Here is a 144179-nt window from a genome sequence, read left to right as displayed (position 1 = left end):
TCACTTCACGTATGAGCACATCTTGCCTCTCGTCGTTGACCATTCTCATTCGGGTGTAGAAGACCTAGTGGTATGACATTGTCTCTACGTCGAACTCAGGGGCACACCGCCGTCACAGCGTTCTAACGAACCTTCTGTGAAAAGCACGATGCCCGTGTGCACGTGCGATGTCGGTGCATGTTAAAGAACCCCAGGTGGCCGAAATTACGGCGCCTCTCATCGCCCGAGTTATCTGGGGACGTTAAACCCCATAAACCAAACCAAACATCCTACTTAGTTCTAACCACTCAATCAGCCTTGTATACGAAAGTGGCGCAGGCAGATGTTTTTGTATTGCCACTCTTTTAATCCTCACTATTCTTACTTACTCAATTAGAGACTGCTGAATATTGCAGCTTTTCCCGTTTGTATGCGATTGAAACCAATTTCGAGAGGAATGCCCAATCGGTCCAAATTGGGTATTTTAAACGGGTTTGAATAGATGGGAGGCTTTCCAATGAAAGACAACTAACTATTGGCTGCCAGCTGTAGTGGCTGCTTCAACTATGTCAGAGGCAATTATGCACGCCACATAAACGATAGGAATGTACTACAAGCCTGAAGAGGTGATACAGCTCTAAAGTGTTCAATACGTGTCCACTGTTATAGCCTCGCTCATTGTACCCTCATGCCGAAGGCAGTGGCGCTAGCCAGTTGAGAGAGATTATTGCTTATAATCACGACTGCAGTCACGGTGGAAATGATGAAATGAGTTCGACTAATTGAGCTGTCAATATCTCGTTACAAGCACCTAATTGATTCACTCTTTTATATTTGTATGGAGCGATATATGCAGTTTTTGACTAGAGAAGATGATTGCGGTGCAATAGGACTTTTCATTTGAAGTACCAATTGAAATGTTCGATTGGATCTCCCACTTGGAATGGCATGACCAGTTGGGACCGTATAAATAACTGGACAGCCTAGCTGCAAGTCCAACGAAGCACTAAGGATACCCAGTTGGATTCAGGAGTTCAGTAGACTGTTGAGTCTAGCTTACCCTAACTGCAGTGCCTAATTGGGCCCAATAGTTTTGCCTATATGGTTGGCAAGGAAAGGAGATGCGTAACACAAACAACACAGAATGCAGGAGGACGGTGCCAATTGCGCTCATCCTTCTTCCTTCTATTGTGTCTGTGTTGCGTGTCTCCTTTTTTTTTTTTTTTTTTTAGACCATTACACGGTTGGCAACAGGAGAGCACGCACATCCGTGCCTCGGAAGGGCAAATATCTTTCTAAAAAAACATTTCCGAGCCAGACATGTTACCCACGTCGAACATGTCCTCCTGGACGTTGAAGCGCGCGTGCTTGCGGCCCAGCTCGTAGAGGATGTCGGCCAGTACGCGGCTGTCGTCCAGGTTCTCGACGGCGGCCTCAAGGCCCTGCATGACGAGCAGGGCGTGCCGCTGCAGCCCCTCCATGTCCCATTCGTAACTGCCGTCCTCGCGTAGGGTCATGAACTTGCGGAACAGGCGGCACAGCTCCGGGTAGCGGGTCAGCAGCCTGCACACGCATTTCAGGCACCCCAGCATTGGTGGACAGAATGTTAATTAGATAGCCAGTTGACGAAATTGTAGTGGTTAACTATTCAACTATTGCAGATACGCGTCTGGTCGCAATCAGATATTTGCAGCAGGTCATTTTAATAGCCATATCGGCCTCAGATTTCAGAGTTTTAAAAACGCAACTGCCCTTCGCGCTCCGACTCCATTAAATTTTGGCCATTTCTGGCGCAGTTCGAAAATCGCGCTTCTCTAGCGATTTCCATCAAAACGCGTCACACTGGCGCACATGCGACATGACCTTTTTTTGCTATGCCTTGTCTGGAGCGCCGAACGCATCGCTCGGGCGATAGAGTTACGTATAGCGCCGAGAAATGACGTGTTATGAAAGCTCTCGCTAGGAGGGCGATTTTCAAATTACACCAGAAATGGCCGAAATTGTGTAGTCGAAGCGCGAAGGGTAGGTGCGTTTTTAAAAGTCTAAAAGACCCGCCGCTGTAGTGCAGTGGTTATAAGCGCCGACTGAGGTGCCGAAGGATGAGGAACCGAATCCCGGCCTCGGCGGGCGCTCTTCGGTAGCGGCGAAAAGTTGAGCGCCCGTGTGCTGTGCGATGTCAGTGCGCGCTAATTAAAGCCCGGAGGAATAGAACGATGAAGTGGGGGACAACACACAGTCTCAAATGGACGCAGAAATTGGCAGACAAAAAGGGAAACGAGGTTACCGCTTGTTTGTACTCGCGGATAACTTTTTGTGTCACAGCGACAGAAGCTAAGCATAAAAGGGTATGAAAATAAATGGTGTTGAAATTTTCGGGAAGGATTTAGCAGAAACATTTAATCAAGCATTTTGTTAGCGTCTCCAGCGCTGTTCCTGTTGATAACGACTTAAGACGTGAACAGGATTCAAAAATCAATATTTCTTAAACCTGTTGATGAAGCTGAGGTATTTACGCTCTTTCATGCGAAAACTGCACTACTGCTTGTGATGTTAACAGGATGCAAATGAAGCCAATCCGGTTTATTTTTTGACCTTGTTTTGCCTTGTGTTATGCACATTATGAACCTATGTATCTCAAATGCTGTCTTTCCTAATGGTATGCAATGTGCACGTGTTTCAGTCCTTTACAAAAAAAGGGGATAGAAATTAAGTGAATAATTATAGGCCAATATCAATACCGACAATACTTTCTAAATTACCTAAAAAAATTATGTGAGCATTTCTTTCATTTGAATCCGATAACAATATATATTTACGAGATGTCAGTACGGTTTCAGAAAAAACCTATCCACTGAATCTGTTTTACTAGACCAAAAAGAACATATATTGACGGAGCTTGAGCAAAACGGAATAGTAATTGGAATCTATATTGATTTCACGAAAGCGTTCGATCTTGTATACTCTGTAAGCTTGAACAATGCAGCTTTCGTGGGCACACACTCTCCCTGATCAAATCATATCTACATTTTCGCAGTCAGCAAGTTACATTACAGGGGTTCACATCTGAAATTCAGCCTGTCTTTTCTGGTGTTCCCCAAGGAAGTATTCTAGGTCCGTTTCTTTTCAACATTTACATTAATTACATTATTTATGCTGCATCACTTACAAAGTTTGTTATTTATGCGGATGACACAAGTGTATTTATATCTGGGGACGACTGAGAGAAGTTGCGTGTTAGAGCAACTAGATCAATGGGCCCCAAGAAATGCATTACAAACTACTACTACAAAGACGAAAGTTGTTATATATCGTTCTAAAAACAAGCCAGTTCACTTAAGCAAAGCTATATCTTTAAGGTCCTGTCCATTAGAAGTAGTAGTTGAGTTCAAAACATCAGGCGTTATGTTTAATGAAAATATGTTTGGGACGGGCCACATATTGCACATAACTAGAAACGTATATCAAATTCTACCACTTCTCTACCGTCGGCGTCTGGCACTCCCAAATTCTGCGATGCTCCTAATTTATCATTCTTATTTAATTCTCGACTTAGTTACTGTGGTTTGGTCTAGGGTTCCACAACTCAGAAAAACGTAAGTTTCACGTAATACAAATGTGCTTTGTGCGCCTTCTCGAAAACGTGCCGCGGTCTTTTTACACCACTGAACTTTTTCTGGAATATAAAATAATTCCCATACCAAACGTGTTTTCTATCGTCTCTGTCGAGCTCTTAAGCAAGAGTTATCTAATCACACATGTTTTCTTCAAACACTAGCCGGGTTAGAAAACCGAACTCCAAAGTACCCAACAAGAAGCGAGAGCCAATGGAAAGTAGCAACTTATCGAACTTCCCATGGTCTACATACGATAGAAAATAGGCTGCCACGATTACTCAACGAACTTCTAGAACAGAATATAAATTTGAGTGCTATCGCACAAACGTTTAGCGGAACTGTTCATGTTGCACACATAGCTTTTTCTTTTTGCTCTTATTTCTTTTCTTAGCCTTGTTTCTCATGCGCCAGTATACCCTTGCTCCATTTAAATGCATATTTTGTGATAGTGCTATTTCTTTGTTTTGCTTACCCCCTTGTCCCATATAGTCTAATGATGTCAAAAAGCTGCCCTTTCTACACGCTTTGTATTTTTTGCTCTCTCTCTTTTTGATGGTGTACCTTTCACCTCGGATTGCTACTGCATGGTCACTTGTGATGCATTTGTGCTTTTTTTTTTTCCTGACAAGTGTTCATTTTGATGTTCCTTGCTGCTGCCAAGAAAGCGTAAGGGGCCCAAAGCTTTGTCAAGCTGTCAACGGGCAGCTTTTACTCCGGGTCCGCTGTCACCCTGTACGACATGATGGTCGAATAAAGATTATTATTATTATTATTATTATTATTATTATTATTATTATTATTATTATTATTATTATTATTATTATTATTATTATTATTATTATTATTATTATTATTATTATTATTATTATTATTATTATTATTATTACAAATGCCTTTGTCCCCCGCACCTTGAGAAGTGGGTCATTTCAAAGCACTACAGCGACTAGAGGTGTGCACGGACTTGGGCCGCTCAGAAGCCGCCTCTCTCGGCTCGAGCTGGCCCGAGTCAGAGTATATTTTCCCAGAAGGGCGTCTCCGGTGATCAGTACACTGATCCCGAGTACACGCAGCTTTTGCGAAAGCACGAATATGGCCATGCTGCGATAGCGGTCTCGAACACACAGCATTAACTGTTTTCCTAATAATGGAGTAATTACTCATTGACACACCCAAGCGCAGCCTTGCCGCCACAAAGGAAAGCTACACAGCTTCATCAGAAACCCTATACACACTCAGAAATCCCCTCAGAAAGCTATACAGCTTTCCCCGGACCACGATGAATTTTTCTTTAACTACGAGGTTTCTGAGAAAGCTGTATAACTTTACTCTGTGGCCGTACGGCTGAGCTTGGATGTATGCTAATATATTACTCCCTTATTACTCCCTTATTACAAATTACAAAGTTCTCTTTTAACGTGAATCCGCCTTTCCACCACGCCCCTCGCCGTGAACGGATATTTACTAGGCGTCAACGACCGAGCAGAAGTACCGCTTGCGGCTAACGAGATTGCACTTTCGCGGCTCCTGCTTCGGTAACAATCAGCGCAGATATTTTGGTATCATTTCGAAATTCGCGTCAGCACGCGCGTCTCTGCTTGCATCCGCGGTTCTTGAGTTTCCTCTTTTTGTCAGCGCAGGCAGTGCAGCGGCAGCGTCTTAATTATATAGCGCCGTGAAAGGCACGTTTCGAACGTGACGAACTCACCAAGTGCATGGCCACAGAATCAACCTCTTGCTAACAGTCTGAGTCAGCGCACTTTTGGAGAAGCAAAGAAGTCGCGTACCTAAACCTTGTTCTTGTTGTCAAGAACATTATAGTCATTTCAAATCTCGAAAGCAAAAGAAAGTTTAGCGTTGCCGTATTCATGCGCCGAAAATGCCTTAAGCCTTCATCAATTCATAAGTTGTTGATTTTTCAAAATAACGGAACAATAATTGCGTATGTGCGCCTCGTATATTCTACCAATTTGCCGTGTTAAACTTGAGAACTCACTTCATGATCTTAAATAAGCTAATCATCCTAAGCTTGTTTTCTGCTGTGCCGTCGCTTAGGATGCAAAATACCAAGTCGGCGGGCCTGCCTCAGGCTTTTGAGCACAGGGTCGGGCCAGGTCCGGGTGTGTAGCATAGGGCACGGGCCCTACGCCTTTTCAGCCTGTGCACACTTCTACTGGCGACCGCGTACTACCTCTCTAAATACCTCATCGCTAAATATTCGGATACAACTCAAGTTTCAGTAACAGCCACACACAATTCCACCGCGAGAGAAAGTAGTCCGCACTTCAAGCTTTTCCAGTTACCTAAATAAACAGGTAGGCATCAGACCAGATTGCAAGCTCAGGAATTTCGATGCCCCTGTCTTCTTCTGTAAGTCAAATTGCAAAAACTGGCTTTTCTAGCGGAGTAATACACTCGGCGCGTGCCTTGACACATAGTTAACAACTGCTGTTTTTTTTTTATTATTTATTTCTATCCTACTGTGCTAACACACTCCCTAAGGCACGGGAACTTTTTCCTTTCCTGCCTATTTTCCACTGCAGTTCCACAGGGTTTAACTGACCTCTTTTCTCTCTGTCCGCGCAATGACAGAACGGTGTGCAAAACACCGCTCAGATAACTATGGGTACAGACTAGCAAACTAAGCATCACCTGCACAGCAGTTCTCCTGAATAGCTCTGAAGATATTTACGCCCTCCATATTTCAGTGTCTAAATCAGGCAAATGAAACACGTCGCATGGCCTGGCTCGTGACTGTCTCGGAGGGGTCCGATAACTTTTGAAAATAGCTGTACCAGCACGCTTCATATATGTACACGCGTATATGTATGTATATATATATATATATATATATATATATATATATATATATATATATATATATATATATATATATATATATATATATATATTGCGGCAGTTCATGCCGACTGAGAACTGCCTAAACAAATTTAGAGCGATTTTTTGCCGTCCTACAAAGCCCTGCGGCGCGGAAAATATACCTGCTCGATTCCTCCGAGCTGCATATTAGATTTGCTTGATATATATCCATATATCCGCCTCGAGACGAAGGGGGAGTATCACACGAGTCACCTGTTCCGCCGTGCAGACAGACGAGCGCGGAATATCGATGGGGAGAGTGCATTTGAGTTCGCCTCGCCGATTCGCCGCAGAAATGAGGCACGCATTTGATATATCGACGGCGGCGGGGATCCAGCCCCTACACGTACGCCGAGGATATGTGCGCACCCAGCATATTGTCGGGGGAGTGATAAACGTATGTGTGCGCACGCAGCTCGCGAAAGGGATAACTGTGGATCGCAACTTCACGATTGCCGTTATTCGGTTTACTGTTGGACCGAACCTTTTCGCACAGTTCAAGTAAAAAAAAAAAAAAATAACCTAGCTAGTACCACTGTTCAACCATCGGAGCCGCAGCGGGGTGTACATAGGTCTATCCGGTCTCGCGAGGAGCCCCCATTCGTCTGCTCACGAAACGCAGACGATGTTACATGGGCTAAAGCGGGCGCTTCCTGATTATGAGAAATGTAGCGTCACGGACGGCCAACGCACGGAGCGGACTCATGCATTGTCGGGAACTGCATGCGATCTTGCGTGCACATCGCTGGCAAGGGATCGAATCGACGGCGCATGCACGCGGGCGCGCCGTACCGCTTGAAGACGACCACTCCGGTGCCGGCGAGGTCCTGCGAGAGCACGGCCCAGGTAGACCGCACCAGCTGCGCTTGGCGCGGCGTCAGCGCCGTGCTCAGCTCGGCGTCGGCTTCCCCGCGTAGCACCGACTGCCGGCTGACGCCGTAGCCCATGATGGCGGCGCCAGCGCAACGACCTCTCACCGAGGTCTGCTACTTCGCCCGTCGTCCCCCGAGGCTCCCTAGCCGCCGCCGCCGCGGGCTCCGCCACCGCGGGTTTTGGCCGCAGGAGTGCGCGCCCACCGCCGACGCCGCGACGCCACCTCGGGCGGCGGCGATCGAGCTGGCCTTGCCCGAGTTGCATTTACCGAGCGCTGTTGGCCTTGTCCCACCCCCGCGCAAGGGGGCGATGTTGTTGTGAAAGAGCTGTGTTCACGCATCCGCGACGAATGAGCGCAGACCCAGTAACGATCGTTTGACTGCGGGGACAAAAAGGAACAACGCAAAACGGGAGAACGGGAGCGTCGGGCCACGAGCGATGATGGCGTGTTTGTGCGTGCATGTGCGGTTCGTGATGCATAGCGACTGGCGCAGCTCTTCATTGGCGAGGAGAAAGGGCTGCTTGGCGCAGTTCGCACCCAGCAGGCTCCAGGTCGAGGTGTTGACGTCTAGATTCCCGTGCGACAAAGCAGGATGTTGGCACACTATGTTCGACAAATATCGTGCAAAGTTGGCTTTGCATAACTGAGAACTAGCACGGAGTACAGGCAGTCCTTTCAGTTATCCAGTACCATATTCCCCGGTACAGTACGTGCAACCAAAACTATTGCGAAATTTCTTGTGAATTATGGCTCATTCGGCTTTCTTGCGATATTTAAACGCATCCATGTTTCGCCTTGCGCAGCTGTTAATACGTCCTTTGATCTACCCTTTGCAGGTATCCCGTCCTCATGCCAGGCTCTTAAGTGCAGGACCATAATCGCCTCGAGTAGCACGCGCTGTGTGATCGCAATGCTGAAACCGACTAAAATTTGACATCACAATATGTGGTGTTTTCAATTATTGCATCGTTTGCTACGGCGGCAAGCACTGCAGATCGAGTCGCCTTGCACTCTGCAGCCCGATATTTGCGAGGCGCGTCGTGACGGGCTCACCGCTTTCCCGGTCTCGAGCACGTCCTCAGGCCTATTAATGTGGTAGTAAGGTCTGTTAACTACAGGCTCTTCATCGAGTTTGAGAAAGATAATGCTATGGAGACGATCCAGCCAGTCTACGATAGTGTGGTGACACGCCCCAATGTGAAATAGGACAGGTGTAAACAGAACACGATCCCACTGACCTTTTAAAGACCTTTTAACTCGCTGCTGAAACAGTTGCTAAACGTTTACTAGATGTCTTTACAAAGTGTTGAAGTACTTTCTGGACATATGCGGATATATTTGAGACATCTTTTAATTTGGCTAATGCACCGGCAGCTTTTTAACCTACAAGACATATCTTGTAGAAATACCGCGCGATTTCTGTACGCGCAGACATTTTCCACTGAACACCCAAAAATACTGGATGGTTGTAAGACGCCTCATAAAGAAGCCGTTTTTAAACGTTTTAACGAATCTCTGAGGCAATTACTGACTACTTATACGATGTTTTGACAGTTTAGTTTGCATACTGTCTGCAGGAAATTCTCAACAACTTGTAACTGCCTAACTGTGCTAACGCTCCCGCTTTGCTAAGCTACAGTTCGCAAACCATTCTGCAAACCTCTAAGAATTCCGTATGTCTACAAAGGCTTTCCTTTTTTAAACACCAATTTGTCTTCCGGACAGCTACAAGACGTCTCGCCAAGGTACACATGCCGTACGCCTTAGTTATCTCAACTGGTCGGCATTTCTTCAGGGCGTACTGCTTGACAAAGACCATTAAAAAGTCATCCGTGCAAACACACGAAACATCAACGAACAAATCGTGCGCTCATATTACTCTAATAGAACACTTTTGCTGCTCCTCGTATACCCCCCCCCCCCCCCCCCCCCCCCGCCTCCATCCGCCAACTTCATCCGTGATATCCACGGGTCGACATCTCGAAAAAATCTAGCTTTAAATATTTTAAACCTCTTTAAATTTTTGTGTCTCTGATGATGCTAAGATGTCATGGCAAACACTTTAGGGGACCATCCAAAGTGAGCTTTCTGATTGGCATGCTTGCTTCTTTCTCATAGACTGCCGTTAAAACTCTTTGTCTAGCATTTATATTGTATGTAATTACAAGAAGTCTTGTAGATGAAAAAGCGAGAGCATTATCGGAGCTAAATATGGCTACAATGCGTTTCAATTAAGATACCTAGAAACGCCTTACAAGCAGATGTCTTGTCCATATTCCCAGACGTATTCGATAATTTTTTCAGATGCCAGGTGACACGACTTATATCTATCCTGACAATATGCTTTTTATATAGAAGGTGGTTTGGTGTTCACTAGGAAAAAGCCAATGTAGTGCACGACGCATAGTCTCAAAGTGCATTAGATAAGCTAGAAGATGACTATAATATCTATCAAGATGTATACAAATGCTTCGCACATCTTCTCAGGACACCTTATAGTAGTGGTAGCGGGTAGAGGGCTGTGGACGGTTTCGACCACCTGCGATTTTAGCCGGTTATTTCCCAGCACCCACTTCTCTATACAGCAAATATGAACAGATTAAGAGGGTACTGACCAAATATCGCGATAAACTATCGCGTTCGTGTCGCTGCATACGCGAAAGCAGTATCTTCGTGCTTGTTATTTCACGGTTTCCGCACTTTTGTATGAGCATGAGAAGTAATCTGATCAGATTTGGTGACAATATACGTGAACGTTAAGGCACAAAGGGCTAACGTGCATTGACATCGCCCTCAGAACGGGCGCTTCGCTTTTCGCCTCGATCGAATAGCGGCCGCTGCGACTACGAGGTATTTCGGAGCTAAAAACACACAGAGAAATAGTAACCGAAGTCCCGGAAATCCTTGCAAAGCGCCTTCGTGGGTCGGTATCCTTCCGACGTCTCCCCGCTTTCGCTGGTGCATATGTGGGGTCTTGACGATGAAGCCGCCTTGCCTTGGCGGCGATCGTCGGGCTGTCCCGGAGCTAAGACTTTCTGCGGCAGAAGGCACATCAAGGACGTGTCGCATTCTGCTCTGCAACAATTAGGTGCGGGCTTGCTGCTAATTTTTTTGACATTGAGCCGTCGTAGCTCCATAATTATAAATTTGTGGGATGAATTTCTGATTTAACCGTGCTTCTGATTTAAGATCACCGATTCTAAACGTCACACTCCTCAGGCATTTCTGATGACCTATGAGTAAACTGAGAAATCCCCAGAAATACCTGATGAGGTTGTCATAAAGAAAACCCAGCCAACCCAGCTCCCTGAAAGCGGAGCTGTTGTAATAAGTGAGAAAAGATCAAAGGAGAAAATACAGATGTCGGCACTGCAGGCCGCGGGAAAAATGCATGCGTCAACAACGCCGCTCGTTCGTGGCTTGAGGAAGAGCGTAAATTTCAGGGCAAGTGGAAAACTGGCTCTTGCAAAACCAAACACCAGATGGTGTTGATTAAGTGCTCTGTGAGCATGGTCTATTGTGTCCCATTGTAACGAACGCTTGAGGAAGTATCAAATAACTTTGTGTTCAGGCACGGGAAGCAGCCTAACCTTGAACGTCAAGGACTGTCATTGTCTTCCTCGGGGAAAATCAAAACGCGAGCGTGAGCTTCTGGAAGCGTTAATAAGCAAACATCCAAAAGTGGTCACCAGTCAGGTGAATTATCACCAAAAAAGTGTTTCGTTTTTTGTCATGAACGCTTTCCTTTTGGTCGGAGCACGGGCCTGCGTAGTTCTGTTTCTTCTTTGGAATAGACTGGTTGTAACTCCAGCGGTGTTGCGTGTGCCTACTCTGTCTTGTCCTGCTTCTGTCTTCGCTTGTTCCTCCTTTGACTTGAGCAGCATCACCGTGCCGCAGCCAGTAGCCAGTTGTAGAGTTGTTGTTGTTGTTGTGGCTGTAGGAAGAAGGAAAAGAAAATGCACGGGCCTGCTACTGGCTCTGTAGCTGAGCCACCTCCGCTGCCTGATTTATTTATTTATTTATTTATTTATAGGAAAGGAAAAGGCGCGGTAACTGTCTCACTTGTTTTCTGTGGACACATCAACCACGCCGTAAGGGAAGAGAGGAAGTTAGGAGTGAAAGTGGAAAGAGAGACCTCGTGCAGACAGAAGAGAAAATAGAGAAGAAAGAAAAGGAAGAGGGAGAGAAAGACGCGCGCCGCAGCAACAGCCGTCGTCCACCACCGTAGCGGTGGCGGGTGCAATGACGGCTTACAACAGATAAAAATTCGGTGGCAGGCAAGCCCCCGCCGCAAGCGGCGGTGCCCTGCCTGTCCCAGCCCCATCAGGGAGCTGTAGAGTGACCCGAGGGCACACCCCATCAGAGCTGACACTGGCCTGCATGGAATGTAATCCTCCATGGTCATCCAAAACATAGATGTCTCGGACAGTCTCCTGAATGGTAGTGTTAGAATCCTGAGGGCCCCCTAAATATGCTCTTGCATCTATATTTAAGTAAAAGCAAGGCTTAAGTGCAGCGCTAAAATAAAAGCCAAGAATTTTGGCTAGAATTTTAATATCGTTCGGAAGCGGGACTGCACGAACGTTTTGTAGCTGTAGCGTTTTTGTACCATCTTTTGTAGCTATTTGTACCATCTGGGAGCCGCAGCGTCAAGTGGCGTATGTATAGGATTGTGGCATACTGCCTTATAACTTATTAGAGAGATTTAGCATACCGTGATCCGTGATCCGCCACCGTGGCCCTCTACCGCTCGTAGGCGGGGCGCACAAGCTGATTGGTTCCGATACGGCAGGTCTGTGTGCCAACATCCAGTATGTGGCGCCATCTATTGACATCAAAGTGATCTGGGCATGCGCAGTGGAACGCGCGGTGGCGAATCACGGTAGCGGATCGCGGTGTGCTAAATCTCTATTGACGTATATGTTATACAGCACTACGCCACATGTGAAGGTCATAGGTTAGGATTTTTCCAAGTGGCATATGCTTGGCTTTTCTCTTACTTTCTTAATTACCTCTCGTTTTTTTATAAAGCAACGAAACAATCAACAACACAATGAAGAAACATACCCGGATGCTTCCTCGGTAATGTACAGCGTGCCAAATCTTTAACTAGCGTGCGTGACGGCCGCAATTTCTGTGCTGAGCATTGCAGAGGAGACAACCTGAGCATATTTCAAAGTATAAGGCTCACAAAGTACTTGCGTATTTCTAAGCTTGCTCCAAGTGTTATTCACCCTAAGGCTCATGAGAACAAAAGCGGCCGTCACGCACACCAGTTAAAGATTTGGGCGACTGTACCTACACACATTATTATAAAGCATTTAGTCGCAGCTAGCCCTCTGCAAGCGGCAGTTCTTTCAGAGCTATAAGCTCGTGTTCAAATTCAAAGAAAAATGGAAAGCCCTCCCCTACACGCGTAAGCGTCAGCTGCCATGATCAGACGATTTTCGAGCTCTGACAAGGAGGCCTTCTTAATTCCCACGGCCAGCCTTCTTTGTTGTCTGCGTCGAGCGGAGCGCTCTTGCGGGTCCCGCTCACGTAGGATTGTTCCCCTGCTGCCTAGTTCAAGATATTTATTTATTCATTTATTCATTCTAATACCCACTGCTCCCAGTGGAGGCGCTATTTTAGGAGACTACGAAGTTAAAATTCCATTGCCATGCAGATGGCCCATGTAAAAAAGAACAAAAACAAGTAAATAACAAAAGCAACAAACACGGCAAAGCGAATCCTATTATGAAAATAAACGAGTTTAAGAAATTGCGTCGAAGCACAGGAAGACATGATAAAAATATGATTGTACAATGCAGCCACGCTGTACTGAAGCTCAAAGGCGTCCGTGTGCTGTGCGATGTCAGTGCACGTTACCCGAGGTAGTCGGAAATGTCCGTAGCCCACGACTACAGCGCCTATCTCTTCTTCAGCTTCCCTTTCTCCCTTCCCTCACGGCGCAGGTGAAGTGCCCACCGAGAAGTGTGATAGATACGGTATCTATCACCTCGGGTAACGTGCACTGACATCTCACAGCACACGGACGCCTTTGAGCCTTTTCTTTGCCATCGATGGAGGCGAAACGAAGAGGCGTCCGTGTGCTGTGCGATCCCCAGGTGGTCGAAATTACTCCGTAGCCCTCCACTACGGCTCCTCTTTCTTTCTTTCCACTTTAACTCCCACCTTCCTCTCTTCCCTTACGGCGCGGTTGAGGTATCCGCAGAGAACAAGCGAGACAGTTATCGCGCCTTTCCCTTCCTATATAAATCATTTTTTTTTCCTTTACCATATATAGCCATAAATGGCATACATTATTAGGCTTGAGAGTGTGCTTGGTTTGACCTCGATCTGGTTAAAGGTCAGTGAGTTGCAGCCAGGCGAAATTGTGGGTCGCAGTACAACTTTCGCATTAAAACACACAGCCAACCTAATTGCCGTTGGTTAGTTGACACATCCCCTTCTTGTGTAAGTTATATCAGTGGAGCGTGGCAAAAAAAGCCTTTTAGAGTGCAACTCTACTGTTACCATTCTCAAAGGTCATTCACCTGCGCAAACTATAGGTACTATACTGCGCATGAGCGTTTCATCTGTGCGTCGACACAGCTGTGTCGCCCACTCGCTTTATCGGCTTGCCGCAGGCCGAACCGCGAGTGACAGCCTCGCAATCACGGGAGCACCAGCTGTTCCGAGCGCTCATCCTCCGCCTCGCCGCTGGTTTAAACTGGTGCTCTCGCCACATCATTACAGCTCCTTTAGTTTTGAAGCAGAAACTTTACTACGGAAGGCAGTTCGAGCCTTCAGCGTATTTTCAAGGGACCCTGACAGATACATGCGCGCTCCTTTCTTATAAACTAACAGTTGAAGCTAAACTTTCGCTAGGTAGAGCCGGTCATCGCGTGGCACAAAATTTGACCTTCGGGTGTCCTTGACCTAATGAAGTGGGGGTGTCCACAATTCTTTGGTGTTCACCCGAAGTATACAGCGCCTTCATTTCCATAAAAAGTAGTCCAGAGAAGGAAATGGTCGCCGTGGGTGACTAATAATAAAAATGATTGGTTCACAGGAAAGGAAAGGCACAGTATGTGTCGCACTTGTTCTGTGGATACCTGGACCGCGCCGTAAGGGAAAGGAAGAAAGGTGGGAGTGAAAGCGGAAAGAGAAAAAGGGGTGCTGTAATGGAGGGCTCCGGAGTGATTTCGACCACCTGGGGATCTTTGACGTGCACTGACATCACTGATTGATTGATTTATAGAAAGGGAAAGGCGCGGTAACTGTCTCACTCGTTTTCTGTGGGCACCTAAACCGCGCCGTAAGGGAAGGGAGGAAGGTGGGAGTGAACGTGGAGAGAGAGAAAGAGGAGCCGTAGTAGAAGGCTACGGAGTAATTTCGACCACCTGGGAATCTTTAACGTGCGCTGACATCGCACAGCACATGGACGCCTCTTCGTTACACCTCCATCAAAACGCAGCCGCCGAGGTCGGGTTCGAACCAGGGTACTGCGGCACAGTAGTCGGGCGTCTCACCACTGCGCCACCCCGACCATCGCACAAGGCAGGGGGAGGTGGTGAAAGGTGGCTGTTCCTGGCCCTACGGGGTTCGGTCAGTAGGTCAACGCCGCTTGCGGTGGGAGCTAGCCTGCCACCCGCCACCGCCTAGGTGGTGGACGGCGGCATTTTAGCGCGCGTCTTTCTCTCACTCTTCTTTTTATTTCTTCTCTACTTTCTCTCTTCTGTCCGCACGAGGCAGCGGAGGTGGCTGAGCTACATAGCCAGTAGCAGGCCCGTGCATTTTCGTTTCAACAACTGATACAACTGATTTATTTATAGGAAGGGAAAGGCGCGGTAACTGTCTCACTTGTTTTCTGTGGACACCGCAACCACGCCGCAAGGGAAGGGAGGACGGTGGAAGTGAAAGTAGAGAGAAAGAGGAGCCATAGTGGAAGGCTACGGAGTAATTTCGACCACCTGGGGATCTTTAACGCGCGCTGACATCGCACAGCACACGGACGCCTCTTCGTTTCGCCTCCATCGAAACGCAGCCGCCGGGGTCGGGTTCGAACCCGGGTACTCCGGCACAGTAGTCGGGCGTCTTACCACTGCACCACCCCGGCGGGGCTTTTCGTTTCCTTCTTCCTACAGCCACAACAAAAACAACAACAATTCCTTCTTCCTGCAGCCACAACAAAAACAACAAGAACAGTTCCTTCTTCCTGCAGCCACAACAACAACATCGCACAGCACACGGACGCCACTTCGTTTCGCCTCCATCGAAACGCAGCCGCCGGCGATCGGGATCGAACCCGGGTACTCCGACTACTGTACCGGTGACTCAAAGACCTAAAGCGTGAAACATTTTTCGTGCTAATGGCAGAAGAGAGATTTGATTTGAAGCTGCACCCATGCCAACCAAATACTATAACTCAATGGGGCGCCAGTTTAGACTTGGTTCTCAACGCAAGACCATCAACTCGACAACGCAGATAACAAGATAGAAACCAAGACTCACTACACGGTTGTTGTAGTGGCCGTAGGAAGAAAGAAACGAAAACGCACGGGCCTGCTACTGGCTCTGTAGCTGAGCCACCTCCGCTGCATCGTGCGAAACGAAGTGGCGTCCGTGTGCTGTGCGATGTCAGCGCACGTTAAAGATCCCCAGGTGGTCGAAATTACTCCGTAGCCCTCCACCACGGCTCCCCTTTCTCTTTCCACTTTCACTCCCACCTTCCTCCCTTCCCTTACGGTGCGGTTCAGGTGTCCACATAGCAAGTGTGACAGATACTGCGCCTTTCCCTTCCTGTGAACCAACCAACCAACCAACAGAAGAGGAAAAAAAGACAAGAAGAAAAAAGAAGAGGGAGAGAAAGACGCGCGCCGCAACAACAGCCGTCGTCCACCACCACCGAAGCGGTGGCGGGTGCAATGACGGCCTACAACAGATCACAATCAGTGGCTGGCTAGCCCCCGCCGCAAGCGGAATTGACCAACCGTCCCAACCCCGTAGGGCCACGAACTGCCACCCAACTTCACGGACCATCACAACGTATTCATTGGTATAAATTCAAAACTACCATTAGAACCAGTGTTTAACCGTGTGTTTAAACAAGCTCGTACACAGGCGTAGCCGTTCAGATGAAGCTTCCCCTTCCTTCCTGGCTTAACCAAAGCTAAACCACTGCATTTTTTTTTAGAAGGGGGGGGGGGGGGGTAACTTCCCAAAGCGACTCCGGATATGGCAGTGAGGGCCTCCAGAAATTTCAACCACCTGGGGATATTTTAATGTGCCCTGCTGACATCGCACAGCACACGAGCGCCTTGCTTTTCTCCTCCATCGAAAAGCGGCCGCGCTGCGGCCAGTATTTGATCCTACATATCCTGGGGTGCAGCAGCCGAGCGCCCTACCCATGATACCACCACGGCGGGGTCGCTGCTGCTTACAGAGGGTATATAAGCTGCTTAACTGCAGCTCGCTTCCTCAGTTTAGCCATGGATGATGCGGTGCCTGGGCCGTCGGTGGCTAACCATGCATAACAGAGCTTACGCTCGTTAACTAGGCTCAGCATGGTTGAATCCCGCCAATTTTTCTGTAACTATGTTGGATTGGGAAAGTTTTTATTTAAAGCGAATGATTAAACGTAGTGTAAATAATGTGCTCTGCCAATTTACATATTACACTTGTAGAAAGGATCACTCTAGTCGGTAGTTTGTTTTGTTGCCGCTTATATTTACAAGGAATAAATTGGCGCTTTTCCAGTCATCAGGAAAGGTGACCACATGAACTGATTTGTGGAAGACTTAATAAAGTGGCGAGACATAAGCAACACAGTTCATTAGAAGGATGTAATTGGGCATAGACAAGGCTCAAGTTCACTATATAGATCAGGATTTTGAGCCGTTCTAGCGTGCGGTCAATTTCTGCCTGCCGACGCGTCGCCATGCGGCCATTAATCCTTGAGGATGAGGGGCTGCGGTATACCGTATGGTAGCTGCGATTTGGATTCGGGCGCTGCAAAATATTGCCATGATATATTTTCACCGCGTGGTTTTGTCGCGAAAGTTTTTAATTTATTGTTTTATCACAGTTAAAATCGGCACTTAACTACAAGATTTAATTCGACGTCGTATTGACGTTCAGCATGCATCCGTACTGCCAACACCGCAGCCAGCACAGACCTACTGACAATATTCCGTGTTTAACTGAGTTGAACCGTCTGTACATTTTAGGCGCCAATGGACTCGCCGGCGGAGAAACTTCGGTCCGATGCCGACGTCAGCAAGCGACAGGAAAAAGGCCCAGTGAGACGCGCGTTGACACGCGAGCGTATTCGGACGAAAGGCCGTCGCCGTGAAGTGTTTGGAACGTGGTTGTTGTTGTTCGACTGTATGCAAAGGGGGAAAATATATTACTGCCTCTTACGTAATCGAGATTAGATCTATAGATGAAATGGTTACGGACATAGCCAATGCTTAAAGTCTGGCTTCATCGGAGAGAGGGGGGAAGGTCTCTACTGATTCGAGCGCAGTGGAAAGAAAAATAAGAGAGAAAGAGCGACTCTCTGGCCTGCTTCGCACATTATTTTATACAAAGGGGAGAAAGTTTATTTTCGTCTCTGATTATAATATGTTACTGGTTCTTATTAAAACTCACTGCCAAATTGTCGAAACAGATGTGTTCTGACAACTACTGACAAGAATTAAAAAAAATTGGCTATGGTTTAGTTTCGATTAAACCTACTGTGAAGCGAAAGCTGAAGCATGGCTACACATGGTAAAGCACTTTATTCAGCACAAGGTTTTTCCTTGGTTATGGCTAGGAACAGACTCCGGTGATCCGTAAAGGATTGTTGCTTTCAAAGATGCTCTGCAGCACATAGTGATCGCTGCCTAAGGTCTCTCCCGTATGAAGCCACTCATAGTTGCGGGCGTTGCGGACGAGCATGAGGTCGGGGGAGGTACTCCGCGTTATGCTGGTACCGACTCGCGTCGGGTGCTGCTAGTCTGTGAACAAGGTAAGTGCATGACACATCAGCGATGGCGGATGCTAGTTTCCTGCCTTTCGTGTCTTCACTTGGATATCCCTATAAGGGGCTAGAAGCGTTAAAGACACCCACTATAGCTAGGGGAGCTGTTTGAGCTTACCTTAGTGCTTTGAGAAAGATCTTCGAAAGCTACAAGCACAGCAAACCACGAGGGCAAGCCAGAGTGATAGATTGGGGAAATACTAGTACGCATGATACCTCTCTCGCACCAATTGGCTAAAAAGGTGCGAATCCCTCAAAAGTCGCCTAGACATCAAAACTGCGTAGAATCTTCTTCGACGCCTAATTGATCCACCGAAATCGAAGAGTGAACAAAGAAATTTGCATCGAGCCTTACACAGCTTTCAAGGCACGGAGAACGAACTCGTGGATGAACTCAAGCGTCACTATATCTGCACTTCGAGAGACGTAGAACCCTCAAATTCAGAATATCGGGGGTAACCGAACGAAGGCCTGGATAAAGACTTCACTTTAGAAGAAATAATAGCAACACTAGCAGATATGCACCGAGGTACAGCCCCGGGACAAGACAAAATTACAGTCGGACTCCTAACCAACCTCGGGACGGAGGCAGTGCAGCAACTTGCGGATTACGTAAACGAATACTGGCGCACCGGCACCATTCCAAAGACATGGAAAACAGCCAATGTACATTTTATCCCCAAACCCGGCAAGAAAATCAGCATTGAAAACCTACGCCCCATATCCCTCACGTCGTGGGCAGGCAAACTCATGGAAAAGGCAGTCCACGTGCGTCTCTCCAACTATATCTAGAGAACAACGAGCTGCTGTCACACACAATGTTTGGATTCAGGGCACATCTGTCCACCCATGACATGCTTCTGCAACTCAAACGCGAAGTCATTGGTCCACCACGCAGAAACAGTGACCGAGCGCTTTAACCTTCGACCTCAAAGGAGCGTTTGACAACGCCAAGCACTTCACCTCCAGAACCTCCAGAACACGAACCATGGCCAGCGAGTCTATTCGTACATCTCTGATTTCCTGCAAGTGAAGATGGGCACGAGAGGCATCCGCAAGGGGCACTATTATCCCCACTTCTGTTCCACATTGCACTCCGAAATCTTCCACCCTTTCTAAATCAGATGCAGCGCATACGAGACTCCCTCCACGCTGACGATATAACCATCTGGACAACCACGGGAAGTATGGGAATGATTGAAGAAAAACTACAAACAGCGGCAACAATAGTTCAGAATTATGCACGAGCGTGTGGACTAACCTGCTCTCCCGAAAAATGTGAACTCCTAGTCTTCCGCCAGCCCAAAAATCAGGCCACGATCGACATCCACGTTGACAACTCACCCATCAAGGAAGTTCAGACCGTCGAGATACTGGGTCTGTAAATCAATAACAATCAATAACCTCCTCGCCATCCAGGAACTCCGCCTCGTAAACGAGCAAGTCGCCAGGATGATCGCCAGGATAACAACGCGGAAATCAGGGATGCGAGAAGAAGATACTCTCCGACTGGTGCAGGCTTTCGTCGTGAGCCGTATCATCTATGCGGCACTTTACCTCCGTCTCAAGAAGTTTTAAATCAATTAAGAACCTCGACGTCATAATCAGAATAGCCTACAAGAAGGCCCTGGGCTTCCCTCTTACGACATCGACGGACCGGCTTTTACGGCTGGGCGTCCACAACACGGTAGACTAGCTGATAGAGGCACACCTCATAGCGCAGGTGGTACGATCTGACTGGCCGACAAGTCTTGAACCATTTGAACAATTGCCCCCGAGAGCTAGACCCTAAAAGCGACATCCCAGCCTCATGAAGAGGACAATTCAAGGGAAATCCATTGCCGAGGAATATGCACCCCGATTTTCACCAGCCAAGACGACAAGCACAAGCGGAAGCTAACGCCCATTGTACCATGCTGGCGCCGCGGTTACCGACCGCATTGTGCTCGGTAACTCAAGACGCCCCGCGCATATGCACCGCTCGTAAGCCACGGGAAACGATTCCACCTAGCTCTGCAGCCTCAACAAACCCCTGGCTGCATTGCCGTTTGAAATCCCCCTCTCTCTCTTTCTCTGCCTCCGCGCTCTCCTTTCGATTTTTTTTTTTTTTACAATGAATTTGTCTGTCGTGAACCTGCACGTTGATGAGAGTCATTCTGTCACGTCAAACACAGCCTGCGCCATGGCCCGCGCTACACGCTTTACAAAATGAAGAGAGTATATGCGTGCGTTATGAGTGAATTATGAAAACGCCGAAACATACCCCCATACTGCGTGAAGATGATACTGCAATCACTGTCACTGCTTTCCCCCCAAAGGCAAAAAAGGGGTGAGCTTTCGCTTTCTACCTGCGTTGGCGTGGCCACTTCGCATGGTGCGCTTTCGCGTCGTCTGCTACACTCCCATCCCATGTGTTTCTCGTCGCTCCCGCATGATGGTGCCACATCCTCCCGCAAAAAACGGATTGTAGGCGATTTTGATTATTTGATGGTGCGTCTTTTTGGTGCCTTTTTGCTGCTTTTGCAAACTGTCTAAATCAGACTTTTTGAATCTGGCCTTGGTCATAGCCAGTGCAACGGGGCTCGAAGTCGGGATCGGAGCTGACGACTCGTTCATACCGTACATGAAGCAACAGCAAGGTTCTTCTACCATGGCAACAGTCGATATACTTACCGCAGCGCTCAGTGAAGATTTTTTTTTTTCTTGCAAAATGGTACCCCGACAACCCTGATGGGGCTGGGGCAGGTAGGTCACCGCCGCTTGCGGCGGGGGCTAGCCTGCCACCGAATTTTTATCTGTTGTAGGGTGATGGGGCTGGTGCAGGTGGGTCACCGCTGCTTGCGGCGGGGGCTGGCCTGGCACCGAATTTTTATCTGTTGTAGGCCGTCATTGCACACGCCACCGCTGGTGGTGGACGACGGCTGTTGTTGCGGCGCGCGTCTTTCTTTCCCTCTTGCTTTTCTCTCTTCTCTATATTCTCCTCTATCTGCACGAGGCAGCGGAGGTGGCTCAGCTACAGAGCCAGTAGCAGGCCCGTGCATTTTTTTTTTCCTTCTTCCTACAGCCACAACAACAACAACATCTTTTGTAGGCTGTCATTGCACCCGCCACCGCTTCAGTGGTAGACGACGGCTGTCTTTTCGGCGCGCGTCTTTCTTTCCCTCTTCCTTTTTTTTCTTCTCTTCTGTCTGCACGAGGCAGCGGAGGTGGCTCAGCTACAGAGCCAGTAGCAGGCCCGTGCAATTTCCTTCTTCCTACAGCCACAACAACAACAAAATGTTACTCACGTCGCCTTGCGGTTTAAAATAATCTTTCGATAGTATTCTGGGAGGTTCCTCGGTAGCTTCTCGATTGAGCACTGTGCGAGTTTTGTTGCGAAAGCAACACTACGGCAGCTCATCGCGCGGCGCGACGGCCGTGGTAGCACTCTGACCTTTGAGCTCCTTACTCGCAGAAGCACCCTGAGAGGCCTGTAAATTTGACGCATATTTAAGGTTTTCAACTTCCTTTGTGAGGGATTAGGTTTCTAAGTGGTTAATTTACTGTCTTTCTCAAGCTGTATGATTATCTGAATTTTAGCCTGGGTTTGATTTGCCGCAAAGGTACCCTCGGCTTCTTTCTGGTTCCGGTTCCCCCACGGGTTGCTGGAGCCCACATGGATTCGGTCCCCCTTCTTTGCGCGTCACGCGCGGAACTCCGCAGGCTCATCCTCCGCTGGTTCGGTTACCGCTAGGTTTAGGTAGACCCCCTCCTCATCCGCCGCTCCACCGGACCGGTCACCCGAGCTCGATTTGGCCCTGGGGTTCTCGGGTTGATGGCTTCGGACCTGGGACCGGTCTCGAGACTGGGAGCGGTTTCTGGATCGGGACCTTGACGGGGTCCGCCGGTTCCCTTGGTTGCCTGTGTCTACGCTGCTTTTCTGGTCTTGGTTCGGGGCCTCCCGCGTTCTTGGCTTGATCGTTGTTTGCCGCTTCATGCAGCTGGCTGTTGCGGTTCAAATTTTTCCCACCTTTTCCTCTTGGTGATGTAGGGAATCCGATAGATGCTTTACCATCTCCCAGAGCGTGCGGCTTGCCACACAGTTGGCATTTGAGGCTTGGCATTAGTAATCCCTTGCAGGGTTGATTTCACCGCAGCCGCGACATTTAACTACAGACTCGCCATGGGTTCCGAGCGCGGGTGAGACGTGCGTCCGCTTGCTCCGCTACAATTCTACCGCAGAGAGATTTTGGGGCTGCCATCAAAGGACCACCATCGGAGAGAGCACATCGTGGACCACCTGTGGACCTATTATTTCAGAGGTGGGCCTATGTTTTTAGGACTTTTATGACAATTTGAAGAGCCGACCAAGTGTTGCACAGCAGCGGCCATTAGTGCGCCGCCGGAACCGCCGCGGGAACGCGCGCTCCTAGGCGCGTGCAGTGATTACCGAGGAGTTAGGTTACCGGTAGAGAAGCTACCGATGAAGAGCTAACTAGATACCTAGTACGAGGTAAGGAAAAAACGAAGCGCATCCGTATAACCGACCAGGGAATTAAGCCTGGAGGCTCTCTGCAAAGAGCGACGGAATACAAGCTGCCTGGGACAAAACCAAATATGGTGTTGCGAAAGCAACTGAATTGCTTAGGATTCGCTTGTGGTATCGTCTTCAACCGTCGTCGCGGATTCACTGTCGGAGGCTAGCTCGTCTAGCTGCATCAGCGTCGCTTTTCAAGTCGCTTGAACGCTCTTCGCCCGTCTCTTCGGCACAGCGCTTATTCATGATTTCGTTCCATCTTCTATCTCTGGTTGCCTAATCCACAAGGCACAGAGGGCGCGGAAGGCGGCAGCCACGCCAATCAGACCATCCCCGCAGAAGAGAAAGGGCAGCGACACAGATGCAGTAATGACTAAGGAGAACGATCTTGAAGGAAAGCTTGAGAACATGGAAATGATAGAACACGTGGTCACAAGAACAAATGCACGCAGTCTGCGTCAGGCTGGAGGCATAACGAAATGGGCACACTGCAGAACCTAATGACCAGGGTGGTCCCATGTCAAGAGGGAAACACGAGCTAAAATCATACCAAGGAAAAAGCAGTCCAATCCGGAAAAGAAACCAGATAACAACGTGCTGTGGCATTGGAACTGCAGAAGTCTGAACAGGAAGAGAGCACTACTGCAACACTTTATAAAATTGCAGGACGAAGAACCAAATAGCCCTGCAGGAGGTGGCCACTAAGGCCAAACTCACGAGGTACAAAAATTACAACAACGGAAAAGAGGGATCCAGAGTAGTAACCTTCATTCAAAACAATATAGCTACGATCACACTGGAAACAACTGCTACGATGCCGACGGCTATTCGGCCGAACGAGCTATATAAGCTATCGCTTAAAGGGCCACTGTCAACCCTCCGGCTGAAAATATTTTCTCCCCCCGTGACTGTGAGGCCAACCCTGCAAAGGATTACCAATGCCAAGCCTCAAATGCCAACTGAGTGGGTAAAGCATCTATCGGATTCCCTACATCACCAAGATGAAAAGGTGGGAAAAACTTGAAGCGCAGCAACAAGCTGCTACGCTTGCGTAATACTCTTAAATTAAAAGGTGGCCTACAGTACATCTGAATATTTCACATTTCACAACCTACGTATGGAAGACAAGCTCCATAACCTGTTTTGTCACATGCCAGATGAATGTACTACTCATGCTTTTGTACAAGAAGAGTCCAAGGCCCCATAAACTTGCATTTGCCTGTGGTTCCGGTTGGTTGTTAGAATCTTTACACACCAAAGGTGAAATTCCATACAGAAGCATCCATCTGTACATGTATACCGTAGTACAATGCAACCGCTTAATGCAATGGCGGTTATATATAATTGGCGTAGCATTCCCATCTCTGCCAATATGCCAGGGACTGTCATAGTACACACCCACTAGTTTCAACCCCAGCACATTTACAATGCATTTTTTTTTTGGTCTCAATAAATGGACCTTGCGCTGCACATACGTTCTACCACAGAACAACCCTGGCAACAATCAGTGTGCCTTTTAATGCTGTGCTGCTCCAGACTAAGCAGGCGGAATAAGGGGTGAGTGCGTCAGAGAGAGAAACGTTTTTATTGTCGAGCCGCTACAACACGTAAACCACTTTGGCAGTCAACAGCTGGTGGTGCAGGAGGGGACGCCGTCGCTTGCCGGCCACGCTCCTCCGCCGCCTGGTAACTTAGCTGCATTCACAAAACGGCGTCAGTGCCTCCTAGTGGCTCACAAAAAGTTTTTGTGAACCTGAACTGCACTTCGCAATAATTCTTTATTGGGTCCACACTTTTAACTCTTGGGCACTAGGTGGCTTTGCAGGGGACAAAGGGTTAGATTGTAAACCATCACACAAAGGTGGCTTTATCCAAACGGCCTTATCACAAAAGCAAACGGAGACAAGGCCCAATTTAAGTTCACACAATAATTTTAAAATTGACTTCTCTGTCTGGAACATGTTTTCTGAACAAGCTGGAATCGTAGCATGGTTAGTTCTATATTAGTGCCTACTATGCTTCAAAGCTGCCACAATACACGCATAACTTGCGCAAATGTAAAATGGCATCATTCAGGCTGTTCTAGATTAAGTGAAGTTAGTGCTTCTTAACTAAGAGCTCGGTTACACGCGGAAGAGAGAGCCAGAGACTGGAATGAAAGGAAAAAGGGCTCACTTCTTTTTGAGGGTGAAGAAGCTGCGCTTGCGAGGCTCGTCCCTACGCTCAGCTGGCAGCGTCTGTGCCCGCGATGGGCCCGCCGTGGCCTCCCCAATGGCCGCCTGCAGCTGCTGCAGCCACTGGGATAACTCCTCCTGCAACAGAGCAATGCAACCGCTTGACCCACCTGACGGCACAGCGTAAGCTCGCAAGGAGTCGACAGAAGCAGTGCAGCTGTATAGCCGCCCTCTGACGAACACAGACGACACCTTCTCCCACTTAATTTGATACAAGCAGACTAGCCATCAAGGGAGTAGACGTAGCAAACAGAAAAACCCTGTTGAACAGAATTTTTTTACTGCGTATTGGTAGTTTTTCATCAACAGCTAAAAAAAGCAGTCTCACAGCTGCAGCCGATGAGAGAGTGGCGCGCATCACAGTTGCGGCCGTCACTGACCAATGCTGTACAAGCACACGTTACTCCGGACTGAGTAGACTCGTGTCGCTCGCACACCCTCAAGTTCGGACTCTCCCCACTAGCTTCATCCGCTTGTCAGCCTTCATGGACAGCGGACATGTACACATGGTGCTCCCTCGACATCAGCTCCGAGCCGATCGCTGGGCCACTCTGTGATAAGCGCCACAGCAGATAGAGTGAAGAAAGCTCAGGGCACGGCCGCGCCTTTGATTGATGCCGCTAGAGATAAAACCGAGCCATCTGGTACTTTGAAGTAAGCAGTGCTACACAAAGACTTTGCATTTGATTAACTATGCAAATTGGCAGTTTTTTCTTTCTTGCAGTTTTATCTTAGCAATCAGCGTCACCCAGCCCTCCACTATCTTCACACGAGCAACACAGTTGCAAGTGGTTGTGGAAACGTTTGAGAGTGTAATAGGGCTGCCCGGTTTCACCTGTATTGTTGGTCTTTTGAACTTTACTATGTTTGTAGAATAGGATATTACTGATGCAGCAGTGTGAGAGGTCCCGTTCTCTGATAATCAGGTGTCGGCAGGTGACATAGAGAGGCACTGATTGTTCGTAGAGTTCTGCAGCATCATCACGCAACCACGGGACAGAAGCTGCCAACTCGGGTTTCTCCTTTCAGATGTGAGGGCGAGGGGAATCAAGCACACTAGGACCTTTGCATTCCAATCCAAACGTGCTACCCGAAAGGACACGCAAGCACATTTCTACAGCTTGCTTTAAGTGGCACTTTACAACTACGTCAGGTGGTCTTTCAAATAATGTGGCAACTTACGACTGCACGCTAATAATATATGCGATATGACAGAAGCAAAAATTTACGAGATTAATTATGAAATGGGTTGAGCAGTGCATGTGTGCAAATGAGAATCCACAAGGGAAGCTGCCACCAGGAGCCAATTATGCTGTCGCTTTTATACCTTTAAAGGTGAAGCTTCAGAGCCCCCCTCCCAATTTTTATGTCAACAGTAGAGCCAAGTTTCTTCCAATGTTTTTTTTTTTTTTTTCTTGTTACTGACAAAGCTACTTCACTGTATACAGCAGACCTTTATGAACTATAAAAATTTTGCGCCATTAACCAATCAACAATTTGTGGAGGTGTTGTTCCACACAGCCTTCCACTGCCTTGGATTTAGGAGGCAATCTTATAAGAAGCATGCGCGACAGTCAAGCACAGCAGAACCTATCACGCAGTGCCACCAGGCTTTACGCTTCTTAGCCCCGCTGTTTTACATTTTCCCCAATCTTTTTCATCCCTTTCTTTTTTTCCTTCCTCACATCTCAGACCTCCGTTACTGCCTTGCCCCGCACGTGTGCACTCTTTTCATACTTACAACCAGCTTGCTTCTTTTCGTTGTTCCTTTTTTTTTTTTCCTGTTCATGCTACCCTCTTTACTTTAGCAGCCGAAGGCCGTCAAGGAATTGGCTTTGCCTTGCAGCTCATGAATGTGGTGGTTAAGCCACTTTAAAAATGCACCATTTTGTCGCCATCGATGTCCATTTGCCTCCAAATGCTGGCCAGCAATTGCGCCCCAACGCATTTTTATCCCTGAAGTACCTTTGCGGACGTGCCGCAACGCTACGATTGTGTTGGAAGCGCGTTGCCATGGCCGAATGCTCTTTACCACAATCCTGTCTTTATTAAACAACTGTTTACTAAAAGCGAGGTTGTAAGTAAAATACGTATGGCATAGCTGGGCCAGCAGCTGTACGCTTTGTTAGCTGCATGCAAGAGAGCCCTGCTTCATTTACACGGTGCTGAGTCAAAGAGGCGATGTAAAACACCTTTGGCAATGGGACGCTATGGCTGCGAGGCTGGCTTTATCACCAGACAGCCCCGCCCTTTCCGCTAACAATCCATTTTGCACAAGGACGCTTCTTGCTGCTATGAAGGGAGCCGAGTCCGTGTTTCGCCCACGATGAATTATTGAGGTCCTCTGCCTTGCAAACCTGTACGTTCTCGCCGGCAGTCATTCCATTTGGAAAATGTGACTGAGGAATTGCAAGAGGCAGGCGTGCAGTTGCTATCTAAAAGAAAAAGCATTTCTAACTACCCAAGAAGGAGAGTGCACAATATGGCACGTCGTCACCGTAACGTTTACAGCAATGAAGTGCAAAATAAGTAAAAAGAGCTCATTAAAGGTGTAACTTATCTAAAAAAAACTAAGCAGCTCCTGCACTTCATAACTTTGACAGATAATTTCCATGTGCTGTATGCGTCGCTCCCATTAAAGCTATTCTTCGACGACATACCGTACTAGAAGACGGCACTGCGATGTATTATGTGAGGCGGGCAGCGGTGCTTATTCGACCTTTCTGCAAGCAACAGCTAAGCACCGTTTTAATCATCAGTATGGCTGTGAGCACAGCACAAGATAGATCCACATACCTCATCCTTTGCTTGGAAGAGGAACTCCCCACCATTGGATAGCCTGAGGGAGCAAAAAAGTGAAGAAAAGCAAATGTCCAGAGAATGAAAAAAAAAAAGGCATCGAATGCACAGAACGAGAAAGCATTGAGAAGAAAAACTGCTCTCTGCCATTCACAACCCTTGCTGCCTTTCTTGCCTTTCTGTTGCACAGGTTTCTGACATAATCAACTTTTTTTTTTTTAAGGCAGACTTGCATGTTACAGCACTTAAAAACAAACTTATTTTTGCCTTAATCACGCAGTGCCAAACAGCAGAGTGCTATATACCTTCATATGACATTGGCATATATCCCTCCATTATAGGGCACTACTTTTTTCTGTGACATCTAGCTGGTCGTCTGCTTGCTGCTATACCAATGCCTCCTTGCCTGTACCTCGCTGCTATTTTTGCACTACGACTGAAGGCAGGTAATGAGCATGGGGATGAATTGAACCAAGGTGACATCTAGTGGCCTTATCTGGTTTCTGGCATGAGGCACTCCACCAGTATGTCTTAAAGTACACACTACTCTTCACCCAACATTGTTTTCTCTTTCTTCCACTGCTGCAGAGGCAGACAAAGAATTTTTCCACAGAATCCAGCACCCGTCAATTCCACAGCGGCAAAACAAGGAGGCGCCCCGTCGTGTTCTGGCCTTTAAAGCTAGGGCAAAAAGGTAGATGCCCTGTTGTCTGCTAGCCTTCACAGCTAGGGCAAAAAGGTAGATGCCCTGTCGTCTGCTAGCCTTCACAGCTGGGGCAAAAAGGTAGATGCCCTGTCGTTTGCTAGCCTTCACAGCTAGGAAGGAGGTGGACCACCCACTTGAGCCGAAAGACGTGCTTCTTCTTGGTGTAGTCGGTGGCGCGCTCAGCCGTGGCTGTCCGCAGGTCCACCGGGGGCTCGTTGCGATAATGGCTCTCGGGCTCCTGGGCACAAGGCAGGTGGCTGCTTCAAGAGCCCACACAAGGCTTCCCTAACAAAAAGTCAAGTAGCAGAGCTATGAGACCTGTCGGTAGTGCTTCTGGTCCTTGTAAGCAGCCAGCGTGGTTCCCCTGATGACGAGGTACAGCTTCTCCCATGACCGGTTGGAGGCCTTCTTGGTCGTGGACTCCCACTCGTGCTTCCTCAGCAGCAGGCCCTCGAATTCATCCTCCGCGGGCCGCTCTGCGGGCGGTAAGCAACGCTCTCAACGCTTGTGCTGACCCGACCATCGCCGGGATGGACACCGTGTGGTGGCGATCTAGAACGCAAGCTAACAAGCCGCAGGAATCGGCTTCGTTCCTTCCGTCAACAGATGACTAGCACACCAATCCATATAAAGTCGCACCGAATACCCACTGGCATTAAAACACTCAGAAAGTTCGAAAGACTCGCCACAACCACCCAGCTAACCGGGGAGGTTCACAGAAGCGGCCGATCGGTGACACTGGTTCTGAGCGTGGAGGCAGGCATGCGACGTGCACTACCCTTTCTCGCGCCTACTCCTGCTGTGAGCCTCCCAAGTGCTGGAGGGTGGTTGCGATACGCTGCAAAGATTAAAGCCACCTTCTGAGATTGCCAATATCGAGAACACCACAAAGAGCAGTTCGTTCGGACAAGTTCAATGCCCTGCTCAAAGGCTGAGCACAGTTGAGCCCCTTTTCCGAAACACAAGTGTCCACATACTGCCCCAAAAGAAGCCTAGGTAACATACACAATGTATGACACACACTTGCACTTTTAGCCAAGGGAAGGAATAGCGCTTAAGCAGAGTTAACAGACAGGAGGTAAATTTTAAGGGAATGCCACGGATTCATAGTAATTGGAGCATTAACCACCATGACTGTATAAGCCCAGTTTGAGGTACATACTGCATCATTACGGTGACCCAATGTGACCACCTGAGCAGCACAGATCGAGCTACCTACTTTTCCTTTTCCTCTGGTCTAACCAATGCCAGAGGTATGCAGTATTTTGTGTTGTCTGTATATATATATATATATATATATATATATATATATATATATATATATATATATATATATATATATATATACATATATATATATATATATATATGTCAATAAATACATGATACAGACTTATGATGCCAATCTACCCTACCACTGTCGTAGATGAACAGGTACATTATGGACAACGTAATTACCAAGAGTGGCATTTTTGCGTGCTCAAGAAGGACTAGAGCAATATGTGGACAACCTTGAGTGTCGTGAGGATTCTTTCTTTTTTACACGTTCGCATCTGATTGAAATAAATAAGATTAAGTATCCACATTTATGTCTGTAGCCTTTACACTGTGCCCCAACCAGTGGTATTGCACTTTCTACTGGAGAGGAAATAAATGGAACAACAGAGCAGAACAGAACAGAAGAGTCAACGATTCACGAAAAACAAGAACAGTACTGCACACAAAATGAAACCTTTTCACATGTGACAAATAATTACTTCCTCCATAATAACTAAACATTCACAGGGCTGTAATGTCAATCATAAGTCAATGAAAGCACTTTCTCTTGCAATAACATATCACCGTCAACATAGGCAATCAACACAATAAACACAACAGAAACCATCTATAAATTATTTGCAAATAGAATACATTATACTGGCAACGAAAAACTGAAAAAAAGGTAACACTGGTAAGTAAAGCAGTAAGAACTAAACAAGCAAAGTTTGCGCATTCTATGTCAAACCAATCAACCACAAACATCCATTCGGCAGACTGGATTAATCTTGCTAATGTCTGGCAAAGCGTATTATAGGAACAAAAAAAAAAAGCTTACATCAGGACCTTACATGTATAAGTTGCGTCTCGTAAATAATAGAAGATCATTTCACTTTAAACTAAACTATTTCATAACTGGTTCGTTAATGCCACCACCAACTTAATTACTTGGCATTCTGTAAGAGAACAAGTTCTGTACATATAAATCACCTCGCAGATCTTAACGCACACTAGCATTTGACAAAGAATGCCAGTCCTGATGTCCACAGTGATAGCCTCAATACATAACAGCTGCTATTTTGGTGTTAGTACTGAGCACAGCAACCAGGGGGAGAATTACAAAATCCTGCAGCTGAACCCATACAACCCATACAGTTGAACTCGTGTGGAACTAATAAACTGGCCACAAAGATTTGCACAGGTGACGGTACCAATAAAAAGTGCTGTACCAATGCACCCGAAGACACTCTCCTTAACTTAACTCATGCAGAAACCATCGGTGAAAATCTTGGGTGAACACAAAAAGTGGAACGTACTACTACTGCTTGTGCCTGGGCGTTCACATCGCGTGCTGTGCTAGTGAGCGTACAAATCTTGCTTGACTGTGCTCCACAAACACTACATGCGTGTCTTAGATGTGTGCTGAGGGCGCTTCAAAGATACTTTCCCAAGCATCCAGAAGCAGCATTCATACTGCATCAGTCTTGTGTTATGTGGATGAACGTCTTGCCGGGCAGTGGGACATAGGTGTGCCTAACATCCAGAATGGATGCTTGTGGTTGAGTGGTATCTAGAAGCTTCTAAACCTAACAGTACAGCACAGTTTTAGCATAGGAGGCAAAAGAAAAGCAACAGGCATGTACAAGGGGCTCAGGCCACCCTTGGGCACCGTGCCTTTTGTCTTGGCCTGGACTAACGAGTGTTGCTACACTAAAGGCGAACCGTAATATAATGCTGTCGGTTTATTCGCTCGATTATTCGTGCTGAAATTCGACACACAGACAGCATACAACAGTCTGCCATTTTTATTATCAATTTGGATGACGTCCTTGCTTGCTTTGATCAGAATTCACAAGAAATCCACATCGTCTGCAGCATTGATGACCCATAAGAAGCCTTCTTTGGGTCTCCGATGCTGCAGACGACTCGAATTTCCAATAAATTCTGAACGAATTAGACTAGTATACATTACCTTAACTGGTATTAAAAATGACAGACTATTATTGTATGCCATCTGTGTGCCAAACTTCAGCCCAAATAAGCTAGCAATCTAACCAATAGAAGCATATTACAGTTTGCGTTTAGCGTTGCAACAGTCAGTATATAAACCAATAGGAAATAAACAATGAAACTGATATAAAGCATTCATGCATGTCCGCCTCTCTTTAGTCCCATGCTGAAACTGTCCAAGGTGCTGCTCCTTTGAGATGTCTCTGCACCCAACCCTACCTAGCATGGACCTTGCCCCACCCAGCGGCTGCCTGGCCCCACTCTAGCTTGCCTTCTAGATCGCCCAGCTTGCATCGGGACACGACACACATACACGCGTTTGCGACATGCACAGACGTGCGGGTGGCTGCGTGCTGACCTGTCTCTTCCTCTACGGGCAGCTTCTTCTTGCGCCAGCTGCCGAAAGGAGACTTGGAGCGAGAGCGCTTGATCTTGGGCGGAGCTGCCATCATCATCATCGCCATGCAGGAAAGGAGGAGGCTAGCATGCGCGCTCTCGGCATGCGGGCCATGCAAGGCAGCGTGCACTCACTGCTCGGCGCGGGCGACGTGGCGGCGGCCGGCCCGGGGCTGGCGGGTAAGGCGGTGGCTGCAGCCGTGGCGCGGGGGCTCCCTGGGGCGGCAAGTGCGCGTGCAGCAGTTAGGCCCACACCCCCTGACCCCCCGTGCTTACCATCGCCTGCTGGGGGGGCTGCCGCCGTCGATGGGGCTGTGGACACGGCTGCACCCTCGGCGCCGCTCAGGATAGCAGGTTCTCGGACGGCTTCTGAAGAAGCTTCGGCGTCGACCCTGCACGCGCAATGTGTGCCCGCAGCCCCCATCGCCTGGTCAGAAAATGCGCGGCTTAGGTCTGGCGCCGATCCCCCAGAAGCAACCAAGTTTGGCAGAGCTCTGTGCAGCTCTAAGCTCAGTTGCTCGTGGCAGAGCAAATTTCCAAAGAAGTAACGGGTAATCATATAGTGGGGAAAAAAAAGAAAAAAAGCACTGGACAAAGAGATAAGTTGTTACACTAAGCATGCGTGCACATGTGGACACGTGCACGCATCAAATGAAAAATAAAACAAAAAATTTTACAAACACCAGTGCGGCTAGCGATAAATACGCCAGAAGAAAATATGCGTTTGCGCTCACAAACTGGTTACTGAAGCTTTGAGGCAACCAACTTTCCTCACGGTATGGTATGCAGATACAAGAGCAACCCACACGCCATGACATTCTAGACTGTAATGAAGTTTCGTTTCTCCCCAACAGTTTTCATGCTTCGCAACCCTCTAACCTAATGCACACAAACTGTGGCAGCCAACTGAATGTAAACCTTTGCGGCTGCAAACCTCCATGCTTTATGCAAACACTTGTAGCCCAGTAAGCATCAAGCTGGGTAGCAAAGTAGCCCACCTGTCCTGGGCGGACGGCTCGTGGCTGGGCGGGGGCTGCAGGGCTGCCAGTCGCTCCAGCTCCTCCTGCTGCCGACGCCTCTCCTGCTCCTCCTCCCGCGATCGCATCTCCTTCAGTTCGAACTGAGCAGCACAGACAACGCGGCGTCAGCGACGGGCGCCATTCTCCACTGCTTACGCCGCATGCACTCTAGCAAAGGCAGCGGTGAACGACCACTGCCAGCGACTAGGAAAAATATGCATGCTGGTGGAGATCAGCACGTGCTTTGGGCACTCCTCTGTGTGTTTTTCACGCTGTCCACTCCTAGGTTAGACATCCTACTTAGATCTATGGCTTCTGTTCAGCACTCTGTTTCATACTCGGGATGCAATGCCATCAACAGCTGTACACTGACCAGAAATACTGCTGTGTGGTGTACCAATCCCAGTCTATTGGAGCTCCGTAAAGTAACGAGACAAAGACTCAAGAGAGATAAAAAAAATAAACATGAAATGTGGTAAAACTTAAGTGTTCAGATTACGTTGCAGCAGCAAGTGTTTGTTATGTCAAGGTAACTAGTTCAACTAGAAATCCTTTCAACTGAAAACAATGCTGTGCACTTTGAGTTTAGTTGGGGTAAACTATCCTACAAGTACAAATATGGTCGATGACCTTGCACCTTAGCCTCAGCAGCAATGCAGAGCGAGTGTGAAACAGAATACAGTTTGTACAAGTCCTGAAGTTGCTACAAGTAAACGTTCCAGCAGGCCAAGCAAAGAGGGTTTGAACAGTTCTTCTCCAAAGGCAGTTGAACTACACCTTAATGAAAAAAAAAAAAAAAAAAAAGCAATACGGTAGAACCCCTTTATATTAAAATCACTCTGACTGGCGAAAATATTTACTATATCAGGGTCTCTACTTTATCAGTTGTTGGTGATGACATGGTTCTGAAGATGCTGTCTGGTAATTAAATGACTGCTTACTGAACGCATCTTGTTTAATGAAAAAAAAAAAAAAAGAACACTAAAATACCTTCCATCTCTCTCTCTTACCTCTGTGCCATCTCCTTTTTTTTTTCAATTACACAATATTTTTGTTTAATCTTGTGGGAGTATTTTTTAAGCATGAAGGCAACGTGGCTACGAATACAACTGAACTTGATTTCATGTGAAAGCCAAAGCCTTGTATGAACACTGCATCATCTGCTGCTATTTCTGTCTTTTAAGCAGCAATGAATGGAAATGCGGCGACAGTCAACCACAGCAAAACCGTACGTGCCACTAGTGTATTTCACTTCTTGCCACCGTTGCCTCATGCTGTGAATGTTCGGCCATTTCTTCCCTTCCTTATTTCTCACTTCAATTTCACTCTCCTTTACTTTCTGAACAGATCGCGCCACCTTCTTTCTATGTTTGTACCAGGTTTAACCTTTTTTCTTTCTACAAGCTTCATGCTTTCCCTCACAGCTCCAAGGCCTATGTAAAGTTGTCTTCTCCTCAGAGATGGTGAGCCTGGTGGCAAAGCCATTAAAGAAAAAATTCTCGCAACCCTAGGCAACACACTCGCGGTGACGTCATTTCGTGGGAAGTATGTCGCTGCGGCCAGATGCAGTTTACTATGACCGGCTTTTATCAAAAATGCATTTACTATAAAGGGGGAAAAATATACAGTTGTCTAAGAGAGATGAACTAGGACTTCAGTTTCATTTTACTGTATTAGAGTTTTTACTATATCTCAGTTTACTATAGCAAGGTTCTACTGTATCGCACTCCACAACACAAACCTAGCTAACTTTGGCAACTTGCTAGAACTAATAATAAGAGCAACTGTGCACTCAACTGTGCATGTATTTCCCTTGCATTCTGCACTTCATCAGCACAGATACAGCACAGATACCACAGCACAGCGGCCGCACTTGTCTCCCCGACCCACTAAACGAGTCTTTCGAGGGCATGAGGGATACCCCAATGAACAGTTTTGACCCTCATCACTTGGCCCGCAGGGTGCACCTGTATGCTTCAGCAGCAGTGCACAAGTGCTACTACAGTCAAACCCACTTATAACAATACCTGTTTTCACAATATATCGGATATAACAATGAGCAGCCACTTAGCCATCAGGTTTGCCGTGTGTTCTATGGTAAAATAAACTGCTTATTACAATGGCGTCGTATTATATTATTGGTTATAACAATCAAATATGGTCACTGAAAGTCAAGAAAAATGTGGAAGTGCAGTGACCACAAAAGCACGCGCGTATGCGGAGATGCCGATGACACCGATGCAGCGACAATAAAAAATAAATCGGTACAGCCAATGCGTTGGTCAGGTGCGCCGGGGAAGTTTGCAAGCCGCGGAGACATGGGGGAGGACGGAGCGGTTCCTCACGCAGAGGAGTAGGGAAGGCGTAAGGCGCTGCTAGGCACGGCCGTTCTGAGGGAAAGCTTTGAGCGCTCCCCCTCGCGTCCTCTCTGCCTCTGCACGGTGGAGCAGTTCATTCTGAGGGTGTGCTGACCGTGGTGCACTGCCCTATCGGCCCCTGCTTCACGGTTGCACATGTTTTATGGCAGGCATGCAGCAGTGTTCACGCATGTGTCTTTCTAGCCTGGTTCTAGTGTGCCATCATGGTTGCCACGATCTTGCTGGCCCTGGATTTTCCGTGAACAGCAATGAAGGATCCTCCTTCAGGAAGCGTGACACAACCGGCACAGAAGAGGAAGTGAATTGCAATACCGTTAGAAGTTAAGCGGAACATTGTACGTGAGCATAAGAATGGTGTAAAAGTATGCAATTTGGTGCGCAAGTACGGTCCGACGAAACCGACAGTATTGACAATCATCCACAATGCGCTCAAGATTGAGAACGAAAGCGATGCCAGTGCTGCCCATGCAATGGACAACGGCCGAAAAAAGGGTTCGACACGGGGCCTACAGAGACGTAGAACAGGCGCTCTACCAGTGGTTCTTGAACGCTCGTGCAGCGAACCTGCCTATTCGTGGCCCGATTTTAGCGGAGAAGGTGAAGCACTTCACACACGTGCTGCCCAACATTGATTTCCAGCCTGGTGGTGGCTAGATTCAACGGTTCAAGTAGAGGCATGGAACTGTCTACAAGGCAGTCGAGGGCGAGGCAAGCGACGCGGAAGGTTGCGAAGCTCCTGCCGACTCAGCGATGACTGAACTTTGGTCCACAGTGAGCGGTATAGTGACGACAACGCATCGGGACTCAAGGAATTTTTACATGCCGATGATACAGTCGTAACACATGAAGAGCTGACCGACCAGGCTATCGTCGCAGTAGTCACTGGCACAGCGGACAGTGACAATAGCGACAACGACGATGAACCGGAACCTGTGCAGGTTGCATCTCACCAGGAGGCTTTGACAATGATAGACTCCCTGCGGGACTTTGTTTTTGCTAAGAACCTTCCACTGCACTATGTTCAGCAGTTGGATGACCTGCAGAAAGATGTCGGCCAGATTGCCGTGAAACAGACAACGCTTATGGATTATGGGTTTCTTCCTGCTACGAAAAAAAAAGTGTAAGCTACCTTGTCCTCATTATATGTATAATTTATGTTTTCTTCGGCCTAAAAATTATGGGTTAAAACAATATTTCCATGGCACTTCAATATTGTTATAAGTGGGTTTGGCTGTATTTGTAACAATCAGTCCAGAGGTGGCAACGAGGCTGGGTAATTAGGAATGAGGATAATGAGCAACAAGTAATAAGTAGGTTACCTTACAACAAGCATCTGTTCACACATGTTACAACAAAGTTTTACCAACGATCAACATACGTCAAACAATGAAGGCGGTAACTGCTATAAAATCTGGGCACAGTTGTTGGCACACGGCAAGCAGTCCCACCTAAACTCATTAACAGAAAGCAGCACAATGATGGTTACTTGGTTACTGTCTTTGCTATGTGAATTTTTATCATATAATATGGACCACACTGATCGCTGAGCACAGCTTGTTGCCGCAAGGCATGCGGTGCAACATACAACAAAGAGCATACAGGACATATGGGCATATAGGACATATGAGACTAGTGGAGTCAGTGATGAGATACACTGCTAAATATTATGCAGGTAACAGAGGACACGAGTGTACTACATGCAAGATATGTGATTTTAGAATGACCACGACCCTAAAACAACATAAGCAGTGTGATGTGCAAGTCAAGTTACATTCAATGTGTTACTCTAAATGGAGATGTTGACTCATGAAGGACAAATTAATGCACTACTATGTGGGAAGTGCATTTATTATGGACGACCAATCTGCCTTATCGTAAAATAAGGGCAAGGAAGTGAGGTGGACCAGCCATGACGGTCAGCAAAATCAATTTGCTCATGCGCAAAGTTCACATGCATAGTTTATTTTCATACCAGTCTTTATCAAGTAGTGAATGATTGGCATGCTCAAGAATAACAAGCACCATCCAATGAAGACAGCTTGAAAAGAACAGAAGCCACTCTTACACACCTACTACTGTTTGGTCTTGGGACCATCGCAGCCTCAACAACAACAATGGTTGACGACATAATTTTGTGTAACAGGGCTAGTAATGCTTTTGCGTTAGAAAAACATTCGCCTGTGCTTTACTCGGTGCCGCTATTGACTTCATTTATATAGATATGTAACATTTATATCTGAAAAAGAAAAAGCATTCTTCCAGATGGCAATTTCTCAAGAAATCCCTCCAATGACCATAGAGAAGCCCCAGTTCATTTTTGCAATGATCGCCGTTCTGGCTTTTGATGAACCTCCCAAGTCGAGCACCGTCCCACTATTTCAGAAATATTGTTCTCCGACTTTCCAATAAGGCTGAGTGAAGTTTGCTGTGTGGCCAACAAAGCTTGTTTAACTGTGGCAGACTAGTCCCTGCTATTGGTTTTAAACGTCAAGAGGCACAGCCCTTTAGTTTACGCCACAAAAAGCCAGAAGACCATTTTAGAATCATTTTCGATCGTAACTGTTGGCCATTAAGGAGTTAACTGGAGCACTAGACCCAATTCTAACGACACTCACTGGCACAAGTAGGGCATCAAAGCTGCCCATTGCTCATGGTACTCTTGTTACAGAGAGAGGGGACAGGTGACAAAGACACCGCATAAGCAGGCAATATGCAGGGAGCTCACACACAAGAGAAAAACAGCTACAATGGACAGGATAACCAACTCGCAACGTGCAATGACAACGATCTGATGCTCCTGCATGCTCCACAGAACAGGTGCAATCCAAGCGGTTCTCAACCCCTCTCAAGAGAGAACAGCCGCACTCACACTCACAATGTACTCACACTCAGGCTTAAGAAATATGCACGCAAAAGGCAAACGCCCACAAATATCGAGCAATGGCGGAGTTGGGGATAGTTAGCGTTTGTATTAGGAACTCAGTAGCACTACTGTCACAGTCGTGGTGAGACCAGCTTGCCAAGGCACCATTGCTACCACACCACCAACCGACATGCACCATTCGATTCGGCCGTCAATCACACTCACATACTCCACTGAACAACAGGAACCTCCTATACAGTCAGCTAAGGTTCTGGAAGCCTGCCACTTAATCTTTTTTTCATTTTGTCAAAAGCTAGCTAGGCTTTAGAAAAGACGCACTCTAAATTTGAGCCTGTTTAAAGGGCAACTCCGGAGGTTTTTTGAGGTTCTCCTCTCCATCCTGATGCATTCTACAAAATTCAGGCACCGTACGATAATCCGTTCACGCGCAACACGGCTTTAAAATATGCCGTTTCCATGACTTAAGTTGAGAGTATTTTTGCGGGCAACACCGAGTTTCTGACGTCACAAACGGTATACCGGCGTTACAGTACCACTTCCCGCGTGGTTATGAAATTGTGAAGCTTATCTTGAACTACCTCAGACATTTTATGCAATTCGTCATGATTTCCATACTTTATTTTTACCATTCAATGCACGTACGAGTGTTTTTCTTATACTGAGTGTGACTTCACCATTTCGTCAACTGGGACGTCGTTGCTGGCCGTGAAAGCAGTTTCGGTTTCAATTTGCTGTTTTTCTTTTTTAAAAATACTACTGATTGGAATTTCGAAACACGTTTTTTTTTTGTTGGAGTCAGGAGATGCCGAGGAATGTAATTCAATTAAAAACGCAAAATGATGAAACAACCATCGGAGTTGCTTTTTAAGTCTAAACTAATACTATAGTAGTGTCCCTGAAGGACACAGGGCAGCAAAATGGCATTACTTCTGCTCCCAATCCAATATCTTAGCTAGGAAAGGCCAAAAACATCTTGGAATCAGATAGCAAAAAACTTAAAATATACCTTTCCCTCATAAATGAAAACATGCACCAAGGGTTCCATTTTGTTAAGGGCATCCATTTCTCGCAAACAATGCCAGCAGAGAAAATCCTTTCTTGGGTGCCAATGATTACAGGCCGTACACTGCATCCACGGTGTTAGATAACCAATGCATTATTAGCTGCAAACTCTTGATGGCACGAACACGGTCAAAAATATTCCAGAGTCCTCGGGCAACACAAGCACCTTGAAAGATTTATGCTATAGTATACATACTGCACCTTGTCACCCACTAAGAATTAGTCCAACATTTCTTAATCGCAGCTCCCAAGTGGTATAGATACTTACTAACTAACTAGCACAGGCTGCTATTCAGCACTAGTCTGACCTGCGCAAGCAAGCACATCGAAGAAAACCCAACACGAGGTAAAAAAAATAAAAAAATTGATGACTACTCTTCACTGTCAGCAGCAACCCAGCCCGCTTCCTGTCCAGTGCAGGCCTCTTTCACCCAACCTCAACTTTCGTATTTTCACCATTTTCAACTTCCTGGTCTCATCTGCCCATACATTTATCTTTTCTTAGACCGCTGCGTGCTCTGCACATATACATTCTATTCTTCATCTTAGTTCCAGATAGGATATCGTTTATTTCCATTTGTTCCCCAACCCACTTTTGCTATCTCTCCCAACGTTAGCCCTATCGTTTTTACCAGCTATCACTTGTGCCGGAAGTGAAACAAACTAACAAACTCATTTCTGACTGTTCTTTTTCCTTTTTTCCTTGTGCTCGTGCCATCAAAACAAACGTCAGGTGAGCCCCACGGCAACATCAAGCACACCACAGGCCACGATGCCTGTTGGCTGGGCAGGCAGTCACCGGCTCATAGATGCCCGAACTGCGAAGGTGGTCGTCTAGCCTGCGCAGAGCTCTGCGCCGTTCCTGGACCTCCTCGATGCTGCCTTGCAACTCCTTGAGCTCGAGCTGAGAGAGGTACGCTCAGGTTGTTCCTCCCCTCTGGCACTTCACTTTGCGGTACATTCACTCACTCGTAAGACAGACAAAACCTCCCCCTTCCCCCAAGTAACAAAGGTGCAATGGGCGCTCTCGTCTCAGAACTCACAAGACGCACACATCTGTGCAAAGTAAAATTAGAACTTCCAGATGTGGCACATCTCACTGTCTTTCGACAAAAAAAATATGCCACTAAAAAGGAAGAGGACGTGATCTTGCAAAAATCTATAGGCCTACGAGCTATATTACAATACAGCATGTATGATGTACATTTTTTGTCAGAAGTTCTAAGGCCAAGGGGTTCGCTTCTGAGCCGCACCATGCAGCTCACGACGCATCCCTAGTGTTGCACATCTCCCGTAAGTAACAAGGTTTTTGGTCCCTGCCCGTCAAGTCCGTAGGAATTCTCCAGATGCTGTAGGAGCCCCTCTGCAGAGCTTACAAGCAAAGCCCTTTGATAACTGACAACGAGGAGTTGGGCGTACAGCACTAAGTGGGCATACAAAAACGTGTGCGAACAGAATTGACAAATCCTAGCATACTGTCCTATGTAACAAATGTGATTCACCAACACAATGGTAGGGACCTCCCATGAGTAATGGAGGTAGACGAGAGCACCTAACTCGGCAGCCTCAGCAGGACAAACAGTGCAATGCAACGCTAATTTTTGGATTCACATCAGAGAGAAAGGCCCCCCTGTTTCTCTGAGACCTGCAAGCAATGGAACTTTACAAGAACTGTAGCGTCCTCCTTGCTCCTACTACAACACATCCCATGACATGTCCGATGCATTTACTCACGCACCATGGATTGATGCTACTTTACAACAGCAAGAGATAAAATGTGACCCACCGTGGTGAGGCGCTCCAGTGCTGCGAATCTCTCCTCCTGGGCGGCGGCCGACTTCTCGAAGGCCTCGTGCCGCTTGAGGAGCTGCTCCACCTCGTCGATGGTGTGGCCCAGCTCTTGGCTGAGCAAGTAGGGTTCCTGCGCGAGTAGCCAGTGCTCGGCAACCGACGCGTCCCGCGCAAACTGGTACACCTCCAGGATGAGCTGGAGGTGCTCCCAACGTTCGTCCCATCGGGCCCCCAGGGCAGCCCGCTGCGTACTAAGGGCCAGAAGTTTCTCCTTGATCTCGCCCGAGGCGTAGTGGTTGCGCGCCAGCAGGTCGCGGCCCAGTGCCAGGCACGCGGCCAAGTTGTCCTCACGCGCGTCCACCTCGGCCTTGAGGCTCTGGTGGTTGTTCATGAGCAGCTCGACGCCGGAGACGTCGCGCGGCTTCTCCGAGCTGTTCATCTGCCGTACCACCTCCTCCATCCAGAGCAGCAGGTCGCGCACCATGCTCAGGAAGCGGAAGAGGTCGCCCGTGTCTGCTAGCCGCGCCCGCCGACTCTCGCAGGAGCCAAGCAGCCGCTGCCAGGCAGCGACCACCTCCGCCTCGCGCGTCTGCGCGAGGACAATTGCTGTTCAAGCTCTGCAAATCAAGCCAGCTGCGAAGCATGCTCACCTATCTGTGGAGGCAGTCTTGCTTTCTTTTTTATTTTTATGCAACACACTGCACTGTACGTTTCAATGAACGACGGCGATCACAATAACAAAAATGCTTTTACAGGAAGCAACCGATGCACCGGACAGTAAGCATTCATCTTGAAAATGCAGAAAATTCTAACAACATAAACGTGACACATTGTCTCTACCTACTTTGTCATAGTCCACCCTTGTTAAGTTTAGTTTAGTTTATGGGGTTTATCGTCCCAAAGAGACTCTGACCATGAGAGACAGCACAGTGGAGGCATACAAAATTAAATGTATTATCTGAAAACCTTATTCTCCAAAACAGGCCCTGAAAGGTCGCAAATGAAGCGTGCTTGGCGCACACAACTTACTTCCATTACCGTGCTTTGAATAACCTGCTATTTTGAGCTTGGACTTTGCGTTTCTCAATGCCCAGAGGAAAGCTTTTCTAAAACTCGTAAAAACAACTCACAGTTCCATCACTTAGCTTCACACCTGCGACAAAGATGCAAAGAACGCCCCAAACTCGGCACCCTGCCAACTACAATAGAAAAATTCCCCGGTAATAAAAGAGGGAATGTCCCAGGCAAATCAGGAGGGTTGGCAGGTGTGAAGACACATGACTGAGAACACACACACACAAGAAAAAACGAATCTCTGTGAAAACAAAAGAAATGCAAGTTTTCAGTAATTTCTTTCCACTGCCACTAAGCGGCCTCGCTGTCTTAGCGCTAAATGTGAAGGACTTCTAAAGAGCCTCGTTCATAACGCGATTCCCCTGTGGCCCATCTAGAGCTGTCCGCGTCCGTACCTGGATTTCACGCGCCTTGTCCCCAGCATAGGCGGCTCCCAGCTGTGATGCTTGTGACCGAATGCCCTCCACTGCGGAGCCAAGGGTCTGCAGGTCATTTTCAAAGTTGGCCTGCTTGCGCTGGAGGTTAGACACACTGACAGCGTCACGACCAAGTTCTTCCGACATGCCGTTCTGCTTCTCCTGCGTGGATAAAAAGCATCAAGCTTGAACACATCTAAAACCAGGCCACACTGAGCACAACTTCACTGTATCCTTTGAAATTTCGGACAAAGAGCGCCATTATTTGAAGCGCTTTATCTTCAAGGTAAAACCTCAATTCGCAATCCAGAGCACTGCACAGAGTCCAAGAAAAAACCAAATATGTCACAGTACTGTGAAGTAAAAATGAACGACTGAAGCAAAAGATGTGCTCAGAGCCACATAGGACAAGGACAGGCGATTTGCTGAAGAGTGAATTGGTCCGAAAGGATTGCTGGAACTTGCGATATGATTTTACAGCGTCCACTGAAACAAGGTTTTTTGAAACAAGCTCTAAACTGGCAATGAGAATCCATTACTATCAAACTTTCTAAACTTTAAATGCCACGGGACAGGTCACCATAGCAAAACCTATTTCGAGTTCCCAGGTAGGCAGTGTTCTCTGAAATTAACACAAAGTTGGAGTTGTAAGCAAAGCAAAAGGTCTAAGAAAGACTGCCCAAATGTGAGTGGAAGGAAAACAGCACAAACTACAGCAGCTTTATAGAGCTGCAGATAGTCACATTGCTGCTTCCTGTGGAACCTTTAAAAAAAAAAAAAATGCTTTTCTTCAATTGCCGATCTTGTATATCAGATTAACTAGGACTACTGTTTCATTTTGAGAACCATATTCTTTTCATTTACTTTTACTTGTGGGCGCACATCAAATTTGAATGCACTGCGCTGTTGGCGTAGGAAATCGAATCGGAGAGTGTGAAATGGTTACTAAATGTTTCCTAGACGTTTTCTAGATGCTTTATGGACAGTTTCTGGAGGTTTCTCCGTGCGACAGGTACTAACCAAGATGCGCTGATAAACGTCTCGGCAGTCGTGGAAGAATCGGTGAAGGTCCCACGACGCTGCCAGCACTTGCGCTCGGGTGTCCATCAGTTCGAGCAGGTCGGCCCAGGCCTCCTGCAGGGCGTCCTTCCATTGGGCCGCCTGGGCCGCATCTGGTCCCGTCATCAAGGCCTCCGCCTGGGCGCTGGCCTTCTGCACACGCTCCTCTCCCACCGACCGGGTCTCGTCTCGGAAGGCGTTGAAACGCTCGCGCAACAGTGTCACATGCTCATAGTCCTGGCCCAGTTCCTGCGAACTGGCCACCACCTCCCTCTCAGCTATCCACTGCATGAGGTCGTCGACCTCCCGGCTGAGTGCAAACAGTCGCAGTGCTTCCTCGAGCTTCTGCCGCCGCTCCAGGGCCAGGTCACGCAGGCCCGCATACAGCTTGTCCACTTGAGACTGCCGCACAGCAATCTGGTCACTGCAGTGAAGGTGCCAAGTTTCATTCCCCCAGAGCCATGGAAAACGTGCCATTCTGGCCTGCTTTTTAAAGCTCACAGCCAGAATTAAAAAAACACCGAATACCTTTACTTGACTCAGATGTAGTCTTTTAGAGAAATTTTGGTCTGGAGTACTGGTTCACTCCCTGCTTATGCATATCTAAATGCCCTTTGGACTGCAGTGGCCTTGCGAGTGTCATACATGCTACAGTTCAATAATAATGAATAGTTCAAATGCAGAATGCTAATGTACACCTAAAACAAGCAGTTAGCCGAGCTTTCAAGCCTGAGAGCGAACTGACCTTACTTTTACCGAATACGTAGTCCGAAATTTATTATCGAGTCATCATCAAGAGATACAATAAGAAACAACTGCTCGGATAAATGCTTTCAAGCTAAAAAAAAAAAAAAAAAAAGAAAGAGAGAGAGAGAGAAGAAAAGAAAAGGAAGCCACCACTCTACGTAGTCCTGCAGCCTTATTAAAACTGAGGTCTGCATTGTGTCCAAACCCTTGCCACAGCCAATTTAGCGGATAGTGTAATTAAATAAAATAATAAAATCTTCCTGCCATTCTAGCCCTGTGATCACAACTTGTAGCCTTTCTACTGAGTTGGCAAACCAGACCTCCTCACCTATCAGGATGCCCTTCTTGGACCAGGCGCCGAGATGTGTCTCCCAGCTGCCTCACAGTCTCAGCATAGTCGTCCACGGCAGCCTCCAGGTTCTGGTGTTTCTTGCGCAATTTCTGGGCCGATGCCTCGTCCCGGCCGCGGTCTTCCACCATCATGTACAGCTCCTGCTCACTCATCCAGGCCTCCGCCTCACTGGCATCGAAGTAGTATTGATGTGCCTTCTCCGAGATGAGCAAGTCCTCGCGGCGTGCGTCAAGGGCCCGACGCAGTTCCGCCCACAACTCCTCCAGTTCCTTCGCGAGTCGCTCAAATTCAGGCCCATCTGCATGGCCCTCAGCTGCCAGGCGACGGCCGTCTTCGCAGATTGTCGCCACCCGAGGCTCGTGGTGGTCCACCTCATGTCGAAGTGACTGCTCCTTCTTGCGGAGCATCTGCACCCCGAACAGGGACGAGCCACGGTCGGGAGACTTGACGAGGGGCATCTTCTCGGCCACCCACAGCTTCTCATCCTCGACGTCGCGCCGAAACTGGTAGGCTTCTTTCTTCTTGAGCAGCTCGCGGCGACGCTGCTCGAGGGGCGCTTGCAACCTCTCGAAACGTTGCTCAACAACAGCCCGTCGAGCGATGAGGTCTTCGGCACGATTTGGGTCCAGCTTTTCTAAGTAGTGCGCCTGTCCCTGGAGGGCATCCACTTGCTTCGCCTTCTGCGCCATCTGGTTCTCCACGTCCCGTTGTCGCTGCAGGATCGTTGTCACCGAGGCCAAGTCCTGGCCCGTTTCCGAGACTAGCACCTGCGACTCGAGTTCGTCGATCCAGGAGTCGATGTCGTCACATGTTTGCTCGTACAGGACGTGGCGGTTGTCGTCGAACAGGCGCTGTCCTTTGGCCTGCGTCGTGTCCTCCAGGTTGGTGAACTGCTGCTCCAGCTCCTGGAGCTTGGGCTCGACGAGCGGAGCCATCTCGGGCTTCTCAGCCACAAGGGCGCGGCCTGCCTGCTGGGCGCGTTCCAGCCGCTCCTTGTTGGCCTGCACCTCGGCCTCGAAAGCCTGGTGCCGTGTCCACTTGGAATGCACGGTCTTGGCGCTGCGATAGGTCTCGTCCTGGGCCACGATCATCTTCTCCTGAATCCATTCGGTGAGCTGGTCGCAGTCCTGGAGGAACTGGTGCAATGCGAGCTGGTCGGCCAGTCGGGCCATCTGCTCACTGGCCAGCTTCCGGTTGGCGTCCCTCCTGCAATGTCCCGTAGTACACTCATCAGCACTCCCGAAGAGTTTCGAAGGGGTGTCAGCTTGAATTAAAAGATAAAGCCAGTACAAGCAAAGCAAGAGAAGGCACCGATATAACCTCCACCATTGAGCAGCCCAATCTCCTCCTGTCTGCTCCTGGATTCCAGAGCGGATTTCAAGAAGCGTCTACCACTGTACCTTGCAAAAATCACCCACCTCTCGAGGATGGAGTCAGCCTTCTTGCGGATCTTGTCGGAAGCCATATGACCCTCGCTGCAGAGCCGCTGGGCGTGCTGCACCACTGCGTTGATCTTCTCGTCGTTAGCCTCCATGGTGGTGAGGAAAGCCTCGTGACGCTTGATCAGGTCCTCCACCTGCTCCAGACTTGTCTGCACAGAAACGGCGACACAGCCTCAGGCCCCTACTTCGGCAAGTAGTGACAAACGCAACGAGGCTTTACTGTACGAGTCTTTGCTTGAAATACATCATTGAAAAGCTGAAAATCTTCTGTTCAGCCTCACAATGTTAACGACCTCGTTTTTCCCTTTCAGAAACATTGCCTGAATTGCTGAAAATGGCAGAAGTAACATAGTCCGAGCAATGCAAGAATGCTATGCAAGGACGGGAGGGAGGGACGGAAGGAGCCATGTATGTTTTTATTATTTATTTATTTACTAATTGATTGATTTAATGATTTCGCTGGTTGATTTACAGATTTACTGATTGATTATTTGATTTACTGATTGATTGAAAATGGCCACGGAATGGCCACTTACGGGCTGCTCGTCCTTGGCGAGCTGGTGTTCCTGGCGGCTGAGCAGCACCTCGGCCTGCTTGGCGTCCCGCTGGAACAGCTGCAGGTTGAGGGACTGCGAGAGCAGCGCCTGCCGGTTCTCCCACATCTGCCGCAGCTCGGCCCAGCCATCACGCAGGGCCCGCAGCCGCTCGCGCAGGAACATGAACTGGGGGTCCTCGTCGGCGGCGTCCGACGTGATGCGCTCGCCGTACTCCATCATTTTGGTGTAATCGTCCGTGTAGTTGTCCACCTCCTGCCGGATGAGGCGGTGCTGCTCGAGCAGCCGCTCCGCCTCCTGCAGCGTGGTTGGCTCATCCTCCGACGCAATCTCCGTCTGCGTCCGGGTCAGCCACGCCTGCACGGCAACACCCAACACGATTACCCTCCTTAACTAAGCACTCCTGTGTAACCGCACTCGTGAAACAAAAACAGAAACAAAACAAAAAGGAGAAATCGATCAGGCACCTGCAGTCTCTCGTATGCAACCTTTACTTGCTGTCTTGAGCATACATTGGAACATTCGCACACTGCATGTTCTCATTCCATGTCACCACACTTGGATGTGCAATTATGCAGAGCATTCCGTATTTATCTGTTCGAATCGTAAAAAACTATCATCTGCAAACTACTGGACTATTCAATAGTCTCAAACGCTAACCACAAGTTAACTTCTGATGGTCTATGCTTTTTGATAAGTAATGTAATATCTACACTTGCTTGAATCCTCTAGAATTGATGAAAAGTCTTAGTTAAGAGCAGCAGAACGTTTCGTCAAAACAAGCCAAGCAGCTGATTGGTCAGGCTGCGCCATCTGGCGAACTGCAAGGCAACCAATATTCTGATTAAGGAGAGGTGAACCTAGCAGTTTGCCAGATGGCGCAGCCTGCCAAATCGGCTGATCCGCTCGCTACGACGAAAAGTTCTACTGCTGACGACGGCAATTTTTGACTATTCCAGAAAATGCAGGCAGATTAAGACGTAAAATCGCTTGTCGAAAAACGTAGATTATCACAAGTTCCATTGTGCTCGGTGATTGAAACCAAATAATCCAGTACAGTTGAATCCCGCCACAACGGATACCGCCACAACGAAATTTCCGCGACAACGAATAATTTTTTATTCCCCGCGAGTATCCTATAAGAATTAATGGCCTAAATTTCTCTGCACAACGAACCATTTTTGCAGAGCGTTTCCACTTCAACGAAATTTTCGCGTTCAAAATCGAAACCGAAACTAGTTTTATTGGCGAGAAGTCCAAGTCAAATCCAAAGCCACATTAAGCATGAAATCATGTGATTGCAGTTCCGCCATTTTGGCTTTGTGTCGTGGTCGCGTTGTTCACTCGCTGCCTTTCTCTTCGACAACGACGAGTTTTCATCCGCAGGACACGATGGCAACGCAAGTGAAAAAACGCAAAACTCTTTCCCTTGAGCAAAAAGCTCAAATAATCGCCCAAGCAGAAAGCGGAAGGAAGAAAGCGGCAATTGCTGAAGACTTCGGAATTCCTGCAAGTTCGCTGTCAACGATTCTAGGCAATAAGGACAGCGTGAGAATGGCACTTGCTTCAGGCACATCCTCGAAGCACAAAAAGGTGACGCGGCCCCTCCATGAAGAGTTGGACAAAGCAGTGCATGCGTGGTTTGTGGAAGCACGAGCCAGCAACGTCCCCCTGTCCGGAAGCATCGTCCAGCAGAAAGCCTTGAACTATGCATGCCTACTTGGCATTGATGATTTTAAAGCCAGCATTGGCTGGCTAAACCGTTTCAAGGCCCGCCATAACATCGTTGGAAAAGTGTTGTGCGGCAAGTCAATGTCAGCAGACGTGGACGGAGCAGCTGCTTGGAAGGCGAGTAACATGGCCGGAATTTTAAGCAACTTCGCGCCTGCAGACATTTACAACGCTGACGAGACCGGGCTATTCTACGAGATGTTGCCGGCTAGGACGCTCGACTTCAAGGGGCAGCGCTGTCACGGCGGCAAACACAGCAAAAAACGCATCACAGTGCTGCTTTGCACAAACATGGATGGCTCGGACAAGCGTCCGCCGTTAGTCATAGGCAAAAGTGCCAAGCCGCGCTGTTTTAAGGGAACTCGTGGCCTACCTGTGCAGTACAAGGCGAACAACAAGTCATGGATGACCCGCGCTATTTTCACCGAGTGGATGATGGCATTCGACCGCGACATGAAGCGGCAGGGCCGTAAAGTTTGCTTGCTTTTGGACAATTGTTCAGCGCATCACTCCGACGAAGTCAAGCTCACTAACACGGAGCTGAGGTTTTTCCCTCCCAATTGCACGTCTGTCTTACAGCCTCTCGATCAGGGCGTGATTCTTAGCCTGAAGCGCGCTTACCGCGGGAGGTTAATTCAGCGGCTGCTTTTTAACACTGAAACCGGCCGAGACACGAAGGTGGACTTGTACGTGACACTGCAGATTATGTCTGCTGCCTGGAGCACACTGGGGCGCTCAGTAATTGTGAACTGTTTCAGGCACGCCGGATTTGCCGAAGGTCGACCCGTACACTCTGCTGGCCTAGCACCAGGCGTTACAGACGACGACGAAGAGGCGTCACCGGCTCCAGGGATCGCGGCCGCCTGGAAAACGCTGGGAGAAATAGGAACCGTGCCGCCTAATCTCGAGCTCGACGAATACATCGGCGCTGACGCTTGTGTTGTTGTTCACGAAGATGTGAGTGATGAGCAGATCATAAAAGCTGCCCGGAATGATAAGGACTCTTCCGATGAAGAAGACGACGACGTACAGGAAGCGCCGGCTGCGGCAACCGCCGTACAGGTGATGGACGCTTTTGATGTCATCAGGAATTTCGTTGCTGTCCGAGACGACGATGTTGCAATGGGTTTGCTGACCGAGTGCGAAAATCGCGTGACGGCATTGCTCGCCGTGAAGCGTAAGCAAACCAAGCTTACAGATTTTTGGCATTAAACGCCTTTGCTGCTGCTTGGGCAATTCTTTCTGCGTTTCACGTCAAATTTTTGCGATAACGAAGTTCCGCGAGAACGAATTTTTTTTCGTGCACCGTGAATTTCGTTATAGCGGGATTCAACTGTAGTTTGTATGGGAGAGTTTATCACAACCCTGTACAGTGAAAGCTCGTTAATTCACAACTCGTTAATTCGAAATAGTCATCGTGGTCCGGTCCGCAGTGCATAGAAGTCTATGCGCGTAACAGCTCGTTAATTCACTCAAAAATTGGCGCCGCCACCCATAATTCGAACTGCGCGCCGCCAAGCGGCGCTGTTAAAAACCATCGTTGGAAGCTTTCACTGCAGAACGATAGATGGCACAACCATCGGGGCGCCGCTAGGGTGCTGGAACAAGTACTAAACAGTCTTTCCTGCCGCGACTCCTTCGAGGAATGACGTTTTAGTGTTATCGACCACGGTTTTGTGTTGCATTTCGTGAGCCCTCGTTTTGCACGCCGCTTGTTGTGAGCTTGTGTCCGCGAGATGTGTTCGCGTGGGAAATACTGTGCCAAGACGGTGAAGGAGAAAGTGGCTATTTTACGCGAGGTGGATGAACGGAAGGCCAGCAAAGTGGAAATCGCGAAAAAGCACGGGATTCCACCAAGCACGTTGTCGACGTACGTCCGAAATAGGAAGGCCATCGAGGATGCCTATGAAGCCGAAGATTTCGCCAGCAACAGAAAAAGGCTTCGGTTAGCCAAGTATCCGGAAATTGAGACCGCTGTGATCACGTGGGTGAAAGAAATGAGAAGCGCTGACATTCCACTGAGCGGCCCAATTATCATGGCGAAGGCGGCCGATTTCGCCCTGCGCTTGAATGTGGAAGATTTTGTCGCCTCCGAAGGATGGTTTCACCGCTTTAGAGACAGACATAATCTTTTCTTCCGGGTGTTGTCTGGAGAAGCCAAAGAAGTGGATGCAGAAACTTGTGCCACGTGGCGAAGCGGTGCTCTGCAGCAGTACTTAGAAAGCTACTCGGCACATGATATATTCAATGCTGATGAGACGGCTTTGTTTTATAAGCTCCAGCCCGACAGAACAGTAACATTTAAAGGGGACAGCTGCGCTGGCGGCAAGCGAAGCAAAGAGCGGATTACTGTTCTGGTCGCCGCTAATATGACCGGGACGGAGAAGGTCCCTCTTTTTGTTGTCGGCAAGGCACATAAGCCTAGATGTTTCAAGAACATTAGGACGCTGCCGACGGAATACTCCGCCAACAGCAAGGCGTGGATGACGGGCGAATTGTTTAAAAAATGGCTCTTGAAATTCGATCGGAGGATGGAGCTAGGGAAGCGTCAAGTTCTCCTCATTGTGGATAACTGCTCGGCACACAAAGTCGACGCCGAGCTGAAAGCCACAAGGCTCGTCTTTTTGCCCGCCAACACGACTGCGGCCTTGCAGCCGATGGATCAGGGGGTGATCAGAAACATCAAATGTTTCTATAGGCGCCACATGATCGAGCGCATGACTTTGTGCACTGGAAACCAGAAGACCAGCACCATCACATTGCTCACAGCAATGCACATGTTGGTGCGTGCATGGGAGCAGGTCACGCCGTCCACAATTGCAAACTGCTTCCACCACTGTGGCTTTGCTGCCGGAAGTATGAAAGAAAGTGGCGACGATGGGAGTCCGGAGCCTCTGCCTGCGGCTGTGCGTGCTGTGCTGCAGGACGTCAGTTTTGATGATTACGTTGGAGTAGACAGCGATGCAGCAGTGTGCGGTGCCCTAAGTGATGAGGACATTGTCGCTGAAATTGTTGGGGAGCAGTCTGTCCCAGAAGAGGCAGAAGACGAGGACGACGACGAGGACGACGACGAGGAGCAATAGCCCGTGCGTCCATCCGCGGCAGAAGTTATGGGAGCGCTGAATGTCGCGCGCCTTTTCTTCAGCTTTGAAGAGGGGGAAGAAGACTGCCTGCGTCGCATTCGCATGCTAGAAGACCGAGTGAGTACGGTAGCCCTCAGAGAGAAGAAGAAGAAGATGATAACAGACTTTTTTGCTAAATAAATGTTTTTCGTGCCCTCCGGGCATCAAACGCCTTCATTTTTGCTCACTTTCATTAGTTCGAATTTTGGTTAATTCGAACTGGCCTGGCGGCCCCGTGGAATTTGAATTAACGAGCTTTTACTGTATACACTTTGTGGAAAAACTGACACTGCACTCCGACCATGATATACTAGTGCAACAGCCAGCATATTTATTTATTTTTTTTTTTTTTTGCACAAAGGCAGCTATAACGAAAGACCAATATTCACAAAGTTTTTTCACCCTTTCCTACTAATTCTTTTTCACCAAGTTATGTGAAGAAGCTCAGACATCTGCACAGTGCACGGCCACTTACCAATGCATATTCTTTGCTAGAAGCTTCACCAGTCAGTATGCGGACAGCAAACTCATAATAAGTAGCTAGCAGCTGACTGGACATTACTTTCAAGACAAGTCTACGGGAGCCCGACTAAGTTATAAAAAAAAAAAAAAAACCTCGTTTCCCAAACGCCTCGCTCTGACGCTCTGAGCATGTTTCCTCCAGGTATGTAAGAGCTATGTTTCACTTCAATGAGGTCGGAAAACAGTGTCACAGTCCTACCTGGAAGTGGTCGAGGTCGCGCAGGAATCGGTGCAGGTCGCCGGCTTCTTCCAGCTTGGCATCGCGCTCCTTGAGCAGCTGCGTCAGCTGCTCCCACACCGCCTTGATCTGAAGGATGCGCTCCTGGATGGCCTCGGCCTCCTGAGAGTAACACAACAAGATATCAACGACCATGCAGCATCAGCGATGAGGTATCAGCTGCCACAAGAGGTTAGGAACGAAGTCCAGATAAAGTCAATGCCTTACAGAACAGATGCCTTGCGCCATTTCAACAAGTGCATTTAAATTATATTTCTAAATCTTTCTAGTGAGGCGTGAGGAAAAAAGTTCACGTGCTTTCAGCTAGAAATACAAGAGGCAGAACAGTTCGATCATCGAGTGCATGTGCAGAGTTAGAGACAAGCTACAAGGAGAAAATGGCGGCCTGCTCACCTCTGGGTGTTCCTGTTTGATCCGCTCCGCCTCCTTGTCCAAAGCATCCAGCTGCAAAGCAGTTTCTTCTTAGCACAGGAATGCAAAACAGGCTTAATGCACAGCAAAAGGAGAAGGAACGCCGAGTGACAAACTTTCACGGCAGAAAGAAGTCAACAATCGTGCCTGGGAAAGATAATGTACAAGGCTGCAGTGTTACAACCCAGTTGGTTGGTTTACGCATCTTAGAAGGAAACTTGAAAGGCAAACACGAATGGCGAAATACAGCAGAACACCGCTGATGCACTTGTAGGAGCTGCATTCTCCTGGCTACTGCGTTTTCATGAGCCGGACCCATCCAAGCCACCACGTAATACAAATTTGGCTGTACAGTAAACTAAACAGTAACAGTTTACAGGAAACTGTAAAATCGGCTTACCTTAAGCAAGTGCGATGGCAGAGTGTACTTTACGTTGACTAGTTAGACTGTACCAACCAATGCCTCCTTTAGTGTGACTAACTATTACGGTGCATGCCCCAATAAACTACTCCAGCTCACTGTACAACTTTTTCTTCAGATTTGTTCTTGAGCCAGCAATAAAATTTGATTACATTGAAAATTGGACCAAATTTATTTTGTTACGGTAATGTTAAGAATACACAGCGTTGCACAAACAAAAAGTCACGAAAACTAAATAATTTGTAACGATGATGTTGTCACAATGCTAAAGGCAGGTTAGTGCCTGTCATATGTATTTAACTTCGCTCTCGCCGCTTCCACTACTTCTGAAATTGTCTTTCAAAAAGACGAACTTGTGCTTTCAGACACAGCTCACCTTGGCTTGGATAGCTGCTAGGTCTCGTTCCATGCCAGACAGACGTCTCTGCAGGGTCATGATGCCTGTCAGGTCATCACCCAAGTCTTCGGTGGCGCGCAGCAGCTTGGTCTTTTCCTCGATCCATGTCTGCAAGAAATGAGAGCGTTGTGTCAGATGACAGCCTTGCATCTGTGCAGCATTTTACACCTCATATAGCTATAGCTGTCATATGAATAATATCATCATAGGATTGCTACGGTGGCTTTGAACGAAAGCCTACATCCTCTTGTAGAAATTCAGAAAAGGTAATGACGTGTATATCTGCTGAATTACATTTCCGTTCCCTGTATATCGAGAAATGAGCAAACGCCACTCACAATGGTCTCCCGACACTCGACGTGGAAGGTCTGCACGCCATGGGCCGACGCAATGTTCTCCCGCTTCTTTTCGGCGGCGTCCCGCAGGGCTGCCCAGCTCTGGTTGAGCGAGTTCTGCTTGGTGAGTACTTCCTCCGCATTGGGATGCTCCACGCTGAGCAACTGTCGAGCCAGCTGGTTCACGACAGCCACACGCGAGGCGCTGTTGTTCATCTCCTGCTCGAAGCCCTCGAAGCGATGCCGCATCACTTCCGTGTCCTCCGCATCCCTCGTCAGCACCATGCTATCGAGCATCTTGTTCTTCTCCTCAATCCATTGGTGCACACCGTCCGCCTCGTTCAGCAACGTGTGCAGTGAGAGGGCGTCGAGCAACCGCTGCTTCCGCAGACGACCCAAGTCCAGGAGGTCTTTGTACCGACGGTCGATGGAGGCCAGCCGCTCCAGGACGGCGGGCGACTCCCGCTCCGCCAAAGCGCCGGCCTGTGCGTGCAGGGCATCGATGGCCTGCGCGTAGCTCTTGAGCTCCTCCATGACCTCCTTGTGCTTCTTGAGTAGGGACTGGACGTTGGCCTCGTCCCGGCCGACGTCGTCGCTCGAGACCAGCATGAGTGTGTCCAGCATCCAGGTGTCCACATCGTCGGCATCGGCGAAGAACTGGTGGAAGTCGAGGGCCTTGGCAAGGCGCTCGGCACGCTGTGCCTGCAGCTGCCGCAACCGGTCCCAGGCAGCCAGGACCTCAGCCGATCGTTCGGCCACCCTCTCAGAGCCAGGCATGTCCTCCGCGGCCAGCGACTCACCAGACCGCACCACGGCCTGAAGCTGCTGCTCGTGGGCTGCCAGCTCATCCTCCATTGCCTTCAAAGAAATGAAATTAATGAATGAAGATGCTGGCAAAAGTTAGATTGATATGACCTGCAGACATGTTTAACCATGAACACAGGAAGATGGCCTGCTGGCATCACATTTTTATGGTGTTTTGCACAATGGCTGGGAATATTTTAAAACTTGGAATAGTTTGCAGATAGTTTTTGCTATTTGATTCAAACTGCACTTTCACCATTTGAATTAGTCGAATCTCGCAAGTATTGAGAAATTATGAATCTCCATTTTACCAAAAGTCTCACAGAAACATAACCTTGTCACGAGTGAACCAGCCCACATATGGAAACGCTGTCTTGCATAAAATCAATGCGCCATCTGCCGTGGAGAGCAGCCTCCGTGTGCTCATGGGTCGTAAGACGAACTAAAGCATTGTGCAGCATATCAATGCATTGTAACGCAATGCAAATGACGCCTGACTGTGAACCTGACCAGCAACCATCCTCTCGTCTTTGATAACCATTAGTGACATGCAGCATACGCGGTAATGGCCCAGCTGATAGAGGACAGCGGAAGGCATGAAGCTGTGTGACCATTTCGCGGCAACCACTGTGACTATTCTCAGCTTCCATCAGTCAGAAATTGGGAACTGCACATCTCAGCAGACAAGAAAAAGTCGTATGACCACAATGAGTATGTGGGGCATCTAACAGTGTCTTTAAATTTTCATGAATTTTAACTTCAATGTTCACACACCTGCATTAAGCAGCCCGAAAGCTATGGTTCCAATATGCATAACTGCTCCCGTATAAAGGACCCCACTAGCAAATCACTGACGCTTACAAACTATGGGACATCGTCAAGTTAACAGACTGCGAGGCCGTGACAATGAAACAGTGTTTTGGTTTGGTTAGTGCGGTTTAAAGTCCCAAGGCTATGAGAGACACCATAGCGGAGGGTTCCTGAAACTTTAGCCACCTGGTGTGCTTTAATGTGCACTGACATCACATGGCACACAGGCACTTTGCTTTTCGCCTCCACCGAAAAGCAGCTGCCACAGCCGAGATTCAAGCCCGCATCCTTGGCAAAGCTACCGCAGCAAGACAGTGTTCCCCGACAACAGACCAACCTTGTTCTTGGAGATCAGCAGATGCACCATGGTGAGGTCATGCCCGAGCTCGAGTGAAGACAGGATTCGATCCTTCTCCTCGATCCAGGCCTGCTCCTCGGCCATGTCCCAGTAGAACTGCCACAGGCGCCGCGAGTCTTCCAGCCGGCGCCTGCGCTCGGTAGCCAGGGCCAAGAGTTCGGCGTACGCCTCCTCCAGCTGCTTCACCCTTTCCGCCACCAGCGGATCGGCGGGTGCTTGCGCGATGGCCGCCCGCACCCGCTCCCCGAGCACGTTGACGTCCGCTTCGAGCAGCGAGTGCTTCTGCAGCAGGTCTTCGACACCCATCAGGTGCTGGCCCAAGTCTGGACAGGCCAGCCGGGCCTTGAGCTCCTCCATGGCGTCCACGATGTACAGCATTTCCTGAAGGCCCTGCTGCAGTTGCAGGCATGCCTCGAGACGCGCCCGCCGCCCACGTAGCAGCTCCAGTAAGTAGCTCCACAGGCGCAAAACATTGTCCTTCCTGCATCGGGGCAGAAGGGGGAAATTAACCAAATGGACATCGACCTGAACGAGGCTAGAGAAAACCAAGGACAAATAAGACCTCGTCATTCTTGTGTGTTGACCCCTCTCTCTATCTCAGCTTGTTTTGCCTTGCAAGCGTTTCAAGCATCATAATGCACAACCCAGCCTTGTCAGAAGGTGCTTCAAACTGCAATAGTGAACTAGAATATGAAGACATTTCTAGTTCACTATACTTCGAACTAATGACACTTTTTCAAGCATTTAAAACAGGAGACAGAAAAAAAAATATTGGGCCTGATAGTGTGCGTTGGTTGGTTTCAGCTACTTTTTTAGCTATGAGAGAGTATGACAAAATGACTCAGCACATTTAGTATGATAGGTTGCAGCACAACGGCTAATTTCTCCATTTTATAAATGCAATTTCTTTTAGTTATGACGGACTACGACACAGCGACTCACTACTTTTAATTTCTTAGCTGCAACGACTCAGCACTTCATAGTTTGTTATTTTTGTTCCTGCCTTGTTATTTTCAAATTTTTATTCTTACGCATTTTTTAGTTGTCAATTATTTAACTAATTATGGGTTTAGTATTAACCACCACACTTCACACTTGCCATCAATTACCTAGCACTTAACGATCAACTACAGGCCTCCGTTTTTCCTAACAACACTCGAGCCAAAAACTAGGGTACAACGACAGCTTTTCTACTAAACGGACTGCACAAGTTTCACATTAGATATGCCTTGTTCTAAAGATATAAGCTGGGAGAACCAAGAGAGTAAGGAAATTGCTCTAAGCTTGATCAACCATCACCTGGGAGAGCTGGGCAAAATAACACCAGAGCAGGAAATTCTGTAAGCTTCCAAAACTTAGCACACCAACTTCTGGCCTCCTAATACAAAGCCGCATTGTAAAACAATGTGGGACAGCCACATCTGGCATAGGAATCAATCAACCAATCAAGTTTTGGCTTTTCTTGATGATAGCCTGTTACAGTCTTTGTCAAAAATGCACGGCCCAAAGTTTTCGCTTCTAAGCCCCGTAATGGGGCTCATTGCATCTCCAGCATTCAAAACCTTGTAGATGACAAATCTCGTCCTCATACTTTTCCAGAAGCCCCTTACAGAGCTCAGAAGCGAACCCTTTGCGTCGTATATTTCTGACAAAGACTGCACATTCAGTATTATGCTCAGATGTTCACCTAACATAACACAAGGCACAGGACAGGGGAAAAAAAAACACTTATACTTTACGCTGACAAGTCTTCTGCAACATTTCAGCTCAGAGCTCCATTAAATTGCTAAATCTTGCATCTGGCTGAGGATTAAAGGAGCTCCACTACAGTCACATAAAAAATTATCCATGCACGCAGTATTTCCTCTCACTTTTACTACCTCGCAGTCAACCTCCTAAACATGTTATGCTCCTTACTGGTTATAAGCAATATTCACGGCAACATTAACAGGGCAGTGAACTTGGATAGGTGGTTTATACGTAGGGTTATTCGTTTTAGGGTTTATTTCGTCAAGTCGGGTGGGTAAAAATCAGGTGCTATTATTCGACTTGATAATAGGGGTGCAATCTGGTTTTATGTAATAACGCTCAGAAATTACGGGTTTTATCAGGTTACATCTATAAACTAGTAATTCATTCGATTCCTCCTAGTCAGTGGGTAACGATTAGGGTTAGATTTTGGGTTGCTTTTTAAGAATTTAATAATTCAGCGTTTCTGTCTTAATTATTACTCTCAGTGATGTGCAACGGTCAGTTCTTGGACAAGAAACACTTTATTCACGTGAGCTGGTCATCGTTAACATACATAATCATCTGCATGCACAACATTTCGGCTTCCATGAGAGACCTGTCTGGTCTCTGGAGGCACCTTAGCTGAGAGAACGTCCGCTCAACATCACAGCTGCCGTTGGCTTAGAGACAACAATATCGACGCTGCATTTGCTAGCCTGGGGTAGCGCACAGTTGCGTTGTTCCAATAGTCCATCAGTTCAACACTTTCATTTGTGGGGCTTGCTTCCAGCAACTACTAGCTAAACTCCTCGCAAAGTGAGCCTACATCGCCCGACACGGAAATAAGAGAGGTAGGTAGTCACCAACCGACCGACTCAGCAGTCGCTTCTGGAATGGATTGAGCACGGCACCCAGTTTCTACATTATGAAGTGGTTTTCTTCTTCGTCTGAGGTGTTCGGTTTCAGACTGCAGCCCCATTTTGTAAAGATTTTCGAGCAAAACTCTTCACAACAAGTTTTTACTAACGTGACACTGCTCCTAGGTAACACAGACAAAACCCTTTTTGCTCGATCGCTTTTACCAATAATCGTGGAAATGATCGAAGCTTGGCATCAGAAGTTTTCAGCTTTCAAGCGTTTTCTGGACGTCTAAATGTGGCTCAAGAGCATCTCTCATTAAGACTGCCTTCCCATAAAGAACCTCTTTATCAGAAAGTATCGCTCGAATAGCTTCTGCTTTGGTGCTTTCATACGAGCTTTCAACAAGTTCCGTGCCCACAGTTGTTCTAGAAACCGAGAAAAATTGGGTTTTACCCGATTTTTTTAAGAACATGTGCGAGGTACGAAAACCATTAAAGTCTGGGTTTTTAATCGAAAAGGAACAACTTTATTTATACAGTTCAAAAAGCACAGCTTAGTAACTGCAGCTGAATGATTCCCACCAACAGAACGCTAGGTGCAAGCCATGTGATTCAAAGCATAAAGCATTCCATGCTGGCAACCCAAAACAGTGGTGGCGGCAGTCTCGGAATAAAACACACGGTGCATTATTCTGCTTGACATGCGTGCATTGTTTCTCACTTCAGAACAGAGAGCATTCAACTCTGCGCGGCTGCGCTCGCACTCGACCACAGCTGCAAGTGTTGCGCCATCAATCAGTCACCTTACTGCTGTCACAACAAAAGAACGGACATTTAATTTCTTTTTCCTGCCTCCCTGCGTCTGCTACAACCCACGGCTAGAAAAGGACGGTGTCTTGGAACAAGTTAATAACGCGAATTGTAAAACAACACACAGTCTAAGTGAACTTAATTGCTGACCACAGCTATGCAAAATCAGCAGCTTTAGATCGGTGTCGCTTTGAACACGGCTATCCTTGGCACTCATGCATACAAGCAAACTTCCAGTGACCAAATCTGACAAGCAGAAATTCAGAGCACGGCATCAGGGCCACAAGCAGTGGTTTCTCCTTCTGCACAGGTCTCAATCCCACATACCCAGGAGGAAATGGAACGGCAAAGCTCACCTGGCATTGATCCGGTCCACATCGTGGTACCCTTCGGCCTCGAGTTCGCGTGCCACGGCCAGCACGGCCTGCACCCGCTCTTCGTAGGCCAGGATGTCCGTCTCGATGGCCTCGTGCTTCTTGGCCGCCGCCTGCGCCGAGGCCAGGTCTTGGCCGAAGTTGTCCTGCGACACCAGCCGCTGGTTCTCGGCCAGCCACGTTTCGCGCATGCCTGCTTTGCGGTCAAAGCGTGCCGCCAGCTGCTCCAGCTTCTCCTGTCGGATCAGCTCCTCGCGCAGCGCCAGTTCCCGCTCGTGCTCCGCCTTCTCCAGTCGCTCCCACGCCCGGTTGATGTCGGCGATCAACTTGCCCTCCCGCGGAGTGTACGGCCGCTGGTTGTTGGCCCGAAGCTGGCTCTGCAGCGCAAATAGCAGTACTTCGAGGTTGCCCTTCTCTTCGAACTTGACAGGCTTCTCGGTCGTCCGGTAGGCGTTGAAGGAGAGCAGCTGCTGCTGTACGCCGACTAGCGAGTTGGCAAAGTGCCGGTCCGACAGAGCCACGATGGTCTCCTCGATCCAGCGGAGCAGGTCCGAGGTGAGGCCTTCGTACTCTGCGATCAAGCGCTCGTTCTCTATGGCCAAACCGATGACCTTCCCGATACGCTTTCCCTGCACTGTCTCGGCCTTCATCTTGGAGAAGTAGTGGTAGTAGGTGACCACATAAGTGATGATGGACTTCTCGTCTGGGTTGTCCACGAACACGTCCTCGGCATCAAGGAGTCGGGTGAGGCCCAGCTTCTGCTCGGCAGTGGTGAACGCATTGTTCAAGTTGTAAATGGCATTGGAGCGAGACAGCTTGTCGTACTGGATCAGATCAGGCCTGAAAATCAAAAACATAGACATGGTCGATTAGAAAGCTAAGAATGCCATTGCCAAGTGGTAAAAAACAGTCACAGGCCAAACTTCAGACCCAGCTTCTAGGACAGCACAGCAATAAAAGCAACAGCCCATCACTAATGAAAAAGATCATTATGGCATAAAGGCCCGGTTGATTTTTTAGTGATACCAGCAAGAGCAAACACCAAGCCACCAAGATTGTTAAGAGATAAAAATATAAAAAAATATTTATTACACAAGTCTCATAGAAAACCAAGTTGATTGAGAATTGAAATGCGACCGAATTCAGAGCTTATCCTGAAATAAACCATGACCATCAAAGAAATATGTAGCTAAGAAAGTGAGCTCGGAACACTCGCAGCATAGCTGCACGTCTGCTTCAGCATATACTCACTGCATGCAAGAAAGTTGAAAGTTCTGCTACACATGCTCTACTACGGTCGAGGTCATGTAAACAAACAGCCACCTCCACACTTCAGCTAATGGCTTCAGCTCATGGTAGAAATCATGCTAACTTGACAACACGAATGAATAAAAATAAATGGTTCTCTTTTATGAGATATCAGTCAGCAATGCTTTCAGTAGAATTTTAAATATACCAGATACTTCTCTTACCATGTCTAAACTTCCCTTAAGTAGTCAAAGCTTCCCTCAAGTTATCCAAGCTCCCCTCAAGTTGTCCGAGCTCCCCTCAAGCTGTCCAAACTCTCTTCAAGCTGTCCAGACTCTTCAAGCTGTCCAGACTCCCTTCAAGCTGTCCAAACTCCCCTCAAGTTTTCCTTGTCCAAGCTTCCCTCAAGTTGTCCAAGCTCCCCTCAAGTTGTTCAAGCTTTGCTTAAGTAGTCCAAACTTCCTTTACATGGCCGGCATCTTTGAAAACTGTTTGTACAGAACGAAAACTGCCTACCTATGCTTGTGGATGAGAGCATTAAAGGCCAGACCATCACGCCAGCTGGTGGTGAAGTTGCGCACATTAACGTTGGGGTAGCCAGCAGTCTTCATCTGGCACCACAGCAGCAGAGCATCCTTCGCAGACTTTGTCTCTTGGTTGTCCACCTGCTCGATGGTGATGTCTTGGATCTGAAATGAAACTGCCCTTTAGTGCCCTCTTCCACTGAGCAGCCACGTAATGGCAAACCTGGAGCAACTCGATACCACAATATAGCATCAGGTACAGCTACCATAATGTGCCAAAATCCTTTTGATTATGATATGGCAATCCTTAAAACGTTATGGCATAATGCTGTACAATTCAGGTGCACAGAACATTACCCTTCCATTCCTTTTCCTACTTTCAAAACAGGTGCTCTCAATCTTCATTATTTTTGGGGAAACCTAGCTTTCGAAAAGGTTCAGAAGAACAACACGTGTATTGGTTTTCACCTCTTTCTGCCTTAAATGCACGCATAACAAGTACACCTACATCCAGTAGATGACCGTATCAGGGTTTGCTTCTCCAAGATTCTCATTCATATAAGGTACGAAATAACTTGTACAGCTCAAGACGGCAGATTAGCTACAGAACTAAAAGCGTGAAAATATATATATAGTCTTTTGCACGCTTTGACTGGCACCATTCCAATATGCGCAGCTGGCTGACAGATGCAATAAAAAATGCAACGGAACCTGGAAACGCAAGATGATGGTCCAGATGAGACCCAGGGTGAGCCGCGAGTTGCCATCGACAATGTCGTGTGAGCCCAGGTTCTCAAGGTGGACGCGCTGCTCCTTGAGGAAGGTCAGCGCCTTGTCCACGTTCTCCAGGCAGTGGATCTTCATCTTGCCTTTCGTTGGTTTTTGCTGCACCGGGGTCAAACAACATGCACTCACTGAAATGCGCAGCATTTCCACGCCAGATAAAGCTAATCTCTCAACGTTACCACATTGTGAACTGGTTCAAAGCCAAGCTAAAGTGTCCTGTGGTACACTTTAGCCATTAAGGAGATTAACTGTTACTGGTAGACACTTCTCTCTTTTTACCTTAAGAGATACTAAACCATAATACAGCTGTGCAAAGCAAAAGGAACCGCAGGGCTATTTCATTAAAACAGAAAGCTGCACTTCAAGCCACTATTGTAAATAAAGTAAACTATGTGAAGAGAGTTGCATACACAAGTTAGCTTTCAGCAACAGTTCACAGAAGGTGATAGCATGTAACAATGACTCAGCTCTGGGCAACTAAAATCAAAATTATTTAAATCAGTGCGGATCAATCAGGTGTCAGCTGTTTGTAAACCAGCAGTGCTTTCTGCATTGTCACTTAATGAAAAACTCGATGGCCACAACTGAGAAGGTTCCTACATTTTGCACAGCTCCAAGCTATGTAAAAAATTTACATTCACAAGCGACAAAAAGTTACAGCTTAAGAGAAACTCAACAGGAATGCCTCCGCACACCTCTTAGATGGCTTGTGTGCTTCGTAATTCAATGAGGACAAGTCATGCCACCTTTCATTCGCCAAAAATGAAAAATAGCGAGCTTCATGCATGCTTTCAAAATACACACAAAAAGAAACTGCACAAACTATAGAGTATGCAAAGTGGTACGGCTATAGTGGCTTTATCAAAGGCTACATGCAATCCGTCATCATCACTACATGTATTGAGGGCTGTTATCTGCCAGAAGCGATTGCGAAAACTACTTGAGAGATTAGACGCCCATTTTGAGTAGTGGCAAGTGATCTGTGTGCTCAGCGCGATACTACTTTGGTCCAAGTCTTGGCATCCTACCCCTCTCTTCGTGAACCTAGTCTCAAGCGCAGTCACACGCAACTAAGCGTCCCAAGCGAACTGGCCAGAACGATAGCAGGCTTCCCTTCCCCCAGTTCCAAGGAGTCCAACTATATGAGGTTCATAAATGGAAACACACACACACACACACACACGCACGCACACACGTGCAATTACAAGCCCCTCAATGTTGGCACCCTGGCTGGTATGCTGACTACCAGCAGCGAAACATGCCCACTAGCAAATATCAAAAACATATATACAAGAGAACTTCCTGAACAACAGAGATTTAGAATACACAGACATTGCACATACAGTTACCCAGCGCCGCCTATGGTATTACCTTGCTGTCAGAGGAAAATGCTTTACGATGCTAAAGTCGAATTTCCTCAGACAGGTTAAAAAGTAAGTCATATTTTATTGTTGAGCACTTGCTTCATGTAATGGCTAAAGCAAGTGCCACAAAGAACATTATGATGGGTTACTCTTATCACCAATATGGAGATCAACTTGCAATGCGTGTCACAAAGTCAGGCACGCGTGACAAGTCAGCAAGCAGTGCTCTCACAGCAGGTGCACCACATGCTTCCGACAATGAGCATAAAAGGCTACATGCGTGCGGAAGTTCATCTGAATTTCAAAGCACCCACACTGCCACAGTGATGCTCCCGCTTTGGTAGGTTACCTTATCTGGCGCTCAAAGACACACCTATGTGTTCCCATTAATAAATCACCTCATTGCACTACAAATCACCTCATTGCACTACTGCCCTCAGAAGGTTCAAGGTCGATAGTGCAAACAAGTCCATGTTGGAGGGTGTCTCCCAAGCTTAGCTGTGGCTCCGATCGGTGCAACGCTGTGCATTGCAAAGGAGGAGGGAGTTTTTTGCTATTCCGACCCTGCTCAACACTGTTTGAATATCACCTTCGCTGCCTATTCTGCTTGGATCAGCGTACAATGTGAATGCAGAAAGGTATACAGCAAGCATAACACAGGCTATCACCATGGCTCGATCTAGCTTGAGCCCGGTAAGTCATATTAAGCGCAACGTGAAATGTCAACAAATTGCAGATGCAACTAAGTTCTATACTATTAGAAAGAATCAGTGACAGGGCAATTGTACAGCATTGGGAGTCAGTGCACTTTGACAGTTGTGCATAGGGAGTAAAAAAAAGTGGAATTAAGGCATAGTCAGGGGCACTAGCTACCCGATTTGAGGTTGGCAGCACGTTACGGACGTCATCTACTGAATTAACTGTGTCACTTTTGAATGATACAGCCCTGATGCTGCTTTCACACATTGCAAGCTTGCTAATGCCACAGCTAGCCGCTGTATGAGGCATGCATGAGTTCTGAATAGTGGCACTGCCTGTCACATGCTTGACACGGCTATAACGTATTACAAGCCATATAAATGCAACACTGCAGGAACAAGAGCAACATCTAAGTTGAGCAACACTGAGTTCAGTGTTCCACGAACCGTAGTATGTGATTACAATACATTTGAGAGGAGTCAAGGCAGTTTCTGCTAAAAATTAACTACGTCTTGCTTAGCATAAATATGTCGAGAAGACCAACGGACATGAACGGCACCTCTCTGTGCCAACTTTGGAGTGCTTTCGTGAGAGGTGCCACACCTTCTGGAGAACCGAAACTTATCACCGCTTTCGGTTCCTGCGCCATCGTGCTGCGATTTCACGCAGGGGACGGCATGTGGGGTAGCAAGAAAAGAGCGTTACCAGCTTCTCGCCGGAGAGGATCTCGAGAAGCTTGATGAGCATCTTGCCATCGCGCATGTCCGTGGTCAGGTCGGTGATGCGACAGTTGGCCCGAACCAGGTGCGAGTTGACCCACTTGCAGAAGGTTTTGCGCTGCACCATTTCACGCTCCTCTGCACAGTACAAGAAAAGCAGCGCGTGTGAGCGAAGCCCTTGGTCGGGAAGCCACACAACCGCGCCCACCTGCCAAAGCTTTGATGCGCGACCGTTCGAAGAGTCGCGACGAGCTGTTGCCGCCGTCGTAGTCGTAATCGTCCATCTCCTGGGCGTTGGCCGTGCTGGGGTCCCAACGGAGCCCCACGGAGATGTCCGTGGTCATGCTGACCTGCGAGCAATCCGACAACGCCAAGGTCAAGCCCCGCACTCGCTGTCTCCCCCGCCCGGATAGAGAGGCACCACGGGGGCTGTAGCACGGCCGGCCGGACCTCGCCCTGCAGTCCTAACCCTCGGTGGCGCTAGGAGGGCACCGACGCCGAAATCGTAGCGCCGCCGACAACGCCGAGTGACTGACACTCGGCCCATGACACACACGCGTCCATCCGGCGACATCTGGCACCGTTAGGTGCCGGCCGTAGAGGGCGATCGAGCCAAGCCTTCGCGGCAGAGCGGTCTGCTCCGAGAGTGAAACCTACAACCGCCATGTTTGATGCGGGATGCACCTAGACGCGGCACCGCGGCGACCGCTTGTTCCGCGTCCGGCAGGAAGACGATGGGGAGAAACTTACCGTTGGTCCTGGGACGCGGTTATCCGACTGCGGCTCACGGAAGAGAGTCCAATGCTCCGACTATCCGGCCGCCCCGATCCGGCCACTCCCGTCAATGGTGATGAGCTTCCGTAGGTAGCTGCGCGGGAGAGGAGGAAAGACGACTCCGGGATGGCGCGACCCCGCCCTGCACGCGACGCGCCCCGCCACCTCTAGCCACGCGCGATCAATATAAAGCGCCAGCTGCAACCTGGCTGGACTCTCGACTGGCCAGCCGGATTTGCTGGCGACGTCATTAAATAAAAAGGAAAATAGTGACGCGCGCAGCGGTCCATGAAAGTTTCGCAATTCAACCATTCAACGCTTTGTGCCGGATTTTGTCGCCCTGGCGGAGGCGTGCTCGCGGCTTGAGAAATAGCATGGCGGCAGCGTGGAGCCGGTGTTTCGTTCGACTGGCGTCTACCGCATGTAGCAGGACACCGCTACCTGCCATCGGGAGAGCTGAGGAACTCTACGCCCAAGTCGTCAGCTACGCAGAGGGTCGCCCTCTGTCGCCAAAGGACTGGGCATGTTTCGAGCAGCAGAACAATTCGAAGAAGTGGCCCCCGTTCCGCAGCGAGCTCATGCGCTGCCTAGTGGCTAGGCGAGACCATGCGCTTGCTCAGTCGCTGCTTGAGTATGCGGAAGGCGTCGGCGGAGGTGTGACTCGCACGTTGCTCGCCCACTACCTGGCGCTGTGCTCGACCGAGCACCAGGCAGCCACGTGTCTACGCAGAATCCTCGAGTCAAGGTACACACCGACCGTTGGCGGTCTGCTCAACCAACGAGCGCGCGGCCACTTTAGATTGTTGGCAAACGCATCGCACCAACAACCTGTAGCTTTCTTACGATGTTTTTCTTTTTATTCGGTCAGACAGAGCAAATGACCTTACACATCAGCTCTGAGCACAAAGCTAGATGCTGCCTGTTCATTTCACAGTAAAATTCGAAGATACGGTACGTTGCATTGGCTAACCGAAAGCACCTGGTTCTAAGTTCTGCAGGTTGCTTTGCTGTGAAAACTACTTAATTGTTTAGTGAGTCGTGCGATAGTTTCAAACATTTGAGAGTAAAATACATCCGAGCATTAGGAGAAAAAAAAAATGAGAGCAATCAATATAAATCATATCATGTACACAAGCTGCCAACTTGGCATGTGCAAAAATATATAGTCCGCCTTGTAAAGAATAGTACGCCAAAGGCTGACCAAAAAGATAGCACATTTACTGTACTGTGCTGCAGGAAACTATGTTTTTGTTTCATGATATTTGTTCATTGGTTTTCTATCATAGCATGTTGAGTATTTTACGACTACTAAATTGAGGCAATATTGAGGCGACGCAGCAAAATGTCATAGTGCCTAGATCAAATGAAACAAACCCCCCACATTTGATTACACGTCTCAATAGGAGTAGTGTGAAAAAATTTTAAATTTATCTCTACCCTCACCGATTATAGGAAATGCCAGAAGAGGAAGTGGGTTTGGCTGTGGCTGTGAGTGATGTCATGCAGTTTCAGCATTTCTTCCAGTCGGGTGAGGGCAAAAATGGCACTCCTGGAAGCGACGCACAAACTCAGAACACCAGTCCACCTGAAACCATGAGATGCATTTTGGCATTAAAATAGTGGTGGTGGTATACATAGGCGTTGGACTTTTTGTTTGAACCCAATGTCGAATTCAGATCTTGAAGTTCGGTTTTAACCGAAATAGGTCAATATTCTTGGCATGCAAAGCATGGGCTGTTGAGCACGAGCTACACTCCGTCGAAGTTGAAAATTAACTAAATAGAAAAGCCGAATTCATGACATGACAGGGGTATTAATAGACGAACGACATAGTTATGCAGTTTAAGGCACTGCTGTGCTAGCTTACATGTACTGTTCTGAAAACTAGGAACGGCTATTGACTCGCCACCTGCTAGCTCACTGCTTGTTCATGGTCATCACCAACCTAGCACAGTTAATCAGTTAAGTAGGTTGATCAACTCCATTTAGGACACTGACATGGAAGAGTGCATGGGTTTCATGAAGTTTCGTGTTCTGGTTACTGTGACAATTTAAGTAGCAGTTCCACTGTTGCCAACAACAAACAGACTATTTGATGTCGAGCCCTCCCACTCAATGTATTGTGATAACTCAATAATGAATTGTAAAACTAGTTCTTAAAAGTAAACTTTGTCTTGTGTTTTTGGCTGCCAGTTGCGTCATTTAATTTGTACTACTTCTTTGGTGATGATGAAAATTACTCATGCAATCACAGCTCCAAATACTACTGAGTTTCACGTTAATCACTACTGATAAATAACTTGTTGGTGCTCACAAAGTGCCGAGACAAACTTAAAGGTTACCGGCTATACTTGTCTGCTATTCTTAAGATTGATTCTTTATTTCACGCAGATACCAACTCAAAAAGAATACACAAATCGGTGCACTGAAACAGGAGTTAAGAAAACAAATTTCAAAATACTATCAATCAAAAAATTGCCCTCAACTTTATTTTCCCATTTTGTCCTTTTTAGGCCCTATGATGACATGCAGCGGAACTATTTGAAACAGCCTATATGAACACGTCACTACACTTTCACGGAAAATGGTTTTTCGTGGTTTCCTTGTAGCTGTAGCACATTTTTGCTAATGTTGAGGACGTCTCTCCTATGCCTACGATCACATGGGCGCTTCTCAGAGATAGATGAGGAACAAACAGTCTGGAACCTGGCAGAAGGAGCCATTCCTTTGTCACCATGGTCACTCAACTATTGTGATTTTCTCATTACCCCACTTCTTGACTGCCCCTTTGTTCTCCAACCGCAGGCATCCTACAATAGGGAGGAGCGGCTGGCGAGGTCGTTCATTTCTTTTCTACCTAACCTTAAGTGCATAGGCACGGAAAGTTGTTCACAAGTATAGGTCGCGATATTCCTTGATGCAAAAGTAGTAACCAGTATGTCTGTTAGTGCTTTTTATGTCCTTTGCTTTGCTGTGCCTTTGTGTAAATCAAACATGTTGGTTAATATAGAACATTACAGTGATACATAATATATTTTTCTTAATGGACACAATTTGCTATTAATTCAATAATCAAATACCTGCCAAATAAAATTATATCAGCTGCAAAGGACCACCTGTGTTTGGTTTGGTTTATAGGGTTAAAGTTACAAAGTGACTCAGGCTATGAGAGATGCCGTAGTGGAGGGCTCAACCACCTGGGGTTGCTTATCGTGCACTGACATCGCACATCACGCAGGCTCCTAGCTTTTTGCCTCCACCGAAAAGCGGCTGCCGCAATCAGGAATGTATTCTACATTCTTGGGCGCAGCAGTCGAGTGCCCTAATCACTGAGCCACCACGATGGGATGGACTGTTACTGTGTGCCAACACCATCAGCACCATGATTTTGGTTCTCAAGAATACTGAAATATTAGGTGCCAAAGTATGCGTGTTAAGACTGGTGGTAATAGCACCATCATAACTCAATAGTTCGAACTAACAAGCTAAACAGGGCACTGAAATTATGTTGCAGAACCCTTTTGAGTGACTTCTTACCACTTCCACATAAAAAAAGAAAGCTAGACTTGCATCCTGCAATAAACACCAAAGGAAGCCTGCTGAATTTTCAAGAATAGAAACCAAGAAATCCAACCCCTAAAGTGTGAACAAAATTTAAACGGAGTAGTTCTCAGTAAATATCCCTTTGAAAAAAACCTAGTGAAATCGGCTTCGTTCTTTCTTTAACGTAAAGTAGCACAAAATTTCGTATTTTGTTTTGCAACTCGTCTCACAGAGTGCACGACGTTTCACGCAGTGGCGGCCTGTTGGATGCGAAAACGCGGGACCTGGTGGTTCGGTCTCTGTGCCAGACACCGCTCTGGAGCAAAGCCGCCGAGCTTCTTGATGAGCCTACACCGTCTGCAGACTCCCTCAACTCTGTAACAGTCGCGGCTCTGAAACACGGCGACTATTCCACAGCTTGGCGCTGCGTAGAACGGCTACAGGGATCACCGGCTCTGCGCGTCTCCGATTCCACCTGGGAGGCATGGCTTGCAACTGCTGGCACATTAGCCCAGAACTGCCAACTGGACGAGGGACGTTGGCTGGTGGATCGCCTGTTGACGTACTTGGGTGCTGGCGATCAGGGGCCGCTGAGTCCGTCCCTTGCACTTGAATTGTCCAGCTTCTACGACAAGTTAAGTCGTATAAGAGCTGCTTCTGCCGAGGCTCTAAGGCCAAAGATGGAGTTTTGGAAGGAAGCCTGAACCCTTTGTCTTGACTATATATGGGCCTCACATGAAGCTTGCATTTCAAGATATTAGGCTATCCTCTGTATCCGAGCAGCCTAGCATAGGGAGGGGGGTTATTTTTGAAAAAGATCATAAGACTCCACCTGCATGCTTAGTTTTTGAACTTAAAAACTTCTCTCATTGTTCCGTGAGGCCTGACATTCAGTTATTGTCCGCCATATCTCATTGGGGGTTGTTATACGGTTATACTGATTGACTAGAATAAAAACTGATCACTTCCAACTGAAGCAAATTATTTACTTTCAGGGGTTACCAGGTTAATGGGAACATATCAAAACAGCGTGAGAACAGAAAAGTCATCTTGGGACCCGTGTAGAAGCACGATAAAAATGTGCAGTACTGTATATGTACTGAATGTATGGCTGTATACTGCAGCTGCTCAGATTGTCGCTGAAATTCATTTTGCAGATGGGCCCTGCCTGGCTGGACTAGTGCCCCTGCCGAGGTTTCCAGGTGAGATATGATGGCGTTTCCACGTGCCTTCACTGTATAATGTCCTAGTCGGGTTCTTACAGTTCCTGTGGCTGGTAGTAGGAATGAAATGCCTGCTACACCTCTTCCCTTTTATGAGCAAATCACTGAGCCAGCAACGTTTCTTGCAAAGTGCGTGTTCTTTCATAATTAGCTGCTTGACCTATATGGTGTTTGATAACATTGTGCCTAGCTTGTGGTCAATAGAAGTATAACAGTTCACGAGAGTTAAGCTTGCGTACAAATAGAGCATTTATTGCTGCAACCTGGTACTTGCATGGGTGACATTGGGCGCTTTATCTCACTCTGGCATTTTCTGTGGACGAGAACATTCTTCACACCTTCTACCACTGGATCGTGGCAAGTTCTGTTTATTTATTTTTAGCATTCCTCATCAGACCGACCTTTTCAACGGATGAAAGTGTTACTTGAAATAGCTTTAAGACCACCCTCGGCACGAAGCAAGTAGCTACATCTATAGGCTACCTTTGCTCCGTTATATATGTCAGCCTTTAACCTTAAACCTTAAACCAGGTTTCCTGAAACAAAGGGCTCAAGTTTTTCACCTTCTCCCAAAGTCGTAACTAATTAGTTTACTCTTTTTTTAAAGGTGTTGGAGTCACGTCACTGCAAAATTTCTAATGATTATTTTGCATATTTTTCTGCATTCCTTTCCATTCTGTGATCCTTGAGCTGAAGATCCAGGGCTTTGGCCAGGACTTCGTCAGGCAGTTAACGGGCAGCTTTTACTCTAGGTCCCCTGTCATCATGTGTGACATAGTGGTCAAATAAAGATTATTAAGATGTAGTTTCAAAAAAAAAAAAAAGTCTACAAAGAATTACTAGGAGCTTGACTCCTCATTAGCATTGAATTATTCTGCTTATTTATTTATTGATTTGCGCATTTTAATGTGCAATTTCCACCCTGATAGAACCTGCATAGGCATTTCACACAAAGTAAATAATGTTTCGTGGGGAGAGACAAAAAAAATAATTGCAGGTGATGGAATAACGTAGAAAGGCAGAAAGATAAAAGTGCTCGCCTTCTTTCCTGCTTTGGAGGCAGTATTTGAACCTTGTCTGACAACTCTTATCCTGTATGGAGACTGGAACGCTAGGACATGAAGCAGTGATGACAGAACCCATGCTGTATCTCTGCTCCAGATACGATACAGACCCCAAATTTGAGCTGTATTTTCTTGTAATGAGCACTAATCATTAGTAAGCATTCATTATTTAAGCCGCATTTGTAATGCAGCTACCAACTTTGAATATCGAAATTCAAGAAAAAACAGTTTTGTTGATCGCAGCGCATTCACTACGCACGTCTAGTCACAAGAAGCTGCCATAGATGGCTCTAGCTGCTTTAGCATTGTAATGAACTTTGCATTACACTAGGCGGCCAGGTGTAGAGTATGTCTCTGCTATGTTAAACGCCTTCAATAATTAGAAGGTAAATTTCTTTTCTCATGTTAGTCTGGGCCTGGTTGCAAAGGCGTAACAGTACTGAGACCCAAACAGCGCACAAGAGCAATGATATTACTTCTGTAATAATTGGCATTATGGCTCTTTAGGCAGACTGATGTGAAATTTGTACCGAATGAAAGCGACAAAGTAGCCGGTATATTTCATTTTTTATGCCTTGCCTGTCTTGAACGCAACTTTGATGTCCTAAGCAACGTTTGACAGTCCAAGTCAGAACTGTGTGGGTGTCACAAACCCCCGCCTTTACGGTCAAAAGAGGCGCGGGATCCTCTTTACGGTTACCCGTCGGCCCTCTATGAAGTTTGAGAACACATTTAAAAGTCAGGCCGGTCAACCCATGAAGTACGTGTGTCGGTGTGTGATTGAGGAATAAGTTCAAATAGATCACTTTCTTTTACAAACAACTGAATGTTTATAAATCGTCCGAATTACACTATGTAATAATAGAGTACAATAAAGAAATAAAACGCCACGACGCATACTAGTTGATAAAATATATTACTAAAATGACAAGAGGAAAACCCGACAATGAACAAAACGCTATGGTAAAAAGAAGACTATAAAGATAACAAAGCAAGTATTCTAGATATAATGAGTATGAGTAAAAGTCACATAGAAACACAGCGAAAATTATTACTAAGTCAGGTAAAGGTTTAACAAAAGCGAAAAATAATGTTCGATTGAACAACAGTCTGTGGCGAATGCAGTTCTCACAGCTTTCTTGTTTGTTGAGGCGTCGAAGGCTGGGTTGCTCGGTATCGGCGGCCGTACAGGTGCAGAGAACGATGCGTCGATCGCGGACCCGGGAAACACAATACGCTCTCCCGGAGCACTGCGAGAGTGGCCGGAAGTCTGAATCTCCCCAGGCGCACTGGCGCGAGCGTTCTGCGGTCGGTTATTTTGTACACTCTGTTTGTGTGCAGCGTCCGCGTCAAGGACAGGCGGTCGCTGCCCCTGCTGGCAGGCTGAATCTTGCCCGAGGAGCGGCGGGGTCCAGTGAATTTCGCTCTATATCTGAGGTAGAAGCTCCCGCAACTTCTGCTGTATAATAGGTGAGGCAGCTTGCGATACTGCCCCCCACTGAACATATTGCCTCGGAATATTCTAGAATTCCACAAGTGCCGAGAACGATGTTATTGCGCCCCGATAGAGGGGTGCAGTAGATTGGGTCCGTTCAATGCACTGAAGATCATTCGTCACTCACTATGGTTCATGACGCTCACCGTATACGCACTGATCAGAATCCGCACAGCACCACAACACTGTAGTTTGTCAGTCATGTCTTGAGCACATGTCACAAGTCACGGATCACTGATAACAATCAAATAAGCACAAATATACAGGCACATTGTGTACGATTTTCATTACACAATCAACACAATGCAGCTAGGTAGTAGTGCAAGATGAATAACTATTCCAGTCGGCTCATGTAATCTGCTCCAACGTTCTCGCTGCCTTTAATATACTCGACACGGAAGTTGTATTCCTGAAGCTTAATACTCCAGAGAAGAATGCGGCTGTTTGCAGATTTTGTTTCTTTTATGAACTTCAAAGGCTGGTGATCCGTCTGTATGAGGAACCTTCTCCCGTAAAGGAAGACTTGAAATTTCTCGATTCCCCAAACGAGCGCTAAAGCCTCTTTCTCAGTGGTTGAATAGGCTACCTCTCGAGGGAGCAACTTGCGGTTCGCATAGGCAACTGGGTGCAGGATTTCGTCATGAGATTGAAGAAGAACGGCCCGAACACCTCTATCAGAAGTATCCGTTCGCAGGACGAATTCCTTGTCAGAATCTGGAAGTTTCAGAATTGGTGTCTCGGCCAGTTTTTCCCGCAAGTTCTTGAAAGCCCGTTCTTGCTCAGGGCCCCAGCTCATGACTGAAGGTTGACTCTTCCGTGTTAGATCTGACAGAGGACAGGTCAGATCAGCATAGTTCGGAATGAGATCACGGTAGTAACCCGTGAGCCCTAAGAAGGATCGGACCTGCTTCTTTGTTGTCGGACATGAAGCTTCGTGTATCTTCTGTAGGGTCTTGGTGAGGGGCGACAACTGTCACAAACCCCTGCCTTTACGGTCAAAAGAGGCGCGGGATCACCTTTACGGTTACTCGTCGTCCCTCTATGAGGTTTGAGAACACATTTTAAAGTTGGGCCGGTCAAACCGTGAAGTATGAGTGTCGGTGTGTGATTGAGGAATAAGTTCAAACAGGTCACTTTCTTTTACAAACAATTGAATGTTTATAAATAGTAGTCCGAATTGCACTGCATAATAATAGTGTACAATAAAGACATAAAATGCCACAACAAAATATTGATAAAATACTAGTTAAATGACAAGAGGAAAACCCGACAGTGAACAAAATGCTGCGATAAAAAGAAGACTATAAAGATAACAAAGCAAGTATTCCAGATGTAATGAGTATGGGCAAAAGTCACATAGAAACACAGCGAAAATTATTACTAAGTCAGGTAAAGGTTAACAAAGAGCAAAAAAATAATGTTCGATTGAACAACAGTTTGTGGTGAATGCAATTCTCACGGCTTTCTTGTTGTTGAGGCGTCTTTGTGAGACGGAACTCCAGATTTCCTGTTGGTGCTTTTTGCCCGAACGTTATCCTTCCGCAATTGCGGAGGAGTTCATATCTGGAGGCTGGGCTGGGGAAATCACGCAGCCTGTGCCTCCGGCAGGGATGGTCGCTGCAGTCGCTGCGGCCGGCAGCTCGAATCATATGAGCTGAGCAGTGACGAGTGGGAGGAGCTGCGACAAGGCGTCCTGGAGAGATGCCTGTTGGGCAATGACCCCTACCTGAGCAGCAACCCCAAGGAACTGTCCCAGTTCAGGAGCTTCCTGGAGCAGGCCCCAGCCTACTCGGTGGTCTTGGACGGCCTCAATGTCGCCCTCATGGGGGGCGCCACGCCGCAGCGCAAAGCGCAGCAGGTAAGCGTGAGCTACTCGCACCTATGCTGATATTGGATGTAGGGGAGACTAGACGCTAGTAGTAAGGAGAGTACAGGGGCCATCGTATGCCACATCCCAGAAGCTATCCTTTATTTTGCTCTTTGTTCACCAGATAGCCTTCTGACTTAACGTATCGGAGCTATGTGCCATAAAGGGGTGCACGTCGCGGTTGTGTTTTCATGTTTGTGCACCAAAAGAATTTCCACCAGGTAATATTGTAGTGCCATGAAAATATAATTGTTATAAACTGATAATTGTTGTAACTGAGTTAAGCCAAAAAGCAAACAAGAAATGACAAACTTGAGGAATATTATTAAAGAGGAAGTAGCTTACACTTCTCACTAATTTGCTGGGAAAAATATGTAATCAATAAGCTTAAAGTTAATTGGACTGATTCGCAACAATATTGTTGACATATCTCTGCAGGGTGTCCAACTGCTGCACAAAGCTGAATGAAAGATTTTTAGTGCAAATGATGTCCCGCAGGGACCTGATCATTCTTAGGAATTTGTGGTAATGTTTGGTCGGCACGGTCGCAGTGTTTGTAATTTTTTTTTCCTATCAGGGTTTACAATCAGTGGCCAAATGCAATTATAACCGGCAATTTACTGTTGCAGCAATGTTATGTGCGGGTTATTTTACCACAGAACACATGGCAAAGCTAACGGTGCCACGGCGGTCTGTTGTTATGTCCATGTCCTGCATGGAAACCAAATTATCATATGCCAAGCATTTGAAACATATTCGTTGCACTATGTATGTATACATCTCCAGGTATCAGGAGGATCAGTACTTTTTTCATTGCAGTGTTTTGAGAAGCTGAGTAGCATGCCCTTTTATTTATTTATTTCTTTAATACTTATGCCTTCATATACCTTGGCACGTGATCCTTTGTTGCAGCTGCTCAAAGTGGTGCGGCATTATGCAGTGCAGCATAACCGGTCCGTGCTGCTGGTGGGGCGTAGGCATATGCTGCGATGGCCCAGCGACATCATGAGCCAGATTTGGAAACACTGCCTCCGTTACCTGGCCAATGACACGTGAGTCAGAACCTTGATTGGGACTACACTTGCCCCTGTTAGCTAAAGGCATCGGTGCAGACGCCGATTTCTGGTCGTGCATTTCATGCGTAACGGTGTGCAAGGCATTGGTCAACTGGAATTCTCTTATGTGTGATGTATGGTGGGTGTTAATTCATCAACACCCATTTCGAACTAGAAGTGCGACCCTGCCTGATGCTCAGTACACTGATAGTACATTGGCATTGTATTGGTTCGTGCCAGTGTACTGCCAATGTACTGAAGCCAGTGATCATTGAAATAGACTTCCCCGAGCCTCAATTGTATGGAACGGCAGTACTGGTGGACTTTAGGCATAAACACAATGCCGGGTGCGACAATTGGAAGTCCCTCATTGTTGAAATAAGCATAGAAGCATAGTTTGCTTCGCTTCTTTTAAAGTCACGCCGTCCCGCTGCTGGCACCGGCCTCTTTGTTTTATTTTGGGATACCATCACGCCGTTCTAATAGCTATGCTCATTTCTATCTCTTGCATCTACGTGGTTTCTTCGTTGTACAGGTGCTTTGAACCGTCATTTTTAAGGCGAAAGCCTTTATTATGTCATCATTGTTGTTAGCAAAAGTGTCACGCTTTTGCGGCAGCTCTGATTTGTCGAGACGGGATGACATCATGGAGGTCTCCACCAATCACAAAGCACCACTACAGTATGTGCGAATGCGTGCCTTATATGGCCGTATGCCAATTAATGATCAATTACTAATTAGTGAGTTTACATAATTCATTACAAATTAATGCTGCACACTTGGTAAAATCAACCACACAACAGTAAACGTAGAACAACTGAGAAGATACAAGGAGCACGATCTCGTCGCTGCCAAGCAGAATTCACTGAATAAATGCACTCGCAGAATATGAAAGAGTAGTCGCTTGCGTTACTCTAGCAGCATTCATCGCTACATGCGCAACAGTCGCGTAGGCACTCAGGCTTCATCACTTTCATCACTTCGCCAAAGTGTCCTCGAATTTTTTGACGATGCTTCACTGCACATTAAGTGTGACGAAGCATCGTCAAAATGCGATGCTCAAATGTATAGGCAGCCATGTTCAAGGCATTCATTAGATGATGCAAACGGCCTTTGGCGGCTTTTCAGCGCCGTTCAGTAATTCAGAACTTGAACATTAATTCTGGTTCCTCAAACGCCCAATTAACGGGCTTTTACTGTAAGGCTTATAATCTGATTTCTCCTTTCATATTTCATTTTGGTTTCAACAGACGAGCAGTGGCTCTGAAGTCTATGTGCAGTTCAGTCGGTCCTGTATCCCTTATTGCTCCGAAATGAAGTGATGAAATGTCAATGATATTGCAGTTTTTTTGTGCGTCACATGATTGGAAGCATCCTTTAAACCAACTTTCAGCTGCTGATGCTGAAACAACACGAGAGAAGGAATTGTAGGTCACATGCACAGTGTGTAGACTGATTTGCATGGCAATCCATGTACTGTGTATATCTATCTATGGCAGTCAATGCCTAACACACCGTTCTGAAGAGCCTCGCAGTGGTATATCGGGTTAGGGTGCTCAACTACAGAGCCGGGGGACCCAGGTTTAAACCCAGCTGCGGCAGCCGAGTTTCGATGGAGGTGAAACAGTAGACCCTCGTGCATTGTGCAGTGTCAGTGCTTGTTGAAAGAACTCCAGGGGGCCAAATTTATTTGGAGGTCTCTTCTGCGAGCCCATCATATCATGAAGCGCTTAGGAACATTAAATCTGATAAACCAAACCATTCGTAAGATAACTTGCACTAAAAGAAATTTTGGTCGTCGAACTTGTGCAGTAGGCATGTTGCTGCTTCCACTATCAACTGCTTTTATTCTACATCTATCCTGCACATTGTTTTCTGCTGCACGAGAGGTTATAGTTAGCCTGAGCTTCAGACTGCAGATTTCTAGCTGATACAGTTGTCAGGGTTTTGTTTTCAGTTTTTTTTTTGTAATTTAACGCTGTGTAAACCTTTACACCTTCATTGATGTTCATTTTAATGCGAGAAGATAGTTTGCAGGCGACATTGGTGGGCAGTTTTCTACGTGGCAATTGCCACAGCGCAGTAATTCAGGAATGCCCACAAGCGACTCATTTTTTTGCAAAGGTGGTAACATAATGCATCATGAGGAAGGCCGGTCTGGAAGAGTCTTCAGCTGGAGTGAAGATTGCTGGAAAACGTATCAACAACCTTAGATATGCGAATGATACCACTTTAATGGCAGAAAGTGAAGTGGAACTCGAGACTTCTGATGCGCGTACAAGAGAGTGAGAAGTTTGGGCTTAAACTGAACATTAAAAAGACAAAGATCTTGGTGTCTTGCCTATCAAGTCCTGGAGCATCAAGGGACAAGAAGTGGAAGCTGTGACAGATTTTCTCTTGGGCTTCAAGATTACCCCGGAAGGAGACTGCAGCCATGAAATTAGGAGACGCCTGCTTCTGGGAAAGAGAGCAATGGTTAGCCTGGTTAGCCTTGACCGCCTAGTAAAGAGCAGAGATATTAGTCTGCCAACCAAGATCCGTATAACTCGTGCTATGATCTTTCCAGTTGTGATGTATGGATACGAGAGTTGGACTGTGAAGAAGGCTGACCGCCGAAGAATTGACGAGATTGAATTGTGGTGCTGGCGGAGACTCTTGAGAGTTCCTTGGACGGCCAGAAGATCAAATCAGTCTATATTGTCGACCATAAACCCTGACTGCTCATTGGAGGGTCAAATTCTAAAGTTAAAGCTCAGCTACTTTGGTCATCTGATGAGAAGAGAGGAGTCGCTGGAGAAGGATTTGATGTTGCGAAAGGTTGAGGGTCACTGGAGAAGGGGTAGGCAGTGAACGCGGTGGTTAGATGGCATCCTCGAGGCACTGCAGATGAAGTTGTGATGTTAGGAAGATAGTGAGAGACTGGAAAGCATGGCGTGATATGGTCCATAGGGTCCCGAAGAGTCGGACAAGACTGAACTGAACATAATCATGTAGCATGCTGTAGAAAAGAGATATTCATATGTATGCACATATGGTATTGAATTTTATTGAAGTGTTTCATGTTCCTGTGTATATATACATATATTTTTTCTCATGCATAACTTTTTCCAGCAATAACACCCAAACTGCAAGGTAACTATGTATCAATCAATCGAAGGTTTATGGAATGCAGTGCTTGTAAATGAACTCAATTTTATTGCCTTTCTATGCAGTCTAGAGTAGACGTGTTAAAGGAATAAAATTCCTTTGCCAGACTGTCGTTTCGTAAACTTTTGACAGCATTTTACTGCATTATTTAATCATGGTTGAAAAAAAAAAAATGGACAAACACCGTGGTAGCACTCACTGCTTTCACTCAATACTGAACACGAATCTTTTATTTCGGGCGTTGCAGGTCGCACGACGACCCATTTCTACTGTATGCGGCGCTACACGGGGGACCGGGCACGCTGGTGGTGTCACGTGACCTCATGAGACAGCACCGCTACCGCCTGGGCGATTCGAGGCTCCAGGAGCTGTTCAGGCGGTGGCGCCACCTACACCAGGAGGAATGGGGTACCAACGCTCCCGTGCCGGCACTCCCACACAAGGTGCAGGTGCAAGGAAGCCCCACGAACGGCTGGCACGTGCCGCACGCGCAGGAATGCGGTACGGCCATGGCTATGCCCGCTGCTTTGATGACAGAGGTGCAGTGGCTGTGCATCGCGCCTGCACTTCAATCTTCGTCGTAGCTGTGAAACTCTCCATAGAACTGTTCGCTGCGGGTTGTTGTGTTTTGGAGATGAGAAATTAAAATACTTCGTAGGTAAACACTTGCTTCGGTTAGATGTCTTGAGCAAGTTTCCGAGACAAAAGCCACAGCTTTCAGTGCAAGCGTCGTTGGCGCGACTTCCAACGGAGGACCAGGCAGTCACCTGGAGAGTTCCACAACCGAGAAATACTGAAGAATCGTGAAGTCAGCCCGCACGTTGTCGCAAGTAGATCTTGGCGAAGACAGCACCGAACACAACAAGAACACCGGCGATACCGAGGGCACCCAGACGGTGTCCGTAGATCAAACATGACAGCAACACGGCAACGGCTTGTCGCACAGTCATGGCCACCACGAACACCACGGGACCAAACTGCGCGATGGTGTGGAAGACAAAGAGTTGCCCCGTGGCTGAGCAGATCGAGAGGAGTAGGCAGTCATAGAAGAAGGCGTGAAAGCGGAACATGAAGCGTACTGAGGCGGCGAGCGCCCCTTGCTGTAGCAGCGAGACGAGCGTCAGCAAGCACGAGAAGAAGTTGACGCCGCACATCATCTGTGCAGAGCTCATGCGGTACGTGCGGAACAGCTCGGACTGCCAGTTGGAAGTGAAGCTGTCCAAGATGAGGTAGCTGGCAAGGATGATCAGGCCGGAGAGGCTGCTGCTGGTGGGAGAAGAGGAAGAGGAGGAGCCGGAGGACCGGGAGAGGAGGAAGAGACCCATGCCCAGTGAGATGGCAAAGGCCAACAGGTACTCGTGCCACTCGTAGCTCTTGCGCGATACCAGGCGCCCCATGAGCATTACGGGGATCACCTTGGATGCCTTGGCCAGGACCTGCACTTGTCATAAATAAACAGACGCCATGTATGCATGTCTCTGGACGGTCTTGCTCAAGCAAAATGTTAAAAAAGTGCCTGTTAGCCCATGTCCTGTCCCTTTTTTAATCAATACGTTCCCCTAAAGAAGACGCACAGTTTTTGAAGACACATGCTGTTTTTAAATTGAATGAAGAAGCTGGCATTTAAATGTTCAGAAATAGAATTCATAAGAAATAGAGTTGTTAAATTATTACCATGTTACTCTTAAAAGAAAATAAAGCATCGCTACGGGTTATTATTATTATTGACTGGAACTGTAGCTAGCAATGGATGTAAAAAAGGATCTTACTTGTCAGGTATGTTTAGGCTTAACATTTTCGCGAGAAGAATTCAAGCATTGTTGTTTAATAGCAATCTAAAGCAATGTGGTGCAACTACAATTTTGCAATGACACGACTAGACTGCTGTTAAGCATAGCAAACTATGATGTCTAATTATCCTGAAAGAACCACAGCTGTGACTAAAGAATCATGCCTGTTTCTTTTTTCCTTCTTTGAAGTAGTATTTCCAAATGTTTAGCCACGACATGACAATTGCAAAGCGTCTGCACTGCCTGCAGCACAACGATCTCTCACATTCCACAACAACTCGGCAAAACCGTGCGCAAAACAGTTTCATCTCTCTAGTGCAGCCAGCTGCTGCAACATGCCACAGCCCATTTTTAATTTTATTTTCTCTCTGCCTCTTTCCGGCGTTGAATGACGTCCTTTTATGACACAGCTGTGATCTAAAAACGTATGCTGCGAGGTGGATGCACACAAAATCCACGCAAGTCTCCACAAGATGCGCTAACAAGCTTTCCTAATATTTCACCACAGCTCGTCTGAAAGTCATCTGAAGTCCATAAAGCAGTCGTACTGCCGTGCGTTGCACACCACTCTTCGGATGGCAACTTTTTTTTTTTCTCTAAGGGAAAGCCATGACCTCGCAACAGTCCTGAGCTTGATAATACGCACAGTTGGCTTGAAGGAAGTGTAGTCGTTGCAGGAAGGCACATTTGCAGCATTTATGAAAGATAGCGGCTCAAATACCAGTGAAATCCAGCTAGCACACCACTGTTCGGATGGCAACTTTTTTTTTTTAATCTAAGGGGAAGCCATGACCTCGCAACAGCCCTGAGCTTGATAATACACACAGTTGGCTTGAAGGAAGTGTAGTCGTTGCAGGAATGGCTCAGAAATGCCAGTGAAACCCAGCTAGCCTTTAATTTAAGTAACATTTTAAAGGTGCACTAAGCAGCGTTCTAGAAAATTTCTCGCATCTTGTTTTTCAGAGAGAGGACACCTCAAGTTATCTTTGTTGATGTTTTTGGACACGATGTAAATAATATTTTAATGAGACCATCGCCTATTTGCGAGTCAGAGAACATATCGCCGAAACAAGTCTGAAACAAGCGGACTAAGTTTAAAACATCGCTTCACGTATTACACTGCCAACGGCAGGGTTGTAAGCCAGCACGTGGTTGCCTGAAAAGCACTCCGTGCATTGGGAGACTCCTCCTGCCCTCTGTTGAAAGTTAAAAGAAAGAACGGTGGGAGCAGGTATGTTTAATGCCAATTTAATAAGAGAAATGATCACGCGGAATAATAATTTCTAGTTCATAAACATGGTTGGAGATTGTGAAATGAGTTCCTAAAAGAAAAAAAAGAAAAAGACTATAGCTCAAAATTCTCACCAGTACACCTTTACGGCCTGTGTCGGAGATGCAAAGAATTGACAAAGGTGTATATTAGAGGCCACGACTGGTGCAGTTTTAGCTGTTGAACACATCTGATCCTCCTTTTCCAAAAAAGTAGAATGCCACGTATTGGAGCATTGTTGAGAAAACAGAATTGATAGCTGCAGCTGAAACAAAGTCACTTACTGTAGTCTGTGTATCTACAGGCGCCCATGATGAAAAGAAAGAGTACCAATAAGTTTTTTTTTTTTTTTTTCCCGCACATTTTCTCTGGTCAGCAGGTTTCACTGTACAAGAGTAGTCAATTTTTTTGAGTGAGAGGCACACCATAGTCTATGAAACAAGCTTTGCAGGGCTTCTGACTGTAATTCTGACTCTAGGTATAACGTGCGCCAGCGTCTGAATACATGGGTGGTTTAAGGCAAAAGCCCTCCAAGGTTCATGGTGAAAATATCGCGTCGGCGAGATCTGTCCGCAAGTGAGAGAAACTGCGCCTCTCCTTTCCTGTAGATCAGCCATAGAACGCAAGTGAACTTTGATGCGTTCTTTGAAACGCTGGTTGTGTTGTTCGACAAGGGGCGCGCGATGTACCGCGTGCAGCAGCAACGCTCAGGCTTTCGCATTTCTCCACTGCAGATTCTGCAGTGCTCTGAGAAGTACTTTTTTTATCTTTAAGCATTCTGCCCCCACTGAAGCACCACCACTTCGTGGCGTTAGTAGCGGAATGCAAACTGAATGGCTGTCCTAAGGGATCTCCAATTGGTGCAAAGTGTCCTCGGTGAAAGCAGCACAAAGCACAAAAAAAATTTGGGAGAACACTTGGGCTCCGCCTTTAAGGGCATGATGCGACAGCGTAGGCGACCACCCGACATATAAAGCCCCATTTTAACCAAGCCGTATGAACGCGCCTGCTTGGCCTATGAGTAGCGTGCCTGACACAGCATCGAAGAGCACTGGAAGGTTGACTCTTATTCCACCTTTCCACCTCAGATGAGCAACCCTAGTCGGCCGCTCTTCACAACTTTCTGACATCGCGTAGTCTCGTTAAGTCGCACAAAGCATCGAAGAATTGAAGCTCAGCCACGTCAGCTAACAGTGCCATGCCCGTGATTGTTCATTAACAGCGACACCAAGGCCGATTTTCTGTACAACAAAACCTTTAACGCTACAATGTTAAAACGAAGGGATCAAGGCGGGACAAGCACTGGTGCTAAGCATGCAACATTGCAATATTAGAAGTTTGGCGCTTGGGTCTGTCTCGTTATTTTTTGTGCTTTGTCCCGATCGCTGCACTTTCTTCACCTAACACTGTGGTGGTTCACACGAGTATCAGTGTTTCCCACCTGGGTGGGGAAGGCGACGAACTTGAGCGCCTCATACTGGCACCAGCTGCTCATGATGTTGGAGAAGGAGCAGAAGGAGTATTTGTAGACGGGCGCCAGGTGGCGTGGCTGGTGCGTCACCAGCAGATAAAGCCCGCTCAGCGTGAACGCCAGCACCCTGTTTACAAACACCAGAAACTGGGAGTCGCCAAAGCGCTGGCCGTCCGTCCCTCCGGATGGCAGCACCTCATAGTACTTCTGTGTCATGATCTTCTCCTGCAGTACGCCCCAGGTCAGGTAGGAGACCTGCACAAAGAGGTGGCACAGACAGGTGGCACAATAAGGTGGAAGCACCAGCTGACGGTAGTGCAGTTTCCTAGAACATTATCACAAGCATGCTACAAGTAAGTTTGGTAAGTTGTAGTAGAATCAAGGTTATCAGTGACGTACAAAAAAAAAGCCAATAGTGTAACATCAGATGCGGCACGTGAGGTTATGGATTCAGTTTCCACCAGAAGCCTATTTATCTTTTCCTCCGTTTTCTATAAAACTGTCTCATTTTATTAAGTCGTCCCTAAAGCTGTGACCAAATTATTTACTTCTCTAATCAAAAGAATTAGTCAATAACCTTTTCCTCAATTCTTTTCTTGGTTTCTAACTCTGAGAGTGGCTTGTTTTCTGTAAATACACATATGCATAAATAAGCCCCTCTACTTTCTCATTCTTAAATGATTATACAACCATTTTCTTCTCTAATCAAAAGTATGTCATTTAGGAAGAGGAGAAAAAAAAAACGATGGTGTTCTCCAGCGAGTTTCTAGGTTTCAAAATCTTGAGGCGTCGTGTGGACTATGACAGACACTGTATATTAAAGCTCCTAATTAAATTCACCTGGGGCTCTAAGCTTACACAGACATTACACAACAAAAAGGCTTTTTTTTCCTATCCCAATTCTGCCTGTATTGAAATCTAGCTACTGCTGTGTGCATGCTATGTTAACTCTTCGCCTCGCATGTTCATGTCTTTTTACATCCAAGATTTTATGCATCACGTGAGCTAAAGTCATAAGCTTCGCTATTTAAATGCACTGCATCTAAGTGTACCACATCTAAGTTTTTACAAGTTGTTTTTATTATTATTGCTTCTATTAATTTCTTTTCTCATACTAAATACAATTGATTCAAGCAGCCCTTTGCATATGCCACAGGTGTTTCTCACATGTGTCCTTGTTACTTACTACATATCGGACTTTTTTCTTTGGGTCGCCAAAGACCTATTTAGTGCCTTTATGATGGATCACCAATCGATATCTGCTAGCCTAGTCTATCTATGGCATGTCACCAAAGAACAGTTTCAAGCCCAAGCAACATAAAATGACCCCTTGTCAAGTTTTCCAAGCAGCATAATAAAAAATTAGCATCAAACTTGTGTAGGAAATGCCAGGGGGACGCAAGCGATCCTCTGAGTCTCCAAGCCAGACAATAGTTGAGAACTGAACAGTGTAAAAACTGTTTCTTGAAATCTCGTCCTTATATATCACGTTTTCTGGAGGTAATAAAGCCCGTTACAGCAAGAGAGGCATGTGTTATTAGGTGCGCATGCACTATAACACACGTGCCAACAAATAGCAAAGTGAGGCTAACATTACGATCATCTTTGGACGTGAAGATCTAATAGTAAAACATCACACAAACAAAGCAATACGAAGGCATCTAGACAGAGGTAAGGCAAAAACGTTAACAAGTGCATTTTTATCGACACGATCAACAGCAGAAAAGCCAAAGGGTAGTGTCTGTCATAAATGTGCGTGCCCTAAAAAATGCTTAAAACAAAAGAAAATCCAATCACATTCTAAACAAACATGTGAAATGTTTATATGTTTTAGGATGGCCAACAGAATTTGTTCTAAAACAGAAAAAAAAAAGGACGAATAGCTCAGCCTCTATTGAATGTAGGAAAAAGTTTGCTAGCCCCAGCAGAGGAGTCATCAACCTGAGGTAAAAGAAACTCCATCGTTATGAACAAGCAGGTGAATGAAGTTCTAGAACACTTTATGATCCAAGGAACAGATTACTTTTACAAGCAATGAAATGAGTGGAGTACTCGCACATGAATCGCGTAATTTTTTAATGTGGAAAGCCTTTGTTACTTCCCTTTATGCCTTGTTTTCAGCTGTTGCCAAAACCCCATTTCTCACTGATAAAAGCTCATAGGTGTGGTGAGGCATCAGCAATTGTCAGGAAGATTTCTCCCCTACCTGTTTCTTACCTTAAGGAAGCATTCCTTTGCCCGCATGTTAAAGCGCCGACCTTCTGGTCAATGTACACTTTGCCACTTGTTAGGGGTATCTGATAGTATTCCATTTGGCAGTTTGGTGTAACAGTCCATGTGTCTGAAAGCTCAGGATGCCCATCCCTGTTAACCATTGCGAATATTTTTCCCCGCTTACATGGGGCGGTAACTTGACCCAAACATTATACCTCCCTCCTACCCCCTTTACATTATGCGAGACTTTGTAAAGATAGGAAAATTGATGTCACACAGCTCCTCTATTTTTACTCCCTTGCCATTCCTCCCTGTTCTACCTTTTCAAGCACTACACACTATGGACCCACACTATGAAGCAGCACACACTATGGACTAGACACTATGGAAAGTAAGGAGCCAGAAGAGTACTGGCATTCCACATGGTTACAGCCAGGAATTCACAAACTAATGGAAGGTAAGTAGACAGAAGAATACTGGCGTTGCACATGGTTACAGCCAGGAATTCGCGAACTAAATCAGGTGCAATACAAACTCCGAATATTAAATCAGGAATCTGTATGAACTCATCAGTTGCCCCAGTATTTATAACTGGCCTCAATGATAAGCGTATTGTGAAGGCATGCAGGTACATGGGTGATTACTTTGTAGCCTTAGACAAAGAAGCAGCTGAAAGGTTACATGAAATTGTGACTGACATTATTAACCTGTTCAGTGCATAATCCGGTGGTTTGAATGTCACCCCTGAATTGGCTAATGGCAACAAAATTCTGTTTCTAGATTTGCTCTTTGTTTTCAGTGATGCATATATATGCCGGTCCCATGATGCATGGTCAAGCCAAGTGTCTACTACCTAGAAGGAAAGGTGGCGGCACTGCACTTCCACCACCATGCACATACTAAGCATCATGGGCTGCTGCGCTAAGTCAGACATTTCTGGGTGCATACAGTGGCATTACTGAGATGCCTCATTCCAAAAACGCTATTTCCCATAGTGTATTTGTGCACCAACATACCATTTCAGATATAAAAGCTGCTTTTGGGGATCCATGCAGGATATTTCTCAGTTATGATTAAGAGGGAAAGGCAGATGGTAAGTGCAAAGAAGTGGTTGACTTCCGAACCCCTATTTGCATGTTTTTATTTCAGTCCGTGTCAGTAAAATTGGCACATGCGTGAGTGGCTACTGTGGCTGTTGATGACGTATGAAGTAAAGAGTATTTTAGAAGCGCACAGTACTTCGACAGGCAATGGGTATGTTACCCTTCTAGCCTTGCCCATGTCATGATGCCTTTTTATAATGGTGCTTGTGCATGCGCTACGCCTAGCACATGACTATTATCAAGTCAGTACAATCCCATTCTCCTTTTCTCAGCATATTTTTATTTGTTTAGTCGTCAATCTCAACATGGTCGCGCTTGACGCCTAAGACAGAAAAGTGAGCTTAGACCCTCACCTGGAGTCCCAGGAAGCAGTAGGCCAACACAAACGCATCGGACAGCAATGAGCGGCCTGGCGGTCGGGGTGACTCTGAGCTCCCTCCCAGCTCCAGACTTGACTTGGTATCCGGCTCATGTCCCAGCACAAACAGACGCAGTAGCCGACCACAGAAACCCCCTGTGGACAACATAAAAAGCTATGGCTACCAGCAGTCATGTCCAGCACCAATAGACTCATTTCACCGGAATTTCATTACGCCACCACCATCATGGAGACAGTTGGTAGAACTCTCAGACTGATCATGCAGGCTCAGTGCCCAATTTGCTTTATGGGAAAATAGCTCAGATTATATCTGTAGTGCTCACTCTGTGACTCAATATATTATCTTCAGGAATGATATCCATTGGGTGAATCGGGAAAAACACTAGAAAAAATACCCTCTATTATGCACCATAGATTGGCTAGGTTGGATGCCTTCTCGAGGTTGCCTGAGGATTGAGAGCAGCAATAAACCGGCGTGATTACCACGCACATGCTGAGGACATGTACAGTGAGCATGGTGAAATCGGCCTACTACACCAGATATTCACCTCATGTTTCTGCACAAGAAATGACATCATGCAGGAATCTGAGGCAAAGACCACATGTTTGAAATAATGCATTATGTCTGGCCCCGATTCTTCAGCCACTTGGATCGTTAAAACTGAATAAAATAAAAATGAAGTGACCTCCAGAGTATGCACACAGATGCCGACATATTTTTCACAGCCATGACACCACAAAGGCTATTCCATTATGTGATAGTAAGCCACAATAAAATGCACCTGAATCCACTGCATCTCTCACAGTTCTTTGTGAACAAAAGGTGCATACAAATGACAAAAGCCCACAGATTGTTGTTTGCTTTTTCCCTTCAGTACAAGGAAGTAACAATAATTGATTGATTGATTAAAACTTTATTTTCCACCAATTTAGGAGGCCCCCTACTCCCCGCTCCTGGCACAATAGCTGCATCATACTCTGCTGCTTAGCCTACATTCATCACAGCCCCAACACTAACACCTAACGACCAACACTTGACCGCAAATGTGTGACAGTTACCTAAACTATAGAAATTCATTATACCCAATCCTGACTGCAAGCCTCACGTAAGTGTTGGTCATGAGATTAAACACACAAAAAGTTTTCAGTTATGGCATGCGGTAAATATGAAGTGATAAAACCGATACAATAGAGAGGTTTTCTAACTTAGCACATGGCCTACGATACATGACAGCTGTCCTGTTGTAGGCCTGTAGTGCATAACTACAGCTAATGGAAATACACTGAGGAATTTCTCCCTGAGTGACAGTGATTTCTACTGAGGGGAGCTTCAGTGTTGTAATATGTGACACCATAATCTTACAATCTGTATCCACCTATATAAAACAATGTGCAGCATTCATACTGAGCGATATATGCATGCTGTGATTTCAGTTTTTCTGCATAGCTGTCACAACGACTGCATAGTTTGCGAAGCTATCATAGCATCAGCATCAACTGAAAGCAAGATTTCAGAAATAGAAAAATTACTCTTGGATGAGTCAACCCGAACAAGAGAAAGCCCTGAAGTGCACATACACCTCTGAAATCAAAAACAATATTTAATCTAGCTTCGTGGCAGCACCAAACCAGTCTAATGTAGGCAGTGCTTTTGTGATTGAGGAAAGGCACTTGGCGTACAGCACAGAACTGAGGCTGGATAATATGCAACCTTAAAAGAAGAAATATGTGTGCTCACTGGTGAAAACTGGCACTAACCCGCAGAAGAGGAAAAATTAATGAAGGTACACTTAAGTCTCATTACGTGCGGAAATGCGAAAGTATTGCGAGTTCCGTGTCTAGTTCCATTATGAACTATCACCTGGTCATGTCATCTACAACTACAACCTGCCAGAGGAATTTGAGATTTTTCACTCACAATGTCGACAATGCCCACACCTTTCTTTTTGGAGAACGGATCCTTTAACATGGTTACCTTAAAAAACCACACGTCAGGTGAAAAGGGGAGGTCAGTTGAGGTGTAGGGCAACGATACTTGACAAGCGGCAAATCAAGCACACTTGAGATCAGGAATACACCAAATTAACGGGTTGATGTTGTCAAATGCAGCACTTTAGCACACTTCAAACCAGGCAAAAATCACGGTCAAGCAAGTTTAAGGAATAAGTTTCCAACTGGCATCAACTGCAACCACTTATTACTTCAATTGGTTTAACTAGTGAAGACTTTCACCTAGGACGTGTTTTTTCCCGAAAAACGTAACCAACTTCCAATCCACCTCATTGAAACAGCAGTGGTCGAGCTATGTGAAACTTTGAGGCACGCTCCGTTTCGCTTCAATTTCATTCTTTTTTTTATTTTATTTCTTTGCTTGTGTAGGCGCACCTCTTCGCGCTTCCCAAAGAACCCAGGCGTAGCATAATGTCATGCGCACCTGTATGCAGTGCGCGTCATGTCTCCCGCCAACAGCTGTCACTTGAGTGCCACGCGCGCATGCGCCGCGTTGGCAAGCAACGGCGAGAATTCACCGAACATATATGGTAAAAATTGCGCTCGGCGCTGCGCCAAATCAGGGTCTCCAAGAATTGAATGCGAGACTGGAGAATGCCTAATGCACCAGGTGCATGGGTTTTCATACACCTTTCATGAGCCAATCCGGTCAGGCAAAAAGAAAGGAAGAAAATCGAGTCACTAGCCGCGAACTCCCTGCATGCCTCTGCCGAATCAATATTACAAATGCTTCTGATAGGTAAGAATAGCAAGACAATTGATAGGTTCTGTACACTGGCAGATGCTAAGAAACCGGTGTCAAAATGACCCAGCTTTTTTTTAGCGATAAATTCAGTAACCGTAGAAAAAAAAAAAAAAATGTTGCGCGCGCATATGGTTATCGCGCCGTTTTTATTGCCGCTGTTTTACGACTAGCGGAACTAAAATGATATTCTGAGAAGACAGCAGCTTCGAACACTACGCTCTACGGAGCACAGCACATCCAGCATGTGAAAACGAAAAAGTGATTAGTTTATGTAAAGTAATAAATTCTCCCGCTCCGAAACCGGCACGGATGGGTGACAGGCGTGACCGGTGACCAGTCACCGACGACGAATAACTTGCCCTGGTTCTCCAGACACTTGGTCCTCCGCACATAGCATATGAGAAGGGCGCCAGGGCAGATGATGGTCGCGTAGCCAAGCAAATTCACAACCAGGCGCAGCAGCCAGTTGTCGTCGTTGGTCCACAGGCTGTCGCCGATTTCCGTCGTGGGCACTAGTGAAGCGGGAGCCATGAAGCGGCTGCTGCAAAAGCCGCCTAACACACTTTACGAATGATTGCTTCCACGAGCGTCATAAGCACCATCATGCCAGCTGCAAAACGCGCGTCGCCCACATTTTTTCGCTTTCCTCAATTCAGACTGCAGCCGTGCGCCATGCCAAGGTCTGTCTTCAATGAAAACGAAACACGCCAGCAGCTGCGACTGCGAGCCGAGCTACTGCGAGCTATAGTGCCTAGAATATACTGGCTAGTGTGCCGAGGGCGCGCGCTGGCGTGTCCGCCGCGGTGATGCCTTCCCGCCGCCACCGCGGGGCGGCGCTACCAATAGCTAAGGTGTACTAAGGTGCTATCGCTCAGCGTTCGCGGTCTCGGCATAAGCGGCATATAGGTCCGGATAGCGCGCTGCGCTTTTCGCTGCGAAACCTGTCTCTCGACGGTTTAAGCGCACTTTGTGTCTAAAAACAGTCTTGGTGGAAGACATTCATACCGTCCTAGTACTGTGCGGAGAAAATCATACGCTCAAATAGCGCTCGAGGAAGCGTTTAACAAATACTGTCTGGTCCATGTCATGCTATATATCTGTTTTATTTATTCAGCTGAACCGGATAAGGTCTTAAGCAGAACACATATTGACTTCCTGCTATCCAGCGAGAGAAGAAATTTGAGAAAACCACCTAAAGTTGACACGTTGGTTGCAATAGTTTGTTAATCTTTGATTAAACGATCGAGTCCGGGCCGGATTCAATATATTGCTATGAAATATTCCGATGACGATTTTATTTGATCTAGAGCCACTCGATTGCGATCCACGCATCGCGATTGCGGATGTAAGGTATCGTATGCATCTTCCTTTTGAGTGAGCGCACAGTCAGCCCAGGTGGTTTTCCCGAATTATGGGAACTATATTCTCAATCGCGATCTAACCCGGAACGGGTCGACGACGACTGTTATTGTCCGTGTGACACAGGTATCCGAAAATACCCTTAATATTTTACACTGTTCATTAATCCAACTTTGAATTTTATTTACTCTTCGGTCTTTTCTTATGGCCCATGGTATATCGCGATGCCGCAGTCAAGTGCTACGAACGTCAATACGTATACGGGCCTCATGCTTTCAGATAGGTTACGTCGACGTTTCTGCAATTCAGCCATGCTCATTGCTAAGGTGATATATATCAGGTTAGTGACGTTTTATAGCGTCACATATATGCTACAGAAAAGAAGGGCGATCTTGCTTTTTCGTAACATATATTGCACGCGCGCATGTTTTCAAAGATCGCATGCGACAATAAACACAAGCAGTCTAAATCTGACTTCAGTTTTTGTTCTTACTCTTTATTCATTTGTTTTATTAGGAAGTCACTTAATTGTTGCTTCATACATAAATGATTATTATGCGGTGTGCTTTCTTTTGTAACAGAAGGAAAGGCAAGAAACAAAAGTGGTGATTGTATCACTGATTCTTTTTTTTTTACAAAGTCTACAATGTAGTAAAATTTGAGCAAAAAGGCGCAGCAACAATAAACAAGTAAAAATATAGGAATGCACCGCTAAAGGTTTTGGAGAAAGGCCGCACATATGACACCGCAATAATTTTAAAGTAGTCTGATACCAATTTTTGGTGGTATTTTTTTTTTTTTCACTTGCTAATGATGCGCTAGATATTCCTGTATAATTCTCCACGTGGTTTCTCGCTTACCACCGCTAAGTAATTTATAATTAATTTTACTTTCTTCACCAGTTACGGCTTCGCGGTTTCAGCAGCCGAGCGGTTGTTGTACGGTCACAATTGTCTAGGTCACGCGCGGGATTAAAAAAAACAAAAAAAAAAAAAAACAAAGCTTTAAACACAGACTCACTTATTAGCTCCTCATTTTCCGCTTTCAATAGAGCCACTTGTTCTGCGCTCCATGCCAGTTTTCTCTTAGCTCTTATCAGAGCGCGAGAAATGTTGCAGCATTTATTTGGCTAGTTGCATGCTTTTTCCTTCTTTCTGCGCATCTTGTGTAAGCCTCCGCTGGTATTTGCATTAAGCGCAGCTAACCCCTTCAGAGTTGACGGTCAAGCGACACTTTTTCTGCAAAATATATTCCCATGAATGATATGTGCTTCCTGAATCAGCTGGTTGCAGCCCACATTCGGAACAAAGACCCTCCAGTGCACTCTACCTATATAGCTCTATCTTCAGCTTTAGATATTATTGTATTGTACGCGCTTTTTTTTTCTTTTCCGAGAATATACACTGTAGTGTCCACAGAACTGCGTTCAGGCTTCCAAAAATTATCACTTTTTCTATGTACAAAATGACAAAGCTTCTTTTTTTTTTTTTTTTTTTTTAAAGGCTCGATAACGCGCGTAGGCTACAGATCCAGCAGGTGCTTCGGTTAATTTGGTCCAAGTTGCAGGTATGTAAATTGAGTCAAACGGATCCCGAGGCTCAAAGCTGCACGTCTGCTGCTGCGGGCATGAGTTCTCGCTCGGCTCTTCTGCTGCCAGCTCCTTGGAAGCATTGTCAAACATCCTTGACGGTGCGTGCATGGCTGTCGTCTGCACCACTGGCATTACGGCACTGCGTTTTTGTCGTTTAGCGGCCGGTTGGTCACAGAGGTTCCTCAACTTTCTTTTCGATGTCTTCTTAGGCAGAAGATGGTTCGGATAATGGTCGAATAGCGTTGGTACGGTTTCGGGTTTAATTCGTGGTCTATCTCTAGCGAGCTCGTTGACGATGCCGTTTACTGTCACTTTGAACGTTCTCTCGATGTAGCTCTCCTCAAAATATTTTTCGCAGACAACACACGTTGAAGTCAACTTGCGGTCCTGTCTTTTAATCAGCCGCTTCCACTACGCAAGCTGCGCAGGGTCCGATGGCACACCGAACATAGAAACCTAGTCCTGATTCGAGCGGTAGCCACTCCGACAGAGCGACACGAAACATGTCTTTCCCTGCCCTGATGCTTTATTTTTAGCATCATTAGTCGTTGCAAATTTAATTATCTCATATGAATGCAAGAAACAGAACGACTAAAACAAAAGAACAGCGTAGACGCGTCCAAAGCGCTCGAACCCACTGATGGCTCGGCCAGCGCAGCTGCGGCAAATCAAGGGCGCGCCGGCGGCCGACGGCGCCGACGGCACCTTTACGATGGGCAGCGCCCCTGGCGGCCAAAGTTGGAAGGCATCGCCGGCGCGGACACCTCCTCCCATTGAGCGAGCCCTCCGCACGGCACACTAGCCAGTATATTCTAGGCACTATATGCGAGCTGTGGATACGCAGTGTTGCTAGTCTGGTATTTGCGTATCCCGCCAGATAACGCAGAAATTGGGGCTCCCTGTCGCTGCGGCGTGTGTCGTCTGCTATACTTGGCGGTTCTCATCACAAGCTTGCGGGTTTTTAATTGAATTAAAGTTAAAAAGTTTACTGAAATTGACAAACTGTAAATGGCATATGTTTGTTGCGTGAACAGACGAGTAAACGACGCATTCATATCTGCTGATGCGTCGACGACACAGTCAGATATGTTCTCGTAAAAGTGGTATTTCTTGCTCTTGTTTGCTTTATGGCTATGTGTTTCGTGTGAAAGAGATCCCTCAGAGCGACAACAAGCTTTAGAGGATTCCGGACCGAGTGAAGCTCCCGACATAGCATGGACTAAAAGGGACATCACTTGCTTCGCACCAAACTGTAAGTCTGGCTTAGGGGTTGAAGATTTCCCTATTTTCGGTTTCACAGGATTCAGAACTGTTTCAGAAATGGAGTATCACACATAATCGTGTGGATCAGAGGATACAACCGCATTCATCGCGGTGCGAGCGACACTTGAAGAACACCTGATCGTACGGGCCACTTCACGCGCATGGAGAAGTGGCAAAGATTCCCAGAGAATATCCACGTCTGGCCAACGGCACAGTTCCCTCTATTCTACCAAACGCACCTGCCTCACTAATAAAGCAAATTTCTCAGACAAGATTGAGCGGAACTTCGACAGGATGCCGGTTGGCAAGTCTCCAGGGTAGAGAATGCCTTCATAGTTCCTGCAATTTGCGAATTGGCTGCTAATGGTAATATATCACCTGAATGTAGCACTGGGTATCCACCTTGCTCCCGTGGTGGAAGGAACCATTCATTTATATTAGTTCGTTTTACCTTCCAGTCGATAGTGCATGCATTCATTCGATGGTTCAATATGCAGAATATGCAGCAATATGCAGTTTGTTGCAAGGATAGCCAGAGCATCAAGCTGTAGATAGTTGTTGTCATCTGCTGCTATCCAGGCATCACAACGGCTCCTGTTGAGGGGAAATTTATGAAAAAAAAAGAAAAACAATTTGGACAAGACTAAAGAAGTCAACATGATCAGATGATTTCGTGTTAGAAAATAAAGCCAGACAAGAAACTGGAATTCACTCTGGAAAAGAAGAAAACGAAACTTTAGAGTGCATTGCAGTAGACAATAGAGCTTTAAATATTTCGACCTCACGCCACAAGAAAATAGTTATTGTGTGTCCAGCCGTTATAGATATACGCTAAAGAACTGTTGCAAGATCAGCTATCTTACAGGAGCAGGAGCTGAGGATCAGGCAACTTTGCATATCGGCACAAAATTTTAACTCGGAGAATCGGAACGATGACATAAAAAAAATTACGATGGACTTTAGCGACTAAAGTAGTGAAAGGCGAAAGCCTGAGAAGTCTCATCTTGTCTAGTGTACCTGCCATCTGCAATCCCACACTTGAACGCGCGCCAAGGAACGCCACGCGACAGCCGCCGCAAAGGCGGGACACAATTTGTCCACGACAGTATGAGCCTTAATTAAGGCTTTCGCCTTAAAAATTACGAGGGACTTTAGCGACTAAAGTAGTCAAAGGCGAAAGCCTGAGTGCCGCATTCTGGTACGCAACTGGCGCTGATTAGTAATGATTAATCATTTGATTAACCATCAGGTAGGTGACTAATTAACGAATTAGGCAGTACTTAGTTAATGAACGAATTGCTTAATTAGTCATTAACTGGAGAGTTTTCAATGGAAAGTGGAAGCTCTGTTTCGGCTGACCATGCTTTGTCCGTTCTTTTTCAACCATTTTCAGGGAAGTGGCACCAAGTTCCCAGTGTTCAGTGACGTTGAAGCATGCGTTCTCCTCGCAGGAATTGTACTTCAATGCGCGATAATGGCTGAAAGCTCTTTTCTCTCGGTGGACTTTATCATAAGATACCGCGCAAGCTGGAATCGATCCACGTGACGCCTTTCGGCATCTCGGGAAAGCCAGATCAAGCTGTTTGCAAAAATGTGCACCATTTTTCCAACTGAAAAATCGACCATGACCCTACGTTGGCCCAACGGCGACATAAACAAGACCGACCATGGTCCAAGCTCGATCGAAAACGTTGGAATAAGGTAAGGCCTTAGATCGGCCAACCAAGTAAGTAGGTCTTATATTGACTCTGTGTAGGCCCCAAATCAACGAGCAGCCTGGCCAACCTTTACCGAAGTTGGGCTAACGTCGTTGGGATTGCAAACAATGTCCACACTACCGATGCAAAACATTGCCTAAATAGTTTCAAACGTCAGTCCTTAACGCTTCGAACAAATCGCGCACGTTCTTCGTGAAAAAAAGTGGTGACCCTCAGAATATTCTCCAAAGCTGAAAAAATACAGCGATTTTTTAAGACAACATATATTGCAAGAAGCAGATGTCTGGCAGGGAACATAAGTATCACAAGCACTTCAATGGCGACCAGGTCCATCCTATCAATAGTACAAGAAACAATGCACTAAAGAAATTCTACGAAACAAGACACGCACGCACGCACGCACGCACGCACGCACGCACACACACACACACACACACACACACACACACACACACACACACACACACACACACACACACACACACACACACACACACACACACACACACACACACACACACACACACACACACACACACACACACACACACACACACACACACACACACACACACACACACACACACACACACACACACACACACACACACACACACACACACACACACACACACACACACACACACACACACACACACACACACACACACACACACACACACACACACACACACACACACACACACACACACACACACACACACACACACACACACACACACACACACACACACACACACACACACACACACACACACACACACACACACACACACACACGCACACACACACACACACACACACACACACACACACACACACACACACACACACACACACACACACACACACACACACACACACACACACACACACACACACACACACACACACACACACACACACCTAACAGCAGCAGTGGCATGAATCGCTCTCCCCCTGTCCCCCACATGAGGCGCTGTTACGACCAAGCATCCGCAATTGCGCGCTCTATTGTTCGCCTGTGGGCATGGATAAGTTTTGTGAATATGTGGTGATGGTCCAATGGCTCTAAGTGAGCCTGTTTCCAGGAATCCTGTTTTGTAAGCATGTTTTGCTTTGTGGACAACCTGCAAATGCCAAATTGACCCTGTCAAGAGAACGTCTGGAAAGACACAAAGAAACGTCCCCCTGCGGGAAATAGCAGGAAGTGCTTTCTTTCTTTTGTTCACTCTTCCAGTCGAGAAGTACTATCCTCCAGTGATGAATGCCTCCTATCCAAAGGAGACGACAGAGTGACATGTCCGCTGACGTGCAGGACAAGAAAGGAGCATGACTCATACGGCCATTAAGTGATTTCCCGGGAATGCAGGAAAGATTTGCAATTGTCGAAAAGGGACCATGTTGGGAGCCCTATGCGGCGCCACGTGCACTCGGGTTTCTGAGAAGTAAAACCCCTTGTCAGAACCAGCCTGTGGTTTCTTTGCTGAAGAATAGAAATGTACCTCCTCTCCTCGCCGTTCCCAAGCTTTTCCCGCCAACAAGTGATCACGCCCAACGAATGAATGCCGGACCAGTCAGTGCTTCAGACCATCAGTGCAGTGATGTGTTCGATTGGATGCCGATACCTGAGGGGCGTGCCCTGGATTTGGTTGGTCAGCATCTTCAGAGAGGGGCTGGACATAGGGGGTTTTTAAGGACGCTGCAGAGCACGAAATGTCGCTCTGAGCCCTGGGTAAACGGCTCATCCAGTCGCTTCTCGCTATGAACTCTTAACGCTTGCCATATTGCTGATGTACCCTTCTTTTTCGTGTAAATATTCTTGTAAATACGTTTTCTCAAAGTGCCAGTAAACCTGCTTGTACATATTTTACCAACTTCGAAGATTCAGTCCTTCTTCAACCCGGAGTCTCTGCACGCTACCAAGTGAAGGCCGGGTCGCCATAGCCCCAGCGTCACGACAACTGGTGGCAGCGGTGGGGTAAAGCCCCAACACTGGTGACCAGCGTTGGGATCTGAATCTACAAGCCACAACATCTGATGACTGGAGGTGGGATCTGAAGCTACAAGCCACAACACCTTGTGATCGGAGGTGGCATCTCAAGCAACAAGCAGGCGCAACAATCGGCCAACAAGAAGCAGCTCGGAACATCGATCGCATGTGTGGGTGAGTGCTTGGCTTTTCTTCTGATGTGGACCAGGTTCTAGAACAGGGTTAGATTTTAGAACTGGTAAAAAGTGTTGAAACGCCTTTAGGTTTGGTAGTTTGCACTGTTGTTTTGGAAGTAGCCGACACTCGGAGCGATCATGGACCTACAAAAGCTGCAGAAACCGGAACTGTTGCAATTGTGTGAGGAATTGGGAATTGATACAAGTGGTTTGGCACGAAAACCCTTGATTATAAAGGCAATCACTGATCTGGGAACCGATGATGAGGAGCTCAGTGAAGCATGGAACCTCATCGGTCAAAAAAAGGAGCAGCTCAGACAGCAGAAAGAGCGGGAAAAAGAGGAAAAGAGGCGTGAGAGCGAACGTGAGTGGGAAAAAGAGGAAAAGAAGCGTGAAAGAGAAGCAAAAAAGCTGGACCAAGAAATTGAGCTCCGGAAATTAGAACTAGAGTTGAGCAAGAGGTCGGGCAATTGTCCCCAGCTAGCGGTACCTCTTCTCAACAAGGAGGCAGATTTCAAGATGTCAAAGTACATGCAGCCATATGTGATATCAGGGGATATCGGTCTGTATCTGGCTAACTTTGAGCGAACCTGCGAAAAACTGTCCTTCCAGCGAGACACTTGGTCTCAGAGATTATTGACGGTTCTGCCCTGCGAGGCAGCGGAGGTTGTCGCGCGGCTGAGCAAGGAGGACGCGGACAACTACGAGAAGGTCAAAACTTGCCTTCTGAGAAAGTATAGGCTTAGCGCCGAGGCGTTCAGACAACGTTTTCGGAACGCTACTAAGTCCAGGGACGAGAGTTACCCTGAATTCCTGTACAATTTAAGAGTCAATTTGGGCGAGTGGCTAAAGAGCACAGATTCCTACAGTGATAGGGACGCTGTAGTCGAGCGAATTCTTTTGGAGCAGTTTTATAACTGCCTCCCAGAAAAAGAAAGAAATTGGTTACAGGACCGAGGCGAAATTAAGTCGGCAACTGAAGCTGCCGAACTTATTGAGGAGTATGCTTCGCGCCGACAATTCAGCAACCCAGCAGTGGATAGGCCCCGCAATCCCAAGTTCAGTGTGAAAAACCGTCAGGAAAGGCACTTTGCTAGAGTTGGAAACGAAGAAATGAAGGTTTCTTCAGGCAAATTCCCTAGAAAGGACGGCAGTGAGAAAAGTGGGGAAGTGACCAACGTGCAGAACACAAAGAATAAGCTTGAGGCTAGGAAGCCGCTCACATGCTTTAGGTGTAATGAGCAGGGTCACATTGCCGTCAACTGCCGGAAAGAAAAGATTGCTTTCTCGTATGTCAGGGACTGCGATGAAAATATGCAGCTTTTAGAACCCTACCTGCATGACCTAGTAGTCAACGGGAAGCCTTGCAAGGTACTGCGCGATTCGGCCGCAACGATGGATGTTGTCCATCCGGCGTATGTGTCGCCTTCCGACTATACAGGACAGTGTGCATGGATCCGACAGGTAGTTGAGGAACAGAGTGTGTGCTTGCCGATCGCGAACGTGGTCATCGAGGGCCCTTTCGGCGAATTAACAACCGAGGCTGCCGTTTCAGGAAAGCTTCCTAAGTGCTATCCGTATTTGTTCTCCAACAAATCGGACATGCTGCTGCGAAAGAGGGGCATCCTTTTCGGAGACAGAGTTGTGCAAGCCTTAACACGTTCAAAGGCGCGAGAACTAGCTACACTGCTCATTCCAGAAAAATCCACAGCGGAGGAAACGGCAGTTAAAACAGTGGTAAATGCGGAAGATAGCAGGTCAGAAAACTTTGAGAGCGAGGCATCTCAGATATGTCAACTTGAAAGTGAGCTTGATGAGACGCGGAATGAGGACGTTCTTGAGAGTAACCTCTTGCCGCCAGTGTCTAGTAATCTCACGAGACTTTTAGGTGGAACTCGAGAGGACTTAGCTATGGAGCAAGCCAATGATCCCAAGATACAGGAGATAAGAGAGCGCCACCGCGCCACTAAGACAGCAAAGAACATTTCTTTTGAGATGAGAAAGGGAGTGCTGTATCGCTTATTCAAGGATAAGCGCGGAGTAGAGCGGGACCAATTAGTCGTTCCCCAAAAGTACCGCGGAGACTTACTGCGACTTTCCCATGGCAGCTCGTGGTCATGTCACCTTGGAATAAGGAAAACAAAGCAGAGGCTGTTGCAAGAATACTATTGGCCTGGATGTTTTAAGGACACGGAAAATTTTGTACGATCATGCGACACGTGCCAGCGGGTTGGAAAGGCGCAAGATAAGTGGAAAGCTCCGATGGTGTTAGTACCAATCATTACCGAGCCGTTTCACCGGTTAGTAATAGATGTAGTTGGGCCACTTCCTGTGACAGAGTCAGGGTACCGTTATATCCTCACTATGTTATGCCCAGCCACAAAGTTTCCAGAGGCTGTTCCGCTGCGCGAGGTGACGTCCGAGAGTGTAGTGGATTCGCTGCTGTCAGTGTTTGCACGAGTTGGATTCCCTTCCGAGGTCCAAAGTGATCAGGGTAGCGTTTTCACGAGTGTCCTGACCACCTCATTTCTCGAGCGATGCGGCATTAAGGTAGTGCATAGCTCGATCCATCATCCGCAGAGCAACAGCGTAGAAAGATGGCACTCTGTTCTCAAACGAGTCCTGAGGGGACTGTGCTATGAAAACAAGCGCGAATGGGATACCTGCCTGCCTGCAGCGCTTTTCGCTTTGCGGTCAGTGCCGCACGAATCCACTGGATTTAGCCCAGCCGAGTTGGTGTACGGAAGGTCACTGCGCTCACCTTTGCGAATGGTGCGCGAAGCCTGGGAGGGGCGCGGAGAAGACCCAACAGTAGTAGAATTCATTCTGAACCTCTTGAATCGCTTACATAACACTAAGGAACTCGTTGAGGCCAGCATGAAGTCAGCCCAGGCTCGTTCCAAGGTGTACTATGATAAGACAGCCCGTCAAAGGACGTTTTGTATCGGGGACCAGGTGATGTTGCTGAGAAGTTCAAGGCAGAATAAGCTCGAAGTACAGTGGGAAGGACCGGCTGAAGTCGTTGCAAAGCTTTCTAACACTAACTACGCAGTGAAAATTCCCGGTAGGCGTAAAGAAGTGCGCATTTATCATTGCAATCTTATGAAGCCTTATGTGCAGAGGGAAGCCGTGGTAAATCTAACGTTAAACCTTCCCGAGGAGATGGGGGACAACTTGATTTGCCTCAGCGGAAAAGGAAGCAACGCTCAGGAGCTTCTCAAAAAGACGGAGCAGAGAGGAGAACTAAAGAAATCCCAGCTGTCCGATCTGGGCGAGATAATAACAGAGTTTGAGGCCTGCTTCGTGGACAGGCCAGGCAGAACTGATTTGACTGAGCACGATATTGAGCTGACTTCAGACGTGCCAGTGCGATCAAGGTGCTACCGATTTTCTCCAAGGCAAAGAGAAATTCTGGATAGGGAAGTAACTCGCATGCTGGAATTGGGAGTAATAAAACCCTCGGAAAGCGATTATGCTTCGCCTATGATCTTAGTAGAAGCTCCAGGTAAAGACCCTAGGCCTGTGGTAGACTACCGAAAGCTAAATTCTCTCACCAGGGATCAAGTGTATCCTATTCCGAATATTGAGGAGAGAGTAGAACAGGTCAGTAGAGCGGCATATGTGACTACGCTGGACCTTACTCGAGGATACTGGCAAGTACCGCTCACTGAACGCGCCAGCAGATACGCGGCTTTCGTCACTCCGACGGGCAGCTACCAGCCAACAATGATGAGTTTCGGGCTCAAAAATGCTCCATTTTGTTTTTCCCGACTCATGGATAGGGTTTTAAATGGGTGTGAAACATTCGCGGTGCCTTATTTAGATGACATTGCGGTTTTTTCCGACTCATGGGCGGACCATATGGTACATCTAAGAGCTGTACTGAGCCTTTTGCGTCAAGCTGGACTAACCGTAAAGGCCGAGAAATGTTGCCTGGCAAGGGCGACCGTGGACTACTTGGGTCACAATGTAGGTCAAGGTTTCAGGAAACCCAGCGAGATTAAGATTTCTGCGGTAGCAGACTACCCGCGGCCGAGCACGAAGACGGAAATTCGAGCATTCCTGGGTCTGACTGGGTACTACAATCACTACATCCCTAACTATTCAGCTTTGGCTAGCCCTCTGACCGACGCTCTCCGCAAGACAGAACCGACAAATGTAGTCTGGGACGAACAAAAGGAAGCCTCCTTCGTAAACCTGAAGGCTGTGCTGATTAGCCGTCCGGTATTGCGAGCTCCAGACTATGACCGAGAATTCACGGTCCAGTGTGATGCCAGTGATCGAGGGTTAGGTGCTGTTCTCTGCCAGAGAGATGACGACGGTAATGAGCACCCCGTGCTCTACTTGAGCAGAAAACTGAGTTCTAGAGAGAGGGCTTATTGCGCGTCAGAGAAAGAATGCGCTTGCATTGTATGGGCCATTCAAAAATTGCAGTGCTATCTTGGAGGGGCCAAATTCACCGTAGAGACGGACCATTGTCCCCTGGCTTGGCTGCAAACTGCGACATCGAAGAACAGTCGCCTTCTTAGGTGGAGCTTGATTTTACAGCAGTACAATTTTGAAATAAGATACAAAAAGGGGAAGTTAAATGGGAATGCGGACGCGCTTAGCCGCTCTTTCTAAGCGGTCCGAGATGTTCCTCACCATGTATCCAAATTGATAATCAGGTTTTTTTTTTTTTTTTTCGTGCGCTTGTATATGTGTGACTATGTAAAGCAGCACGTTTGGTTTTCTAGGAATACGTGGGTCCTGAACGTCTTGAGAGTGGGCTTTTCTCGAACAACAATGGCAGTTTTCTTTTAACCTGGTCTCTTCAGACGGGAGCCGAGTGCTTGCTTCGACATGTGGTTGAGTTTCAGACAGCTCGAGCAATTTGGCCTACAACAATCAAGACAACGCGACAAGCAACAGCGAGCTTCAAGCGTTCACGTGCAGGCCATTAAGTCGTCTCTTCATGCAGCAGCTGGGACTGCTGCCCTCCGAGACTCTTCTGGCGGGGGAGGAGGCTGTTACGACCAAGCATCCGCAATTGCGCGCTCTATTGTTCGCCTGTGGGCATGGATAAGTTTTGTGAATATGTGGTGATGGTCCAATGGCTCTAAGTGAGCCTGTTTCCAGGAATCCTGTTTTGTAAGCATGTTTTGCTTTGTGGACAACCTGCAAATGCCAAATTGACCCTGTCAAGAGAACGTCTGGAAAGACACAAAGAAACGTCCCCCTGCGGGAAATAGCAGGAAGTGCTTTCTTTCTTTTGTTCACTCTTCCAGTCGAGAAGTACTATCCTCCAGTGATGAATGCCTCCTATCCAAAGGAGACGACAGAGTGACATGTCCGCTGACGTGCAGGACAAGAAAGGAGCATGACTCATACGGCCATTAAGTGATTTCCCGGGAATGCAGGAAAGATTTGCAATTGTCGAAAAGGGACCATGTTGGGAGCCCTATGCGGCGCCACGTGCACTCGGGTTTCTGAGAAGTAAAACCCCTTGTCAGAACCAGCCTGTGGTTTCTTTGCTGAAGAATAGAAATGTACCTCCTCTCCTCGCCGTTCCCAAGCTTTTCCCGCCAACAAGTGATCACGCCCAACGAATGAATGCCGGACCAGTCAGTGCTTCAGACCATCAGTGCAGTGATGTGTTCGATTGGATGCCGATACCTGAGGGGCGTGCCCTGGATTTGGTTGGTCAGCATCTTCAGAGAGGGGCTGGACATAGGGGGTTTTTAAGGACGCTGCAGAGCACGAAATGTCGCTCTGAGCCCTGGGTAAACGGCTCATCCAGTCGCTTCTCGCTATGAACTCTTAACGCTTGCCATATTGCTGATGTACCCTTCTTTTTCGTGTAAATATTCTTGTAAATACGTTTTCTCAAAGTGCCAGTAAACCTGCTTGTACATATTTTACCAACTTCGAAGATTCAGTCCTTCTTCAACCCGGAGTCTCTGCACGCTACCAAGTGAAGGCCGGGTCGCCATAGCCCCAGCGTCACGACAGCGCTCACTTTAAAGCCAGTGCATGGCCAGTGACCCTCGCAAGAGAATATATTTCAATTATAAGGAAAATAAAACCGCAGCAGACACAGGACGGAGGCTGGAGACAACACAGGGCGGTACTGGCAACTGAAAGTTTATTGTGTTGTCTCCAGCCTCCGTCCTGTCTCTGCTGCGGTTTTATTTTCCTTATATCTCACCAGCTGGCCTACACATCTACCCTGCTAAGATATTTCAATTATTTTTAAGCTTGCAATGGCAAAAATGGAAAACTTCATCTGCTCATGTTTCTGATAGTTTTATTTTTTTTTTAAGCGAAAAGCTTATAGGCTAGTCAACTCCGAGTCTCGCGTGTGCTCCGTGGTTAGGAAAAGCCACAGTTGCGCATGCGCAAACCACGAGGCGTCACAGGAGAGGCTCAGGTGGTCGGAGCCGCCGCTACTCCAGCGGTTGACCTTTAGCTGCCACTCGCTTTTGTTATGTGATGTACGGCTGTAATCAGTGTTTCACCGTGATGATAAGCGATGGAATATCTATAAGGTGCGACCGTGAACAACAAGGTAAGCCACAACTATGCCAAGGAACCACAAGCTAATAAGCCATGGCATCGCCGAAACGTTTCGCTTCTGATATCCAGGCTTAACCAAGCTAAGCCACCACCAATTTTTGTTTAAAAATTTCGCTCTGTCGCTTTTGCAAATCCATTGGCTAAAAAACTTCGGGTCCCCTGCGGCATTTCGCGTTTAAAACTGCGCACACTATTTCCCATTAGTCATGGCATGAGCGAGCCGTCAATCGCGGGGGCGGCATGCGATCGGCGCGTCGGCGGGGAAAGATAACGACAGCGGAAGCGAGGCGCGGGTATTTTAGCAACGGGAACCCGGCGAAGCGGTTGCGCAGTCGACGAGCGATGTGGGCCCGCCTGATGGCCTGATGCACACGAACGGTAGAGCGGAGCCTTGCCAGAATGAAGGCTGAAGCGGTACCTCCGGAAATCGGTTTGGCGTTCTTTCGTGAGTTGCTGCCACGCGGAAGGCATCCTTGTTCCTTGTACCGCTCAGAAACCTCTGGCGGCGTCGCATCACGCTACTCGCGCCGCAGATCCCCGTTCTGTTTTAATCTTGGAATTGCAATGTCGCGCGTGTCGACCGCGAGCTTCGCTTCGCCGCTACATCCCATGTTGTGCCTTGTAAAGTGACTTTTGTTCATCCGGACTAAACCGGTTTTTAAGAAGTTGTCACTCGTTGGGCAAGACCACGGCTTGAAGACCCGTCCTCTAGAAGGCGGGGCGGGGCCTTCTCATAATATCACATGCTACTTGGCCGACCTCGTGGGCAGCGAATCACGACCCTACTTTGAACCATATTTGGCTGCTGAACATTGGGTGCCGACTAATTCCCTACTATTTTCCAATATCTATATGGTTGGCTCGAAGTATTTGGCAAACTTTGTGGGCAGCAACTACGGCCTTGCTTTGGGCATATTTGGCTGCGCAGCGTTGGGTGCCGATTAATTCCCTATTTGCCGATAGTTGGCGGAAAGTTTTTAACCAACTATTAACCAAAGTAATTGGTAACCAACCAGGGCCCACCTTCGGACCAACATTGGCTGGCCGAGAATACCAGCTGCCGAGCTCTGCCCAGTCGTTTACCGACAGTCGGCCGTCGGCCAATTTCAGTTAAGTGTAAGGTTCCCAACAACACTTTCATTATTACTAAAAAGATTTGCAGCGCTAAAAGACGACACAGAGAAAAAAGATGCACAGGACGGCGCTACACTTTCAACAATGCTTTAATTCATGCAAACACACAGAATATATATGCAGCGGGTGATGGGAAGTTATCATGAGATGAGCTATAATCTTCCATATCTATCTAAAAAGGCATATTCATTACTGTGCAGCACCATGGTGACAGAACTCACGCAGCCAGACCCAGCTGAGTGACCCAGAGAACCAACAAGCCCAGCTTGGAGTCTTGCTACGATACTTTCATTATATTTCAGATTTTCCGCACTTTATTAAGAACGTCGGAAACAGCTTTCTGCAGCACCCATTCACGACACCTGACAGTGCAGGATCCCTAAAACACACTGAAGCTGCATGGGAACATGACCAGCGAAGCATCACCTTGAAAGCAGTGCCGAAGGTCTACAAGTCAGTTGTGAGGCCAGACAGGTTTGAAAAAATTAGAGCACTGCAGAATCTGCATTGGAGTAATGCGAAAGCACGGATGCTGCTTTTGGTTACTTCTGGTTGCTTATAGTTGAGTTGCCTAATTTACTTCTTGTTTACCCATTTTAGTCTTTGGTACTTTAAAACTGCGCTCCAATCCCTTCCTACGTCCTTTTTAGGCTCTACTTCCGGTTGCGTGACGTCAAATTAATACACTTCTTGTTTACCCATTTTAGTCTTTGGTACTTTAAAACTGCGCTCCAATCCCTTCCTACGTCCTTTTTAGGCTCTACTTCCGGTTGTGTGACGTCGCATTCTTGACGTCACATTAATACGCTTCTTGTTTACCCATTTTAGTCTTCGTTACTTTCAAACTGCTCGCCAGTTCCATCTTATGCCCTTTTTCGGCTCTACTTCCGGTTGCGTGACGTCACATTCTTAATGTCACCCTACTATGACTGCTTTAATAAACTACTTTAGTCTTGGTACATTTAAATTGCGCGCCAATCCCTTCCTATGCTTTTTTTTTTTTGGCTCGACTTCAGGTGGGACGTCACATCTTTGGCGTCACCTTAATTGAGTGATTTAATTGACTATTTTTGTATTTGATACATTCTAATGTGGCGCCAAGCCATTGGCTAATGAGACCATTTTCGCCTTTAATGTTTCATTTTTTGCCTCAATTCTCTAATTAATTACCTAATTAACTTATAGGCCTAATTATTTTTCAGACACATTACATCACCCTGTATCGATTGACAGCACTCATTAACCTCTACCACTTCTCGATTACTCACAACTGATGCGGACACGATTTTGCGTGTTTTGCCTCTAATTAATTACCCAATTGAATTATTGGCCTAATCATTTTTGAACACAACATTACGTCACCCTCTATCGATTGACCCCACTCATTAACCTCTACCACTTCTCAATTACTCACAACTGCTGCGGACACGATTTTGCGGACGCGACCTGCGGACAGAAATCTGTGAACATAGCGAAGTAATGCTCTCGCATTAAAAATGAAACTAAATTACACCTCCCGCATTTTTTCAGGTGAAGCTCACCGAGGCCTTTTTCTCTACGAAGATCTTGAGCGACGGTATGGTACCATTGACGTAACTGCCGCTTTCGTGGAACCGATGCAAGATATATATGATAAGTAGAGACCAGATTTTAGGCAAATGCCTTTTTTTTTTTTTTTCAGTGCATAGTAGGCACGCCATTTTTACATATAAGCATGAATTAGGTGTTGACAATTCAAATGCCTATTTCGGGTGTTCTATTTCCGACGTTGCGGCCCAAAACCGCACATATTTTGGCGAAAATAGCCCTGAAACACCATGCCAACCACGTGAGCAGAAAATATATACAGAGACAGCTACTTTCCCACCTTTATATTTATCATTTCAGCTTGTAGAATATGGAGGCAAAGTGGTAATCGACCGCATGGCGCCGCATTTCGGAGAATGTTGAGTGTGCTACGCGTTCGTCTGAGCAACTTTCCATGTGACTATCCGCCTTTCTTACGTTATGTTATCACCGAATTATATTTGTCTGCAATCTGATATAGGAGCATGATTCGTTAAAAACTGCCAGTGGTACGTGCATGCGATGACCTTTCGTGCACTGACATCAACAACGTTTAACAAGACTCTCGTTTAATGCTTGCATGAAGACCATTCTTCCGCCGTCACTCCCGCGCTATATTCCGTCGATCCTCCGAATTGATTGGTTCTGTCGCACTTTTCTCCAGACTGCGCAACTTCCCTATAGAAGCACCGCTAACGAAAGCTGAAGCAGCAGCGCTGACGCACCACAACTCGTTATTTTAATATTTGATTAGGGATTTCTACTGGCCTTACTAGTCATGTCAAACCTAATGCCCTCCAAGAACGCATTGGTTCGTCAATGGGCTACTGGTACACCATGCTGCATCTGCAGATGGCCTGCTAATCATGCACAAACACGGGGAGCACATTGTAGATGTGTTTTATTTTAACGATTGCAGTTACCCGAAATTGTGAAGCATGCACTCTGCAGGCCTTCGGTATCATTTATTTCGCCATGTGCCTCTAATGCACATTTATTAAATTGGAGTATTACAAGACAGCATAGATGGCTCGTTCTGCTGGAACTATCTCTCCTTACCTTAATTTGAGAGGAAGTTTTCAAGGATTGATACTAAGCTAGAAGCAAAATTTCTTGCGTTCTCTCAGCAAATCCAACATCAAATGCATCAGTTTCAGCAACAAATCCAGGAATAGTTTCCTCATGCAACAAATTAAACCACGCCTCAGTCCTCGCCGACGCTAAACACCGCCACAGTTTCTCAAGTGCTGAAGTGCTTCAGTAAGGACGGCTGAAGGGGCTCTCTACTGCCCCGAACAACTTAAATCATGCGGTCTACAGAAAATTAATTAGCTGTGAGCAGTGGGAGGCGAAGCTGGCTCTCACAGAGCTCCCCCTTCAGCGCCAGCTGATCGGTCAGGCCTGGAGGGCCATATTCGCCATTGGTTTCCCGGACCCGGGTGAACCACCCGCGTAATCACTATGTGTCAATAAAGTTTATTCTCTCTCTCTCTCTCTCTCTCTCTCTCAAGGCAATCCCCAACGAGACAGTTGTGTTTGCTTCTAGCGACCAACAGATGGAACCAGTCGTTGATTTCCATCCGATTAAAATGTTTTGTGTGTAAGAAGAGTTAACTGATGAGCTTGTTGGTTTTCAACTATCACAACAATTTCTCATTTAGCGCAGAACACACACCAGGTGAAAGAAAGAATAACGCGGGATTGTGTGAGAACTCCACTTTTCTCGCGACCATTATAAGAAAGCCAGAGGTTTGTAATCCTCATTAACTATATTGGACTAATTGAGAGTGTACATACAGCAACGAACCGTTGCTCCTCCTCGTAGAGAAATTGCCGAAAAGATTTGAACAGGCTAGTAACACTATTTTTAAAGATGTGTTTAGAAAAAGTTTATTAGACATTATTCCCTGACATTTGTAATGATTTCCCGCGTCTGGAAACGACCGCCTCCTTTGCTTTACTGAATCATGTGAATTGTATGGTGTGTTGCGAGCAATTCACTAATCATCACTTCCCCCTCCTGTTTCTTTTCCATTTTGCGGCAGATATTGTGCGCCGATGCTCATATATCTTATATAATAACTTTGAATAAAATCTGAAGCGATAGCTTATACAGCGCCTCCGGCCGAAAAGCCATCGGCGTCGTGAACGTAGTTGTCAGCAGCGTGTGCGTCGGAAACAATCGGGGGCTGCGTAAAAAAAAAATGAAAAATTCCTATCGTGGTAATGTGTGGTTGTAGTGATTAATGGTTGATTAGTGTGTGATAAATGAAAACAAAATGAAAAAAGAGGGGATCAAAGATGTCAAAATTATCAGAATGAGAAGCCAATGCAAAATCTAGAATGCAATTTCTCAATTGCATGACAAAAATAATGAAAAAAATGAAAAATTGCGAAAAGGGGATCCGTGGTGTCAAAATGCTCCATACGAAATTCTTGATGAAGGTAATTAAGAAAATTTAGAGCTCAGGATCCCCTTCATGGATCATTGCCTTGTCGTAGCGGAGGGGCTTGCGAAACTCGATGAAGTCGTGAGCTCTGCTGTGTAGGGCCACCCAAGATAGACAGGTCACGGCAGAGAGTTCTGACAAAATGTGATTCACTGGAGATAGTAATGGCAACCCGCTCCAGTATTTCCTGCCAAGAAAACCCTATGGCCAGTCACAATACCATTAATAATATGGCGCCGGAAGATGAGCCCCCCAGGTTGGAAGGCGTCCCACATGTTACTGGGGATGAACAAAGGGCGATTCCTAGTAGCTCCAGGACAAATGAAGCGGCTGGGCTAAAGCCAAAAGGACGCTCGGTTGTGGATGTGTCGGGAAGCGACCGGAAAGTCCGATGTTGCAAGGAAATATATCTCATAGCAACATGGAATGTAAGATCTATGACGCAAGGTAAACTGGATGTCGTCAAGCGAGAAATGGACAGATTGAACATTGATATCTTGGGTATCAGCGAGCTCAAGTGGACCGGAATGGGAGAATTTACCTCCGGCGACCATTATGTCTTTTATTGTGGGCACGAATCCAAGAGAAGAAATGGGGTCGCTCTCATAGTAAACAGAAGAATGGGCAGAGCAGTGCTAGGGTACAACCCAAAAAACGACCGAATGATTTCACTTCGGATCCAAGGTCACCCTTTCAACATAACAGTTATCCAAGTCTATGCACCGACCACTAGTGCTGAAGAAGCGGACGTTGAGAGATTTTATGCGGACCTACAATGCCTTTTAGACCGCATCCCATCATCAGACGTCGTTTTTCTCATAGGAGACTGGAATGCTAAGGTCGGGAGTGAAGAAATATCCGGAATTATAGGCAAGTTCGGTCTTGGCGAGCCAAATGAAGCTGGGCAGAGGCTAGTAGAGTTTTGTCAAGAAAACAACCTGACCACAGCGAATACTCATTTTCAACAGCACAAGAGGCGCCTGTACACATGGACTTCACCGGACGGTCTGTACAGGAATCAGATCGATTATATTCTTTGCCGGCAGAGATGGAGAAGCACTATACAAGCAGTAAAAACAAGGCCTGGGGCCGATTGTGGCACCGATCATCAGCTTCTTGTTGCCAAAATTAAGCTTCGATTGAGGAAAACGCAGAAAACTAGAAGGCCTTTCAGGTATGATCTGGGTCAAATTCCATTAGAATATGCTGTGGAAGTGAGGAATCGATTTCAAGACTTAGATCTAGAAGACAGAGAGCCCGAAGAGATGTGGACTGACGTTCGTGATATAATACAAGAAGTTGCTTCTAAGGTAGTTTCAAAGCAAAAGAAGTGCAAGAAAGCAAACTGGTTATCTGAAGAGGCTTTGCAAATAGCTGAGGAAAGGAGGATGGCAAAAGTTATGGAGGAAAGAGAAAGATACCAAGTTCTCAACTCAATGCGGATTTTCAGAAAATAGCAAGGAGAGATAAGAATGCCTTCCTGAACATACAGTGTCAAGCAGTTGAGGACAACAGCCAATTAAGGAACACAAGAGCCCTGTATAAGACAAAGATATCAAAGGAAGCTTCTGTGCTAAGCTGGGCATGATAAAGGACAAACGAGGCAAGGACCTCACTGAAGCCTCAGAGATAAAGAAGAGGTGGCAGGAATACACAGAAGAACTGTACAAGAAGGACCCGAATGTGCAAACCCAACTTAAGACGGTTGTGATTACTGATCTCGCACCGGGCATCCTGAAGAGTGAAGTTGAATGGGCCTTAGCCAGCCTTGCTAAGAACAAAGCTAGCGGAATTGATGGCATTCCAGCTGAGTTGCTTCAAAGCATCAACCATGACGCTATTAACATTCTGCATACATTATGTCAGAAGATTTGGACAACCCTGCAGTGGCCACAGGATTGGAGGAGGTCAGTTTACATCCCCATTCCAAAGAAAGGCAGTGCCAAAGATTGTTCCAACTACCGCACGATCGCGCTTATTTCGCATGCTAGCAAGGTGATGTTGAAAATCCTCCAAGGTAGGCTGCAGCATGGTTGGATCGGGAGCTTCCGGACGTGCAAGCTGGGTTTCGCAAGGGCAGAGGAACTAGAGACCAAATTGCTAACCTTCGCTGGATCATGGAAAAAGCAAGAGAGTTCAAGAAACCCATCTACTTCTGCTTTATTGATTATGCGAAAGCGTTTGACTGCGTAGATCACAGCAGATTGTGGCAAGCTCTCCAAGAAATGGTAGTTCCAATTCACCTCGTCTGTCTCCTCAGGAACCTGTATGAAGGGCAAGAGGCCACAGTCAGAACTGGGCATGGTCTTACTGATTGGTTTCCGATTGAGAAAGGAGTGAGGCAAGGCTGCATACTGTCGCCCTGCCTATTTAACCTATATGCAGAGTGCATCATGAGGAAGGCCGGCCTGGACGAGTCTTCAGCTGGAGTGAAGATTGCTGGAAAACGTATCAACAACCTTAGATATGCGGATGATACCACTTTAATGACAGAAAGTGAAGTGGAACTCAAGAGACTTCTGATGCGCGTACAAGAAGAGAGTGAGAAGTTTGGGCTTAAACTGAACATTAAAAAGACAAAGATCATGGCGTCTTGCCCCATCAAGTCCTGGAGCATCAATGGACAAGAAGTGGAAGCTGTGACAGATTTTCTCTTCTTGGGCTCCAAGATTACCTCGGAAGACGACTGCAGCCATGAAATTAGGAGACGCCTGCTTCTGGGAAAGAGAGCAATGGTTAGCCTTGACCGCCTAGTAAAGAGCAGAGACATTAGTCTGCGAACCAAGATACGTATAACTCGTGCTATGGTCTTTCCAGTTGTGATGTATGGATGCGAGAGTTGGACTGTGAAGAAGGCTGACCGCCGAAGAATTGACGAGATTGAATTGTGGTGCTGGCGGAGACCCTTGAGAGTTCCTTGAACTGCCAGAAGATCAAATCAGTCGATATTGTCGACCATAAACCCTGACTGCTCATTGGAAGGTCAAATTCTAAAGTTAAAGCTCAGCTACTTTGGTCATCTGATGAGAAGAGAGGAGTCGCTGGAGAAAGATTTGATGTTGAGAAAGGTTGGGGGTCGCTGGAGTAGGGGTAGGCAGCGAACGCGATGGTTAGATGGCATCCTCGAGGCACTGCAGATGAAGTTATGTGATGTTAGGAAGATAGTGAGAGACCGGAAAGCGTGGCGTGACATGGTCCATAGGGTCACGAAGAGTCGGACACGACTGAACGACTGAACTGAACTGAGAGCTCAGAATCGATCAGTTAATTAATTGAAATTATTGAAAAATGAAACGTACATTGGAAAGGAGCGTTCAAAGGTGGCAGTATGCTCAGAATTAAAAGCAATTAATGTTTGCGGCGTCCGTGTCCTGTGCGTCGTCAGGTACGTCTTCTATTGCTTTCTTTACTTCTCCAGCGGAGATTGGCAGTTCTAAACGTTTTTTTCTTTTCATTTCATAATTTAGCCGCGGCATAAGAGTCAGGAAACTAGACTTGGAAGTGTTCGATTCTTACTACCAACGACTATTCGTTGTTTAAGTGACCTTATAGGTAAGCCACGAAGAGTTGCTGGTAGTAAGCGCGCGTGAATACATTTGGTGCGTATGAGTTACTAACGTGTGTTTGGGATGTGTATACTGATTGCACAATAATAATAATTTTAAGTTAAGAAAAATTTAGAACATTGCGCAATGAAAAGGCGGCTTTAAATGCGCTTCGCGTCAACTCTTAAGGCGAAGTATAAGCGTCTTTTTCTCTTGTTTTTGCGATTCGAGTGCGTACTTTGAACGAGATTGATTGCGATAATTCTTTGCGGTGTAACTTGCAAACCTCCTTGAAAAGTTCAGCACTCCAAGGTACACACCAAAAATTACGAGGGACTTTAGCGACTAAAGTAGTGAAAGGCGAAAGCCTGAGTGCCGCATTCTGCTACGCGACCGGCACTAATTAATTATTAAATAATTATAAAAAGCATTAAACGGGTAATACTTAATTGATTTCGTCAATAATTAGTAAATGAATTGTTTGTATAATTATAATTGATAATTAGTCATTATTTAGTAATTGATGATTGATTGGCATATGGCCTATAAAGCACGCATTCGCGCATACTGTGGTGGTGCTCTGTGATTGGTCGAGACCTATATGACGTCATCCAGCCTCTGGCAATCGAAGCCGCCCTAAAAGCGGGACACATTTTGTACACGACAGCATGAGTCATTAAAGGCTTTCGCCTTAGAAACTGCGGCGGAAGTATGACCGTGTTTTCGCAAGAGCTACTTGGATCCTCGACCACGCTTCGTCTCACTCGTTTTCACCATCCGTATTAAGGTTCTTTCACCGTCCTCTCGACTATCGGTCATCGACGTTTCCGAAGATATTTTCCTGGTGTCCGATTCTTCAGTTGCTCGATCGACTTTGAGACGTCATGTGCTATGTGTTGAATGAAATTACAGGAGCCCAGCTCAAAACCAGCACACCGGCGAACAAAAATTGGGTTTCCAGTGCGTTGTGTTTAGGTAAATTAAGTGACGACTGTTGTGGTATGTGACCAATAAAAGATTGATTTCATTATATGGTTCGATGTTTCTGTCACGTGGGAAGGGTGATTCATGGTTTACGCTGTGAAAAAATTCGTTATTTGGAAACACCAACATCCCACGTTGACCAAGGAAATAAGCGAGGACGTTCTTACGTAACTGATTATACGTAATTATACGTGATTATACGTAACTACGCTAGTGAATTTGGTTTCCATCTCAGAATCAAGAGATTGATCAGGGAATTCTTAAGGTGATGATGTGGTCTTTCCATAGGCAAACAAAATGTCGACTTTGGATATGTTTTTCAACCAATTTACGACTCGAACCCTGTATACACTCGTGAAAAGCAAGTAGAAGAAGAGAAGGGTGTACCTTATGAAGTACCCAAAGCCAGTGTGCTGAAATTGTTTTAACTGAAAATCATTGCAGAGACTTTGCGCGTCGTTTGAGAGACAGATAAACCGGCAGCGCCCTGGGAAGATTTAACTAAGTGCTGCAACAGCGAAAAAAGTGAGTTTCTTCATTGGCATGGCCAAAAACCCGTATGAGTCACAATAACCTCATACAGATTTCTCATATTAAACTCATACAAATCTCATACAATGTCATATATTTCTCATATGTTGAATGATATGTGTATGAGAATATATGAGATTTAGGTCTGTATGAGGTTATTGTGACTCATAGGGTTTTTTCGCTTCCTGGAATCTACGCTTCAGTGATCAACGTAAAGAGTTTACGCGCTGAGCACCGCCGGCGTTATGTTATTGTCAAAATGTGTTCTTGATCATGATATCTCGTTTAGTAATAAAAACCTCTACTATCACCGATACCTTCGGGCGAAGCACAAAACGCTTTTAAAGAATCTGGTGTGGGAACAAAGTGCGGCTCATTCTGATTACAAATAATGGTTAGCGTTGCTTAATATTTCGGACGTTGTCTCCTCAACAAGATTAAGGGAAAGATTTAGTGCAGTTAAAGAAGCGCTAATTTTGAAAAACTATAGTATCGCCCCATTTTGCTCACTGTAGTGAACAGAAAGTTGTGTCACTTCACGGTGCTCATTTCGTTCGTGAGCATGACCCACACTATTCTGAAAAGACAACCTGCATGCAGCATAATGTCGGAGGCCGTCAGTTCCAGTGTAATTACAATGCGGTTAATTTGTTACAGCGACGTCCGACTTCAAAGGTGGCTACCATTCCGGCTGCTGCATTCTCAGCGTCTTCCTTTTCACTAAATTCATTTTACCGACCCTCTCGTTTTCCTACTCGGCCCTTTCGACGCCGTTTCGAACTCCCCAAACTGCGACCCCATCAACGTTGAAAGGGATGCAGCTCGTCTACTCCGCCGCTCACTAACGTTCGCTAGTATTGAGAATGCCTTGAGGCAGCACCGTTAGGTCTCTTCGTAAGGGAAATGTCCTTTTATTGCGCCCCTTTCGATCACCGCGCGATTCACTCGCACCAGGGTAGGTCGTCGGGAGGCTCCCGAAAAAAGACAGTGAGATTGGGCGCCCTGTCCGCGTAATTAGACGTCAGAGTAATTTGGGTAGAGTTTCCCACTCGAACGCTGCGGGAACTCCGAGCCGACAGCTTGCGACACAAGGATAGGATCATGGGGATGGCGATGCAAAGGTGAATAGGCAGAAAAAAAGGAAAGAAATGTGGCGAACACGTGTCAGGCCCTTTGATTTCCAGCACGGGTTGGAAGAGGTCTTTTCATACCAGGCGGCGAGTGGGAAGGTTCCGGTCTTCCCATTTAAAGAGATGGTTGACGTACGGCATAAGGCCTGTATCAAAACACCATACATATAAAATGCACAAAAACCGGACGATATATGCTTGAAACTGTGGCACAAAGTGGCCAACTCATCAAAAACGTTCCAATTTCCATCGAGGCATACAGTCTTCATGTTTGAGAATGAGATAACGCCGAAGTACTCCTTGAAGGTCAATGTACAAAATAAGGCGAACTTTTATCTTCTGTGCTAGCATAAGCTTCCCTTGTTGCAATGGAATGAACTGCGCACATTCTGTCAAAAATGAGAGGACAAAAGGTGCTACATCAGAATAGAGTGTAGGGTGAGGCGGAAAAAAAAAAAAAAGAGGATACTCTCAATAACCCCTAAATAAAGCTGCGATTAAGCACATGGATTAAAACGCTGTCATATTACCATAGATAGTAGGCAGCCAGTTCAGTTTAAAGCTAAGTTACGACCACATTTCGTCATGCGGTAATAAAACGTGGTTCTAGACGTAAAAATATGCAACAAAAAGTGCACGTTGTGCTTACCGAAGTACTCAGTATGACGTGGAAGACCTTCACATCATGGTTACGCTGGGTAGTTTCCGTAGGCCGATTTAACTGGCATCGGTACGACGCAGTAAGCGCAGCATCATCGTCACTGGCGTCCATGGCTGGCTCTGAGTCGAGGCGCGGTTGCCCCTCGTTATTATACTCGTCGATTGACGCCATGGCGGTTTCCGTCGAGCGATGGCGCGACGTGACGTCACCCAAGTGATTAATCACATGCTCCACCCCTTCCACTCTTACCTCAGCTTCAAGTTTGAAAGGTCGAAGTCAAAAGTCACCCAAAGACTCATAGTCATGGTCTTGTGGTCCGACGCAAATGTGGTCCACAGGTTTACGCTACAAGCGGTTGTATGTTTGGGGGAAAGGAAGGCGCATGTATATTTACAGCCATTTTGTCCTGTGGTTCCTTGAAGGGCAATGGCTAGCTCACGCTAACAATATGCCTTGATTTATAAGGAAAGATACAGTATCTGCCACATTTTTTTTGTGCACACCTAGATGTGATCAAAGTTCAGGTGCCTAGGCTTCCCCGCAGGCTGGCCAGGCAGGAGCAGCCAGGGAGGATAGGCAAAGAAAGACGTTTATGTAGACTTATTTACATGTTGAAGTGAGTACAGGTCGAAACTGGAGAAGAGAGCCGCTGGTGGATAAACTATATCTCTCAAATACTGCTTCTTGTCCCCACCTGTGGAGCTAGGGACATGGCGTTTCCCTAGCAAAAAAACCCTGAGTCACAGTAACCTCGTACAGATTTCTCATCCTAAGCTCCCACTTAAATCGTATAAATCTCATATAATCTCATACAAATAACATTCAGCGTATGAAAAATATACGAGATTGTATGAGATTTGTATGAGTTTAATATGAGAAATCTGAAAATTGACGAGAATGCTATATGTATGCACGTGTTTTATTGATAAAAATAAACAGGTGTAAGTTTGCGCTTCATTCGTGTGTCGTCTTTCACTTGTCTCTGTATATCAAGTAGCGCAGTATTCCCCAGTATGAGAAATCTGTATGAGATTATTATGACTCGTAGGTTTTTTTCGGTAGGGTTATGTCGGGCAGTCCAATCAGTAAGACACTTGCTGACATTCCCCCCCCCCCCCCCCCCCCACATAATTTACTCCCCTGCTTGCGACTATATCTACAGGCCAGTCAGCAATCTTTAAATTGAAAGCTAGAGCGCTAGAATTTCTTGATGCTGAGAAATAGACAGATGAGCTTCACCAATGAGCGCCGTTTTTGTGGCCGCCCTTTCGCCAGCTGCGCTTGCTCAGTGAAATCGAGCGACGAAGTCCCACTTATGGCACAGCCCACGAAGTGTTGCTTCAGCTGCTTCCATATTTCTTTGAGGGGGAGAAAAGCTATACGATGAGCTTTCCAATAAAAATCATTCAGATGAAGCAGGGCACGGCTGATAAATCTGGGACTGGCGCGATGCCACTGAACGACTAGTAGTTGGCGATGAATTAGCAAAATATCATTCATGGCCGAGCTGCTCGGCCATGAATTTAACCTACGAAATTGTGTTCATAAAAAAAAATTAAGTCCAATGGCTGCGAAGACGCTTTCATTATATTTAGACACACGCGGGCCGTAAAAAATGACTGACCGAAAGTCTTGAGAGAACCCAGAGTGGTAATTACGCGTATATGCAACCTTGTTCATTTTGCTCTTGGAACTTCCGAGTTCCTCTATGTTATCTCTGTGCGCCTGTGAAATCACTGTTCAAAAAGCCGGCTGGGCGAGCGTCCCCCCTTATCACTTCTTTTTGTGTTAAAAAGATATTCAAGTTTTTATGCAGTTTGAGCTTCTTTGTCAGTAAGAGTCTACCTGCCCACAGTGAGCAATTTACCTGATGTGTTTGTGAGAGCGGGTCAGGGCAGGGCCCGGGCCAAGCCCTGCGAAGTAGAGCAATAAATGAGCGAGCCTGGGCCCGGGCTTAAAGCCACAGACCGGGCTTGTGATTCGGACCACTGGCTCTGGCCGGACTCGAGGCTCAAGTTCAACCCATTTAGTGCTTTTATCAGCACGCAGAAAAACAGAGTCTACAACTAGCCTAGCAGTTCGGGGATGGACAAGCACAACACGATAACCATTACTGCTTGTGCTATAGCCTGAGAAGAGCCTCTTCCAGAGGCGGATTAAACCTTTGCGGCGGAGAACATCGAGGAACGCTTCATAACGATATGACGTCTTCGTATTTCTCTCTAAAGCCACCGCGGTGGGTGTTTTCGCTATTTGTAACCAGGTTTCAGTAGGGTTAAACGTCCTCAATTTGACGGGGCCGCTCTCAGATGACGCCAAAAGTAAGCCTCAACCCGTGGCCTCAGCGATCATGCCTACCGTTTCCCTGTAGCTCAGTGGCCACAGTTAAACTCCCCCCCCCCCCCCCCCTTTTTTTCCGAGGTAGCTCCTAGATGGCGCCACATGTACACTTGAAACAGCAGCCTACCAGGTCATATATCCTCCGAAAGTTTGTATCAGGCACGTATCACGTAAAAAAGAGCTATTACACTGGTTAAAACGGTTAAGTAATAAGAAGAAAAGCCCGCGCTTTTGCACTGTCATCGGTGTACTAAACGTAACTTCTGCCAATTTGGTTGTGTGTTGATAAATGTGAAGCAATAACGTAATCGCGGAGATAATTGATTACAAAGCAGAATAGGAACATTCACACTCCATCGGTGGGATTCGATCTTCAACCCTTTGAACTTCGCGTTCGGTGCTCTACCGACTCAGATGCGGTGACGGGAGTTCAGTTTACAACTATCTACGGTATTTATGTAGGTTGTGACCTATTCTTGATAGTACCCACCATCACCACCACATTCCTTGATAGCGACGGACATGGAAAGTCCTGTGATATATCGCGAGTGTCACGTAGGAACGAGATAAAGGGAAGGGTGTGAGATGTGTGGTAACCATGTACTACGCTACCTACGACGTCAAGGGCAACAGATTCGATGCCTTCGTTACGATAATTAGCATACAAATGAAGGAAAAATTAATGTTTAGTATTGAGGTACATACAAAGTACTCTCGCGGACAAAGTCCTTGGAACGCGTGAACGGCATTTAAAGGGCATAACTGTCGTGTCGACCAGTAGCTTCAGGCCGTACTCTTTTGGATGTGAAAGCTTGATTTTAGTTCTCTCACGCAAGCTGGAAAAATAAGCCAATTATTTTCTCACACCTTTCCTTGTCCAAAATCATTAGACGAGCAATCCAGTTGTTTGTCATCAATAGCACCTTCAACCAAGGTTTGGAGTGGCGTTTCCCTCAGCCGACAGCAGCACAAGCAATCAATTTTGCCGCCTTTCAACTTTGCAACGGTGTGCCCCTCTCTCGACAGATGACGCCACATAGCCCGTAAACGCAGGGGCAACAGCAAGCAGAAGAGCGTAGTTGAAACGGATGCAAAGATCACGTCAACAGAAGCGTATCCTGGCGGAATTAGAAATACACTCATTTAGTTCAGAAATTTAAACTGCACGAGCGAACGTTTGGAAGTCAGTTGGGCACAAAGTTTCCAATCGATCCCCTCTGACTTCTGTAACAAATTTTGCGTCCTTTTATTGAACTGATAAACGCAACTTCTCTTATTTCTTAGCGAAACTAACTGCAAAGGTTTAACGAGGATAAACCTAGTATAGAGCGCGAAAGCATTAGTTTGACTTAGTTACCTTGGTAAATGGTAGATGTAATGGATGACGTCGCGGTCTTCTCTCTAGCTGTTCGCGGCGTATCTCCGCCTCCGACAACTGCCGCGTAGAACGAGACTCGCTGTAGATGTCAGTTATCGAAGCAGACTGAATTCATCCTGCTCAGTATATACGATTAAACTACGTGACATCATAGGTCACCTGACGTCACACAAACACAAGTAGCTTTAAGACAAGTGACGTCAAAGAAACCTCCGACCAATCAGGCAGTGCCTGACCGTGTCACCTATCAAGTACAATCTGCCACAGGCACGCTTGTGAGGAAGACCGCGATTTATGCTCCCTAACAGCGGCATTTATATATAAATTTCCTATTTAACCAAAGCCGCACAAATGTGCTTGCGCTGCCTAGGGGCCGATTGCCTAACCAGGCATCCAAGGGTAATGGTAGGTTCGATTCTGATCGTACCCTCCCTTTTTATTGGCGAAACCCCAGTGTGCAGCTGGCATGGGGTCTAATGAGCTCTGAATTTCAGCACTAGTGCAGAACTAGGTGTCCGGGAAATATTTTCGTTCTTCTTGCATTTGAAATTTTTAATAAAAAAATAGTTGTAAGTTACATCGTTAAATATGCACCAAAAATTACAAAGCTCGAGATGTATTTTTTTTTTTAATAACTGTACTCAAGATCACGTAGAACAGCGTCTGGAGAATCTTAATTGTGAAAAAAGGCTGATGACGGAGGCACCTGTACTTCGTCTGTCGGTCCTTTGTAGCTTAGTTTCGTTTTCGGACATTATTGCATTATCCACGCGGGAAAATTTCTGCTTGTGTTCAGTGTGTACGTTTACCGTACGTCTCCAGACGAAGACAGGTCCATGTGTCGTAACGTTGGCTCGGCTTGGGAGCTGAGGCTTTCCATCTACCCTTGTTCAGGGCTCTCTCATACGTCTCGAAACGGCACACATATGGGATCTAAAAGTTTCCCACTGGACTTCATTTTAAGGGCTACTTCTTTTACGCAGAGTTGGTGACAAGAGGAACGACTTTCTTTGTCTCGCATGCAGGATTGCTCGTTGCCACCCATTTGCAGGTACAGTCAGGGACAAAAGTTTGCGGGACGTGAGCTCGTGGAAAAATATATATTGTCCCGCACTTCCCGCGGGCTTGCCATAAAAGTGTCGGGGTTCCCGATAAGGCTGTGGGGTGGTCGATTGTGCTGCTGGCATGGGCGGCGTTGAAACATCTGCTTGCGCCATCTCCGTCCGTAGGAGGGGTAGCCCAGCAATTCTTCTGCTTCGGCGGTGTAGGAGAGCTAGGTTCCGTGGTGATCTTCACCCCGCACCTCCACCACACTTGTTACGAGGTTTATTTACACAGATCTTAGGATGCGCTGGAGATTAGCCCACCAGAGCGGGTAAAACCAGCTTCCTCTTCTTCTTCTGGTTATTCCGCCAAGCCTCCTCTTCCTCCAATACAGGACCACGGGAAGTGCGTGACAATATATATATATATATATTTCTGTGTAACTTGGCAAACATAGTGAATTAAATGTGCTGAATCACGAGGGGATATGCACGCCCCAATCATAGAAAAAAGTATCACAAGAAAAACTAGCGAGGCAGTGAAGAAATAAATGTTTTTCCACAGATACGCATCCAGCACAAACGTTTTTGTCCCTGACTGTACAGTGCATGAGCGTAATATGGACATGCTACACCATTCGATGGTTCCTTCTCGGTTCCCGTTCTAGCTTTTGCGTCCGACCACACTACGGAGTTGTGGTTATAATGAGTGAGGTTCCGTGGACCCTTTGGAGTCCGTTAACTACCGTGCGCCCTCGCGTGGAGTTCAAGATCAGAATGTACACCCTTTCGCAGCGTTAAGGGAGGAGGCGGTTACCACTAGGCTGATCAAAGGGGAAGCCATTCGTCGCTGTTGCTCCGCCTACGATGTTCACTGGCTATGTGACGCTCGGCGCCCGCTGAGAACACTTCCATTTTAGGTTGCTGAAAACATCCGCCCTTGACGATCTTGTTACGCTAGCGTCTGGCGTGACGCACGCTGCTCGCCATCGCAGTGTCGAAGCTACGCGGTTCCAAGTATCGCTTTCTGAAGCTCGGGTCTGCGGAATCCAACCAACGGCAGAGCGCAATGCGCTTGTTTTAATTTTTAACACGCTGTTGTCGGCTCCTGTTTGAAAGAAAGCCGCCAGCGTCACGCTGAATGTGGGTTGGCTGAACGGGTCTGTGAAGTCACGCCGCTCAGAATCGAATCGGGATTCACCGCGACGTCACGGATCATGCGGGGGTTTATGCGGAGGGCTTTCTACCACATTTATTTTTCATGACGCTTTATACCGCGGAAGTTTGACCCAAGCGCCCTGACGTCACGCCAAAAATTCTAGTGACGTGTGCGGAAATAAATTATTGGCGCGATAAATGAACGGCTAATTATTGAGAAGTGGGGATCGAACTTGGGTCTCCTGTGTCGCGAAGACAGCGGGCTGTCTTTGCACCTAGTGGCCAGAGGACGTTGGGGAAAATGTTGCCGACCTAGGCTTACCGGGTGGCTAAGTAAACTTCTAAAGATGTTCAGCCAGCTGCATTATTGACTATATAGTATCGCGCTGAATGCTGTTCAGTGATCTCTCGTGCAAAGTGGTAGCGCAAGAGAAACCCGAAAGAATGTCAACAAGCATGAACAACAGGAGAAGGCTGTTTCTTCAGCATCCTTTCAGTTTCTTTTGGGCTGCCAATTTCGATGACGAATCACCAAATAGCCCGCACCGAGATACTGATCGGTGCAGTTTCTCCTGCATTGTGCTCCTAGCTTCATTTCACAAAAGGCCACATAAGGGCATCATGTGCGTCAGGGCTTGTCCTGTCGATCATGTTTCTTCATCTTCCCTCTCCTCTCTGTTGCGCTGTCACTTTCCATGGTGCATAATCGACATGAGCACATAAACACGGACACGGAGATACTATAGGGACATGACAATTACACTTGTTCTGTCATTATTGCCTCTTTGTGACCATGTTTATGCATCCATGTTAGCTCTGTATACTCATATACCAAACTTTCTCAGCAATCTGCGTTGCATAATTGAGGGTCACGAGGTATCATGCGTGACTTTTTTTTTTTTTTTTCTCGCAAATGTGCATAACTCACTTATGCAATAAACTTCTCACTGGCGCGTTGTCATGATGAAGAACCTTTCTTCCTGCGTATTGCTATAGAGATCTATTACTCGCTGCTCGCATCATAAATGATTATATTCTGGTCTGTATTGCAAAGTGTCCATTATAAATGTTCGGCAACATTCCATATTTCGCATCGTCGCTTACGTAAGTTCAGTTTGGTTTGGTTTGGTTAAGGGGGTTTTACGTCCCAAAGCGATCCAGGCTATGACAGGTGCACATGTGCATAATTTCAAAAATACCATTTGGCACATAATGTAGGCAAGTATTGTATTCGGTCTTTTCGCTCATACAATGCAGCATTGAAGAGAAAAAAAATCGATATTTGCTAGGTTTCTAACAGGTAATACCGATGCATGCCCCATTCTGCCGTGCAAATATTTTTTTTTTCTTACCTGCCAAGAACTGTAAGAGAATGGAACCACCTGCACCCTCCCGTTGCCCGCATCGTAGATCCCACGTCATTCAGAGATGCGATAACAAATTTCCAGTCTGCATAAGAAGGTATACTATTTATTGATATTGTACTTTTATTCATTTTTTGTTCAAAGATTTCATTTTGTTCATTCCACGCAAGTGCTTTGTAGCATCATATCTATTGTTCATATGTACCCACCTTCCCTGTAACGCGAATAGGCCTTGAGGGTAAATGAATAAATAAATTAAGCTCGCTCACAAATCCCAGATCCGTACTTTGTGATTCGATGCTGTATAATTGCAAATTCCCATTCTTGAAAAAGGAAATTAAAACGCGGAACTGCTAACAATTCAACATTTGCGAGGCTATTTAGCAGATATTTAAGGTATTTATCGGTGTGTTATGTTTTCATGTTTTCTTTATCTCTCTTTGATATTGAATTACATACTGCATAGTTTCTTTACTACTTATTTTTGACAAAAAGAAACTTCGATTGCGGCTTATTTTTAGAATCTGTAGGTATAATGCATTATGAATGTGATTACGAAATTCGCGTTGACTTTGTTCGTTTACACTTCGAGGCTCAATATCACGTCCGTGCTCAGTTTTTTCTTTTTTTTTTAGTCCATGCAAATTCTGTTGATTACCTGCAACCTTACTTACTGTATTGCATACTAGGATTTAGTCTCATTTTTTTTATTATTTATAAGTTTTTATGTTTTTTTTTTTTTTGTTTGTTTCTTTCAAGAACAGTGAGGGCATCAGAAGTCACATTTAACTGCCTTGAGAAGCTTTAAGCCCTGAAAGCGCCCCAAATAAGTATTGAGAAAAATGAAAGTTAGCTACCATAATAGTTGAATAGGTGCACCAAAAGCGTGAGGGCAGGCAACCCTTCTGTCATAAAAGATAGCGACAATTTAGTTCTTTATTGTCCCCTGATTCCCAGACGAAAGGAAAAGAAAGGCACGACAAGAACAGATGACACATGACACGAATAGAAACATGAATGTTGGCACAACCTTAAGGAAATATCGGTGTAGCTTATATCCTTGTTTGTCCAGAACGGTAAAGATCTTAGTCCTCTTTCGAAAACTGTTGCTTGTGTTCAATGCTGGGAGAAATGAAGAAGTTGATGTATACCTCCTTGTCTGCACGCACCGAAGCTGAGGTGCGCGCCGCCGGGAGTGAGATATGAGCAATGATGGAGACGGTGAACTGGGTTTCTTAGAAATCTGTTTTTATTCGTAACTGAGCGAGCGAGTGAGAGAGAGAGAGCGAGTAGATGGGATGGGATGGAGAGAGGGTGTTGTAGCGGTGGCGGTGGCGATGACAGGCGCGCGTTTCACAGCGGACACACGCGCACAATCGGGACTCTTCTGAGGGCATCTCTCGCGCTTTTCACATTGATTTGAGGCAGATGATTTGCCAGCCTCGCACAGCGAAGAAGACGCTTCATTTGCTCCAAAGAAAAAAAAAATACAACAAAGGGGGGGACAGCACAGAGATTCCTCTTACATTCGTAAATAAATACGAAGTCAACAGCAGAAAGAATGTTCAGTTTCACAGCATTTAGAAAAAAAAAAAAAAAAAGACATTGTGGCAAGCTTCACAAACAGCATTTTGAGGCTGACGAGGAATGTTATACCGAGTTGCCATTTTGCACGGAGTAATACCACTTTCCAGTGCGCGGTCGGGGAAGTGACATGTCTCGCCTATTCGGAGCTTGGTTGCCATGGTTACGTGCTGTCTTGATACTAATCGCAAGAATAGTCTCCGTCGATGGAATGAGCTTGGAATGTCAGAAAAAGATTCTAAGGGGCGGATAATTGGCTTCTTGCCTGTCCTCAATCTTTAAGCCTAACCCAATATCCGCGAAATTTATCTTGGGTAAAAAGCCTACTTCGGGGCACAAGGGAACAGAAATACGAGATAATGATCAAATAGTCGTCGAAGAATCCCCGACTAGATTTCGCGCGCTCTGCTCAGACTTGCACTACTAGTATTCTCGGCCAACGCACCGAGTACTTGACCAAAAACTCTCCTTCCGTGGTTCCGAACAACTGTCCTGTACGTGCGTTCGAGGGCGACACGATCAAATTCGTTTAACCGAATAATTCGTTACTGCGGTTCAACCGCACTGCGGAGCCAAACTTTTTCCGGATAGACGAGACATGACTTTCCCAAGCGGGAGAGTAGGCTTCTCGTAACCCCATCAACAGAGACGTTTTATGCGTTACACAAATCAGAGTGGATTCCCAGCCCACACGGCATCACCACACAAAAAAAGAAAAAAGAAAGAAAATAGACAAAAACGACACACTCGGCGCGGAACGCAGGTACAGCGCCATGAAGCCGGTTGGACCGGTGCTCGCGAAAGGCAGCGGGAAGAAGAGGGAAAACATCACGTGTAGAAAAAGTTGATCGGCGTCAAAGGCGACAGATGTGTCGAAAGTAAGATGCCCATGTAATATATTACCATGATATGCCTCCTCCTTGAACATGAAGAGAAAATAAAACAACAAAATATGGACCCTGCTATAGTTAATCTATACATGTGACGATGTGAAAAGGTGCAGGGTGAGAGTGAAAGAAAAAAAAAAAAACGACAGAAAGCAATCACCGACGTAATATTTATATTTATGTATAATATGTGTATATTTATATTTTATATATATAGATATGTATAATATATATATACTTTGTACACGCGATAACACTTTACCGTCACCTCGCAACTCTCCCGTCATAACGTGACAAAATCAGCACGCCGTGCACGGTCCCAAATCACTCACGCAAACACACTGGCAAAGTCTAAAAAGGAGGTTAAAAACCAGAGGATGAAGTCTACATGCGCTCGGGAAATGAATGAAGTAGAATCACGTGATCACTCCGTTGCATGGCGTTGTCAACTGCTCATGCTGTGCTCTCTTCTCACGCACTCTCATTCGCACACTGCACACAAACACATTCGAAAAACAAACAAACAAACAAACAAACAAAAAGAACGCACCCACGGCGGATGCCACACGCGAAAACTAAACAATGTGCCGAGAACTTGCTCATCAACCACGAACATTTGTTTGTTTACGCACAAGCGATTGATTTTTCAACTGTCGCGAGCGGACACGTAAAAGGTGCCAGGAATGTATACGTTTCGAGATGACGCGGCCGATGGAAGATTCTCTCAAGCCTCTCTGGGGCCTAATCTCATGGGAATATACATGGGAGAGGGATATGTATAGTGTTCGTTACCCACTCGACTCTTGGGAAATGATTTTTGCGTAGTGAGATTGTCTACGCGTAATGAAGTGATCAACGAGAGGTTCTTTCATCGCGACAGCTATGGGGGCCACGGTTGAAAATTATTTTGCATTTTGCACAAATTATTTATACGCTAGCAGATGAGACTTCGGGCAGCAAAATTTGGCACTGTTTTGACAAATCGCTTCCAAATGCATTACACTGATCTGTATTTTTAATCTTGGATTAATTAATTTGTTGGATTCTTAACCGTGGCATGTACGATATGTTTCCTAACTGATGCGATCAAAGAACCTCGCAAGTCAACATGCTCGCTTGTTCGAACACACCGCCAAAATAAAGTGGATTCGCGAGTTTAATTGGAAAACAAAAATGACTGCATATGGCGATGATCACGTTTTTGTCGCCAAAAATAAATAAAGTAAAAGGCATTAAAGGCAAGCAATGTGAGGCAGCAATCGGGCAATGTACACGTTGGCAGCGTCCCACAGAAACAGACTGCCGTAATAAGTTTGTGATTGCAAACAACACAACCACAGCACGCGACACGGACCCTCATAAACCACTGACACCCGAGAAAAGCTATTATAGACAGCAACAAAAAAATAAACGTTACGAGACTTTTGTCTTTCTTACGCAACGCGAAGATTTGACTCCATCTGTAAAAACTGGCAGCAATTTGAATGCATTGAAATGATCACGATTATTATTTTCTTCCAGCACCAACAAATGTGCATTCAACGCCTACATCGTTCTCGAGCAGAGTTGCAAAACTCGAAAGGAGAAGACGGATCTCAACTATTGTTTAATAATGCAGCGGCTAATACGAAACGGCCTTTGGTTTCTAACTGCGGTCGAGCGCTGAAAACGCAGGTGAACAAACTCCTTTTGAATCGCTATATAGTACAAGGCAAGCAAAACGCTAAGCTCATCTAAATACAATCGCGACCGGTAGTTGCATCAGCTGTTAACAAGCTTCCGAGAAGGTGCCCCATTTCCAAAGATGCTCTTATCAGGAAAAAAAAAAAAAAAAAAAAATTGAAAGCAGCTGAACATAAGTAAAGAACAAACGTAAGGTGGTAATATTATCTTACAGCGTGTAATTGGTCTTCACATGCACCTGTAGAAGACATATCGTGGTCGGATATCAGCATATTAACGACACCGAAAGAGCATACAACAACAGGCGAATGATTCTCCTGAGAAGCAATCGCATTTCACCGGATAGCCAGACATTTCAGTTTCCTAACTTGCTTCTGTAACGTAAGGGGAAGTTGGGCAGTGCACGTCATAGAGTCTGAAGGCCATCTACGTCCGCAAAAGCACTGGCTTCGAAGACCGCGCACTGCTCACGACGGCTTCTCTAAAGAACACAACTGCTTAGTCGGAAGGATGCATCAGATATGTCCGCCCGACGCATTGTGCTTCATGTTAACATGCCTAACATATGCATCAATATGTCACATGAGCAAGCTTGTGCATGATTCGCAATTAACTTTTTTTTTTTTTTTTCGTTTCAGCGCTTCCTTGAATATGGCAGCCGTCTTAGTGTCTCCCGTGAGTTTCTAGTCCAATGGACGTAATTCGCGCCGCGGTCTTAGACAAAATTCGCAAGCGAAGTTGACCCGGACGACATCAGGCTTTGGATTGAAGTCGAACTGGGTTCACTGAGGTGAGGATGCGAAATTAAAACGAACTATATGTATGACCTTGTCGCTCTGACTTTGCTCAAACTCTGTAATGGTGTGGAAATAAGCGGACTAGTGCTCACGGTCTCATCTCAGCTTGGCTTCAGTCTCGGCATCGACATTCGCCTAATCTTCGGCTTCAACTTCAACCCCGCATTCAGTCTCAGCTTATGGTGAGTGCAGGGGAAGCTGTTGTGAACAGGATAGAAGGACGGGAACAACGGATGTACTACCTACGGCATGACAGAGGTGCACGGAACAGCGGCAATTCACCATTTGGGGTAAACCGCCGAGGATGACGGAGATGGACAGAGCACGGACAATCTAGGAGAAAGGCACTTGAAGCATTTTAGGCTCCCTTCCTGGTAGAGAAGTAGGGAAGAGAGCGGAAAAAAGACGCGCACGAAGTCAGAAACCTTTTTTCTTTTTTTTTTTCAACATTACGGATTAGCGACAGAGAACCCCATGAACTGGGTCAACAGGAGCCAATAACAGAAGGTTCGCTCACTAACACGCGGCATTAATTTTCACACCATACTTAACCACACTCCCACACACGCGTCAGCTACAGCTCGTGTATAGGCGTCCATCTTGTTGATATGCCAGAGACTAAGTTACCGCTCGCGCACACTGATTGGGGATTTATGGAAGGTATACTGACCGCGGGCTCCAATACACGGGGATGCAGGGACTGAAAACTAAAAACAAAGGGTTTGTTCGAGGCGGACCCACGTGGGACTCGGGAATAGCAGAAGAAATACATGCGCTCTTTTTGATTCTATGGCTCGAGTTAGATTAGTTGATACGACTAACAGTCTTCACACCAGCTTATCGTAAGGATCTGGCCGCACTGTGTTGAGCGTGTGAGACAGAAGGTGGAGAGACGCAAGTAAAAGCCGTTATTGAAGGAAACGAAAGCAGCTTCTTGCGCAAGTTTCAAGAGCAGTAAGCAGGAGGATGATCGAAAGACAGCAACAGACCGTAATTTTACAGTAGGTTGAAACTGGGGGCCCATTGTCTAAGTTACTAGACGTACGATTGGTGCATAGCGCTAAAAAGACAAGGACACAGCGAGACACACAGGACGGGCGCTAAGGACACAGGTGTCTCGCTGTGTCCTTGTCTTTTTAGCGCTATGCACCAATCGAACCATCACCAACTCGCCCACGCTTCCACTCTTACTAGACGTACGTATAGATAAGAGAGAGTTCATTTTGTCCGACCGGGGTCGAGGTGCGAGTTTCTGGAGCGAAGGTGTCCGGCACATGCCTAAAATAAGGCAATAAATGAGCCATGAAGTTTTGTCCGCTAATGAATTAAGACAGCTGCCGCAAACGAGAAACAAGAGATGCAAAAGAAGCCCCAGTGCATTGATTTGTTCGAAAGTCAGCAAAAAAGCAAACAGACACAACCCATTGGTCGAAACACCGGACTGAGTGATAACCGCAAGTAGAAAAGGTTGATAGTTTAAGACGTTGTAAGCAAAACGCAAACGAACCAACTGAACTAACGCACTGGTGATGAAAAAATAAGTAGTACGAACAGAGCTAAGTATTGTTAAGCAGCGCGAAAATGCTCCTCATAACTTTAGCTGCCTCCTGAGCTTTGTTTTCACGTACACTGGATTACGAAGCAACATTAGCAGCACAAAACTGTTTCCACCTACTACGGTCGTACGTTTAAGAAATATTAAGAAAAAAAAAATGTTACGTAGAACGTTCAAGCTTGGAAGGCGTGCAAACGATACACAAATACCTCTGTGAACATGACTGTGAACATGAGCAGGAGAAGATTAACGAAGCACGCCATAGACACATACGCATCGCAAGTTTGGTAAACCGGTGACTAGTGTTGCTTTTGAAAGTGCTGCTTTGGATTTCAGCGGATGTATATAATGCCCTATTTTGCTTCTGCAGGAAGATTAGGACTTGAGAAGAGAAAATAATAAAAGAAAGAATAGCTTTACAAAAACAAGAAAGAACGGTGTAGCTTTCCCAGGGAAAGGGAGATGTGTCCGGTATAGCGTGCACTGCCTGCTCGCGTCGAGACGTGTTGCGACAGGCCACGGCGTAGCCGAAAGAGTGCAGCCTTTTCTTTCTCGCGTTTTTCGTCTCCTCGTTTCCGGAGCTGTCCCGCCACTGGTGACACGAAGACACAACATCGCGACGTGCGACAATTCGAGATGACGCGTCGGAGTGTTTTGTCTTGGACACGCCGGCGGCGGCGTCATCCGAGCAGGGCAAGCAGCTCCCTCACAAAGGGCGTGCCGCCGCAGACGACGACGATGACCTGCGCCGTGTCCCTTTAGTACCGTGCAGCATTGTGGAAAGGCAGTGATCGCGTGAGCCAATCAGCGGTCTAGTCCAGAAACCGGCTGCGAACCATACCAGCTCGTCATTGTCTGGAGGCGCCGCGCGCTGACCAATCACAATAGTTCACGAGGCATCGGGACGCATAAAATATTACGAGAATATGAACCCGATTCGCTGACGCCAGAGCCCTTAGCTTTAGCATCAGTGCGCGCTTTTCAGTGAGACGGGGAGGTATGTCACATGCTGCAGCGTGCCAGGTGTCGTCTGCGTCCAAAAAAAAAAAAAAAAAAAAAAAAAAAAAAAAAAACATGAAACAACCGCGGGACGCGCCAATAGCTCTCGAATTGCGACAGCCACTAAGGATACTGCTATGTGTGAACCTGTACGTTGTTTTTGCTTTCCGCAACACCGGACGGGCCTGTAAAGCCGCTGATGTAAAAATACGTGTTAGAGGAAAAGGTGTCACCTTGACAAGCTGTCCTATAGCAGTCAACACGTGCGCGCGATAACAGCGGTGCAGAAGCGACTACCCGCGTTAAAGAGAAAAACAAAAGGAAAAAAAAAAACAACGCAGTTCTGCTTTAGCTTTTGCTAAGCGGTGGGTAAAGGTATAATACAGACATTCGATTTGCTCCACACAATGTTCTTACAATGACGTGCATTATGTGCTTACTCTTTCCTGTCTTCATTTACCAACGGAACCAAATCACAGCCAAGTGATCTGGGACGATACTTCTCCCTGTATGCGCATGCAGGCCTTCGCTCGTTTCGGTTCTCCAAGACTGGGTGTACAGATTTTGTGTTTAGCAAAGATACCCTTTATGTAATGGATAGAAGGTAAGCCAAAAACCTGCTTTTCGGCGTTTTTTTTTTTTTAATAGATATGACTGTTGCGACATATCTCGCATCTGTAGGTAACTGACTAGTCTTGCAGGCCGTTCTAGAATACGCTGGAAGGCATTTGAGGTGCGATCGCTGTAATTCGGAGCGTATAATTTGACAAAAAAAAAAAAAAAAGATTAAAAAAAGTTACGAAATAACCCTTGTGTGTACGTTTAAGGGGTAACAACCTGATACATGGTGACTTGGGCACGCAGTTAATTGACTCTAAACACGTGACTCGGCGATCAGCAGCGGGCTACAGAACTCAAGTCTCGATCCTTCGGCCTCACTACCACGGGAAGAACATAGCAGAAGGTGACGCCATTTGCCTTCTCAGACGAAGTCGACACGACCAAACAGCGTGTCGCATTCTGTCGAAGCGATAACTTTGTGCTGCTACAGGCTGAGAAAGAAAGAAAATAATAGTGTCAAGCCAACAATGAGGCTGTTCGTTATTTTTTTATCCTCTTTTCTGCAATAAATAATGACTGAGAACAAAAGAGGCAGTACTCCGATCGGACACGTGCGTCGCCGTCTTTTTGCTTTTAGCTTCAAACAGCCAACAAGTCGAGCATGCGCACGAGACCGCCAGCTAATGCTTGCGAAAATTATTTTTTTTGAAAGACGTGGAGAACGCGATGCATGCGTTATTGTATTGTCACAGAAAATGGAGACTGCGAGACGAGCACCGTATATATTTGGTCTGCAGTACTGGGAATGACGATGCCCGGAAACGGTGATGCACGACTCGTTGTTTGACTAGCATTCATTCAGTTAGGGCGGTAATAAAAAAAAAAAAAAAAAAAAAAAAAAGTCGGAGACGAGACGCATAATGGGGAAGCTACAAACTCGTACCAACATTTCCTGACGTTCGCTAGCACAGCTATCATGACCAACAATCCCCAGCGTTTTTGAAGATGTGCAATGCGCTTGTTCAAGCTATTCAAGCGCTTGTTGCAGCTTGCTTCATGTAGTAATTCTTCTGCCTATCTTTTATCGCATAGAGACGTCGCAAACGAAATATTCCAGTGATAAGTTTGAACCGAAAGCAAATGCTAAATCGTATAGCTCGTTGCAAAAACATCACTACTGCACAAATTGCAAATAACGTAAAATTTCGCCTCCGCTTGCTTTGTGGAAGTACCGTATCAACGCTCTATAACCAATATCTGGTTATCTGCAGTCTTCGCAAAACCATTGTAATAATGATAGCAACATGCAGTAATAGTATTTCGCAAAACGCCAAAGATTAAATTTAGAACACAGTTGGGGAAAGCACGCTGCAACGCTTAGCTGAAGCGCTCACAATTTGGAGGAGGAAACGGGAAATCAAACGGTATAGGCTAAATCGGCGTTAATACGGCACACAACTAAATGTGAAGCTACATAGAAGCAAATTTTAAAGAGGTCGTGGTTAAAACTCTTCGGAGACACTGCGATTTTTATTTATTTTTTTTTTTTTTTGCCCGCCCTGAATATGTCCACAGATGCGAAAGAAGATAGAGGAGAAAGAGCTGACTGACTCGACAGATAGAACACAGCGGGTCGCACCGACGGAGGGCGCTGCAAGCGCGTTCCTTAGCGCGCCCCTGCCGACTAGGACTTCACGCACTCATCCCATCTCAAGGAAAAATAAAGGACTACATATATCAAAAAGAAGGAAGAGGGAAATAACGCACAGCCACATCTATATCCGCTCCCGAGGAGACGGAGTCATTCAGAGGGTCTGCACAACCGGGATTTGACTAAAAAAGCGACAACCAGATATAAACACGGGGATAGGAAGAGAATAGCACATACACACGTGCTCCCATGCACGCACATAACACACAGACGTAAACGCACCACTCGCCACTAGATAAGAAAAAAAAATAAAGTGCTTGATGGAGAACGACGCAAACGAAAATTCGGACACTTTCGAAGGTGTCGACGCGACACTTGTATGCAGCAAAAGGAATGAATTGCTCGTCGACGTTTTGATCTCTGCACATCGTGTAGGGTTTAAGGGGGGAGGGAGATTGACAGTGAATTAACAATAAAATGAGAAAGTGTACTCATAAAGTCATCAGCTGGCAGTGTTTAGACTGCCGCGATCTGACGCGCCGCAGTGATATAGACGAAAGCTGATGCGGCGTGCTTAAAACGGCGATACATTACAAACGGCTGCGTTTTCGGCTTTCACATCACCGTCGCAACAAAAACGAAACAATAGAAACAAAAGGGGCCGCCTCGCGCGTAGCAGTAGCCAAAGAACACGATGCTTTGCAGACACGTCTGGTTCGACTAATACAAAGCTGAGTGTGCATGCACACCCTCGCTCAATTATAAAATAAGTAGGCAAAAAGCGCAGGCTTATACGCGAGAGCGCACGGTATGTGCTTATCATCTTTGGTAATGTGCTTTTCTCTCTTTTTTTTTTCATGCTCCGTGTGACATGATATTACACATATATATAACATACGAACACTTACACTGTCAGGTTGAAAAGGGAAATCGCTTTGCGAAAACCTGGGCGCGCTGTCCATGGGCTTATGTACAGATTCTCGGCATGGTATAAGCCAACCGTCAGTCGAACTAATCACAATGAGATATGCTATGCAGATCCTACCTCTTGATCACCGAGACTCAACACTCATCACGCACTGTTGTCCAGTGACGGCACGAGTGTCTACTAGCGGCCGTCAGTCAGGCTGCTGTTCGTAGAAGGAAACGCACTCCGGCCCGACGCGGCCACGCAAAGCACGCACAGTTCAGCAAGGGCCTCCAGAAGCACTCGCTGACACATGAGCTTCTCGCTGCGTCGACATCAGAGACCAGCGGGCAATGTGGGCCGCGAATGCCGCAGCTTCACCCAGAAGCCATCGCCCGTGTCGTTGACCCTTCGGGTGAAGGTTTGGTTTATAGTCGTCGTAAGTTGGTGCCGAGCTTTTTCTGTAGGAGGTACGGACACGCTGCGAGCAGGCGGTTTTCGCCGCAGTTCAATCTCCGCGGAGTCCAGGAGAGAGCTGTTTCCGGAGCGTGGTTGCCAGAAGTTCCTGGTACAAGATAGCTCGGACGTCGCAGACGAGCAGCCTTCGCCAAGCAAATGGCGCGTCTTACTCTGTGTGGCCCGGCTCGGTCGCCGGAAGCCTGGGTGTGGAGAGTCCCTCCAACCCTGACGTGGATGGGGCTTGACGGTGACGGGCGCCCCGTGGAAGTTGTTGCTTGGACCGCAGCACCGGTTGGCGGAGGGAGGCTTGCGTTTGTCGCATTGCGCCTCGCGAGGAAGGTTCCCTCCAGCGGCTGCGGTGCTTGCTGCGTGGAAGCCAACGGCCATCCTAATGTTGGCGGCTCACAGGCACCAGACGCGACCCCAGGACGCTGCTGCAGCTGCTGCGGCTGCTGCAGCCGCCGCCGCCGAAGGTGGAGGCGGCGGCGCAGCCACTCGCCACCAGCAAGAAGGCGGCTGCGACTGTGGCTGCTGCAGAGCTGCAGCGAGCAGGTCCAGCGGCGGGGGTGGGGCCCGGCGTCACTCTAGCTGCTCGAGAAAGTTGGGCGACTTGAAGTACTCGGGCACGTTGTCGTCCAGCCGGGCGATAACCTTGTAGATGGCCTTCTTCCACGACTGCTCCTGGTCCTTGCCGGCCACAATGGCGCGGAAGAACTCGCGCAGCGTCTGCTCCACCACGTACCGGAAGTTTTCGGGCACCTGCGCAGAACACGAGAGCAGAGTTTGGTAGAAGCACGGAACGACAGCAAATGCTACAAGATGGCACCGCGTTTCCACGAAGAAGCGGCCGCACGAATGAGCTACGAGGTGATGGTTATAATGTATAACCGTGTGCTGTGACATACACAGTTTAATCGGAAGATTGACTGAAAATAGCACTGAACAAACGCCGCAATTCGCGATGTGGTGAAAAAAGCAATGACAAATAACAAGTCACGATGAGAGTCATATGGGCCATCTGTCGAACACAGTGCGTTTCACACAGTAAATCTGTGCAGTGGACATTGACGGAGGACAACAACGTGGTTCCCTGCGTAGTTCACTAAAACAGTCTTCCCAGTTCTACATACTCACTAAGCACACGATAAAGCAGCTTCTAAATTGTTAACGCAGAAATCAGTCAGAAAAGCGCTGAAAATGAGTCCGTACCTCGATGTGGTTGTTCCTGTTATAGTGAAGGTTGAGGACCCTGAGGAGTTCCGAGTCTGCGCTCACTGTCAACTCCTCAACGTTCTTGATTCCTTCACTGACAGACTGACGGGCGTACTTCTCCATCTGGATGTAGTAGAACTCCCTGAGAGAGAAAGAGAAAGAAAAAAAAAAACGAGACGAATGAACATTTCAATATTGAGGACGCTATATGGTCACTTAGAACGCAGCTTCTAATACTCAATGAATTACTGTAGTGCCCATATTGTATGCAAAAACAAAACGGTGCTGCGGAAAGCGTATTTAATTGTTCAGGTTCAACAAATAAAGCGGAAAAAAAGAGGACTTTGACAATTGACAGATGGCACACTCATGGTCAAGCGCCAGTACTTGGTAGTTCTGTCTGTTAATTGTTGTTTCTGTTGTGTCACAGAAAACATTCCAGTGTAAGAAGGAAAATATGTATCGGTATCAATGTTGGCGCAGTGCCTACCGCGATGACACATCGTTCACTGCAGGTTGCAAATTCAATCACGTAATTCCATGCATCGGTATCAATGTTGGTGCAGTGCCTACCGCGATGACCCATCGTTCACTGCAGGATGCAAATTCAATCACGTAATTCCATGTATTGGTATCAATGTTGGTGCAGTGCCTACCGCAATGACCCATCGTTCACTGCAGGTTGCGAATTCAATCACGTAATTCCATGTCAGAGAAACACGGACCTTCATGAATCAGTGCAAGTTCGAATGCGTACGAATGGAAGAGCCTTAATAATTTTACGTCGTCAAACAGATCGTTTTGTAGCAAAATTAGGGCTCTAAATGCGAATTAACTCCCAGTTTTCATGGCCGGCTGACGGCCCAATGTCAAAGGCGAAACGATGTGCCGACCGAGACGAAGAAGCTCAAGCCTCCCATGGTACTCTTTACAGAGACAACGGTAGCTAAATGGATAATGTTGGCCCCCATGCAGTGTTAGCGTCGTCTTCAGAAGTGCCGGTATCGCCTTCACCTCGACTCATCTGGTTGGTGGAAACACAGGAACCGGATATCAGTATTGTTGGCACAGCTTCCGGTTCCGAAGCTTCCACCAATCAGAGAACACTTCTCAAAACGACCTAAAATCGAAATACGAACACAGGTGCTTTTCAAGTTCAGCGTTGCTCGAGCTTAACGTATACATTGACACTCCGTAAGAAAATTTCGTGGAAGAAAGGGGCTTTCCTTTTCGACATTAGATGTCGCCAGCGTAATAATGGAACAGAGTCATCCGTGATGACATGAAGCGACACCTACGGGTCAGAGTTGCTGTAATGTTGTACAAGGTCACAACGGCGGTTCTCGCTGCACTACAAGGATTCACAACAGACCTTCTCAACAAACCATTCCCAGCAAGAATTCGCGTCAAGGAATCACGAAATGAAAAGACGATAGTGCTGACGACTCCGTGTCGTTCACGGACCGTCATAACTGAACACGGCGCAGTATCTGAAGAGCAAGACCTCCGACGTGCTCAGTAACGTCGTCATCTTCGTTGCGCAGCCCAAGAAGGGGGGATTAAAGAGATTACCTCCAACGAGGGGATTAATAGACGGCGGCAGGAGAGGAGAGAACCCACGGCCTGTTTTCCTGGTCTCGCAGGCAGCAGACATATGTCCTCGCTTAGGAGGCCCTAATTGAAGGCGCATTATCTTCGCCGGCAACCACGAACGTCATACCTAGGGGTCGGCAGCCCTTTCCCTCTTGGGCACCGACCAAAGCCTTAGAAACCGCACACACAGCGTGGTTATTAACGGCGCACAACGTTAATGAAAAGCGAAACGACCAGCCTTCCTGACTCGAATCGAGCGCGAAAGAAGTAGAAAAAAATGCAGAAAGGTGGCGCCATAAGCGGTAAGCGTGGAAGACGGCTCGGTGTTATTTTTATGAGGTAACAAGGTAATGTTAATCGCGCAGGAGCTTCCAGCTATTCCGGGCCCTCTCCTCCCCTTCCTCTTAGGAAAGCAGAAAAGACGAAGGGATCAGAAGCAATGATTATTACATGAGACGCAAGAAAAAACGTGGAGAAGAGCATGCAGCGTCGTTTAAAGTATACTAAGGGCGGTTAAATCAAGCACACTTGAAAAACTTAAAGCGAAATAGAAAAAAAAAAGAAAGTTTCAGGTTTCCGAGCTGAGGAGCTTGGCGGTCTTGAGGGAAGGACATTACGAAAGGGAGGAAGGTGGGGGGGGGGGGGGGGGGGGGGGGGGGGACTGAAGTACGGGCGAAGTGTTTTAAAAGACTGTCCCCAAGCAAATGACCTCTCCCGCGCGCAGGCTAACATTCTTATCTTGCAAGAGCGATGCCACCGGGCCGCTACCTCCGCATAAAGCGAGCGTACAAAAGTAAAAATGCAAACAAGAAAATCTAGAAGCAAAATATGAACCCAGAAACGGCACTTCTTTCCTTTCTGTTTCCTTTCGCACTCGTTTACGCGTGACCGCATTCTTTCTGCTTTCCGCGCAATAAACTGAAGGTAATGAAAGAAAGCTAAAGAACAGAGCGAAGGAAAGAAAACATATCTCTCTTCTTAGCGATCCTCTGAGGCCCAAGCGCCGAAGCCGTCTTATTTTTCTCGTCGCCGAATCAAATTAAAAAGGGGATATAAGGAAGTCGGCTACAGTCGGAAGTACAGAGGGCAGAACAAAAACGAAGTATACGAAACGAAGGGGAAAATAAAACGGCCAAGTCGCCGCGGAGAAGATGCGTAATATTTCGCGGGCCATTAAGTTTCTGCGGTGCTGACGTGGAAGGAACAAGACTCCGCTCGGCAGGCATGGGGCATCCCTAGGGAAGATAAGAATGCGAGGACAGGTAGTATATGGCGGCCGGGCTGGCTGCTGTTAAGAGCCTTCTTTTTTACCGGACATATGAAGAGCACGGGGGGGGGGGGGGGGGGGGGGCGCTCGCCAGGCTGCGGTATAACTGTATGCGGTAGCAAAGCCTTTTTATTTTTATTTTTCCTTTGCTCGAATTTAATTCTCCACGAAACCGCGCGGGCGTGGGAGCGTCTTTCCGCGTTCACGCGATTATGCCCCGGCCGCGACTTGTTTTACAACCGCGAGGTTGCCGCGGGTTCTTAGTAGCATATCGCACGTGTAACAGAACAAAACAGTGAGCAAAAAAAAAAAAAAAAACATGTTTTTGACACACACAAAAAAAAAAAAGAAAGAAGGGAAAGGTGCCGGCATAGCAACGCGAATTTCCTCTTAAGCAGTCCGGTCTTCTTTTTTTCCGCTTTGGTGGAAGCTCCATGGGCTGTGCGCTTACAGAACAGAACACGCAAAGTGCCCCCCATTGCGAATTTAACACAAAACTAATCCACTGCAGAGCGCTCTCGAAAAGGTAGTCGTGTACGCGCTGAAGACACGTTGTAGTCTGCACGCTTTTTTCTTCGCAAACACATGGTAACCACGATGCGTACATGCTAAAGTACCTCTCCCTACTCCTCGCGTATAACATATGCAGTGTTGCTGTCACAAAGTTCTTACTTATGCTAAAGAAAAAGTAACGTGAAGCCGTCCAAATACTCTGCAAAATGCGCTTGCCACATGCTTGTCACAGCAGAAATAGAGCGTCAACGTACAGACTCCAGAGGTATTCAGAACGAACTCCATATCTGTCAGAACATAAGGTGGCAAAGATGGCGCTTTGAAGGACAAAACCTAAATGCGATGGGAAGATTTTGAATTTTCTCTCTGACATGAATAATATATGCGGCTGAGTATATGGCGCGCTCAGTTTTAACGAGTGAGCATATAGTATAATGTATCAACTAATTATAAAGGACTGTCACGATTTCGATTAATTCCATTGGTTACTTTCCCACATTTCCGAATTGAATGCACCAAAAAGAACGGAGCGCTATTTGTTCATAGCTGCTGAATATTTTTTTTCGCCTGAGCACTCTATACAGGGAACAGCTGACATTTACTCAGAGCACATCGTGTACAGTTGTACAAGCACGTACAGAAGGTGCGCGGACGACGTCTTATCTTGGTGGCCGCTGACGAGTGCTGGCGAAGCACTGCTCGGCCGTCTTCCATTGTGGAGCCCATTGTTTTCCTCCGAAGGCGCGCCGATAAGAGCGGTGTGCACGGTGTCCGAATAGCGCACGCGGAAGCTAACTGCGTGGCATGCACACTCGAGCAAAGCCCACCCAGCGGCACAATGCACACGCGCGCGGCTCCCCGCACACTGCCTTCTTTTTTTTTTTTTTTTTTTTTTTTTTGCCGCTGTGTGTATATGGAAACCCCCTCCATGAAGGCGTTTTTGCTGGTTGCATGATAGCGACTGCCAGCTATATATTTTCCGAAAAAAAAAAAGAAAACAGCTTTAAACAGTGCACAGTACATAGGAGATTTTGTTTTATGGGTTTTAACGTTCGTAGATTATTTAGGGCAAACCTCAAGGGTGGAGTATATTTGTAATAAAGGAGTAAATACTTATTGACATCCACCCAAGCGCAGCTATATTCGGCTACAAAGGAAAGCTATCCAGCTTTCTCAGAAACTTCGTAGTTGAAGAAAAATTCGTCCCGGTCCGGGGATCGAACCCGGAACCACAGCCTTCCCGGGACAGTGGTTCTACCAACTGAGCTAACCAGGACGGTCAGTGGATGGAGTGGTAGGACGCCGGAGTGAATTGCTCAATAACTCGAAGTGGGAATGGTGTTAGCTTTAACGTCCCAAAGCGACTCGGACCATGGGGAACGTGGTATGAAATAGTCCGGAAATTTCGACCACCTTGGGTTCTTCAAAGTGCACTAATATCGCACAGCACATGGGCGCCTTGTTTTTCGCCTCCATGGAGGAGCGCCCGCCGCGAGCGGGATTCGATCCCGCATCCTTGGGCACAGTAGTCGAGCACCCTAATCACTGAGCCAGTGCCAGGTAGAGACAGAGACGCGCAGGTGCAGCAGAAACCGAATACGTTTGAGTCTTGTTTGAGCAGGATATGACAGAAAGGCGATACATATTAAAGCAAACTGCTGTACAAAACACTGTTGAGGGCACGAAGGTGGACGATGGTTTACATTTGATGGTGTAGATTTTGATTAACATGGCACCTTTCACTCTGAGGGCGTGGCATGGGCGCGCTAACAACTTAGTTATTAAACTTTTTTCCGCACACACTACACACGCATCTTACTTGCAATACATTTCGCGTCGTTGAGTCAATGTATGGGAAAGCTGTTTTGAGGATGAACAAACTATAGGACTAGCATAAGCGCACTAACAAGTGAACATTTAAAAGTAACATATCGCAAACAGTGAAGGAGAAGTCCCACAAAAAGAGTTGTTCCACTGCTGCGAGAAAGTGCACAGGAAAATACTGTTGGAGATAACGTAACTACAGGTACACGCAAATGCTTGAATGACACGTTTTAATAACCCGTGTAGTACACGACAAAAGAGGTTTGAAGCCACCGGGCCCTCCACTACGGGAGCATTGGTGCCCATCCCAATTCGAAAACAATTTCGTCCTCCTCACAACTGCTGTCAGACTTATTCAGCGTAAACAAGACCTAAGTCTAAATTGTCGGGGCCGGAACCAGGGTTGGGACCAAGTCCTGGACCACTTACACCTAGTAGTTAACCACGTTGACCAGCTGGTGACATGTCTAGCTTTTGATTATCGATATTATCTTGACGATATAGTCTTCCACGAGTCCCCTCAGCTGCCGCTGCAATAATTAGGTGCAAAGCACCGAATCCAGGAAGCACGCAAGATGGCACACACTGTCTACAAGATCAGCGGGAGACATCTTATCGCATCGTGTCCGCGGCACGCGGTAACACTCTTCCGTTCGAGGAAATACCCAAGTGGGGCCACTCGAGAAGTGAAAGAAAAATGACATGTCGCGAGAGCTGATAAGAACGTCGTGAATGTGATAACAAAAGATCTTTCTCTAGGCGACGTTACGTCCTATATAACTCATCACGTTGGCGCTCACGCTAGTGCCGATTGTTCTACACAGGCACGAGATTCGGGTGCGCGTTAGAGAACTCGGGGTAGTCGGCGTCAGTACTGAGCCTTGAACCACGACACGCACCGTATACCCTGCTGTCACACTGGTGATTGAGGATTCATTAAACCAAGCTGGAATTAAAGCATTCAGACAGCGGTAGTAAGAAGACATCTGTTGATAAAAGTTGAGAAGTAGGAACCGCTTTTCTCCCAGATCACAGTGCAAATTGAATAACAAGTAGACTATAGGCGGTTGAGTTTAATAAATTCAGCAATATGCGTTGTCCGATAGAACCGCTGCAAAGAAGGACAGAGCATCGACAAACTAAGTCGTGAGCAAAGTGTTATTTGTTAATGGTGGGAAGCTTTCATCGGGAACAAAAAGCGTACGGCGACTGCTATGAGGCCTGGACGTCAGCAATTAAAGCGCTCCAAATATCTGCACTGCAGAGTTATAAAGTGCCGAGTGTAATAAAGTTTTGAGACATTATTGAGCGCTTTGGTGAAGCGCTCCTAATGTTTTTCTTGGCACCTGCCGCTGGGTTCAACCTCAGCTGTTCGTGGACAATAGGTAGCTCACTTTTTGACGCTACGCTTACAGTGCTGGAGGTGAATGTTCACAGTACGGTAACTGAAGAATCAGCAGATTATCATAGGAAAATACTCGCGGTGGCACGTGTGACCGAGCCATATTCCAGCTCAGTGTTGGCGAAATATGGCGGTTCTTCGCTCAAGCAACAGGTAAAGAGCAAGCGAGGCTCCCAACATTGGTTCACCTGCAATCAAGTACAATAGGCGGCTCGCCATCTATAGGTGTAAAAATAAAAATAAAGGTAACTACTATACTTAGAATTGCGCCGTTCTCGAAGGCACATCGGAAGATAGGTATGGGTAAATGAATGCTTTTAGAACGAACTCTGCTGCCACTGTATAAAGCAACTGTATTTGCGTATCAAGAAGGATTCATTTTTTATTTTTTTACGGAGGCCGGGAACCGGGACTTCGTTTAAAATTCGTGGTTCCCCTCTCCCGCTCTCCTCCTAAAATTTTTGGTTCACAGTTCTCGAAGTACACGTGAAGGGTAGAGTGGTTTGTTCGGAATATTCGCGCCAGCATGTAGCGCATGCGCAGAAAGGGGCGGCCTGCTTGGCGCTGCCTTGCGGCACGCCGGAGTAGCGCGGAGGGGTGTCTCCAAGCCTTGGTTCGAGATTGCAGTGGCCCCGAGCCAAGGTGCAGGAGGAAGAGGAGGTGTCCCATATCTTCGCATGGCAACAGAACGTGGAAAGAGAGAGATATGAAAAAAAGAAAAAAAAAAAGGACAAGACGACGGCCGAGACAATTAGCGCGTGGGGTCGGTCGCGCTCAAATGAGGAATCAGCGCGGCTCCTTATCTTGGCGTGCGATGCTGCTGCTACAGGAGCAAGGGTCACCTTCGCAGCTCTGCCGTCGAAGACAATGGCGGTTGCCTGCTG

The 144179-nt window shown here is 46.8% G+C and overlaps 5 protein-coding genes and 1 long non-coding RNA gene across 9 annotated transcripts in view; 2 read left to right on the top strand and 4 right to left on the bottom strand.

The window, feature by feature from the left end:
• LOC146176177 (neuroglobin-like) overlaps nucleotides 1-7417 on the bottom strand; it is a 7991-nt gene extending 574 nt beyond the window's left edge. Inside the window, exons 1-2 of the mRNA XM_084581270.1 lie at nucleotides 7263-7417; nucleotides 1311-1542 (exon numbers count right to left, since the gene is read on the bottom strand). Of these exons, the coding sequence (XP_084437396.1) occupies nucleotides 1311-1542; nucleotides 7263-7417 (387 nt within the window). The remainder of the gene's footprint in view (nucleotides 1-1310; nucleotides 1543-7262) is intronic.
• A 17017-nt stretch (nucleotides 7418-24434) lies between these two features.
• On the bottom strand, nucleotides 24435-66213 carry beta-Spec (spectrin beta chain). Of its 4 annotated transcripts, XM_084582506.1 has the most exons (26): nucleotides 66063-66212; nucleotides 65521-65662; nucleotides 65299-65450; nucleotides 62456-62629; nucleotides 61737-61909; nucleotides 59955-60812; nucleotides 56177-56678; nucleotides 54229-55083; nucleotides 53870-53998; nucleotides 53055-53105; nucleotides 52623-52763; nucleotides 47031-47405; nucleotides 46471-46643; nucleotides 45029-46258; nucleotides 43915-44377; nucleotides 42874-43056; nucleotides 41400-41993; nucleotides 33269-33390; nucleotides 32547-32662; nucleotides 32406-32486; nucleotides 32233-32316; nucleotides 28926-29083; nucleotides 28742-28845; nucleotides 27899-27941; nucleotides 25044-25180; nucleotides 24435-24563 (listed from the first exon to the last, which is right to left on the bottom strand). In XM_084582506.1, exons 2-26 carry the CDS (start codon nucleotides 65654-65656, stop codon nucleotides 24560-24562), a joined length of 7038 nt encoding a protein of 2345 aa, XP_084438632.1. In that variant the 5' UTR covers nucleotides 65657-65662; nucleotides 66063-66212; the 3' UTR covers nucleotides 24435-24559. The 4 variants fall into 4 exon arrangements, with proteins under 4 accessions (XP_084438632.1, XP_084438630.1, XP_084438633.1 ...); XM_084582504.1 differs by having other exon boundaries at nucleotides 32406-32662; XM_084582507.1 differs by lacking the exons at nucleotides 32233-32316; nucleotides 32406-32486.
• A 35-nt stretch (nucleotides 66214-66248) lies between these two features.
• Nucleotides 66249-80064, top strand: mldr (mitochondrial ribonuclease P catalytic subunit). Its single transcript, XM_084582508.1, has 6 exons — nucleotides 66249-66831; nucleotides 69883-70263; nucleotides 70787-70831; nucleotides 75020-75269; nucleotides 76191-76330; nucleotides 79728-80064. The coding sequence occupies exons 1-6, from the start codon at nucleotides 66461-66463 to the stop codon at nucleotides 80062-80064; spliced, it is 1524 nt and encodes a 507-aa protein (XP_084438634.1). The 5' UTR covers nucleotides 66249-66460.
• sll (adenosine 3'-phospho 5'-phosphosulfate transporter 1) lies at nucleotides 79693-91200 on the bottom strand. The gene is made up of 4 exons (XM_084582510.1): nucleotides 90822-91200; nucleotides 87682-87842; nucleotides 83982-84266; nucleotides 79693-80916 (listed from the first exon to the last, which is right to left on the bottom strand). The coding sequence occupies exons 1-4, from the start codon at nucleotides 90991-90993 to the stop codon at nucleotides 80290-80292; spliced, it is 1245 nt and encodes a 414-aa protein (XP_084438636.1). The 5' UTR covers nucleotides 90994-91200; the 3' UTR covers nucleotides 79693-80289.
• Nucleotides 91201-104971: 13771 nt separating this feature from the next.
• Nucleotides 104972-129370, top strand: LOC146176173 (uncharacterized). The gene is made up of 4 exons (XR_014701500.1): nucleotides 104972-105109; nucleotides 107782-107827; nucleotides 128394-128546; nucleotides 129194-129370. It is a non-coding gene; the product is annotated as an uncharacterized LOC146176173 (long non-coding RNA).
• A 4649-nt stretch (nucleotides 129371-134019) lies between these two features.
• pros (homeobox protein prospero) overlaps nucleotides 134020-144179 on the bottom strand; it is a 212949-nt gene continuing 202789 nt past the window's right edge. Inside the window, exons 5-6 of the mRNA XM_084582503.1 lie at nucleotides 136694-136838; nucleotides 134020-136243 (exon numbers count right to left, since the gene is read on the bottom strand). Of these exons, the coding sequence (XP_084438629.1) occupies nucleotides 136064-136243; nucleotides 136694-136838 (325 nt within the window). The 3' untranslated portion in view covers nucleotides 134020-136063. The remainder of the gene's footprint in view (nucleotides 136244-136693; nucleotides 136839-144179) is intronic.

Source organism: Amblyomma maculatum, chromosome 10 (assembly GCF_055883805.1).
Source record: "Amblyomma maculatum isolate TAMU_Amacu chromosome 10, ASM5588380v1, whole genome shotgun sequence".
NCBI lineage: Eukaryota > Metazoa > Arthropoda > Arachnida > Ixodida > Ixodidae > Amblyomma > Amblyomma maculatum.
Note: the sequence above shows the minus strand (reverse complement) of the source record. Positions and strands in the feature narration are given on the sequence as shown.

Excerpts from the sequence above, each read along its gene's own strand:
- beta-Spec (XM_084582505.1), bottom strand. The coding sequence starts at position 65,656 with ATGACCACGGACATCTCCGTGGGGCTCCGTTGGGACCCCAGCACGGCC. Across the intron at positions 46,259-46,470 it reads GCTGACTCCATCCTCGAGAG|GAGGGACGCCAACCGGAAGC; the intron begins GTGGGTGATTTT and ends GGGACATTGCAG. Across the intron at positions 32,663-33,268 it reads GAGCCGTCCGCCCAGGACAG|GGTCGACGCCGAAGCTTCTT; the intron begins GTGGGCTACTTT and ends TTGCGCGTGCAG.
- sll (XM_084582510.1), bottom strand. The coding sequence starts at position 90,993 with ATGGCTCCCGCTTCACTAGTGCCCACGACGGAAATCGGCGACAGCCTG. Across the intron at positions 87,843-90,821 it reads CAAGTGTCTGGAGAACCAGG|GGGGTTTCTGTGGTCGGCTA; the intron begins GCAAGTTATTCG and ends TGTTGTCCACAG. Across the intron at positions 80,917-83,981 it reads TCGTCGCCTTCCCCACCCAG|GTCCTGGCCAAGGCATCCAA; the intron begins GTGGGAAACACT and ends TGACAAGTGCAG.
- mldr (XM_084582508.1), top strand. The coding sequence starts at position 66,461 with ATGGCGGCAGCGTGGAGCCGGTGTTTCGTTCGACTGGCGTCTACCGCA. Across the intron at positions 66,832-69,882 it reads CGCAGAATCCTCGAGTCAAG|TGGCGGCCTGTTGGATGCGA; the intron begins GTACACACCGAC and ends CGTTTCACGCAG. Across the intron at positions 75,270-76,190 it reads CGCAGCGCAAAGCGCAGCAG|CTGCTCAAAGTGGTGCGGCA; the intron begins GTAAGCGTGAGC and ends CCTTTGTTGCAG.